Raw genomic sequence first — 144,179 nt, forward strand, 5'->3', positions numbered from 1 at the left:
TCTTCCGGCCAACCAACACAGACTGATTCCCTACAGCACATTCGTTGCGGGCATTCAATAAATATTAACCAACATTCCCCAGTGTTTTGACCTAATATTATAGTTAGGCATCTTAAGAATGAAACCTACTGCAAGTACAGAGAGATTTCTTCACAGAAATTCTACTTGTCTTGATATTCAGTCCAATTTTTTTTCTAAAACTTGTTTTCCTAGTGTCTACATTTTATTAATGAACTAATAATTCCTTTTGAGTTTGTGAAAAGTTGTACAGAAAACACTGAGAAAGGTTTTCATTTGAGGGTATTACTATCGTAGTCTCAGGTATTTTGATTTGGGGAGTTTGGGAGAAGGGGAGGGAAAGCTGATCTGTGTTAGCTTTTCCCCAAAGCCCCCAAACACTTGCCCTTCCAGGTTTCTTTTAGATTATAATTAAATGGTCTGTAGGAGCTGAGAAAAAAACACCTCAAACCACAGAAAATTGAAATTTATCTTTCATCAAGCATTCAAGTATTTCCCTCCAGGTGTCTAATTCCACATGCCAAGGCACGTTGTTTTCAAAAATAGAATAATTCAACATCTCATAATTTTTCTTACATGTTTCTCTACATTTCACACCCTATTCCAAAGTGCTCAATTGGAATGCATATTACTCATGAAAGAAGGGCTCTATTTCATTTTACAGAGGGGCATGTCTAGGACACCATATTTTTCAGATATAAAAGTTTTAGATTTAAAATTTCCATTCTCCGGCCGGCCCAGTGGCGCAAGCAGTTAAGTGCGCATGCTCGGCTGCGGCGGCCCCGGGGTTCGCCGGTTCGGATCCCGGGGGCGCACCAACACACCGCTTGTCAAGCCACGCTGTGGCGGCATCCCATATAGAGTGGAGAAAGATGGGCAGGGATGTTAGCCCAGGGCCAGTCTTCCTCAGCAAAAAGAAGAGGATTGTCAGACGTTAGCTCAGGGCTGATCTTCCTCACAAAAAAAGTAAAATAAAATAAAACTTCCATTCTCTGTCATCTTTGAAAAATGAGCAATCCCACCCGGAGGGTCACATTCCTACCCTACAGAGAAGTGGTCCTTGTCTCTTACTATCCAACCCCCAGGAAAAGATTTCCATACTAACAGAGAGAAGACCACCTCAGACTTCTTTGTTATACAAAGCCTAAGGTCAATAGACGAACTGTGCTCCCTACTGGTAAAATCAAGAGCTACAGCCAGTACCAAAAATTTATTTGACAAAAGCCTTATAGAACTAGGAATTAAAATTTTGTTTACTGTGCCCAGAAACAGGATATCTTGCCACTTGAATTCAAAAGTTACAAGAAAAGATTTTTCATTAGCCCAAGGGCAGAAGCAAGTGAAGTCAGAGCAGCTCCTGAGTCAAGCTGAATATGAATTCCCATACTAGTACCATTTCACATTACTGTCAGTGTTACTAGCTGCTTTTTGTGTTCTGACCAAACCATATCTAAATATAGCCTGATTCAGTTTTCTCAAGCTGTAGTCTGCATCAGAAGCTCCTGGGGCGCCTGTTAAAAATGTACAGTCTTAGATGTAAGGCCCAGAAATTCTGATTCTGCAGGTTTGGGAAGAAGTTCTGGAATCTGCATTTTATCAATTCTTCCTTCCCCTGGTGATTCTGATGCAAGTAGCTCATAGTCTTTTTTGAATAACATTGACAGATTCTTTACAAAACACACTGATAGTATGGTCAGAATAATTACTGATGTGCATGTCAGTAGCATCATCGTCAGAACAATGATCTCACTGGTGGGATTGGAGGAAAGCCTCTGGTTTCCTTGGTCTCGTACACAATAGCTCTCTGCCTCTACCTTTCTTACTGGCTCCTGTTAGGTGCCTGGGCAAAGGAGAGTATTTTTAATTCATAATACTTACAATAATAGCTAACATTTATTGAGTGCTTTCTATTTGCCCAGTACTAAGTGCTTTTCTTATATTAACTAATTTAATCCTGATATTAATGCTATAGATGAGGACTTATTTTTATTCTTATTTTACAAATGAAGAAACCCAGACATTGCCCCAAGTCACACACCCTGTAAGTGACAGAGCCAGGATATGAAGGCAGGCAGTCTGGCTCCAAAGCCCATCCACTTAACCACTATGTTATACTAACTGTCTACATTTGAAAGGGAATGTACTAGCTTTTTTTTTCTTTGTGATTGTATGATTTTTTACTTTGCTCACTAAGGCACAAAAGTACAAAATTATTGTGAGGAGAAAAACAGATTTAAAGTATAGCCCTTTATCAGAGGCTTACTTGATCAAGTTTAATTTCCCTGAATAGTATGTGATCACGCTAATATCCACTATAATGCTTTTATAATGCTTTCTGTGTTTCCTGCTAATTCATTGCCTCACTTAAGAGATTTGAAAACTGAGACATTAAGCAAATTTTTCAAGGTCACCATGGAGTTGATGGTAAGAACTGCTCATCTTCCCCTTCACCCTCCATTTCTGCATGCTCCCCACTCAGTTCCTTTCCATACTGGCCTGATTTGAGTAGCCCAGTATCCATAGCCTGGGAACGGCCACGCATGGAGGATGTAAAAGAACAAGCTCTGTATTAAGCAAACTTGGCATGGCTTTTGGAAACCATGCTAGTGCCCCAAAGACAATAAAAGTAATTGAAGACATCAGCCTAGATAAGGAAGATGTTTTCTTTACAGTTGTCATAATAAATCTCTCTCTGAACTTTACCTGGCATTTAGGTATATCAGGTCTTCAATGGCAGACCTTTGATTTTTTCCCTTTTTTAACCTCACTTTAAACATCACTATTTCCTCCTCAATACTCCTCTCATAAAATACTTTTAAAGCAGCCTGAACATAATAGTATTCTTCTCATGTCCTCTACAAACAATTTGTAAGCCCCAAGCATGTCCAATTCTTTCTAATTGCAACTGTGAAAGAAAAAGGTCACCAGTAGCTAGCTAAAATATTCTAGCAAAAAGTGCCAGTCACAGCTTACCAGGGCCCCAGAGCAATTTACCAGAGGGAGCTGCATTGACTAGCCTGAGTCATCATGCCAAATTCCAGGGTGTAGGACTCCGTTTTTCCAACAATCACCATGAGTCTTAATAGTGTGAAGTTATCCAAATCCATGAAACAATAGCAACAGCAGGTTTTGATCGATGGTTTTATCCTCAAACCACTTTTGCAAACCATTGGAAAAACCACTTTGGTAACAAGGCATGCTCTGTGATGGTCCCATATCTGCAACTGCTTTTTCCTCTCCTCTTGCTTATTATAATATAGCCTCGATCTGAAGAATCTTTTAAACTGTGTGTGTGAGGTAAGCAGCTAGTCGCCTTATGCTAAGCTGCTTAATCATATTTATAGCGTTAAAACCAAGTAAAAAATAAATAAGTGAACTAACGGAAAGAGGCACCATTTTCTGAACTATTGAATTAGCAAAAATTAAGAAGATTCTCAGTGTTGGCAAGTATATGTGAAGAAAGGCACTTTGATATAGTAGTAGAGACAGTATAATTAGTGCAGCTATTTTGAGGGCAATTTGGCAATATGAATCAAAATGAGAACTGCACATACTCTTTGACTAGCTATTCCTCAGTTGGGAATTTAACCTAAAGATATATACTTGCATTATATATATAAGATCACTCAAAAGGATGTTTATCGCATTGATTGTGCTGGGAAAAAAAAAAACTAAGTGGTCCAGTGATAGGACCTGGTTAAATAAATTATGTCACATCCCTACTCTGGAACAATACAGAAGATCTGCATGACCTGATATAAAAAAATCTCCAAGAGGCATTGTTAAATGGGGAAAAAGTAAGCTAAGGAGCAACTTGTATAATAAAATAATAGCTAACCAGGGAGACTTCTGGAATGGCAGAGTGAAGACTTCTGTATATCCACTCTTCTATAAAAGCAACAAAAATACTGTTAAAATTATAAAAATCAACTTTTTCAGAAATCTGGAAATTAACCAAAGGCCTGACACAATTTGAGGGGCATTTAATCAAGAAAAACTGTTTAAACTCTGCAAGAACATTTTACGGAATTTTTAACTTGGCATACTCCCATGTCCTTCACCCCAGTTCCACAGTAGTCTTGAAAAAAAGCAGACTTACAGCCATAGTAGCTGTAAAGAAAACAACAGCAGCAGCATTACAGCCACCAGAGGGAGTAGACTGGATTTGGAGCTCCTCAAAAAGTCCCATCCCCAGAACGTTGTCACTATTTAACCTGTCTCACAGCTCCCTGGAAAGCTCCATTCATAAGGTGTTTTCATAATTTGACCTGACTCAGGGGTTGCTCCATGAGAAAAACCTTATCTGTAGAGCATTTATTGAAAGCAATCAGCAGCAATTGTTTAACAACACAGCTGCCTGAGGCGATTATATTAGTTTGGGCAAGCAAGAGGCTAGCCAAAAACTTAAAAGAAAGATCTAGGGAATGAGATGCCCATAGTGGCATTTAAAGAGCTCTGACATTCCTGGAGATCTAGATGGCTGCATGTATGTGCAGGGCTGTGTACATGCCCAGGAAAGACCTGAGAGGACACCAATCTCGCATCTCTGGCTGACCCTAAAGCCCTATGCAAGCCAGAAGTGAAAGCTAATGCAGAGTTGTAAACTGCCTGCCTGAGTGTTGAAGGCATTCTCCAAACAACACAGAGCCCCACCCATCTCCTGCCCCCAGTTGGCAAAGGATGGAAGAATTATTGATTCAAGACATTTAAGGAAATATCTGATGAATCAATATCTAATCAATAAACTGAGTAGAGACTTCCATGGCCATACACTACAGGCAATATAATAGAATTAGTCCAGAACAGTCACTAAACAAAGGAACAGCAAAAACAAACTAACAAAATATTAACAACAATAAACTCCCGGGAGGTGGGGGATGTGATCTAGAGTTGCCAAATTATATTATCTAAAATGTCCAGTTTTCAACTAAAACTATAAGGCTTATAAAGAAAAAGGAAAATATGGCCCATATACAGGGAAAAAAAGCAGTCAATAGAAACTGTCCCTAAGGAATCTCAAACATTGGACTTACTAGACAAACATTTCAAAGAAGCTTTTATAAATATGTTCAAAAAACTAAGGGAAACCATGTCTAAAGAATTAAAGAAAAAGTATGACAGTTGTGCCTCACCCAACAGAGAATATCAATGAAAAGAGAGATTTTTTTAAAAGATCCAAATAGAAATTCTGGAGTTGAAAAGTATAATAACTGAAATGAAAAATTCACTACAAGAGTTCAATAGCAGATTTGAGCTGACAAGAGAAAGAATCAGAGAACCCAAAGATAGGTCAATTAAAATTATCTAGTCTGAGTAACAGAAAGTAAAAAGAATGAAGAAAAATGAACAGAGCCTCACAGACCTGTGGGACCATCAAGCATACCAACGTACATGTAATGAGAGTTCCAGAAGAAGGAAGGAGGGTGCAGAGAAGGGGGCAGAAAGAATATTTGAAGATATAATGGCCAAAACCTCCCCAAATTTCATGAAAAACTTTAATCTACACATCCAAGAAATTCAACAAACTCCAAGTAAGATAAACCCAAGAAGATATACACCCAGACACATCATAGTCAAACTATTGAAAGTCAAAGACAAAGAGAGATTTTGTTTTTTTAGGAAGATTGGCCCGGAGCTAACATCTTTTGCCAATCTTCCTCTCTTTTCTTTTTTCTCCCCAGAGCCCCACTACACAGTTGTATATTCTAGTTGTAGGCCATTCTAGTTCTTCTATGTAGGACGCCCCCTCAGCATGGCTTGATGAGCGGTGAGCAGGTCTGTGCCCAGGATCCGAACCAGCGAACCCCGGGCCACTGAAGCAGAGAGTGCAAACTTAACCACTATGCCACTGGGACAGCCCCAAAAGAGAGATTTTTGAAAGTAGCAAGAGGGAAGCGACTCATCACGTACAAGTGATCCTCAATAAGATTAACAGTGGATTTCTCATCAGAAACCATGGAAGCCAGAATGCAGAAGGATGACATATTCAAAGTATTGAAAGGAAAATATTGTCAACCAAGAATTCTATATTTGACAAAACTATTCCTCAAAAATGAAGGAAAAATTCAAAAATTTCCAGATGAACAAAAATTGAAAGAATTTTTTACTAGCAGACCTGACATACAAGAAATACTAAAGAGAATCTTTCAGTCTGAAATGAAAAGATTAAGCAATAACTCAAATCTATACAAAGAAATAAAGAGCACCAATAAATATAACTATGTAGGTAAATGTAAAAGATAGTACAAATGTATTTTTTGTAACTTTTGTCCTCTCCTACCTTATTTAAAGTACAATTGCATAAAGAAATAATTATAAAACTGTGTTGGTGGACTAAAAATGTATAAAGAAGTGATTCCTATGATAATAATAGCTCAAAGGAATGGAGAGGAATGGAGCTATATCAGAGCAAAGATTCTGTATAGTATTGAAATTAAGTTGGTATTAATCTGAACTAGATGTTTTAAGATGGTAATTGTAATTCTCAGGGCTACCACTAAGAAAATAACTTAAAAGATATATAGTAAAAGAAACAACAAAGTGATTTAAGTGATACACTAAAAAATACCTATTTATCACAAAAGATGGAAGTGATGGCAAAGCAGAGGTACAAAAATATATGCCATACAGACAACAAATAGCAAAATGGCACAAATCAGTCCTTCCTTATCAGCAATTAAATTAAATGTAAATAGAATAAACTCTCCAATTAAAAGACAGAGATTGACAGCATGGATAAAAACAAACATGATTCAACTGTATACTATCTACAAGAGAAACACCTTATCTTCAAAGACTCAAATAGATTAAACATAAAAGGATAGAAAAAGATATACAAATAGTATATGCAAAAAGATATGCAAACAGTAACAAAAAGAAGACTGGAATAGCTGTATGAATAGCAGACAAAATAGCCTTTGAGACAAAAATTGTTATTAGAATCAAGGAGGGACATTTTATTATGATAAAAAGGTCAATTCAACAGGAAAAGATAACAATTTTTAACTTATATGCATCTAACAAAAGAGTTTCAAATACATGAAACTAAAACTGACATAATTGAAGGGAGAAATAGATAATGCAACAATAACAGTTTGATACTTTAATATCCCATATTCAATATGGGAAGAAAAACTAAGCAGAAGATCAACAAGGATATAGAAGATATGAACAACATTATCAACCAATCAGCCTAACACAAATCTATAGAACACTGTCCCTAACAACAGTAGAAAACATATTTTTTTCAAGTGCACATGGAACATTGTCCCAGATAGACTTGTGCTAGGCCACAAAATATGTACTAACAAATTTAAAAGGTGTGAAATCTAAGTCTGTTCTGTAACCAAAATGGAGTTAAATTAGAAACAAAAGAAAGAAATTAGGGAAATCAACAAGTATTTGGAAATTAAACAATACATTTCTAAAAACCTTATGGGTCAAAGATTCCAAGGGAACTAGAAAGTACGCTGATCTAAATTAAAATAATAGCACACATATCAAAATTTATGGAATGCAGCTAAAGTAGTGCTTGAAGGGAAATTTATTCCTTTAAACACCTATAATAAAAAAAGAAGAAAGATTAGATTTACCAAGAAAAAAAGAGAGAAGACTCAAATTACTGAAACCAGGAATGAAAGAGCGGACATCACTATCAACTTTAGAGAAATAAAAGTATTATAAGGGAATACCATGAACAATTTTATGACATCAAATTAGGTAATCTACATGAAATAGACAAATTCCTAGAAAGACACAAACTACCAAAACTGACTTAAAAAGAAATAGAAAATCTAAATAGATTTATAACATGTAAAGAGATAGAATTAGTAATCAAATAAACTTTCCACAAAGAAAAAGCCGAGGCTCAGATGGCTTCACTGGTTAATTCTTTCAAACATTTGAAGATGAATTAATATCAATCTTTCACAAACTCACAGAAGGGAACACCTCACAACTAATTCTATGAGGCCAGTATTACCCAAATCAGACAAAGACATTACAAGAAAATTACAGACCAATACCCCTTATGAATATAAGCACAAAAATCCTTAACAAAATACCAGCAAACCAAATCTGGCAGTATATAAAAAGGTTTATACACCATGACCAAGTGGGATTTATCCTAGGAATGTAAGGTTGGTTCCACATATGAAAATCAATGTAAGATATTATTTCAATTGAAAAAAAAAAGACAAAAAGCACATGATCATCTCGACAGACACAGAAACAGCAGTTGATAAAATACGACACCCTTTCATGATAAAAAACATTCAACAAACTAGGAATAGAAGGAAATTTCCTTAACCTGATAAAGGACATTTACAAAAAAACCCACAGGTAACAACATATTTAATTGTAAAGTACTGAAAGCTTTCCCCTAAGATCAGAACAAGACAAGAATATCTGTTCTCATCACTTTTGTTCAACATTGTAGTGGACATTGTAGCTAGGGAAATTATGTAACAAAAACAAATAAAGAAATAAAAAATCCAGACTGGAAAGGTAGAAGTACAACTGTCTATATTTACATATGACATAATCTTGTATATAGAAAATCCTAAGGAATCCACACACACACACACACAAAAATAGAAGTACAGCAAGGCCACAAGATACCAGATCAATACAGAAAATCAATTATATTTCTGTACACAAGCAACAAACAATCCCAAAATCAAATTAAGAATGCAATTTCATTTATTATAATAGCATCAAAAGAATAAAATACTTGGAAATATTTTACAAACAAAGCACAAGACTTTTACACTAATAATTACCAAATTTTACTCAGGGAAGTTAAAGAAGATATAAATAAATGGACAGGCATTCCTTGTTCTTGGATTGGAAGACTCAATATTGTCAAGACAGTAATTCTCCCTTAACTGATTTATATTCAACACAAAATTCCAGCAGGCCTTTTTGCAAAAATTGACGAGGAGATCTCAAAGTTTTTGTGGAAGTGCAAGGAATCCAGAATAGCTAAAACAAACTTGAAAAAAAAAAGAATTGGAGGAGCTTCACTTTCCAATTTCAAAAGTCACTATGAAGCTATAGTTATCAAGAAAGAGAGTGTGGTACTGGCATAAGGATAGACATAATGATCAACGGAACAGAATTAAGAATTCGGAAACAAATCCTAATATTTAAAGTCAATTGATTTTTGACGAAGGCATCAAGGCAATTCATTGGGGGAAAGAATGTTCAATAAATGGTGCTGGGATGACTGGATATGCACATGTGAAAAGATGATCTTAGATCCTTATCTCACACCATAGACAAAACTTCACTCTAAATTTTTCAGACTTAATGTAAGAGCTAAAAACATATAACACTTTTAGAAGAAAACATAAGAGGATCTATGGGACCTTAGGTTAGGCAAAGATTTCTTAGATATGACACCAAAAGCATGGTCCAAAATAGAAAAGAAAATGATAAATTGAACCTCATCAAAATTCAAAATTTTTGTACTTCAAAAGACACCACTAAGAAAATGAAAACACAAACAAAACTAAGAGAAAATATTTACAAAACACATATCTGATAAAGACTTGTATCCAGAATACACAAAGAATATAACAAGCTAATAAGAAAACAAATAACCCAGATTTATAAATGGACAAAAAACACGAGCAGACTTTTCACCAAAGATTTACGAATGGCTAATAAGCACATGAAAAGATGCTTAACATCATCAGTCATTATGGAAATGCAAATTAAAACCACAGTGAGATATCATTTTGTGCTCAATAAATGAGTGTAAGACAGACAATACCAAATATTGGCAAGAATATGGAGAAATAGGAACTCGCATTGGATGTTGATAGAAACGTAAAATGGCACAGCCACTTTGGAAGCAGTTCGGCAGTTCGTCAAAATGTTAAACATAAAACTACCATACAACCCAGCAATTCCACTCCTAGGTCTATTTGAGAGAAATGAAAACCCATGTCCACACGAAGACTTGCTTGGAACTGTTCACAGCAGCATTATTCATAATAGCCAAAAATTGGAAACAACCTAAATGTCCACCAACTGGCAAATGGATGGACAAATATGGTATATCCATACAATGGCATACTATTCAGCAATAAAAAAGGAATGGACTACTAACACGTGCTACATCATGCATGAACTTCAAAAAATATTTTGTGATCCATGATGACATAAAGAAATGGAAAGATATCCCATGCACGTGGATTGGAAGAATAAACATAGTTAAAATGTCTATATTACCTAAAGCAATCTACAGATTCAATGCAATCCCAATCAGAATCCCAATGACATTCTTCACAGAAATAGAAAAAAGAATACTAAAATTTATATGGGGCAACAAAAGACCCCGAATAGCTAAAAAAATCCTAAGAAAAAAGAACAAAGCAGGAGGCATCACAATCCCTGACTTCAAAACATACTACAAAGCAATAATAATCAAAACAGCATGGTACTGGTACAAAAACAGACACACAGATCAATGGAACAGAATTGAAAGCCCAGAAATAAAACCACACATATACGGACAGCTAATTTTCGACAAAGGTGCTAAGAACATGCAATGGAGAAAGGAAAGTCTCTTCAATAAATGGTGTTGGGAAAACTGGACAGCCACATGCAAAAGAATGAAAGTGGACCATGTGCTATCGCCATTCACAAAAATTAACTCAAAATGGATCAAAGACCTGAAGGTGAGACCTGAAACTATAAAACTCATAGAAGAAAATATAGGCAACACACTATTTGACATTGGTTTTAAAGGAATCTTTTCGGATGACATGCCTACCCAGACTAGGGAAACTAAAGAAAAAATAAACAAGTGGGACTTTATCAGATTAAAGAGCTTTTATAAGACAAATGAAACCAGAATCAAGATGAACAGACAACCAAGCAGCTGGGAGAGAATATTTGCAAAACATACATCTGACAAGGGGTTGATCTCCATAATATATAAAGAACTCACACAACTGAACAACAAAAAAACAAACAACCCGATCAAAAAATGGGCAGAGGAAATGAAGAGACACTTCTCCAAGAAGATATACAGATGGCCAATAGGCACATGAAAAGATGCTCAACATCACTAATCATCAGGGAAATGCAAATCAAAACAACACTAAGATACCACCTCACACCCGTTAGAATGGCTATAATCACCAAGACAAAAAACAACAAATGTTGGAGAGGATGCGGAGAAACAGGAACCCTCATACACAGCTGGTGGGAATGCAAATTGGTGCAGCCTCTATGGAAAACGGTATGGAGATTCCTCAAAGAATTAAAAATAGAGATGCCCTATGATCCAGCCATCCCACTACTGGGAATCTATCCAACGAACCTGAAAACAACAATCCAAAGAGGCTTATGCACCCCTATGTTCATTGCAGCGTTATTCACCATAGCCGAGAAGTGGAAGCAACCTAAGTGTCCCTCGACTGACGATTGGATTAGGAAAATGTGGTATATATATACAATGGAATACTACTCAGCCATAAAAAAAGACAAAATCGTCCCATTTGCAACAACATGGATGGGCCTGGAGCGTATTATGTTAAGTGAAATAAGCCAGAAAGAGAAAGACAAACACTGTGTGATCTCACTCATATGTGGACTATAAACCAACACATGGACAGAGAAAACTGGACTGTGGTTACCAGGGGCAGTGGGGGTGGGGAGTGGGCACAAGGGGTGAAGGGAGTCATATATATGGTGATGGACAAACAAAAATGTACAACCCAAAAATTTCACAATGTTAGAAACCATTAAAACATCAATAAAAAAAGTAAAAATAAAATATTTTGTGAAATGCAGAAGCCAGACACAAGAGACCACATATTGTATGATTCCATTTATATGAAATGTCTAGAAAAGGCAAATCTATGGAGACAGAAGGTAGATTAATGGTTGCCTTGGGTTAGAGGTGGGAACAGGGATTAACTGTAAATGAGCACAAGGGATCTTATCACGGGGATGAAAATGTTCTAAAATTGATTGAATCATTGAATTGTATACTTGAAATGGGTGAATTTTATGATACATAAAATATATCTCAATAAAGTTATTTTTTAAATTATAGCTAACATATATATAGCATTTAGTGTGTACATACACTGTGTTAAGGGCTTAGGGTGTGGCAACTCATTTAATCCTCATAACAGCTCTAGGAAGTAGGTAATATTATTTGTCCCTCTTTCATAAGTTAGGAAACTGAGGCACAAAGAGATTAGGTAACTTGCTGACGAGCACTCAACCAGTAATTAGTAGAGATGGGATTCAAACCCAGTCAGTCTAGTTCCATAATCTGTCATCTTAACCATAGCTTCCATTTGTGGGAGAGAAAAAAAAATTACAGATATACTTGTATACAGCAATACGTGGAAGGAATCACAAGGAACTTTTATCAGTAATCCCCTCTGGGAAGTGGGAATGAGGGTGAGCAGGAGAGAGAGACAAATTTATTACTTTATACCACTTTGAACTCTGAATTTTTTAATACATTTTATAATTCATGTATTCATTTTGTAGATAAGAAACATCTATTTTTAAATCAAAACATTGGTCATCTTTGATTTGTCAGATTTTTACATTTTTAATTTTCCCTAAACTTTTTGATATTTTCTAAATTCTTCAGGGTATGTCTTCAGGCCAGCTTCTCAATTACCATGACATGTTTTCTGTTCCATTTGGTTCTGCCAATGTCAGAGCCCCAGGATGGGGTTGAGGCCAAGAAGGGTCAGGGTAGGGGTTGAGGAAGACTTGATGAAAGAAGGGCCTGTGTTGCTTGCTCCCCTGCTTGGGCCAGACTGTGACTGGGCTGGATTCAAGGCTGCACTGAGCGGTGGTGTGCAGCTCTGAATTCCCTAGATACCCTGGGGTGCACCCCGGGGGCTGGCTGACTCAGAAATTTCTGCTATCCTGTAGGGGGATAGATTATCCACACACATGTGCACATGTGCAAACAAACCCAGTTAACAAAAGCACACGTTTGGATTTGTGCCTACAGGATGAGTGATTCTGCCTCCAGCATATGTGTGTGTCTGTGTAGCAGAGGTTTGGTTTTTTGGGGTGTTTTTTCCACTTAATACTTAAAGATATTCACAAGGGAATATGTTATGAAAGCAGCCAAGTGTTGTGAAGTATCTTTACTAACACAGGAAATATTAGCTCATAAACTTTAGGAAGCATACGACTGTGTGACAAAATGCTTAAAAGAAAATGGGAGGGGTTCATGTTTAAACTGTGATGAACTCTTTGTAATCATTTCTTTGGTTCAATAATATTGTGGGGGTGGGGAGTAACAACAGGGTTTGTTTTTAATATGTACTTATTGTATGCTAACACCCTACAAGTGCATGTTGTGAGAAAATAGAACACTCTTTTTCATGAAGGCTTCCTTTTGAAAGATTTCATATTGAATCAAGACTGATCAAAAGACATTTGCAGGAGAATCTTTTTTTTTTCTTACTTCTGTTCTCTGGCTATGGACTAGCGTCACATAATCCCCAGAGGCTTTTTGCTATTAAGATGCAGCAAAATTCAATGAAAGAGGCATGGGCTTCAGAGTCAGACAGATTTAAGTTCAAATAGATCTGCAAGTTATTAGCTGTGCGACCTTTAGCCTTTTCGTGGTTTTTCCGAAGAATGGGGATAGCACTACCTCCCCACAGAGAGTAGTTGATTAGAGCACCTTACGCAATGTCTGGCAATTAGTAAGTGCTCAATAAACACTAGTTCTCTTACCTCCCCTGTGGGGGAGAAGAAACTGAGTAGGAAAAAAGTCTCTGTGCAAAGTTTTGCATTCTGTGATTTGCTTTGAGGATGTTGCTACTAGGATCGTCTTTTCCCAGAAAAGGTGATGAGAAACTTGTTGGAAGAGAGGAGTTTTTACAAGTCACTACTTCAATTTTTTTTTAATAAAAACTTTGAGGACGTGGTCATGAGAACACCACCAGATCAAGTATGACAATCTTACCCAAAGAATTCATGGTCACCTGATAAACGCGTTTGGTAGAGCCAATGATGACTCTTAGAGCAACTGGTCCATTTCTTCTAATTCCCATAAACTGCCTTACTCCTGGTGAAGCAGCCAGTTCAGTCAACATCAAATGAGTGCCCAGTATCCATGGACTACATGTTATAAGAGTAGCTTTTGAATTTTTAAGTGTTCAGAATGCTAAGCTTTTGGGTGTTGGAGTGGGAGGGGGACACAAGGAAGCTGCTGTGATCAAAACACAACTCAAGTGTTCAACCAGAGAGCAAGGAGTTAGGCTTGATGATCACAACATTTAATCCCTCCAAGGTCAGCAAAATCTAAGAGCAGAAAGCTAAATGCAAGCCTTTGGGGGCAGCCACACTTGAAAAGTAGGAGGAAATTAAAACAGCAAAGTAAACCAGAAAGAGCAGTAAAAGGGAAAAAAGGCAGAATATTACAAGGTCAAAACAAAAAACAAAACAAGAATCTTCTGTGGCATCAAGTGCAGCAACGAATTCAAAGAAGAGAAGCAGCAAAAAGTGATTTGACCAGGAGGAAGTTAGCAGCGGTTTCTGAGGTTAAGTGGTTTCTGACTCGGCAGGTGGTTGCTATTATGTAAACAGTGGCTTATATGGAATGAGATATTTAGATCAACAACTTATTTCACACAGAACATTAAAGAGCCATTATAATTAGATTCACTCACTCATTCATTTATTTCATTAGCATTTGCTGTGCTCTTAACAAGTGCCTAACTCGGCTAGGCTCCATGGGGTAGGGGTCTCTAATACAAAAGCCATAATTAAATCATAATGGCTTCTATCTCACAAGGAACCTGGGCAAAGTTTTAGACCAATGACTTAAAAATGAAAGTCTCGTTTCTTGTAACTGTTTCAGTTTATGTATTCTTTTCTGATACATTAGCCCTTTGTTTTCCTTTTTAAAAGATTTTATTTATTTATTTTTTCCCCCCAAAGCCCCAGTAGATAGTTGTATGTCATAGCTGCACATCCTTCTAGTTGAGGTATGTGGGACGCGGCCTCAGCATGGCCGGAGAAGCGGTGCGTCAGTGCGCGCCTGGGATCTGAACCCGGGCCGCCAGCAGCTGAGCGCGCGCACTTAACCGCTAAGCCACGGGGCCGGCCCTGTTTCCCTTTTTGAATTAAAAATGTTTGGTCGCCACATCACAGGCAAAGTGTGAACCTCGGAGAACAAGAAACTTAAAAAAAAATCAAATCTCAATGTATCTTATGTATGCTGTGAGGAAAAGCAGAAATGGTATTTATACTTTGTGTTAGATTTTTTTTCTACAAATTCCAACAAAAGCTTACACAGAATAGTCCAAAGGAACCCAAGTTTCCTCAGTTTCACAAAGAAATAAATGCATGTATTGCTTTGCCTCTCATAATTTAATTGGTTTGGTTGGCTGCATCGCTGGCAATGTAGCAACTTGGATTCTACCAGGAGGTTAAAAAACATCGTCTCAAATCCTGTGTGAGCTCTGAAGAAAAACAGAAATGGCATTTATACCTTGTATTTGGTATTTACTTCTGCAAAAGTTTGATGCCTACAACATAAACCCAATCCCCACAGGAATAGGCCAAAGCTGCCAAGCTTTCCACACTTTCAGAAAACATACCTATGGAGCTCTGCTTCTCAAAGTGGTGTTCAGAGCTTCCTTTGCAGCAAGCAACCTGGTGCCTGGAAGCAAGACAACCCACAGGACACCTTTGGCACATCGAAGGTGGAGGCAGATTTTACAGTCCAATGCGCACATGCACACATTAGCTATAAGCGACTTCTGTAACTGGCCATCTAAAACAAACCCACCTTAAAAATACATACAAGAGCTCACCTTCAGGGTAATGTGTGGTGTTTTTTATCTTTCTAATTTCCTTATTTTCTATGTGTGTTTTTTTCTTTTCAATAATCAGGGAAAACTTTTAACTTAAAAAAGAAACTACTTAAAGAAAACTTTGAAAGGCTCTTCTAGGCCATCCTAGTGAAAAATACCTATTTAAACATTGCTCCGATTATCCTTTAAATATTTGCTTCTTCAGCTTCACTAATTCCAATAGCCAAAAATCTGATTTACTGCACTTGGAAAGCCACTATTTTTCAACTGTTTTCTCACTCTACCTTCTTATGTCAAAAATCACCCATCAAACGTTTTAATGGAGACTATCCTCTTTCTGTAGCAACTCCAAGCAAAACATGTACCCAGAAGTCATTATTAATCTTATTTAACTAGCAGTTTTTTATTTACTTTATAACTGTGATTGACTCCCCCTTACCAGCAAATTCAAGGACTGTGTGGAGATGTGGCAACCAGAGATGAACTAGGTTCTACTAATGGACGTAGAAAGAAACCCAAAACCCGAGAATTTCCCCATTTCAACTCAAATTTTAATTATTAATTTCCTTATTACCCTGAAGGTACAGGTTACATGTCTCCCTATCTAACTTCCTAACGTAAACTATACAATCAAACAAGTTTGATCTTTCGGAGAATGCTAAGCATATGCTATTTCACAACAAGGAATGTAATCCTTTCAAAGGGAACAGTTATTCTAAACAGGGACATTATTTTAATGACACAAAGAGTCAAGACCTCAGCTTTACATTTCATATCTAAAACTATACTCCAAGTAGAAATGTGGGGCTTAGCTTTCTCAGTGGAAAACAACCATCCCACTAGATTTTCTAAAAGTTAATTTAAACACAATGATTTTAGTGGAAAACAGTATTTATTACATGAAAGATTTATATTTATTAATCAAAGACACAAACCAAAACTAAGACTACTAAAGTTGACCATAATATTGACAAGTAAGTCATATCAACCTGGTAAGGAAACAACAGCTAAAGCTAATGAAGATAAGTTGCTTTAAATTCCTAAGAAAAATACAATAATTCCGACACCATTAAGTAACAATTAGAACCTTTCAAACAATAGGGGAAATAGAAACATCAGTATAAACACCTTAATTTGGAGGCAGAGAAATGTCAAGTGTAAGCGTGCTGCAGCCCGATGTGTCACAGAACCCTGGTAGTGCCTTGGGTCAGAGACGGCTACCACCATCTGGCAACTCTGATGATGGGTGCCATCCGACTACTGGCTGGAATTAAATGACACAAGGTGACCCTCTGCCTATCAGCAGAACAGAGACTAATGAAAACATTTTAACTTCTCGATGCAAGTTGGGGTCAATTTTCTACCACACCACATCAATAGCAAATTCAGAGGGGTCAATTTTCCATTTTATAACGCTACATCAAAGTAGCAAATTCACAGTGCCTTTTGAAAGCCCCACACTGAGAGAAATAAAAGAGGAACACAGTATTGCTTCTTTTACAATTTACTAGCTCTTCCAGTGTTTGAGAGTGATACAGGGGTTTCAATGATCTAACATGAATGGGACAGAAGGTGGACTTAGAACATATTGAACAAATGTCTTGATCGAGTCAGACTATTGGTGTAGTTTTTCGGTCTATCCGTAAGTAATGTTAGGCAGTCTTCCATCCAGGCAATCTTGTAGTTCATAGAGGGGAATGTAAATGTCCTAAAATTAAAGACAAAAAGTTAACTTACTTTTAACTCAAATTTCAGTATCTGTATTCGCTTGCACACATTCTAATCTATTCTGCTAATGAAGACCTTCATGTGTTCCCAGTCAGTGGCTCAGTTAAAATCCCTAGGGTGAAGGGCACCCTAGGGATTAATTCAGCCAGCAACAGTTCTCACATTTTACCATTCAAATACTAAAGTTAGTAAAACACATGTTTCCCCAAAATCTGGTTCCTAGTTAGGCTAGATGAGTTTATGGCTCTATCAATAGTCCACCAGAGGACCATGGTAAATGAGAACTAGGGAAAAGACCAGGGAAAATGCCAATATTGGTTAAGAGCAGCGTGTACTTGCCAGGGAACTTCACGAGTAAGGTCACTGTTGGGATTCTTCCTTTCTCCTCACTCTAGGTCCAAATTTGTTAGAAAGGGGACCACTTACAATCTTTAGGCTGACATGTGTAGGTAAACCCAGAGAGGCTCTTCTGTCCTTTTTAGCCATGCCTTGTATGTAGAGACCTGATCTGCCTATGCAAGGCTAACATAGTACTAATAAGATTTGAATGCACTACTGGATAAGATGATCTTGGCAAACTCAGTCCATCCATCACACACACAGGCTGGAGTAAACACCAGGACTGACAGAGCTGAGACCACAATGAACGTACCTTAACGTTGGAGAGGAGTAAGCCCGTGACGTGCTGGTTACACTATCTCATACTGGTTATTGGTTATGGCACGAGAGAGGCAGTAGGCTAGAAAGATTCCAATCAGCTAGAAATAAAATACGAGCAAAAACACACACAAAAGAGCTTAAACAACTTAGGATATAGGTATATTCGCCTTTCACTTCTAATTCACTAATAATTTCCTTAAGTTTTTCTAGACAGTCATGTTTGATACTCTGCAGCACCTGGATCCCATTTCGAGAATATAAGTGAAATTGCACTGCTATTGTGACCCAGAATTTCACAATGGAAATGCTCTGTAGTACCTGTGCTATCCAACATGGTAGCCACCAGCCACATGTGCCTTTGGGGCTGGAGTGGGGCTAGAGTACCGAGGAACCCAATTTTTAATTTTAATTAGCAATTAGAACCTTTCAAAGGTGGCTAGTGGCTGTTTTATTTGGCAGTGCAGATTCAGACACAGCTATACCTGCTGCTTTAGAAATATATTAAGATTCGACTTCCAAAATCAATTATATAGGTCAAAATGAAGTATGTTGATGCTTTTGGTCTTATCCCCACTATGTTTAATATAGGAAAAACCCCCATTCCCTAAAAAAAATTTAGAGCCACAATACAAACATGCTACAGTGAGAAGAAGCACAACTCAGGAAACACAACGTGACCCACAACATAGCATCTACCCAAAATAACAGGCACATATTGACTGTGGGGTTGTATGATCTAAATTTTAACAGGTTGGAACTTACATGCAACTCATCAGGCAGTTGCAGCCCAGGAAAGAAAGATCCTAATAATGTTTTGGAATTTTGACTGACTGCAGAGCAAAACAAGGTTCCCACCTATCTCATATTTTGTTTAATTAATGAACTATGATGCTGGAAAGGTGTTATACTTAAGAGGGCACTAGGCCTTTCCACAGTTAACTGCTTTCAAAAGATATGTACTGCTAGGAGTTAAATCTAAGACTTGCTTTTCGCAGTTTCAAGGTGTGGCCATGGTGAAAAGAACAGGTATAATGAGAATAAAAATTCAGAGAACTCTGTAGTTGTGGAAAACAGTGTGGGAAAACATAAGATCCAAGATGTCAAAAAATTGGAATGAAAACAGCAGAACAGCCCCTCTTCGCAAATAAAACAAAGCTAAATGAAGACCCAATCATGAATGATTGACTACATATGTTTCATATACAAAATAAAAATATTTCTATACTGTGATGAGCAACTGAGGGTTTTGTGAAAATGTGACTGCTCTGAAAATGCCCTTGCTATCCAGGCCCCTGAGGCAAAAACTTGAAGACTTCAAAGTGGAAATCTTCTAGCTTACACCTACAAGAGTGATGAAACATTTCTTAACTATAAGGACTTACCTGGAAGCAAGCAACTCCAAAAGAAATTCCTGCAACGACTCCCATTTCTGACTCTATAATGGTCATCACCTTTATAAAACAACCCTAATGGGAGAGAAAAAAAATTTAAGTATAGCACAAGCAATAATAAATACTTTGATCATACATCTCTGCAGAAAGATGAACTTTAGCTACCACAGCCTTTGAGTGTCATTTTATTAAAATGTACTCTTTCGTATAACAAATCTTGTCTCCTATGAAGCACAATGCTCTCAACAGAAGTTTGAGGAACAGAAGTGCCACCTTTCGGATTATGCATTTAAAAGTTGTTACTCGCTAGTTGTGTGAACTCAAGTCACAAATTTTCTGAAATTCAGTTTCCTCATTTATTCAATGAGAATACCACCTGCCCCGCCTATTTCAGATTATGTGTATTGTGAGTTAAAATTAAAAATTGAGTCACCTCTGTATTCAGTTAATATTTTCAAGTAAAAATTTTAAAAGTCTCCTTACTTCATTGTTTACTTTATCTGCATCTCTCTGAGGAGAACAACCTTCAAGTTTACAGCAGCTCTTGGGAAATCCTTTTTCTGAGTAATAATTAGTATCCTTCCAATCTCTATAGTCGGTGACACCACAACAATGCAACTGAAAAAATCCAACAAAAGCATTTATAGTTCATACTACAACTTTGTAGTCAAGCATTTAACCTAGCATCTTAGATTGCAATTTGTGCTCAACATCCATTATACTCAATGATCTCCATCCTAATATTTTAAAGTGGCTGTCCTCAATTGGCATTATAATTCAAGAGATTAGCACTTGTTTCTAACACCAACTGTGACATTTTTGGACTGGCCTTACTTGCCTGCTATTGTTGGTACTAACAGTACTTGGTCTATGATGTTAAGTGGGGAGTGAAGAGAAGAGGTGCACATCCTAATCGAGAAAATGGAAATATGTCACTGAGCATCACTCCACACTTCTTTCCAGGGACATATCTCCATTTTCTCCTAATCTAAGATTACAATGAGAACACACTACAAGTGGACAACATCTAGTAGCCAGGGCCCCATCCTCTTCTCTAAGGGGCCAGGGAATGTGTTCCCCTCTTAAGAAGCCACCACCTATGACCACTTACCGTATTTTGAATCTTGTCTACTGCATCGCTTCTATAATCTCCCGTAGCGTTATATTGTTTTAAAGCCTTCTCATAATTATTCTTAAAGCTGTTTTTTATCTACAGCAAAGAAACACAATGCCAGTAAACAAAGATTCCAGAAAGTTCTTTTGGCTTCTAGGTCAAATAAGAAATTCCCACATCTGACCAATGGGTCCTATCTTTGACAGCAGCAACATGGATAGTAATTAACTTCTATGGTCCAATCCTGTCCTCTAAGGGATATAGTTTAGCTGAGGGGACTACTAAGCAAAACATTTAAATAAAAGATGATAACCACTACAAATTCAAGGTGCTATGGGAGCATGTATTTACTCGAGTGTCAGCTGTGTTCTGCTGTCCCCCACCCCCAATCTTTCTCCACTTTAAACTGAGTACAAATTTGATGCCTATGGAATTTTTAAGCTACAAAACCTTACTTCGGGAGACTGCACTACCACTTTGTAAAACACTCTCATTGAGGAGCCTTCACTACTCACTGATTTCCTAACTCCAGGTGTAACAGTGGAACCCTGATTTCTAATTCAATATTAAGGTTCTGATGATTTGCATTAAGTATATCCAATCTTTTCAAAATGCATGGCATTAAGTGGAGAAGGTATCAATTTTGTGTTATCAGTTTTGTGCTTTAAATATTTTCCTATTAAAGTTATAAATTGTACTACCTCCACTTTAATAGGTACTTATACACAGAAAAATGACTGGAAATACATATAATTATGGGTACCTTTAATTTTCTTCTGGTGACTATCAGTCTTTACAATTTTCTTTCATATTAAAAGTGGGCTAGAATTTTTACAAAAAAGCCATTTTTGTCAGCTACAGATTGAAAAGTGAGCTTTAAACACAGCTGTAGGTGATTTTTAAACTAGTAAAAGTTGTCTTTAACTCTGTTACTTAAATTAATCCATTTTTATCTCTCAGAGGATAAATTTTAACATATTAAACTTCCCAAACTCAGGCTTACCTCATGTCTGAAAACAAATCCTACGATGGCAGCGACCAGTTCAACCAAAAAAATGAGAGTCAGAAACATTGCATACTGCGGGATAAAAAGAAAGTCCAAGTCAGCATAAATAAGATACATTACAGCTGCAAAGGGAGTCAAAGAAAAAAATGGTCTGCTCAATCAGTTCAGCATGTTTTTATTGAAAAGGGCAGGGAAAACGCAACAGAAGTGGAAATTGGCAGCTGAACTGTTACTTGGTAAGTTTTCATAAGGAACAGGAAAAACCGTCAAGGGCCATGGCCAATTCCAAGCACAAAGCCTACAACGTGGAAGACTTCAAAAACCAAGAATCGATTCTAAGGAAAACAAGGACTCACCAGTTTTAGCATCCATGCAGAAGCTCGGCAGGTAGCAAAACAGCCGAAGGTGCCCAAAAGAATAATGACAGTGCCAGTGCCAATGAGCACGAAGGGGACATTGGTGGCCTTCTCATTTAAAAGGGAAAAATAATTCTCCAGGCTCACCTTGCCCCAAATGCCAACGGCAAGAAGGATAACACCAGTGATCTATGTGGGAAATCAGAGAACAGAAAGTTATACACTGTATACAGCAGCATATTCAAACCACAGACCACTAGGTATTTAAGAAACAATAGATGTGAGAACTGATTTAACAGTCTGTGGCCACAGAGCTGTGGCTGGGATACGGCAGACAAGGGAGGACAATAGAAGGGGGGGTAGGAAGGGGATCTGCACACAAGGGCATGCCTTAATAAATCCACACGCTGGATCACTAGGTAGCCAGATAGCCAGGGCAAAACCAGGGGACAGCTAGAGAAGGCATCTTAAAATTCTTAAACTGCATCTGTTTTTTTGTGTAAACACAAGCCCATGGCATACTTGCCCTAGGGATCAAGACTTCCTTAACTGTTTTACTCCCGCCTTGGAGGGGGAAAAAAGTGTTTCTATGAGTTCCAGAAACTTCCCCCTTCCCCCAGTTCAGAGATGAGCATAGGGTACAAAGGGAATGGTACACAAAAGCAAGCCCAAGGACAGATTGGCGGGAGTGAAGCCATCACCATACTTACCTGAGAAATACTCCCCTCTTATGAAGCAGTGAAAAGAAAGAGACTATTATGCAAGCGAGGCCTCAGAGGGGCTGGGCAACCCTTGCCTCTCCAACGGTCCGGGGACACCCTGCATGCTCTGAGGGGTTAACTCCCTTCCTCGCCTCCCGCATCGAATTCGAACGCTAGGCACGTCTGGGTCCCAGCTCAGCCTGTCGCCTGCCGTGGTCCAACACCGGGACCCGGCGCGGGAGAGATGCCCGAACTCGAGCTCGGGCCCCAGCAACTCGTCGCCAGCGCCGGGGTCCCAGCAGCGACGGCCGCCCAAACCCCACCCGCGCCTGCCTCCCCACCCCCGACCTGAGCTCCCTCCGCTCAGGGTCACACCCCCCACTCAAGCCTGGGATCCCCTCCCGTCCCCGGGCGCCTCCATCTCTCACCCAGAAGATGAAAGTGTAGATCAAGAGGACGCTCTTGAAACAAGTAATGACTGGTTTAGTCTGCAGTCTCCGAGACGGGGACGCCATGACTAACCCCAGACCCTGCCCCGCCGCACCGGGCGATCGGAACGGAGCGAGCGAGACACGGAGGCCCCGAGTCTCCCCGGAAACTGCCGAAAACTTACGAGCGAATACAACTGAGAAGAGCCGGAAACACTGTACGATTTTCTAGAGGGTAAAGTCCGGGAGGCCGTCCGGAAAGTGACAACTTCCGAGCGCCCCCTGCCGAGGGTTACCGAAAACTATATACAAAGGTTCTAGTGTCGGAAATTTCTTAGATCTTGAAGTGGAGCTTTCTTCATTTTTTCTCTCAGAGAATCTTTCCCGCCCCCCCACCCCTCCCCCGCCCTTATTACTTCATCATATTGTTTCTATCACCAGCAGCGCCAGCAGCGCTCTGAGATTCGGGCTCTCCGGCCCCTGGTACCCTAGAGAGAAGAAAAGGGATGAAAAGAGGTTAAAAGTGACCTAAGAATATTTTATTGCATGGCTAAGACCCACAAGAAATATATTTCCAAAGAGAAACAAAGCAGATTGCAAAACGATACGTACAGTTACATGTTTTTAAACAAAAACTGAAAGGAAAAGTGAAATTTACCTGAGTGGTGGAATTAGGCTGATTTTTTTTCCACTTGTTTTGTGATTTTCAATTTTTGAACATTGTTTTATATGGTGGGGAGGGGGTATAAGAATGAATGGACTGTGGGAAATAATCACTTGTTGAAAGAATTCCAGGTATGAAAGATTGCTAATGAATTTTAGAATTTCCCTACAGGAATTTGCAAAACTCCATTATCCCTCTTCTCCCTTATCCTTTAAGTAATTGGAAAGTTGAGGAAAAGTGTTTTAAAATAATAAAGACTGAAATGTAAGCTCAGTTGTTAGCTACTAACTTTTTAAAAGGGAAGGTGCTATGGAGAATGCCAGACAAATGTGACCCCCTTTTAAATGCGAAAACTGAAAGGCACTGTATATTCCAGCCCCCTGGTTCTTTAGATCAAGAACCAGCTGATCACATAGAGGATGAAATCTAAGATCACACAGCTAATAGCAAAGCCAAACTAGAGATTACTGTGCTTTTCAATCCCCTCCTCTGTTATACAAGCTGCATATGGTATTTGGTTGTGAGGTGTCTGCCCATCCCCAAGAAACTCTCCCAATTGCTTATATCCTCTTAGAACTTGAGACTGTGTTCCTAAGGAACTCTTAAGGAAAAGAAAGTTTATAATTGGACATTCCTAGTAAATTATAGATGGCATTTAAAGTATGGAAGTGTATTTTTTCCTATTAAATCGTGTATGTAGGTAGCTCTATGTTTCCATGTTATGTATCATGAACAGGTTGGTCTATATTTTTACAGCACAGTATGTATTAAGATCTGGTTTCTCAACTAAAGTGTACGCTCTTTGAGGGCAGAGACTGAGTGTTGAGTGAGTGTGTGTTATTTCTAGAGGGATGGGGTTAGAAGACAATAACAGTTCCCTATCCAACCCATCACATCATTATTGACACAAGCTTAACATCACAAAGGGGTATTTACTGTACTGCTATTGCAAAAAGTCCTGCGTTAGTCAAGGAGAGGTGGATGCCCAACCTTTTTTGCTTGAAACCTTGCTTTTAAACATATACCACAGAACCAGAAAACAGGAAAGTTCCATTGACTTGGTCACACAGAGCTTCCCTGTGCTTCAAATATTGACCTAGGACCAGCTCCTATAGCATAATGCCAGATGTCTGAGGTCCAAGAGAAGCAACTATTAGGGAATGAATTATTGCACTGCGAGGCTTTATACTAAAATTTTATCCTAAAATTAGAAAAGCCTAACACATAAATACTCAGAGAGAATGGGTAAATGAGACATCTATATACCTATAAGCACTGAGGCAAGGATATCAGGAAATATGGCAGACAACAACTTTTCACGTACCACTATGCCATAGTTACAGGAAATGAGGTTGAGGAGGGCTCTAAGTATATGCAAAGCTTTCTCCCTAGGCTCAGTAACACTATCTTAGGGGTTCTGGTATTAAAACAAGCAAGTATCAAGGGAAGTCTTGTTAACTCCTTGTCATCCTTAAATGGAAGTTTCCTCTGAAGCTTAGGTTTGTACCATGCCCTGGAAGGGATTTTCATTGTGAGCCCAAGAGCAAATAAATATTTCTGTGGCTGAAGAAAAAACAAAATAGTCAAAGCAAAAGCCACATCTTATTTCCAAGAATGTGTTGATTTTCCTCCTCTCCCTTCCTCTGCCACTCACAACGCTGCTTTGTTTGAATAGCATTCAGTGCCAAATTAAACCAAAAGCTGACATGGAATTTAATATTCATATGGCCACAACACCTTGCACCACTGCTCCCACCCTGCTACACCTCCCTTACCCCCTGCCATGCCACCAAACCCAGAAGTTGAGTTTAGTTCAAATTTAGGCCTGGGTCTGGGTCCAAACCCAGACGAAAGGGTTATCTAATCGCATCTAAGGCAATGTAAAAAGTAATTCTCTACGTTATAAGATAAATTTATTCTTTAAAGTATTAATAATGACTGTAGTATTGAGCATTGACTATGTACCAACCACCGTTGCTGGACACGTGATGTATGCACATTACCTCGTGCATACATCACAAAAGCCCTTATTGTGAGGTCGAGACTACTACCATCCACATGAGGAAACGGGTTCAAAGAGGCTAAGTAACTTGCCTAGGACTAAGCCCTGCCAACTTCTGTTTCCCTCGTCAGAAATGGGGCCCACTCTGTGATGAGACATGGCTGCCATTGTACAAACAGCTGTCTTGGCTGGGAATAACCCCAGCAAAGACTGATGTACTCAGACACTTAGCCACAAACAAGGGCTCCTCGGAGCTCCTGAAGCACAAGAACCTTGATGATTTCCCCAGTTCTGCCTTGTACTTGGGTTTTTGTTGTGTTTTACTTTTCCCTTCACCCCAGTAGCCCAATCACCTAGGAAGTAACCCTGCCCGTCCCAGAGTGGCAAGGTAGAGAGTTCAATACTTTTTCTGGTTTAACCTTTTAATTTCTCCCTCTTTCTGATCATAAAAACACGTTTGATGCTGAAAATGTAGGAAAAAAGGAAAATACTTTCCTTAAGTATTGTTGCTGCTTGTTTTACATTCAATATTTAGTAGGGATTTCTGTCCCTTCCCTGTTAACCTCCTATAACCTTCAAGATTAGGCTTAAATGTTTTTCTTTGGCATTTAAACTATGCCTCCCCCAGCAAATAGGGTATCAACTTATTTCCTACTGCTTTTCCAACATGAATTTTCTGTTCCACAGTATAATTATCTTCCCAATAAACAAGATCTGTTCCCTACTCCCTTCCCACTCTCCAACCTCACTCAAAATTCCTGCCCCCTACTTAAGGTTCAGCTCAACCCCAACTCAGTGAGAGTGTGCTCATCCCCCCACCCCCCGCCACACACACCTTTCTCTAACATCAGTGCTCACAGTCTGACCACTCACGTTAACTCAGACCCTTAGTCAATTACTACAGTACCTGCTTTCTTTTCTACTTACCTGTCTTATATAATGCTGTCTACATGTTCAGAAACTACTGAAGAGCTAGTCTGGCAGGGCCCTTGCGCCCCCTTTTATACTCTCCCCAATACCCTAGGACACAATGCTCAATTGATGAGCTCACTTGGTGCTCAGCCAATCCCAGTTGAGCTCATTGGTCATAGCGGGTCTCTGAGGCTAACCACTTAGTAGTGACTCAAGTTTTGATTGATTAAATTAAATACAAAACTAAATGTCTAAGCCATCCCAGTATTACATTGTCATAAAACAGAAAAATTAAGTTGAGCTGCTGGATAATGTCTTGGGACATTACTACTCCCTGTCTTAGGAACCAGTAAAAAGACATCAACCATTTCACTCAGAATACATCTTATCTCTTATTCACATAATGACCTTACCCTTTTCATTTTCTAATACCTTTTCTAGAATCCTTTCAATTACCTTTGGCTAAGTGCCTATCATAAAATTTAAAAGCACCTCCTACTTATTTTCTTAAAATCTTATATTTTATATTACAGCTATCAGATAAACATCATTTAAACAGATAATTTAAACATCATCATTTAAATAGAATTCATATGTACAGTTTTAAAAATAAGTTTTCTGAATAGGAGTATCTTTTTATTCCTATTGTCTCGTGTATTCTCATTATTCCCTCTCTGAAATCCTCTTCTGTGTCTACTTTTCTTTCACTTTTTCCATCCACTTCTTTCAGATTCTCCATGAACCGTTCCCTCTCTTTCCAGCTCCGATCTTACCTTCTTCAAAAAAGCTCATAATATACAATTTGAGACACACAGAAATGAGAAGTACTCTTGAATAGTATTAAAATTCACAATTCCATGTCAATTTGCCTCAGTCCATTTTCTAAGAAAGTTGTTTCTAGTCTAGCCTTGTTAAGCTTTGCTGGGATCTCAGCCAGGCAAATCAGTTTCCATATGTAATATTTCTTGAAACAATAACTTCTTGACTGCCAAGGGGCTTCATATTAAAAGTCTTGAAGTTGAAAATGGTACTAAACCCTAAGAACTTTAAGTAATTCATGTTCGTATGAATAAATGTTGCCAGTCTTTTTGTGTGTCTTTGTCTTATCTTCCCAACCAAATCATATAGAGACGTGTTTTCTTCAACTGTATATCCCCACAGTGTCTAACATAGTGTTATCCACACACAGTAGGTGCTGAAAAAATGTTGGTTGTTTAAATTAACCCCTAATGTTTTGGGTAAGCTCTTCATATTACCCATCCCAGTGCTTCACAAGAATGCTGTCCCTCTTCTCTCATGTATCCCCTTACTTTGATCTCCCTATGATTTCTATCTTTCCCTCCTTCATTTCTTCTTTAAGCTCTCTCTGCCACCCCTCTGTCCTGCTCCTTCCAGCTCTGAGTGGGATGGGAGGCCTTATGCAGCATCCTCATCCTAGCATGTGCAAGTCTCCGTGTGTGGTGCTGGGAAAATGAAGAAGACTAAGGCAAGATTCTTGCCCTCTAGGCACTCATAATCTAGTAGGGGACAGAGATGAGCCTGAGATGAACAGACTAGTATAGCAGGGGACAGAGATTGTCATATGTGAACAACGACAGTAAATGTAATAAATCCTATAATTGAGACATGTATAAAGTAATGTGATAGAAAAGGAAGGCGAAGTAAACCAGCTCCAGCTGGGGTGTGCTGAGGGAAGCTTCTCAGCCACAAAGATGGATGTGGTTTCAAGAGGCCAGGCAATGAGGCAAAGGAATAGAGGGTATACTGAATATGTCTATGCAAAGGCACCAAGGGGTGAAAGGAAGAGCAAGAAGTTCAATGTGTCCAGAATGAGGAGTCACGGGGTGAATGTTTAAAACTAGGCTGAAGACGTAGGTGAGGTTTGCTTGTGAAGGGTATGGGATGCCCTGTTAAGAGCTCAGACTGTTCTCTTTGCCAAGAGGGAGCTAGTGAGGGGGCTCTTTAGAAAGAAAACAACCCTGGTAGAATTTATTTCTCTCTGTCTCTGTCTCTGTCTCTGTCTCTCTCCCCCCCCCACCCCGTCTCTCCCCTCTCTTCTCTCTCTCTCTCTCTCACATACACACACCCATTTAATAGATGCACTATTTTCTAACGCATGAGTTTAGAGTAAACTCCTATATCTGATTTCAAGGCCCCCACTATCTGGCTCTACCCTATTTATTCAACTTTGTTTCCTGCTGCTCCCCTGAACCCGCTAACCAGTTAGCCCATCCCCCTCTGACCTAACAGTGAGCACTTGTTTATGTCACTTCCCTTGCCTGAGAGCTGACCAAGGCCCAGCTCTTCCTACTGAGTGCTCACAGGGTCCTCACAGTCTATACCTTAGCTTTTGGAACTTTATATGGTCTTGTACTGTTTTCTGATTGTGTCCCCCTTCTCTCCCCTACTAAACATAAACCCTCTGGAAGCTGGAGAGTAAAGCTCCACAAGACCAAGGATCACACAGCTCTTACTCACCACTGTCCCCTGGTTCTTAGCTTACAGTAGATGCCCAAGAAGGCTAGTTCCCTAAGCACGCACAACTGTAATCAAGAACATTCTTGTTGAATGTCTGTCTCCTCCACTCCATGAGGGCAAGGATTTCTGTCTGGTTTATTCACTGATATCTCTGAAGTACCTAGAACAGTATGTGGTACGTAACAGATGCTCGATAAATATTTGTTGAATTAATTATGAATTAGGGTTCAGGGATTTTGTCTGTTCACCATCTTTAACACAGTAGATGTGTGATAAATTTATTGAATGAATCAGGCCAAGATCTTGTCCTCAGCTTCTTTATATCACTATCACACTGTTTAACACAGGGTAGACACTCAATCCAGATTTGTTACTGGTGGACTGGAAATGATACAGGCTTGCTACTGAACTTTTTATTATCATAAGCACAATTCTTCCCTTCATAACTGGAAAAGGGTTACCAATTTGCTTGTACACACAGGGAAGAAACCCTTTCTACAGCAGCTAGAAAAATTTCTTCTACAACCACTGATTTTTCAAGGATGGACATGTCAACTCTCAGGGGAGGGAGAATGTAAGGAGCTGGTCTGCACTATGGTAGAATAGTCTCAACACCAGACACTAAAAAGAAAGCTTGTTTGGTGAAAAGAAACATATCCCTCCATCAGAGGTCACTGGGAAACGGTTTAGCAACAGCTATAACCTTGCCATGCATACATCATCTAGATTCCTTTAAACGGCCTCCTGCTAAAGCCTCTCTAAGCATGCTTTTCCTCCACTCTTATTACAGGAAATCAGTCTTGATTCTTCAGGCAAGAAGCGCAGAATATTTTTTGCAAACAACATAATCTTATCAGAAATTGAAGTCCATAGAAATTAGGTCATCACTGAGAGGATTTCAAAGTGTGTCTGACCCTGTACATACGGATGGCAAGGCATCTTGGAGTTGGGGAGTACTAAGGAATTATGGGGTAAGTCTCCAGGGAATGTGAAAGTCAGCTACACTCTTCCCCTCTCCTTGGAGTTCGAGAAATTCCTTTTCATTCAATCCTGCCATCATACTGAGTCATAAAAAGCAGTGTTCTTCAGTGCGCCACATCTCTGGAGGCCCTGTAGCCAGCCTCTGTTAGTCATTACTATACACACGGGCTTGGGGCCAGCGCCATTCACACTTTCCCCTGTTCTGCAGCAGACAGACTAAGTTCCTCCAGTCCTTGTGCTCCTTCTCGTCCACGGCTCTCAAACCCTTTTCTGAGGGAGGAACAGCTATAGCTTTGGGGATCATATAGCTTTAAGGAAACTTTTGGCAGATGCGGATGTCCTAACATCTGGGCAGAGTTAACAGAATCCCGGAGGCCCCCGGACAGCCCAGGAGCCACTCGTTCTAGGAATGTTACAGTAGAAGTTTTTCCGACTGATGAGAGGAGCAGAGAGGAAGGAGAAAAAGAAAGAGAAGGAGAGAGAAAGAGAGCACAAAAAAACTATAGAACAGGTAAGATCTGCTGCTTACCCCTTTCACACCATACTACCCCATTTCACAACCCTGGCGGGTAAGGAGACCCAGGACTTGGGCAACATGGGGGCGGGCGGGAGACGTTCTTTTATGAAACTGGATCATATGCTGCTTTCCATTTGAGCCGTGACCCGGCTGCAGACACAGGTTCCTACTACCTTCCCAGCCTGCAGCAGAGGGATGGCTGACTCCCGTGAGGCAAGTTTTCAGTCTGAGCCTGGGGAGGAGGTGGGCAGGGAAGCCATCACAGACTCAAAGCACCGGGTCTGAAAAGGAAAGCCCCTACCCCGGAACCAAGGAACCGGACTGAGGCTGCATGTGGGAGAGGGGTCAGTGACTAGTTTATCTAGCTGTTCATTTTCCTGGATCTCTCTTTCATCTCCTCTTTCTTGTCCATTTGTTCCCTTTTTCTGCTTTTATCTCTTTCCTTCAGCTCAGGCAGATTTTCTTTTCTTTCTAGCTTCCTTCTCACATCTTTCCACTTTCTTTGCCTCCCTCATTTGCTCTCACTTTTTCTCTATCCTGCTTCCTTGCCACTCTTTAGACAAAATCTGAAGCCAAACAGCAATGAATTGGAAAATGAATTTTTGCCATTCTTGGACTTCTCATTGTCACTTAGGGACTCTGGCCAGGATCTCCCATCTTGTTGTTTCTCCATTTCTAGGACTGACTCCTCCCCTGTGCATGGCATTTCATTGAAAGTATGTGGGTGAATGGGTGCTCGCTGAAAAGTCCAGTGGCCAGTTTATACCAGTGTGCTGCAAGTTTTAATACTGTCATTTATGAAGTATTTGCCTACTGGGAACCACAGAACTCTCATCCCATTAGAGTGAGGACAGGACAGGAAGTGAGAGGGCAACTGGAGCTTGCTCACCCTCTCCTCACGTACCTCAGTAGGTTCTCCCCAACCTCACTGACTTCCTGCTGGCTCAGCAGGGTAAAACTAGAAGGTTAGGCTGCACTTGAAACCCAGAAGCCACTACCAAACCACTAAGACTCAAAACCCAAAGCTAAGAACAGAGCCAGAGTATAGTTACTGCCTGAGAGACTAGAGAAAGGAGACATCCCATCCTATCCAATACGAAGTTGGTAATAATCATATCTAATATATATTGATTGCTTCCCTATGTGCCAGGCAATAATCTATTCTATAAGGTAGATTCTATTATTATTGCCACTTTATAGACGAGGAAACTAAGGCTGGCAGAAGTTAAGGAATTTGTCCAAGGCCTCATAGCTAATAGGGACAGAATTGGATACACACCAGATCTGTGTAACTCCAGAGTTCAAGCTCTTAGTCCATAGACGCTAATGCTTTCCCAGATTAGTGGTTAGGAAATACTAGTAAAATGGATGAAATGATCAACTGGCAGTCTTTAGATCACAGGATTCCCTCTTGGTTCTATATGACTTTATGTTGGCCCTCTCCTGATCTTGGTACCTCAATGTCCCTCTCTATAACCATGGAACATTTGCATCTGCTCTCACCAGAGTCAATCGAGAATTGACTGTTTTATGTCCTCCTCCTCCCGGGAGAAGAGACCATAAATAACAAATAGAGTCTTGTTATTCTATAAAGTGGGAGATCCTTACAGGAGATGATATAACAGGCATTCATTAATTTAAAAATCTCTCTTCTTCCTCGCAGATCCGCATTTCTGCTTCCTCTCACTTTTGGAAGTTCATTGATGGCTGATTGCTGAAAGTTATTTTCCTTTGCCCTGGTACTTCTGGCCACATACCTCTATTCTTATCTCCCTAACCACCACCCCCCTTTCAAGGATGGCCAGTCAACTAACTCAAAGAGGAGCTCTCTCTCTGCTGCTCTTCCTCACCCCAGCAGTGACACCAACATGGTATGCAGGTAAGTTCTAGGAGCTGTTGCCCATTATTTCCAGGGAGAGCAGGGCCTGGACCAAGTCTTGGAGAAGGGAAGAGTTAGACTGCAATAAGAGACACTTAAGTTAGATACAAAGAACTCGACAATGAAGATGGTTAAACATAGCAACACGCTACCAAGGGAGGCTTTTGAGGCAAACTAACAAGAGATATTTGAAAATAGGCTGCACCAGCATAAATATGAGAAGGTTGGACAACATGGCTTTTGAGGCCATTGTCTCACCTGCTTCTGCACTTAGCTTTCTCCCTCCCCCCTCTCCCCTCCCTTTCTCTCTCTTTCTTCCTCACCACCCCCATCCCTCCCTTCCTCTCTCTTTCTCTCTCCCATAGACTTTATTTATAGCCTCTTTCTGCCAAAGATGTTAATGACAATACAGATCACATTCTCTTAAACAGGAATTCCCCAGTTTCTTCTGGCTTGTTCCTGACTTCAGAAGGGATGGAGATTTCTGGATTCCTGAATGTTTCATCCTTTGCCCTTGGAGACATAGAGAGTTGAAGAGAACAGACTCAGTGAGGAGAGGGAAAAGGGGCGGGGGAGGAATGAAGGAAGGACAATGAGGTGGCAGACAGAGGTTTTTGATGGGGCCCAGCTGGCATTCCAAGTGCTAAGAATATTCTGTGGCCTACAGTGTCTGCCCTCATGGGTGCTGGGGGGAGTAGGGGAAAGAGACAGGCCCAACCAATGGAGTTAGGAAACTATCCAGCAATGAGTAAATAACAAACTGCTTCCATCACAGCTGCAGTCATTGCAGCTAAAATTTTCCACATGCCCTTAGCTCCTGGTGGAGGCCTTTGGCAGTAGCTCTGTTTGTCTGGAACAGCTGCATCAAGCTTTCAAACAAATATGCAAACTTCCTCCCCTCTTTGGCTTAACTTGGCTTTGTAGGGGGTGAAGAACAAGGGCTGACATTGAGATGAAGAAATTGAAGTCAAGCCCTTGGCAGAGTACACACTGTTTGGGGTTAAAGGAGCCTCAAGTCTCCAGGAGATAATATGTGCAGCTGTCCTCCCCAACCTCCTGCTAGCTGCAGTTCAAGTGCATAAGACCAAAATCTGACCAAAGACCACAGGACTCGGGAGTGGAGATTTAGATGGCTCAAAGCCCAATTTTGAACTCCTGTATGAAATCTCATGGAATGCAAAGGCCTTTACCTTTCCCAGGATGGAAGCCCGAGTTGTTGGAGTCTTGAGGACAGGGCAGATTTTTCAAAACTTAGGTTCATTTAAAGCTCTCAAAGGGCCGTTTGCGAAGGTGGCACTCCCCACTTCCACAAGAACCACCAGGGTCACCACTCCTTCTGAGGATCCCAGGCTGGTGAGGTCTCTGACAGCCCTGTAAACCCACTCATTCTGCTCTATTCTATTTTTAGGAGGCTACATGATGAGAGAAATGCGGAAATTTTCCAATAATCCTCCCCTACATCACTAGTTCAGCTGTCTGAGCTTGCTCCGTTCATTTGTTCATTCATTTATTCAACAAATATTTGTTGACCACTCTCTATGCATCCAGCACTGTTTTGTTCATGGCCATAGCCTTGACCTCAAATGAGAATGGCACTTGCTTTCAAGGAAAGCAGCCAAGCGTGGATTCAGGGCTAGTAAGGAAAAGGGTCCAAAAATAATCAGCAGGGGTTGGGAAGGGTTAAGAATATAAATAAAGCAAACAGCAGATTAAAAGTGTATATTGGCATATCTGTGCAGTTCAGGAAGTCAGACTGTATTTGTTATCATAAGCCAAGCATTAGTATGGATCTTAAAATAGTCTTCAACCATCAGTTACATTTCCAGCAATACCTTTGCACTGAAGGGCAGTGCTTAGAGGGTCTGACTACTAAGGAAGTTGGAGGAACCTGGTAACAGACTACACAGGAACCACTGGTTGATCTAAAGGAGCTGAGGAATACTGCCCAAACCTCCCCCCAGGGCTGAAGAGGAGCAGGCAGATAGAACAATATTGGGAGGGTGCCCCTCTAGTTTCTTATGTCTCATCTCAGTATCCTAATATTTACAAAAAATACCCAAAGACAGGCAAGGAGGGGAAATGGAAAGGCTTAAAGTGGTAAGGTGGCCGGAGCCCATTCCCATCACAAAGCAAACTCAGCACTGGTCCAGCTACCTCTGCACCCTGCTGGAGACTATAATTATCTGATTGAATCTTCACCTCAGCTTTCCCACATCTGCTGTAATTGTGGAATGATGTAAAGTGCTTGGTGGCCTTCGATCCCACACACAGAGTGAAAAAGCTGGGCTGCAAGGACGATTTCAGATTTCTATCCCTGCCAGACATTGTCGAAAGCTCTCCCCTACTACTATCTTTAGTGGAGTGTCTGAGTTTGGTCTAGAGGGGTCAAACAGCCCTGGGCTGGAATGCCCACTCTGCTCCTTACTGGCCGGGAGACCTTGGGCTACTCCCTTAACTCCTCTGAGCCTGCTTCCTCATCTGTACATTAGAGAGTAATCTGGGTGTCCACCTCCCCGAGATGTTAGGGTGACGTAAGGACATAACATATGTAATGGGCTGAACACAGAGTACGTGTTGAGTGATGTTAGCAGTCATTGTTAGCAGTCAAGTTGTTTTCGTTCTTAGCCAGCCAGAGGCCTCTGACACTCCTGTTTGCCCTTCTGGTAAACAGAGGCTTGTTCCCTGCTGGGCATTGCTTCACAAGCGAGCTCTGGAACAAGAGTGCGGGGACTGAATCCTTTAGGGAATCACAGACATCTGGCCTCCTGTTTACAGGACTGTAAAGCTTTGAGGCGAATACTAAACTGAAACAGCTGACAAGAATTCTGTGCGCCGCCCCCCACAAGAAACCTCCCATGTGGGAAAAGAGCAAGCAAGGAAGAGGAGGCCTAAGGAGAAATAAAGGGAAGCCAAAAGAAAACCGAAATGGGAAAACAGAAAAACATCAAGGGAAAGAGGAAAAATGAACTCTTTCCTTTGGAATGAGGGCAAACCAACAAGGACATGATTTCATAAGGCAAACTTTCAATTTAATTCATTCCCTTGTTCATCAAGTTGGACTGGTTTCTCAACACTCCCCACCTTCAGTCAGGCCTTGTGGGGAATAGAGGATCTTCATCATCTAGCACTCTGCTCCACCCTTTAGTGCAGGGGGCCCTGTGCCTCTTCCCAGAGAGGAGGCAGGCAAGCTTGTGGTCTGAGTGTTTACACAGGCCAAAAGGCTCCAGCACTAAAACCCAGCCCTGTCCTGGAAGCACATCCTCTCCTGGAAATGAGGAATTGTCTTCTGACTCCAGCACGGCTGACTGCTCTATTCCTGTGCGTGCATTAGGGCTCAGGGAGGCTGAAAGGAGGGCTTCCGGAAACTTCGCTCCGGAAAGGACCAAGTTGTATTCCAATTAGTTCGTATTCATGACCAATTTCCTGCTGTCTGGTGGAACACACTGTTTAGTCTCCCAGACAGCGGCAAACCTGCCTCCACCAGGGACTGGGCCACTTAACAGAATGGGGGTGGACCAGGAATGTTCTCTAGTTCAGCAGCTTCCTGCTAAAGCTCCTGCTGATTAGAAGAACCAGAAAATTCTCTAAGGAACCTGCCTTCTTTTTTCTCCAAACCAGGACAAACTGCTCAGGATGTGAAACTATTCTCTTTCCCCCTTGCCTTTTGAGCCCTCCCTCTTTGCCTGGATATGCCACTCCTAACAATGGCAACCAGGTGCCCTGTAGGCTAGTGGGAGCTTGAGGAATCATTTCCTTCTGAGGACTGTGAGCAGGCCTGTCACTAGTGGGAAGACCCTTATTCAGGCTCTATTTTTTCCTCCTACCAGGGACAACAGTCCATCCTCAGAGCTTGGTCATCAGTGTCTCACCAAGACTTGTGTGTTGCATCAAGGAAATGGGCCATTTACAGTCAAGATTGGCAGGATTGATGGATGATCGAGAAGTTTGATTTTTTTTTCTTTTAAATAGAGGCTTCTAGTGCTACCTGTAAGCCCTCGCCACCCCTCAACATGAGCTCGCCCTCTGTGCATCTGAGGTGTTGAGGTTTGCCCACAAGAGTTCTGCTGCTTTACAAGACAGAGTTTTCTCCACTAAATATCCATCTGGCTCCCCAGCCAAGGAGTGCCATGTCCTCAAGAAGGGACCAAGTTGGATGGGGGGAAAGGTTGGGAAGGACTTGAGTGAGAAATCAATATGCCATCTTGATATTGTCTTCTTCATTCTAGGGTCAGGCTACTACCCAGATGAAAGCTACAATGAAGTATATGCTGAAGAGGTCCCACAGGCCCCTGCCCTAGACTACCGAGGTAATCCTCACTGCTTCTCAGGCTCAGGAAGGGTCTTTTCTGGCCTAAGGCCTAGGCTCTCCCTGAAGCATCCTCATCCAGCTTGGCTCATATGTGCTAAAATTGCAGCTCAGGGAATCAGGGGCTATGATTTCCAATCATGAACTTGGTTACTGACTTGCTGTGTGGCCTCACCTCTCCAGCACTAAGGTTGCCCATCTATTATTAATCATTAAGTATTGACTGAGTACCTACTGTATGCTGAATCCTGTGCAAGGTAAGCCTGTGGGTGATACAAAATCTAAGACAGGGTTTCTGTCACCCTCAAGGAGCTTACATTCTGCTGGGGGGTAGGGGAGGGGGCAATAAAATTAGCACATGTAGGACAAGTAAGTGTGAAACTGTGTGGTAGTAATAACTGCAATAGGAGTTAAGAAAAAGAGGTCAGGGAAGGGGTCATGAAAGATGACATTTAGACGAGGCCTTGAATGATGCGTGGACTTTGAGAACTGGAAGGGGAGGGGAGGACATCCAGTAAAGCAGATGGCCACAGACATAGAGGTAAGAACAAACCTGTTAGAGGAAGGAGCTAGGAAAAAACCAACCTGACTGGAAGAGATGGGATTTGGAGGGATTAGTAGAAAATAAAGTTGAATATAAACAATGAGACCAAGTAAGGAAAGGCTCCACGATCTCAGGACTCTTCTAAGGAGAGGCAGGAGGACTCTGTGAAGAATGCTGAATAGCAATTCCTGCCTTAGAAGGAAAGTCAGACCAAGTGATATCTAATATCCCCTCCATTCCTAAGATCCCTTGTTTCTACACTTTGCAAGCCACGCGGAAAGTTTAGCTGTCGTGCTAGGAGTTATAAGGAGCCATCATATGTTTTTGCTGAGGGAAGTGACATGGTAAATGGTAATTTCAGAATATTAACTTCGTTATTGTGTACAGAAAGTAAGGATTCAGGAGGAGTAGAGCCTGGGTCAAGGAGACTCTCCAGGATTCAGTAACAGTAATGTTGGTTAGAGATGACTGAGGTAGTGGCAAAGAAATGGAGAGTATGTTTCACATGAGAAATGTTTCAAAGAAAGAGATGACAAGACTTGGTACAGATTTGATGTACCAAGAGGCTAAGAAACAAACGGATATCTGAAAGCATCCAGTCTGAATGCCTGGGAGAACTGGAAGACCCCTCTCAGAAAGACAAGGTTAGAAAAGAAAATCGATTTAGTGAAGGTGATGTATAGGCAGTGGGAAGTACAAAGATGGAGCTTTGTGAGTCATCAGCTTAGATGGATGAGCTGTGTGAGGGAGCAGAGGGCCAAGGTCAGAGCCTTAGAACACATCTACAGATGTGAGTAGGAGAAGAGCCAACAAGGGAAAAAGAGATAGTGGTCAGCCATGTAGGAGGAGATCAGGGTAGTATCTATCAGATTACAGAAGCCACGGGTGAAGGGAGTTTTAAGGAAGGAGAAGGGAGAAGAGAGCTACTGTGTCAAATATTGTAAAGAGACAAATTGAGGGGATTGCAAACATTACATTTGGCAAGAAGAAGGTAAGTGGTGACCTTTGAGAAAACAGTTTCAATAGAGAAATGATCAGAGCTTTGGGTTTCTCTATGCTCCTTTCTACTACCTTCTACCTATCTTCTTCTCACTGCCAAACGGTCCACACCCACTGCCTCTCTGTCTCAGCACCCACTAACTCCTAAACTCCCTACAGTCTGTTTCCCACTCACCCACAAATCTCCACACTGAAACGACATCCCTTGGAGATCACAATTCTCTCCCAATGCCCAAATCATATGGCCCTTTCTTGAGCTTCCATCTCCCCAGGCTCTCAGCAGCAGTGAGCACATCCCTCTCTTCTCAACCTCCCTTCCTTGGTGCTCCATGACATTTCGCTATTCTGGTCATAGCTGAAGCCAAGAAAGGAGATGGGCTCTCTGGTGGTGACAAGAGAGAGAATGAGGTATAAATCTGAACTTCGGGCAACCCTGACCTGTCTCCTGAGCTCCTGGACTACATCTCCAACTGCCGCTGGACACTTCCATTCAGAGATATCTAAAACTAAATTTTTTCATCTTCCCTGTAAAGGGTTCTACAGCTGACCTTCCTACTTTAGATAATGGAACCACCATTCTCTCAAAAATACCTCAATGGCATATTTAATAGCCCCCTTTTCCTCATCAGCTCTCACCAGTCATTCACCAAGAACTGTCATTTCTTTATAAATCCATGGGATTAAAACTTTTATTACTTCACACATGGATAATGGCAATTGCCTCCTGAATTCTCTGACTCATGTTTCGCCCTTCCTCAAATCTAGTGGCCCACTGTGACCATTTCTAACAGAATTTGGCCTCAGTCTAGCTGCCAACTCATTACCCCTTATCCCCATGAAAGCTATGCTTCAGCCAGATTAGTAGAACTCTATTCTGTTCCTTGACTGCTTTAGTCAAACTGAGCTTTCCCTCATCCATGCATTCTTTCATTCATTTATTCAATGAATATTTATTGAGTACCTGCTATGCACCTCTTCTGAAATAAATGTTTATTATCTGGACAACTCATTTGGCATTCATTATATAATGCCTCTTTCGTTTACTTTTTATTACCCTCAACAAAATAGTTACCTATTTAACAGAAGGAGCCATGTATGACACCCCCACAGAGCTATGTAAAAAGTTGACGCTCAAGAAATGTTTACTGGCTAGTTGGCATCCTGGGAGCTGAAGCCAGATTGTAGAAGACTGTAAATGGGAGAAGCAGATAGGAAAAAGCAACAGATGCAGAAGGTACTTTCAAGGGGTCTGGCAGCCCTAGGTTTAACATTATCCTGCCTCGTTGGTTATTTTTAAATGTACGTAAAGCCCTTTAGGAAAATATAAGCCACATGGCAGCCTGTGGCCTTGAAGTCAAGTGTCTCACGGCTCTCTTTGGGACTTAGTCTCAGGGAACAAAACTAATTGAGTGAGGTTATCAGTGTTGAGGGGGGAGGGGCCGGGCGGGAACGTACAACCTGAGGTCCCAGCCTGCCCTGTAAGGTCTTTGTGACCTCATAATCAACAGCTCTGCGCCTGTAGTGCTTAAGAGACTTTCTGTAATTTGGGATGATGTCTCCAGGGGGCAGCAGCGAGTTGTTGCTTGAAGGGGGATGAGCCCATGGCTCAAACCCAGACACTGATTTAGCGAGTACCATTCCCAGGGCTAGATATACTTTACACATGCAATTCCATTTGATTCTCAAAACAGGCCCATGAAATTGGTTTATTATCCCCATTTTACAGATCAGGAAACTAAGCTCAGGGAAGTTAAATTTAGAGTCATAGAGCTCGGAGCTGGCAGAGTGGGAATTTAAACTCAGATCTGTCTGACTCCAAAGCCGTGCTCATTCCATCTCTTTCATCAAAAATGTAACCCATTGTTTAAGAAAAGGATTTAAAAAAGAAGAGGTAACCAGTAAAAACCAGATCATTATTGTAGAGCAAACTGCCCATGTAGTTTGGTGCCATTTTCACTAATCTTGAACGAACATTCATTCCCTTATCCTGACTCCTAGCTTGGAGTGAGAAACCTTTCTCTGAGGTATGGCCTCAGTCCTCTGGGCTGCCGCTTTCCTCGCAGGTGGCTTCAGCCCTGGGCAAGCTGGTAACTCTGCCTGGGTTATCTGAAGATAATCACAGAGAAGGCCTTTTCAATCCTGTTGTCAGCACTTTGTTTTCTTATAATCCCTAAGAAGACATAGGTGGATAGCTTCGCAGAGCAGAGGCCATGGGCCTGAGTTCAAGTCCCAGCTCCTCCAGCTTCCAGCTCTTTGACCCTGGACAAGCACATATTATGTGCCAGTCACTGTGCTGTGTATTTTATAAATGTTATTTCGTTTAAATAAATTGCATGCTTTCTATGTAGTGATATGGGAAGATCTCAAACACATTAAGTTTATTTACAAAAAAAAAGAAAATTACAAAATAAAAAAAAAGTTGATTTAAAAAAGCCTTGGTGGGAATAGTGGGCATAATATGCTACTCTGTGTTAAAAACGAGGAGAAAATAAGAATCTATAGCAAGATTTGCTTTATATGCATAAAGAAACTATTAACAGTGGTTCTTTATGAGGGACTAAGTGAGGGTAGTCATCGGAGCTGGGGTGGGAGGGAGACTTTTTACTGTGTAACTTTTTATACTTTTTGGGTTTTCAACCATGTGGCTATATTACCACAATGTAACTGTATACTTATACATGTGTAAATGTATATTCAAAAATGTAAATGTATACTTCAAAATAGCAGCCTAAAATGCTACAGTGGCAGATATTATGGTTAGAAAAAAATATGGATTTTAGAGCCAGACAAAGCTTGGGTTCAAATCTCAGTTCTGCCCCTTACTTGCCGAGGGACCCTGGGCAAGTTACTTCCCCATCTGCAAAATAGGCATAAACACCTAACCTACCTCACAGGCCTGTGGGGAGAGCTATATGAGATGATGGATGTGAAAATGAAAATGTAAAGCATGGTGCCTAGCACACAGTAGCTACTCAATAATGACTAACACATTTCCTACCAGACATTTTCACCATGCTGTACTGAGCCACATTCTTAGTTTCGGTTTCCCATCAGCATTCTTTGGGTACAGTTGTTCAGCCAGTTATGAGTCTCCATGACTGTACTGTCCCCTAGCCTGTATTTCTTCATCTCATTCACATCAATGGCATGAAAGGCATTATCACATGCCTCGCTTACTTCCACATAATGTACCCACCATTTCCCCTCCTCTACCAGTCTGGTGACCGTACCCAAAAAGGAAATGAGGTCAGTCTGGAATTACTTGTTCTTGAGGGCACTTGGAGATCACCACTTCTCTTTCTAACTGATATGAGGCTATGTTTAAATATTCTAGAACACTTTGCTATCAGTGCTGTCAGCCTCATCAGGCTATAGTTCCTAGAGGCTGCCTTCTTCTTCCTTCTGGGGATCTAATGTACAGCATGGTGACTATAGTTAATAATACTATGTTGTGTACTTGAAATTTGCTAGGAGAGAACATCTTATGTACTCTCACTACAAAAAAAAATGGTAACTGTAAGGTGACGAGTGTGTTAATTAACTTGATTGCAGTAATCATTTCACAATGTATCAAAACATCACATTGTACACCTTATATACAATTTGATCTGTCAATTTTACCTCAATAAAGCTGGGGAAAAAATTGGGATAGTGTTTTTGTGCTTTTCCAGCCTTCCAACATGTTTCCTTTATGCCAGGATTCCTCTGCACCAGCAAATTTGCACTCACAATAGCTAGACCCTCTCTTCCTGTCTCAGCATTTACCCTGAGCTTTATATTTCCCTTTTCTCTACTTGCTTGTCCTATTCATTCCAATATGATGTGTATTCTCCTTGACAGAATATGGACAAGAAATAGGACGGGGGTGATTGTTGAAGTCCCCACCTCCCATGTAAAGTCTTGGTGATATGTGTTGGGATTGTATAATCAACAGCCCTGCAACTGTCGTGCTTCAGAGACTTGCTGTAATTTGGAGATGGTGTCTCCAGATGGCAGCCGTGTGTCACAGTCACAGGCTCAAAACTAACACTGGAAGCCACAAGCATGTTGTTGCTTCAAGGATCGTTTTCCCACCGTCATCTGTCTTAATTCTCCAGTTGCCGTCAAGCAGAGGCTCTAGCCTTTCTTTGCTCCTTTAGCTCCTAGTGTGCTTCTTTTCAAAGCCCCCTTTTTTGTCCCTTAGGATTTGGGAACCAAATGAGCTCATATGGGGCTTTAGCCTCCCCCACTCCAGGCTAACAGATCTGTGCCATCCTGTGTGTGCATCCTTGGGCAGGTGGCCCTCTGCCTGTTTATATGTGTCCTTTTAAAATTGGAACCCACTCGAGATGTTTATTTTGTGTAGCCAATGAGGCATCTTTACGATGCTGTTATGATTTTAACAGCCTGGTAACCTTTTGTGCTCAGTACTGAACAGGGATCAGACTGTCATGCCTTAGCAGCCTTCTTTGATATCACATTCCCTTCCTCTCTCTAGCTTACATCTTTGTGTTATTTTTTAAAAATTACTTTAAGTTTACGGTAAAATTCACAATTTTTGGTGTGCAGTTCTATGCATTTTGACAAATGCATAGTCAGGTAATCACAGTACCGAACAGTTTCATCACCTCAAAAACTTACCCAGGGCTGCCCTTTGAGGTTATCCTTGACCTCTACCCCTGATCTCTGGCAACCACTGATCCGTCCCCATATTTTTCCCTTATCCAGAATGTCGTATAAATGGAATCCTACAGTATGCAGCCTTTTGAGTGTGGCTTCTTTCACTTCACAAATGGCATTGGAGATTCATCCATGTTGTTGCATGTATCAGGACGTCATGCTTTTGTAGGGATAAACCACAGTTAGTCTAACCATTAACCCATAGAAGGACATTTGAGTTGTTTCCAGCTTTTGGCAATTATGAATAGAAATACTTCAAACATTTGTGTACAGGATTTTGTATGAACACAGGTTTCATTTCACTTGGGTAAATACCTAAAGTGGGATTGCAGAGTCGCATGGCAAGTGTATATTTACCTTTATAAGAAACTACCAAAATATTTTCCAAAGTGGCTGTACCATTTTGTATTTCCCCCAGCAATATATGAGAGTTCCAGTTTCTCTCCATCCTCACGAATATTTGGTATTGCCAGTTTTTTTTTTTTTAAGTTTAGACAGCCTAATGGGTGTATAATGGTACTTTGTTGTGGTTTTAATTTGTATTTCTCTAATGACTAATTATGCTGAACATCTTTTCATGTGCTTATGTGCCATCAGTATATCCTCTTCAGTGACATGCCTGTTCATGTCTTTTGCCCATGTTCTCACTGGATTGTTTGCTTTTTTACTGTGGAGTTTTGAGGGTTCTTTATATATTCTGGATACTAGTCCTTTGTCAGATATGTGGTTTGCAAATATTTTCTCCCAGTTTGTGGTTTGTCTTTTGTCTATTAACAGTGCTTTTCACAGAACAAAAGTTTTTAATTTTGACGAGGTTCAATTTATTGATTTTTTTTCTTTTATGAATTGTACTTTTGGTGTCATGTCTAAGACCTCTTTGCCTAGCCCTGGATCCCAGAGATTTTCTCCTATGCTTCTTTCTAAGAGTTTTATGATTTTACTTTTTACATTTAAGTCCATGATCCATCTTGAGTTAATTTTTGTAGAGGGTGTGAGACTTAGGTCGAGGTTGTCTTTTTTTTTTTTTGCCTATGGAAGTTCAATTGCTCTAGCACCATTTATTCGAAAGGCTATCTTTCCTCCATTGAACTGCTTTTGCACCTTTGTCAAAAATCATTTCAGCATACTTATGTGGGTTTATTTCTGGGCTCTCTATTCTGTCCCATTGATCTATGTGTCCATCCTTTCGCCAATAGCACACTGCCTCGATTACTGTACTCCTAGCTTACTTTTCTTCTATTGCTACAGTCCCCCGATGGTGTTATACATTAAATATCCAGGATGGAGAGGCCACATGCTACTCACCAAGGGGAGGAAGTTATCACAGCAGCCTGGGCACTCGTTGTGAGCTCTCCTGTGACCGGGGCTTTCGACTGATCGGACGGAGGTCGGTGCAATGCCTGCCAAACCGCCGTTGGTCTGGAACTGCCTACTGCAGGCGTAAGTGGTGTGTGTGCAAATGCTGATGTGTGTATGCGAGAGAAGCCAGCTAGCCAGCCAGCCACTGAAGGTATGTGCCTGGAGGTGTTACTATGCCCTCTGTCAAGTGCAAATGGAGAATTTCCCACAGGCACTAGACAGGGCCTTTTCCCATCCTAACATTCTAGCTCATTTTCTCTCCCTGTGGTGAATGCCCAAGCAACATGAGTGCTTAAGTAGCAACCAGCCCTTCAGGCTCAGAAGGCCCAGGAGTACATACATGTAAGGCTTGGGCCTGGGGCCTGATGTGCACCTGGGCCTTCCTCTGGAGCTCTCGAGGATGTACGGTCTCAGACTCTTTCCCCTTTGTGGTAAACTGCTGTACTTCCTGGCCTAAGGCTCTAGAAGGCCTTGGCAGTGAAGCTATGAGACATCTGCTATTCTTCATTTTCTTCTGAAAGTCAAGAAGAATCCCTAAGGCTAGAATGTGGGGATGCTAATACATACACATTCCAAGCCATGCCCCCCTCAGCTCCCAAATCCCTACCTTTTAGTCAAACTCTGCAGCCTACCCCCTTTTAGCAACTGAGCTTTGTGTGTCCATATGTCCATGCTGAATGCCATTTGTAGGACATCCATGTGTGCGGGGCCCTGAATTGGTCACTTCAGAAGCTTACTCAACTCCTCAATTACTTCCAGGCTGCTTATGGACAAATGGGATACAAACACAAATGTATGCACATGAATGCAGTTAAGTGGACGCAGATAGCTGAGCACTCACAGAGAAATGGGCTTGGTCAGAGAAGATGCTGTGGAGGAGAGGAGAAGCTTGATAGCCAGAAAGAAGGAAGCCATCACACCTCTCTAAGTGACTGTAATTAATTTGTTTTAGGATTTAGACCCCATCATTACCAAAATGAATTTGAATTGGCCTTACAAAGTTAAAATAATGTAAGTCTATAAACGAACCTAAAACCAGTTAAAAGAATGGACATGTAGATATTTCCAGGTGCCTAGAATGAGTTAATTACTATATTTGAAAACTGAATCTGGCTTTGCCCTTCCTCATAAGAGACAGAAGAGTGAACACTTGGATCTATCATTTTCACTGTCATATAATACTAAGAAAACAAATTCTTCTGAAAAGACAAACCTTTTTTCTTGGCCCTGATTTCAAGGTCATTTTTCTATAGGTCTTTACAGAAAAGATACTGGAAAACATAAAAGGCAATAATCTCCAAGTCTGGTTTGACCAAGAAGTAAAATGAACATAGCTTATAGAATCTTTATTCAGTGCCCCAATAATTGAACTTATGCAGGGTTAGAACTTAGAAAATCTAGAGGAATGTATGGCTTGCCTACCTCTTTCAAGTCTCAGGTATCTCAAATTAGACTTTGGCAAGCACAGGCTCACAATCAATTCATGGTTGCAGTCCCCGCTTCTGGCATACGCAGTGTCTAAAGCACAGGGATTCCTCTTTAATCAAATACCACCAAAGCTGGCCCTCCAGGCACTGGCCTGACTTGTATTCTCACCTGGACAGAGGGCCAGCCTACTTCCACAGGTAAGTGAGCCTCAGCCAAGGAGTGCTTGTGGTAACACCAAAATTATACTCAAAAAGGAGCCTTGAAGTTGTTCAAAGGCATCCAGCATTTGAGGAACAAGAGACAAAAACTAACAGCTGCTGAGGCCCTAAATGAGCCCAGAGGTTTACATGTATTCTCTCTTTTAATCTGCACAATCCTATGAAGTACCCACATTTTAGTGATGAAAACACTGAGACTCAGAGAGATGAGGTAATTTGCTCAAGTCACAGAGCTAGTAAGAGGCGGAGCTGGGATCCAAACTCAGGTGTGCTTCTCAAGTCCATACACTTGGACAAGTAATTTACTTCTTTGAACTGCCCCCCTCCCCGCCCCAGAGCACTACTATACTTTATAATATAAAAATAAGAAGGCAATTAGGAAAAAAGAGTCAATTAGGCACAAAAATGTAAGGGCAGTTTGGGGTAGGGTCTTCTGTATTTTCTGCTGTCTCTGATACGGATCTCCCTGTGTAGATGCCCAGGCATCACCTCCAGATAGTCCCACAGGCCAGTGAGTTTGCCACTTGGTTCTCTCTTAGAGATGAGATGCCACGCATTGCCATTCATTACGAGTGGCACCTACACCTGTACAAATGGGGTGCTTCTTGACTCCCGCTGTGACTACAGCTGTTCCAGTGGCTACTACCTAGAAGGTGACCGCAGCCGAATCTGCATGGAAGATGGGCAGTGGAGTGGAGGCGAGCCTGTATGTGTAGGTAAATGCTGGTTGCTCCCAGTTGTCCTGCTGCAAAGAGCCACCCTGGCATTATGTCCACAAAAGATGTGGAATTCTCACCACAGAAGGCATTCCTGCTCACTATGAGGGTGGCACCCTGGGCACATGCTTAACAAAGTGATCGCTTCCCCTGCAGCGGGGCTTCCTTCCCCAGTTGCATTGAGCATCTCGAACTGAGAGTGCATCTTTTACCTACCCAGTGGTGGGGTATTGCTTCTACGGGTTCCCTTCAGGGAAAGCAAGGGGACCATGGGTCAGCACCTGATTTCTGACCTTGGCAGACATAGATCCCCCCAAGATCCGTTGTCCCCACTCACGTGAGAAGATGGCAGAGCCGGAGAAACTGACTGCTCGAGTATACTGGGACCCACCCTTGGTGAAAGATTCTGCTGATGGTACCATCACCAGGTGAGTAACAGATGCCCCTTTTGCCTCCCAGCAGCTTCTCCCAGGCTCTCAGGCTGCCTACACTGAACTGTACAGGCTGAGGCTATAGCAATGATGTGCCCCAGACCCCAATTCCAAGAGTCTCTTTCCTCAGTGGCTCTTTCACCCTGTCCCATGCAGAGTGACACTTCGGGGCCCTGAGCCTGGCTCTCACTTTCCCGAAGGAGAGCATGTGATTCGTTACACTGCCTACGACAGAGCCTACAACCGGGCCAGCTGCAAGTTCATTGTGAAAGTGCAAGGTCAGAAAGAAGTCTTCCATTTCCACATTGCTCATTATTCCTGTTCCACCCTGACCCTCTAGATGCCCACCACAACCCTCTCCTATCTATGTCTGAAACAGACACCTCACTTATATCGGGACAGGAAAAAAACAAGTTCACCAAACAGGGTCATTCAGGAAGCCTGCATCACACGTGCATACACATGTTTCAGAAACCCTGACTCCTCAGCAAGACTTTCTCATTCTCCTAAATCTAGATAAAATTCACAAAGATACTCTGTCTCCATTTCTTTTCTTGGCCTTCTAATTATCAAATCTAATCAGCCTTCATTCTCAATCTTTCACCTCTGCTGACATTGGTAGTGTTGGCTGCCTGATTCTTCATCTTTGTTTTGTGTTGTATTGTTTTCTTTTGCTTTTTTCATTATAAAAATGATTCATGCTCATTGTTGAACATTTGGGAAATAAAGAAATGTACAAAGGGAAAAAAATCTATTACTCCACTGTCCAGAGGCAATTGTTGTTAATCTTTTGGTACTTTCATTCCAGTCTTTTATCTACACATACTTTAAAAAAATATATAGTTGATATCATACTGTATATCCAATCTTAGATCACCCTTTGTCACTTTTCATTATAACACAAGTAATTTTCCTATGTTCTTTAAAAATTCTTCAGAAATATTTTGAATGACAGCATAACTACTTCTAAGAATGTATCATAATTTGCTTAACACTTTTCCCACTGATGGATATTTAAGTCTCCTCCGATTTATTTCTCATATTAAAAGTAATTTTGTAAGGTGGTCATCATTACACAGGGTGTCCACAAAGTCTGAAAACAAAAATGACAATATTTTCTTTTACAGACTGATTGATAGTCTTTTGATGATAATATGTATACTCACCTGTGCTTCCAGATTTTATGAACACCTTTGTCTACATTTCAGATTTAATTTGTTAAGAAAGGAAAATTCTGGCTCTATCTCTGGCCATTGGAAACACAGAGAAGTCATTCATTCTGATCATCCTAAGTCTCCTGATCTAGAAAACCCAGCATGGGCACCCTCTTAGCCTTTTTTTCCTAAAAGAGATACCATAGTCCCTGACTGGAACTCTTCCCTGACAGTGAGACGCTGCCCAACTCTGAAACCACCACAGCATGGCTACCTCACCTGCACCTCAGCAGGGGACAACTATGGTGCCACCTGTGAATACCACTGTGATGGAGGTTATGAGCGCCAAGGGACCCCCTCCCGGGTCTGCCAGTCCAGCCGCCAGTGGTCAGGATCACCTCCCATCTGTGCTCGTGAGTGAAACCAGGGAATGGGGAGAGTGGACATACTGATTAGGGCTACTTTGGAGGATCTCCCCATGTGTATGGCACAGCTGTCCAAGAGCAATGTGTATGATGTGGGAATAGGAGGGTTCTAAGGTGTGTTTATTTTAAGGGTCAATGTGCCCCCTTAGAATACTTCTACTCCAAGAAGAAGGGTTTAAAATCTCCAAGTGTTCTTTCAGGATTTCCCCCAAGGAAAGGGAGAAACAACTCAGCAGTGTTAACCAGAAAGACTGGAGCTCCTCAGTGTTGTTATGTAAGCTGGGATGAAGGACAAGGCCAGATCCTGACTGGCCATCTGCTTCTGCCCTAGCTATGAAGATTAATGTCAATGTCAACTCTGCTGCTGGCCTTCTGGATCAGTTCTATGAGAAACGGCGTCTCCTCATCGTCTCAGCTCCTGATCCCTCCAACCGATATTATAAAATGCAGATCTCTATGCTACAGGTGAGACCCACTCCCCTAATTAGGGCTTAGCTCCTTTACATACCCCCTTATCCCCACCCCATTACTCCCTTACCTCCTCCAAATCAAGGAGTTGCTCTTTCTGCGGCACAAACCCTCCTTCCTCAACCTTTTTGTGGACAATATTTTTGATCAGTTTTACTGTAGACAAATTTAGCACATTTTAAAAAATTGCTGTGTTTTTACTGAAAAGGCAGTGAGGCTGCTGGAATGGCAGGTGTGACTTGCAGGGGGCTTGATGAAGGATGGGAAGGGAGTGTGGTAAAGCCCTCTGGAGAGACTTGTAAGACAGGGATGATCAAATGTAAATGTTGAGAATTAATTATGTTTATGTTTTCAAGGAATAATAGCACTAAAAAACACATAGATGGTAAGTGCTATATAAGTACCAGATATATAAGTATGCACTTTACACATATTCATTTAATTCTCACAACAACCCTGCTGAGGTAGGTGCTATTACTGTCCCCATTTTATAGGTGAGGAAACTGAGGCATAGAGAGGTTAAGTGATTTATCCAAGATTACTAGCTAGTAAGTGACCAAGCCAGGATTGAACCCAGGCAGTCTGACTCCAGGATCTGTGCTCTTAACCACTACCAGTAGCAGAAGAGAAGGAAAAGTGGTGTGATATTTCAAAGTAAAATGAGGGACTTGCATGATGATTTCTAACATACTAAAAGATATCTAGACAAAGCCACTTAAGGGAGAGGGAGAGGTGGATAGGACAGAATAGATATGACCTTTGGGACTTATAAAAAGAATATCCTAGATTCTTGAAGAGAACTCAGGGTGTGCTGACAAGACTCAGAGAACTAGCTCTGAGGAGCTGCAAGTGGCTGGATACCCAGGTGAGAGAAGAAGCTATTTAGGGGGTTTCTAAAGGTTGAATCTTAGAAGTTGCCAAGTCAATATTCAGAGGCCCATGATGAAAGCAGCTTTATCAAAAGGATGACCCTGGGTGTCTAGACCAAAAAGGACCTAGTTCCTCCAGGGATCCAAAAAAGGCAGACAAAGGCAATACCTCAGCTTGAGCAGGAAGCAAGAGCAAGAACAGGAACCAGTCAGTGAGGAGAGTGACTCTGAGGGTCAGGACTAGAGGAGTAGCCCAAAGATTAAGCAAGGCCTAGGGTACCAGGGAGTGTTCACTGCTGCTTTAAACCTTGCCCCGGTAACTGGCTAAGAGCTGACCCTGCAGGGCAGGGCAGGACAAAGAGCCAGTATAGGGTTACTGGGTGTCCTGCCCAGTGTGAGGAAGGCACAAAGGGTAACGAAAAGAGCACTGGGCACTGTTTAGAGAAATCCTAGAGACGGAGAGAGGGCCCTGGCCATGTAGCGTAGTGGTAAGGAGCACACACTAGGGCAGGCAGCATCAGCCCCCACTTTGAATCCTGGCTCAGCATCTTATCGTCATGTAAATTGGGGCAAGTTACTTTCTCCTCTACAGAATAAGAATGATACCACCTACCTTGTTAGGGGTGTTGTGAGGATTAAATTAGATTATTCCTGCAAACCATTAGGTATGTATGTTAAATAAACAATAGCCATTATTATCATATCACAGTAGCCATCCGTTAAGAAACTATGTAGTTTAAAACTTATGCAAAACTAAGCAAGGAGAGACTATGTTTCTGCAATTTATCACTTACATTTCTCTCTTCTACCCCACATGGTGTAACCAGTTTCTACACTTTTTAGAATAAAGGAAACATTGTTAGGGCAAGTGCTTCAAGAATGACAGAGGGAAGATGTTGCAGACCCCGTGGTGTGATGGTTGGGGGAGAAGCCTCTCCTTTCCCACACTGCCTCAACATGATCCCAGAAGGAATCAGCTACGTAACCTTAGGCTTGAGTCTCAGAGCCCATTTCATAAAATTTCTCCCCTCCCAGCAATCCACCTGTGGACTGGATCTACGGCATGTGACCATCATCGAGCTGGTGGGGCAGCCACCTCAGGAGGTGGGGCGCATCCGGGAGCAACAGCTGTCAGCCAACATCATCGAGGAGCTCAGGTCCAGGCTGGGAGCCTGCAGGGAAGGGGTGGGCAGAAATCCTAGGCAGGACATTGATCAGAATCAAGGTGGGGGAAGGGGGCCGCTTAAAATACAGATGACCAGGCCCCACCCTAAACCACCTCAGGACTGTGCTTTTATAAGGCACCTTAGGTGACTCTGAAGCACAGCCAGGGCTGACACAGCTAGACCCAAACGTGACTCAGATAAGCCTCTGATCCTGCTGCCTTATGGCCTCATCTCTTTGCCTTCAGTCTCCAAAGAAGGAAAAGGCATCTTTAGGCACTGAGATCTGAATGATAGTCATCTGCCCCTGGGTGAAGAGAAGACTATAGGTGACAGGTGGTAGAAGTTGACTTTTCTCATTATCTACCCATTATCACCCTTCCAATGCCTCCACATATACTCAGAGCCAATATAGCCATCACTGCTCTCTGTTCTATAAACAATATCTGCCTCTAGGGCTCAGTCTCAGTAGGGATAGAAAGATTCAGTCCCAGGTTGGGGAGAGACTGGGAAACACTCAGAAGGAGACTGCAGACTTTCAGCTACAGATAGAAGAGTTGACCAGGTGATACTGATCAACTTCAGGGCTGCCATGTATGGCTGTGCAGGCTATGCCCAGCCCAACTCTAGAAAACACTAGTCACATCATAGTGCATGCAACTGGTGCTCCCTGGAGTTATTCCTGCATAGATATATGTGAAAGCCCTGCTTAAGGGGGCCTATGAGGGAAGCACAGCCTGGTAATAACAAAGTTGCTCTATCTGGGATGAGGAAGGGACAGCCTGGCAGAGCTAGACACATAGGGGCAGCAAGACTAGGGTCTGAACAGAGAAAAACAAAGGAGCTTGAGATAGATAGTGGAGGGGATGGGGACAAGGGATCGGGTAGGGAAGGAATTAGTCCATCAGAGGAGCTGTGAAAGGTCAGGGGGTTGTAGAGTCTGGCAGGACGGAGCCCAGACAAGGTCTCACACCTCCCCGGGCTCCTCTCTCTAGGCAATTTCAGCACCTCACTCGCTCCTACTTCAACATGGTGTTGATTGACAAGCAGGGAATTGACCGGGAACGCTACATGGAACCTGTCACCCCTGAGGAAATCTTCACATTCATTGATGAGTATCTACTGAGCAACCAGGAGCTGATCCAGCGCCGGGAGCAAAGGGACATATGCGAGTGATCTTGAGCCAGGGCATGGCTGAGGTCAAGGGAAAAGCTCCCCCCAGTCAGCTGAAACTGTAGCCTAATAAAAGGAGGAAATGGTTTCCTATAGTTCTAGGGACAGGACTCTAAGATGGATGAGCTTCACCAATCCTAGGACATTTCCAGGCACCTTTTAGGGCTGTGTAATAGTTTCCCTAAGCAAGTCTCTGCTTTAGATAGCACTGGAGGAGCATAAGGGGCTAGGTAGAGACTGAGGACAGGCCCTGGGCAGTGGGTTGGTGGTAGAAGGTCTTCCTTTCCTAACCTGGGTCTCTGCCCAGCTCTCCAAAGTCTTCCAGATAAGTAAATCCTAAATTCACTCACTAACCGGCTGTGTTTTAAATGGTTCCTCTACCCTGAAGTGACAGCAGAGGGCAGCACCATCACAACAGACAACCAGGACATTTGAGCAAGTCTAGCTGGATTCTCCTTACAGGTTAACTGTATCATTGGAGGTGGGAGGAGCTTCAAAACATTCTTGAACTTGTTTGTCATTTCCCCTTTTAGGGCATTGGGCTAGAAATGTTATGTTAACCATTGTTTCATCTAAGAGTTAGGAAAATGCCACAATGGGAGGGAGCTTGGGAAGAAAAATCAGGCCCAAGCCGAATGCTTTCTCCTGACCTCTCCAGCTGGCTCATGGGCAACAATCTCTTTTTACTGAGGCTCCAGTTCTATTGCAAAGGTAGCCAATGCTGTCCCTTCCTCAGAGAAGCCCCCAGCTTGTGATCTAGGAAATCTCAAAACCACCACTGCAAGCGTCTATAAAACTAAATAATAGAGAAGGAAAAAAGACAGATTCAGCCTTATGTATTAACTTACTCAGAAATCACTTTTAAGAGATGAGCACAGAGCCAGTGGGAGCTATGGCATCACAAAGTCAAGCCTTAAGAGCCAAGCCTGAAAGTAAATTGGAGGCGAAGTGGAGCCACACCCAGACCCATGCCCTGGCTTCAGCCGCACTTAGCAGTGTATCAGTGTTTGAAAGGAAAGCGTACTTTCCCATGCTGTCAAGAACCTTCTTTTCTACACTCACGAAACCCAGTGTCCTGGTTAAGACTCAACAGCCTTTCTCCTTCAGCTTTACCCAGGGGGTCATCAGTGGAAAATTAGAGGGGAGAAGAAAGAGGCTGGGTGGAGAGGCAGAGCTAATAATGCTTGAGCACTCACTATGTGCCAGGTGCCATTCTAAATATTCTATTGATTGACTCTGAAATCTTCACAAGAACCTTAAAAGGTAAGTACCATTATTAGTCCCATTTCACAGATGAGGGAATTGAAGCACAGAGAGGTTAGGCAACTTGCCTAAGATCAGACAGCTAGTAAGTGGCAGAGTCAGGATTTAAACACCAGCAGTCTGGCTCCAGAGTTAATTTTCTTAAACATGATGCTATCCTGCCTCTACTTCTTTTTCTACTTTTCATTTAAAGACAGCTGACAACTCCAAGCAAGGAGAAAGGTTTCACCTTTTATATATAATTCTACTCAGACACAAAACTCAGAGTGGGCCCAGGAGGAAAGAGAGGAATGAAAGGCTCTCAACCCAAGAAAATTCACTCTCCAAAGCAGAGTGATGGGACGTAAATTATGAGCCCAGAACATATGGGGGTAGTAATGAGTCAGAGAGAAGCTGTTTCCACTGGGGGGTTAGTGGAAATCACATTTTTTAAATGCAAAATAAAAAGTTAGGCAGTTGCTGAGTGGAATGGGACATGGAGGAAATGATCAAACTTGAAGCAAAAAGGTCCCTTCTCCCTCTTCCCTCCAGGGAAATAGAGGAGTTGTGAAAGGCAGGATGCAAGTTATGGGCAAAAGGCAAAATACAATGAGTTAATGTGGGAAATCTCCGGTCTAACAGGGTCTGTGGTTCCAAAGGCAAAGACTGCACATCATGCAAGATGAATGCCCTTCCTTGTCTGTATCACTAGCACTTCAAGTGGCAAGCCAGGGCATGCTAGCAGGTCAAAGGCCCAAATGATAACAGGAGGAGGTCCACTGCCTCCTGAACAGAGCTCCCAGCTGGGCCTGACTCTCGCACATAAATGCTCCTCCAGCTTAAAAAATTGAGGAGCTTTTGTTTTGTTTCATTTTACTGAGTAGTCAAGGCAAGTCAATCTTGCTTTCTTTAGGTAAAGTTTTACTGTAACCTCCTTTGGATTATGATTCAAGAAATCCCAACTCTTAAAGCAGGGGAAAGAGAAAGCAGCAGAATCAGGCCCACAGCCAGACCCAAAGGGGCTAGCCCAACCCTAACCTTATAGATCCCTGTTTCTGTTTTTCTCTTTCTGTCCCTCTCTGCTCCTCATCTCTCTCTCCCTCCCTTGCTCGCACGCGCGCGCACACACACACAAGCCAAAACATTCTGATTGTCCTACTTTGTAAACTAAACTTATTTCTTTGAGATATTTTAGAAGAGAGGAGTCATCCCTTCCTGTAAATCTTCGCCCATAACACACATATCATCCTCACAGGAGGCAGCATAGTACACTAGTCAGACCTTGATTCAAATCCCAACTCTGTTGCATGATAGTGGGCTTGACTTTCCTCATCTGTAAAAAGGGAAATTTTCCTAGTTCATAAGGTGCTTGCAGAAATGAAGGAAATAATATATAACATGCCTAGCATAAAGCCTTGTACACAAAAGGCATTGAATATATATTAATGCCCTTTTGAACAAGAAGTCAAGAATCACTTGGACTCTACCTGGAAACCCAGAGCCTTATTTCTGAGATGGGTAACTTAGCATATGTGTTATTTATCTCTCAAAACTAAATAATGGTAGTAGGAATGAAGGAAAACGGCCCTACCTCCTAGAGAAATTGAAGGATCCAGAAAGAAACGCTGACAGCAGGGAATGAATGTCTTCCCTCCCCTGTGCACATCTCTCTCCTTCCTCCCGCACTGGGCGGGGGAGGGCCTACAAAGCTAAGGAGGAGCTCCCTTGGTACTTGAGTGAGAGAGAGGAAAGTGGTGCCACTTTTAATATGGGTTTTCGTTTCTCTCCCTAGATACCAAACACAAAGGACAAGGGATGTACCAGGGGTGTACCAGGCAACAATGTGGGGGAAGGGAAATTTTCTTCAACTCAGCACAGGACGGTTAGGGAAGGGCATTTGTCACTTTGGTGGTTATCCATCAACCCACCTTAAAAAACAACAACAGTAAGTCTGGACATCAAAGACAAAACCATCTATAGAACTAACAAATGCAAACACCTGACAAGTGAGAAAGCTTTATTGAAACACATATATTTCAGGGGGTGGAAAAAAAGGAACAAGTTACAACCCACGATCCCAAGTTATGCCCTCCATTTCAATATCAATCCACACCAACTAAACCTTTTAAAAACACTCCTCCCTGCAGTTTACACATACAATAGAAACCACCCTAGGCCGACTCTATTGAAAGGGATTTCTTCTCTGGTATAGATTACTTTCACGAACGACTTTGTGTAGACACACTTGTAAGAATAAAAAGGTCAGTTTGGAATAGTGAGTTTCAGAAAATGAACCTTAGATCATCAGACTCTTCTTAGAAAGGTCTCAACACACCAGACCCATGACATCTAGGTCAAGTTTAGGAAGCAACAGAAAAAATAGGAACTGAAACCACTTCAAGAAGGAAATCAGAATAACTGGGAGATTCTCTGAACACATTCTCCTGGAGCACTAACAGTGCCCAGCCTGGAGAAACACTGGACCAGTTTAGACAGTACTTAGCTACTCTGGCTGACGTAATGGTATTAGACCATATTCTGTGAGGCAACACACCAAGGACAAACACTAAGAAAGATGGGGTACATGAGAGTGAAGCTGTCTCATCTTCCATTAGAGAAATGAGGAGCTCTCCCACAACCGCTATATCAGTTTAAAATGAAAAGAATTCAGCATGGGCTGGGAGACACTTCACCCTCAGTCATTCTGGTCCTCTGGGACCACTGAGAAGCCCTTGCTGAGCATGTCCCTGACTCAGTTGAAAGGCCATTATCTAATTAAAGTTCTGTTCTAAAGCAGCTCCATTATAAGGGTCCCCCAAAAGTCTAGTGAAGGTGTCTAGAACTGGAAGGAACTTAGGAATTTTCTTATTCTTTCAAAGAAAACTATTAGACCCAAGCAAGGTGGAAACTGCTTAAAAACAAAAAGAGCTAAAAGCCAAGTTCCAGAAATTTATCAAGGTAGAAATGGAGTTAAAAGCATAAATTGGAGAGGAAGGAAAGGACCTACTCACCTCTCTCCCATCTTCTCCCAAGTCTTTAGTAACCCAACCCTGCTTCCTACAGCCTTGGCCTCAGACAGGCACACCTTAAAACACAGACAGTACAAATACCAAAGGTAGCCAGGGCTTACTGGGGAAGTAGGAACAAGGATAGCAAGACAGGAGATAAAAAGTTGTTTTAAAAGATTTTTAAAGTTAATTAAACCTCACAAAGATATAAGAAAAAATGAAAACATACTAACTCTGAAAACATACTAAATTATGCACAAATAAAAACATTTTGAAGAGACCCTTATTCTTGAGCCTGCTTTAAAAAGAGCAACAAGTCACCATCACTCTAGCCTAATGAGATTTGTAGAAATACATGTTTGTACACACGCATACATAACACACACACACACACATTAAATTATAAATCTTTGCTCTTGGTTTCTTCACTTCTTCTGACTTGCCCTGGACAGAGCTGAACCTGCAGAGAAGGACAGGGACTCATAAGCCCAGCTTCTGCTTGGCCATCGAGGAACGGAGCTGCAGAGTCCCTTCTGCCCAAGACCCTGGGTACTGTCGCATCTTCTGCCACAGGCTCACTTCTTCCCCAGTCGAGTCCATCCAGTCCACCACTTCCCCATTACTGATCCCTGAGGAGAAACACCAGAGGATGCTGAACAGGGACCCCACTCCTCAGCCCACCAGGAAAGATGGGTTATAGGGCAAAGGGAGCCACCCTCTAAAAGACAGTGTGCTATGAAGATGGGCTGACAGGGACAGCAGTCTGGAAACTGCTCCCAGTTGATCCTGCGCAGCTATTTCTGTGCTCCTGAGACTATCAAGAGACTTCAGATTGATGAAATGGGACTCCAAATGGCACACAGTAGCTCGAGACCTCTTATTCTGAGGCTGTTACAGAGCTCTAGTGTCTGACACCGCATGCCACAGCTACTGCCCTCTGTTGGGCAACTTGACTTAAACTTTTTTTTTTTTTTTTAAAGGCAGCAGCAGCAGCTGAACACCTTTTTCTCTAGCTGTAGACTCCAGGCCTGAAGTTTGGATTGTATGTGGCCTCAATCCTATTCTCTTGTACATTCATTCATTCAACAAACATTTATTGAGTGCCTACTGTGTAGCAGGTACTCTTCTAGGCTCTGGAGATAAAAGTGATGAACAAAGCAGAAAAAGTCCTGCCCATAGGCAGCTTACATTTCAATAGGGAAGACAGAAAACACACTAGTAAATCAACAAGAGTATTTCAAACAGTGAAGTAAACGTCATGAAATAAATAAACAGGCTGATTTGTAGTGCCTAGATCAGGGCCTCCTTTCGATGGAGTGGTCTGAGGGCCGCTCCAAGGAGATAACTGAGTCAAGATCTGAAGGAAGGGAAGGAGCCAGACTTTCCAGACAGAGGGAACACTAATTGCAAAGGTTATGAAGTGGGAATAAGCTCGGTATATTTGGAGAGCAGAAAGAAAGTCATTGTGGTTGGAGGTGATATAGGATGGATCATAAAGGAACAGAGGGTCCAGATTATCCAGGGGCCTGTATGCATGGTAAGAACTTTGGATTGTTTTCTAGGTACAAGAGGAAGCCACTGAAGGGTTTTAAGTAGGGGACTGATATGAACTGGCTTACATCTATAAAAACATCATTCTAGATGCTTGTGTTAAATACTTTGTATGAGTTATTAATGTACAAGTAGTATTGAAGGCCTCAGGAATGCAGAGACTGTAGAGAGAGAAAACACTAAGCCTTGAGAGCACCAATATTTAAAGTTTGGGTGGAGAATGAGGAACCCACAAAGAAAAGTGTACTGTCGATAGAAACTAAGTATTTCAAGAAAAAGGGAGTGATCAGCTATGTTAAATAGCATTGAAAATTCTAATAAGATGAAAACAAAACTTTGGCATGAGCACTTGCTCAGTGGAGTGGTGGGACAGAAGCCAGATCACAGTGGATTTTGGATTAAAGGAGAGGTGAGGAAGTGGAGACGATTCTTTTTAAGAAATTAGATGGGGGGTGTGGGGTCAAGAGAAGGTTTATTTCTATTTCTTAAGATTGGAAATACCAGAGCATATCTGTTTTCACCTCCTGTAGGGAGGCAGAGAGAATGAAACTGATCAGACAGGAGAGATAGGAGATTCCAATAGTGAGGTCATTGAGAAGGTGAGGGTGTGATCCAGAACACTTGGAAAGAGCTTGGCCTTGGCTAGAAAGGACTCTTCTTTCATTATAGCAGGATGAAAGATGAAAATTATAGGTAGGTTTGTGGAGTTTTTTGGTGGCAAAATGATGGCATTCCTGGCAATCAGGGTCACATTTATCTATACACATAACAGCACATGAGCTCAGCCTTCCCCTAGGCCTGGCACAGAGTAGGCACTCAATAAATATTGGTTGAACATTAAGTGAAAGGAAAGAAGACAACTCTGGTCATAGAGAAGCTTTGTAGGGAGGGGCAAGGGTATATTAGGAGTGAACTATACAAGAGGCCTTTAAGACAGTGAGAATGGAGGAGAGGCTCTCACCAGTGCCAACACCCAGCCTGACCCCTCCCAGGAAGTCATTGCTGGCCAGGGGCTCCCGGTCCCACACAGTCAGTTCCAGACACATGTTTTGTAGATCTTCCAGCCTCACACCATTGTAGACAAATGTATGGTTGTAGTGGGGATTCAGGGTCTTCTTCATCACAGGAGTTTTACGCTTACTGGCCTTGTTCCTCATGGGAAGGAGGTATCTGGCAGAGGGTGGGGAGTAATCAACAACCTACTTAAAGCTGGCAATATCTATCTAAATCCCCCTTTCCCCTACCAGCAGGTATAGCCCAGGAAGGTGAGTCAACATTCAGATCCTAGTACACACACTCCCTCCTTTGAATCTGCTGAAGCAGAGTTCCTACTACCTCCACTAGATCATTCACCTGATTCAATTCCTTTAACCTGGAGAGAAAATTAACATATTGTTATCAGTGAGTTGTTGTTTATACTCCACCAAAAATGGGTTTTAAATATTTCGTTCCACTTCTATTGGGAAAGATCTTCTTTAAATAAAACCAATAGTAACAACTATAGGCATAGCCAAATATGATTTGCTAGAGAACTTAAGCCAGTGGAGCGGTCTATAATTTGTGGAAAACTGGCATTGCTTAAATATTGTGGGGAACAGAGTCCTGAGTTCCCAAATCTTGACAGTCAGGGACATAGATATTTACTCAGGATTAATTAAGAGCATAAGTCTATAACAAAGGAAAAGTCAGACCTATCTGTCTACCACCATTCTCTTTGGAAATGAACACTACAGCCCAGTCCAAACTGAGCTCAGACCAGTGCACAGTGGGTAGTGGAGGTTTTGCCATTACCTAATTTCAGGAACAAAGTTGGTCACTGGATGTGGTAGGACACACAAGGATAATATCCACAGAGAAAGGTTAAATTGGGTTCCTCTCTTAGCTCTCTTGTCCTGAAACTGGTTAGTTTGGTACTGGTCCAGGGACTCACCCCTTGACAAAGCTGTCTGAAGTCCCTCCAGATTTGGCAGCTGTCAGGTTCTTGGCTTCTTTGATCCACACCTGGAGCTCTCCCCCTTCCCCACCTTTACCTGTAAGGGATGTCAGCCATAGCAAGTGAGCCCCCACACCTCCAGATTTCTCTTGAGCTTTACCTACATAGCACTTCCATTCCCTGCTCCTGAAGGCAGCAAGCTCCATGATAATTGGACCACACCTGACTTGTATTCTCAGTACCTAGCACAGTGCCGACAGCAAGCAAGAGGTGCTCAATTGATAACAACAATAGCAATAAATGCTTATTGAAAACTGGCTATGTGCCAGATTCTACGTTAAGCATTTCTCAAAACAACGCTATGAGATATAAACTATTATTGTCCTCATTGTCTAGATGAGAAAATTGAGGCTTAGAGAAATAAAGTTGCCTGATATTTGTCGAATGATTTTAAAAAAAGGGAACTCCTCCACTTGCGTTCTTGATCCCATCCCCTCTTCATAGGACTCATCAGGAGTCATCAATTTCAACCCCCACCTCCCATTTTTAATATCTCTTTCTCCACTGGTTCCATCCCTTCAGTCTAAATATATGCTAGTCTCATCTCTTTTTTTTAAAAAAATCCTTTTATTTTTTTTTGTGTGTGAAGAAGATCAGCCCTGCGCTAACATCTGCCAATCCTCCTCTTTTTTTTGCTGAGGAAGACTTGCCCTGGGCTAACATCCGTGCCCATCTTCCTCCACTTTATATGGGACGCCGCCACAGCATGGCGTGCCAAGCAGTGTGTCGGTGCGCGAACCTGCGAACCCCGGGCCGACGCAGCGGAGCGCGCACACTTAACCGCTTGCGCCACCGGGCTGGCCCCTAAAAAATCCTTTTAAAAGAAAATCTCCCTTTAACCTTATCTTCTTTTCAAGCTATTCTCCATGTCTTTCCTTTCTCTCACCATCAATTATCCTTAAAAAAAAAAAAAGTCTACACTCACCACCTCTTCTTCTTTGCCTCATTCACTCAGCCTAGTTTCTAGTGAAATCTGGTTTCTGTTTCCACTAATCCACTGAAAATGTAACCTAACACGGATGAGCCATGTCACGATGAGTCATGAACTAAGAATTCTCATTGGGCCTGACTTCCCAGTAGTATTTCAATATTGTTGACAACCCCTGCTCCCTTCTTCAAGCTCTCTCCTGGCATTGCTCTCTCCTGACAACCCTCTACCTCACTGACTTTTCTTCCTCTCTTCATCCTTTAAAATGTTGCTGTTCCCTATGGTTCTATCCTTGCCTCTCTTCTCTAGCACACTCTCTTTGGGGATCTCATTGATTCCCCAAATCCTATCGATTAGACCTTGCTGAAAGGATATTTTTAAGAACTTTGAATTCCCATTGCCAATGCATCAAGTTCAACTCCTTACCATTATGTTCAAGGCCCTTTCCAGCCAGCTCTAGCCTCATCTCCAATTCCAGCCCCACTCCCACATCTACATATCATAACTCCAGCCCCACTGAAATAAGGAATTCACTCCATCACACTCACACACAACCCCACATTTACCACACCTTTTTAAAACCTTTGCTCATGGTATCTCCTCTTCTGGAAATGCTCTTCTCACCTCATCCTCTTCCTTTCTGCCTAGTAAAGTCTTAAGTACAGTTTCATGATTGCTGCCTCTGTAAAGCTCTCCCAAATGTAAGCAGACAGAATTCATCACTCCCCTATCTGTGTTCTCTTAGCATATGACTGTCTTTATTGCTACACTAAGCTCTTCAAAGGAGGGCAAATATCGCGTCTTATTCATCTACATATCCATAGTCACTAGCACAGTGCCTGTGTGATTTCCTCTTCCTCAGCCTTCAATTTATTGTCCCTCATACTTTACCTCCCCTTCCAACCACCCTTTCTCAGCCCCAAAGTCTCTATTCTGTTCCGCGCTCTTAGTAGCTTGCCACAGCTGGACCAAGACCAAGTCAGTTTAATGACCCAAAAAAAAGAATGCCAACTCTAAGGCATTCCCTTCTGCTTGAAAAAGTCAAAAAAGGCTTACTTAGTAAAGGAATCTTCTCTAGAAGACACTCCAGGGTATATCTCAATCTAGTCTCTCCAACAGTGCTAGCCACTAGCCAGCACCACCTCACACAGAAACTGTGCAGAAAAGTAAGCTAAACCAGGGCCCCAAAGAAAACTCACTCTTTTTCCGGTCACCTCCAACAGGGAGTTTGGAGGCTGGGATGTATTTCAATGAAACCACCAACTCGCCTTTGTGTGATGGCAAGCCAGGCGGGGACTCAGCACTGATCTGAAACAAAGGGAAACCCAACAGGTCAAGCTGGGCTTCTCAGGAGTTGTTGGGACCTCTCGCTGAGGAGATTCTAAAATTACTCCCAAGAACAGCTTCATGGCATAAGAGGATCCTTCTCCCTATGAATACAATATCCATGGTCCCTAGGCCATGGCAGCCACAGGTTTCTAAGGCGGTTTCTTCAGAAGGAGCTGCAGAAGGACGAACAAGAGTCTTCTGCAATGCCCACTATTTTGCTACTTTGGGGATACAGTTACCAGATTCCAAATACCCTCAAAGGTCTTCCAGCAAGGTTGCCACAACAAACTCACAGGGTACCGACACCATGATGAAGAATCTTGCTACTAGCACTTGTTAGTAATAGCCAAAAAGCGGAAACAATCTGAATGTCAATCAATATAGCAAAGGATTAGATGAGTGATTTTAATGCCATCATACGGCATATGGCATGCAATCATCAAAAAGAATGTAGTGAATCTGTACATGCTGACATAGAAAGATGTCAAAGATGTATTGTTAACAAAGCAAGATGCAGAAAAGTATCCCACTTATATTAAAATATATTCATATTTATACATGTGAATATATATGTATGTAAAAAATGATTATCATTATCACCATATAAATGCCAGGCACTGTTATAAGTACTTTAAGTATATCATTTTGTTTAATCCTTAAGATAGTCCCTATGAGATAGGTACAATTATCCCCATTTTACAGATTGTGGAACAGAGAGGTTAAGTAACTTGCTCAAGGTCACACAGTTAGTAATTGGCAGAGGCAGGATTCAAATTCAGACAGACTGGTTCCAGAATCCATGCTTTTAACCACTATACTACACTGCATAGAAAAACCCAGAAGGACACAGACAAACTTAACACTTGTTTCTTCTAAGGAAGGGAGTGAAATAGGGAACGGAAAGAGGGCTTTCACTTTTTACTTTGTATATATTTATAGTGTCTTTTTAATGAGAATGGCATGTATCACTTATATGATTTTCAAAGATAAAAAGTGTTTTTTAAAAGAGAGCTTGCAAAGATTTGAGGGCTAGGTGGAACTCTGTTACAAGGATTTGAATATGCCACAACTTTTAATTTTACATTTATTTCTGTTACTTTTGATTAATTACTCTACCACCAGAATCTAAATGCCAGGAGGACAGGAATCAAGTCTATTTTTGTTCATCCTAGTAAGCCCAACACTTAGCAAAGTACCTGGCACATAGTAGGTACCCCACAAATATTTACTGAATGAATGCAAGAGTGAATGAATGAATGTCTGGGATGAGCAGCAAGTGGTCTAGCATCTTTGGCTATGGATAGCAGAACTGCTTCACTCTATTGGCTCTCTTGGCGGTGGCTCTGTTCTTTGTGATCTGGTATCCAGAACATGAGCTGGTGCCAACCAGAGATGCCCTTTCACCTGCCTGTGTTCTATGGGCTCCTCTAGCCTATGTCCTCACCACTAAGCATACTGATGCCAGGAAGGCATAATCCCCATCGGTTTCAAAAAATGTACCACATGCCCAGAATGCACAAAGTTCAGTGTGTGGGAGAGAGGCAAAAGAATAGGGAGGTGGATACCAGGAAGAGAAAACTGAATGGGAGCAAATAGATTACTAGGGCAAAAAAAGAAAAAAAAAATCAGAGACAATAAACGTAGAATGTTTTAAATTAAAATAGATATGTAATACCGGAGTGGTCTTTTTGTTCTTTATAAATAAAATGTCTACACAATTTATTAATTTCTAGATTGTGAACTTCAGTGGACTCTTCAAAATTGGAGTTTAGCCTTAGCAGGAAATTGGTGTATTTGTTTCAGTAGCCTATTTTCATTCTGGCTCAAAATAATTGCAAAGACCAAATACCTCCATTTTAATGCAGTTCTTTCTTTTGATATAAGACATTTTTATTGGCAGTAGTTTATGATGGTTTACAGTGACATTTCCAATATAATTATATCAGCTGTAGACCCCTGAGAGAACGACTTGCATGCCAAATGCTTAAGAAATTCTAAATTTCTAATAATATACTACAGTTTAGTGATAATTGCTTTCTCATTTTTATCAATATTTAAAGGGACAGATTTAATGTTGTTATTATTTTTTTGGAGGGCAGTGGCTATCAAAATATTGGATGTACATTTCCTTTGACTCAGCAATTCCACCACCAGAAATTTCTCCTATAGTTACATTCACAAAAGAAAACCAAGATATGTTAGAGCATAGTTTTAACAGCGAAAAAAAAAAGCAAACAATTTAAATGCCCATCAGTGAGGGTATGGTAAATAAATTATAATACAGGCACATGAAAGAATACTATACAGCAATTAAAATGAGATAGATGTGTAAGTGATGGCATAGACAGATGTCCATGATAAATGATAAATTGTTAAATGAAAAAAATGAAGATATACATACACAATGAGGTTCATATGAGCCCATTTGTGTAAAAAAGGAAAAAATATAAATCCATATGTGTATATCCGTGCTGCTTAATACAAAATTTCTATAAATATATCCAAATAGTTGATAATAGTGGTTATTTCTAGGGAATGGAACCTACTCTTTTTATACACTTATATGTTTTAATTTCGAACCATGCGCATATAAATTCTTTTACTCTTAATTTTCTTAATAAGCAATATGCGTAAACATGGTAAAAAGTTCAAATGTTCTAAAAGGGCCTACAGAGAAAACTAAATTGCCCCCATACCTCTGTCTGTCTTCCTAGAGGCAGCCACTACTACTAGTTTCTTATGAATCTCTCCAAAGAGATTCTATGTACCATGTACTATTTTTAGCATTTAAAATGCTAGTGTAAAAAAATTTTACAGAAGAATCTTGCCATTAAACAGTTCTGATAATCAAGAAGTCCTAGCAATTTCATCTTAACCAGAATGACAGTAACCTATTGAATGTCCACTATGTGCCAGGCACTGATGGCTACTTTGTATACAAACCTGCAATATGGGAATATTACTATTATCTCCGTTTTATAGATGAAGAAACTAAGGCTCACAGAAGTTAGGTGACTTACCTAAGTTACTTAAAGTTAGGTGACTTACCTAGCTGGCAAATAACAGAACCAGGATTTGAATCCAGGTCTGTACTCAGATCCCAGGCACTATTATGCACACTGCTACACTCTCACCTTAGATGCCACTTCCAAAGTAAAATTTTCCCTGGCTGTGTGACCAGGAGCACAGCAATTGGAACTCCATGAATTGCTTTACTTCCCATTTCTTTAGCAAAAAGGTTAGTTTGGAAGAAGAGTGCAGATTAGGATAGACCCAAAAGGTTAGCGTAAAGAAGAGGTGCAAGTTAGGATGTTAGGATACACCCAGACTCTGTAAGGTTAGGAAGCAAAGCTTGGCACACATATGAAAGACTTTTCAAAGGAAAACCATGGCTTCATCCTTTGGGCTACACAGAAGAGATTACTCACACTTGACATACAAGTGCATCTGAAATTACTGTCAAACACAGAAACCCCAGCAGGGTGCGCTAGAATGCTACAGAAGACTACATTCAAAGACGCTACCAACATGTACCAGCAGAGGTCACTGCAGACAATTCTACCTCAGATCCAAACTGTGGAAGGAGTTGTTAAAGCCGACTACCTTTCCATGTAAAGGGAGGCAATGATCCAGTTTCTTATCAAGCTTCCAGGAATCCATCTGGACCTCTGCCTCTCCAAGGAAAGTGTTTCTGCCAAAACGACCATGATGCCAAACCGAGAACTGCAAAGTCCTCTGGGCCAGGAGAGATTCTGGGATCTCATACTGTGAAAGAAAAGGAGAAGTCCAAGATGATTAGTTAGTGGTAATTCCTCCAAAAAGATTATTCCAAAACCTGAGCAACCATACCCAAAGTCCACAGTCCTGAATATCAAATTACTTTAGTCGCTAAGCACTTTGAGGTTCCTCACTCAAAGCCTCCACTTACCCCATTTCACAAAAACCTACCATATTCCATGGGAGGACCTGGAAAATCAATTTTTCCTTGAGTGGGTGAGAGAACATGGGAACATTCAAAAAGAATTGCCATGGAGACTCCTGATCCCAAATGACTTTTTAAAATGAGATTTGTGGCCACGTGAATCTCCAACTTCACAACCATCCAAGAAAGCCAGATCACATTTTCCTCTTCTCTGGAAGCTCGGGATGTGAACAGATGCCCATAGTGTATCCTCAGACACAGACATGGCCACTGAAAACCATGTCAACCAGCCATGTAGCAGAGGAACAGCTACAGCTCAGCGCACAAGGCAGAACAAGTTCTCCTACCCTGAGGATCTAGATACTTACTCTGAGGATCTCATCATAGAGTGGATTGACAGTATCCTGCTTGATGCTGGTTTTTCTTTTTCCTTGGCGGGACTTGTCAGGCAGAAGATACGTCTTCACGTATCTAGAAACCAAGGAGAATACTGAGTAATTTGCCGTCTTTTCTCAAGCCCATTCTTCACTTTCCTGCTCTCCATATACATATGCCATGATGAAATGAAAATGTCACACCAAGCCCTCTTAGACATGCCGTTCTTGCATTTTCCCAATCTTGGTCCCTTTCCCACATCGCCCCTAAACACTCTCAATCACACCTCCCTGTCTGCCCAGGAACAGATAACCTCTGTTCAAGAGTGCCCAGACAGATGCTAGGGTATAAGCTCTCATCTCAGAGCATCAGTCAGATTCCAGAAGAACTCACGGGTTAGAGCGCTTCTTGGCTTCATCAGCATAAGCCAGCTGGTGGCACTCCTTCACGTGGATGACCAGAGTCTGTGTTTGCTTCTCATACTTCAGGGAAAAGGCAATCTTGCCAGTCACAAAGATGTTCCCAAAATCGCCAGCTTCGCTATAGATGCTCATCATGCTGCCGATTGTACTCTGAAGAGAATGCACCCACAAACATCTGGTGAAGGCATACACCCCCTGCCACATTGCTCACATCTTCCCTCAGGATAAAGCCATAGTCACTGAACAAAACGCAAGTTTCAGAAGCCCCTGCAAAAGTCAGTACTGCCAACAGTCTTGGACGTAGAGTATAAGACAGCTCGTAGCACACTCACAACTGTCTGGGTTAATAAATCAGCCCATGGCTCCCCTAGGCTCTTAGCTTCTCTTCTGCCTCTCTTTATACACTTTTTATTGTTAATTTTCGCCTGCCTCAGAAGGTGGGCAAGGAGTAAAGGAAAAGTGTAACTAAGTCCATTTTTGGTGTATGTTATATATGCTAAAACGTTGGCTAGAAGGGGTCACTTACTAATTAAAACAAAACCTATAGAGAAAAGTGATTGCATCACAATTAGAGAGAAAACCCCACTAGAGGTGAAAAGACATCTTCCTCTTGGGTAGTAATCGGCTCTCCAAGCCCGCCATTCTCTTCCTGTGTGTGAGTAGGAACAAATTCTACTCACCCTGGTTCCTGACTCTATTTCTCCTAAACATCAATCTTCATACTTATGACAGAACTAGGCCCTTTAACTTCATGATTCTGATTGGTATTGTCACTCCTTAATCAAACCCTGATGCCACTTAACCCTTGAATGTGAGATCTGGAGTGGGCCCTGATGAAGAAATCTGATCTTGCTCACTTCATGGCCTGGGTATCTCTTTAGGGGATAAGTTATGGATTATTGTTCACAAGGCTGTGATGAACAACGTCTCCAGCCCTAATTACCTGACATACGAATCTCCAGGGCAGAGGCTGAGGAAGTCACCTAGCTGTATGCTAAGCAACTACAGTCTAAATTGAGGACTAGAATAAACAAATGCACCTCACTTACCTGGAAAGAGTGATTAGGAGGATTTCCCCAGGTTCTGACTCTGCTCTAGGGAGGCACTTCCTTCCTTCCTGTACCCCAACATGTCTATAGCCACAGAACTAATAGAACTTACCATGGAGGAGCCACTTCGCATGCTGCTTCTGGCTAGCTTCTGGCGATGCAACTTCACCAGGTGGTCGATGTCTTCTTCTTCTTCTTCCTCTTCCTAGAACAATAAAATATAGACTCAGAGTTTAATAAAAATAAAAAAAGTTCAAAGACTAATATCCTTCCTTTAGTGGGAGCCATAATTGTTGCTAAGCTCTGAGGTGTCATGTGCACGTGTATGCACATATCCTTATTTTTATGTCTCCTGATTTCAGGCTTCTATGCTATATTACAACCATCTTTCTCAAATCTCAAAGGAATAAGAATATCTCTTTCCCATTTGACAGCCACAACCCAGCCATTCCTTTACATTTAATCAAAATAAATGTTTATTTGAGCCCCCAACTATATATCAAGCAATGTATTAGAAGATAAAAGAGACAGTGAAGACAGTCTTTACTTTAGAAATTTGGGGGAATCAAGATTCATGTTGCCTTTTCCTAAAGAATTAAACAGGTTGATTGAGAGTATCAGTTACTACAGTCAACTCTAGATATATAAAATTTCATATAGTGACCAAGTGAAATACAAGGGTACTTACCATATCCACACTGAGGCCTGGGACAGATTTGCTTCTGTCTCCCAAGGAGCCACTTTCATGCCCCACATCTTCTGGGCGAAGATCGATCACAGATTTAGTGTATTCTGAGGGAAGACCAAAACCCATATCAAAAGAGACCTACTCTTCTCCATACCAAGAACCTATCAAGAGTACTCAGAACATCAATCTCAAAAGGCCATGAAGGGAAACCAGCTACCTGAAGGCCTGAGGATTTTTCTGGTGTTCTTCTTGAATATCATTTCACTCTCATCGACAGATACCACGTTTTGACCCCCAGGCTGAGTTTCCTAGGAAGGAATAGGGCAAGGAAATGGAAAAAGACAGTTGGGTAGGTGGAAGGATGGAGTAAGGAAGGATAGCCTTAAGAAGAAAAAGGCGGGGCTGGCCCTGTGGTGCAAGCGGTTAAGTGCACGTGCTCTGCTGCGGCAGCCCGGGATTCGCGGGTTCGGATCCCGGGCGCGCACCAACGCACCTCTTGTCAAGCCATGCTGTGGCGGCGTCCCATATAAAGTAGAGGAAGATGGGCATGGATGTTAGCCCAGGGCCAGTCTTCCTCAGCAAAAAGAGGAGGATTGGCAGATGTTAGCTCAGGGGCAATCTTCCTCACAAAAAAAAAAAGAAGAAGAAAAAGGCTCAGATTTTTGGTGAACTATGACAAACTTAAAGGAAAAATTAATTTAATCTTAGGAATTTAATTTAACCCTAGGAAGTAGTATAGAACCTATTTCTCACATGTTTCAACCAAAACCTTAGAGAATGCTCCGAAGTGAATCTGAGCTTAAATTTGTTTAGATGAATTCTTGATTTAAATTCTTCCTGAGAAAGGAAAAAGAAAGAAAAAGAGAGAGAGAGAGAGAGAGGCGCCAACCAATAACTAAAGCTTACCTTTTCTACTTGAGATTTGGGGGCAGACATCTTCTTCCATTCTGGAAAGAGGCCAGATTTATCCAGAGAGTCTCTCCTAGAGGTAGATACAGAAGTTATAACAAAATCTCCTCCTCCTCTTCTCCTTCTATCTAGGGACCCAAGCTCTATGGAAGAAGAGCCACTGGCTTGGGGACATCGTAGTAACCAAATCCAGAAGGTAAACTTCATATTTTGAAGGAATGCAGACAATCAGATAAGCAACTTTGCACAAACACAGACACTCACGTCCCCATTCCTAAGGGACAACAGCTTCAGTTACTGCTGGTCCAGGAAGACTCCTCCAAGGTAGAGCAGCCTGTGGAAGTTAGCATGTGCTCAGAGCCAATAGCAGAAGCGCTACTGAAAGACTTGTGGCAAGGTCAGAGTAAATACTTCATTTGACTTCCCAAGGACAAGTCAGGAACACTAAAGGCATAAGAGCCCTGCATCCTGATGCTAGAGAACAAAATGAGAACTCGGGTTAAGTGGAGGTGCAGGGACTGGGGGAGATCTCACCTGGATGTGCTATCTGAGTCAGCTGTGTAGCTATCCAGACTCTCACTCTCAGCCTCCAGCGCACTCTTCCCACTTTTCAGCTTGGGCACTTCAAATGGCACACTGGAATAAAAACCAAGAGCCAATATGTCAAGGGAGTGGGCTCTCCTGCCAGGAGTCAGGCTTTCTGCCCATTCACAATGGTAGCCTAAGTAAGTGATCCTTTTAAGATGAATATCTGCGTATACTTTTAAAACTGTTCAGTGGTTCCCCATTGCTATTGGGATTGAGTTCAAACTCCTTAGCATGGCAAGAAAATCCTTAATGATTGACCCCTGCTCACCTCTCCAGACTCATCTTTCACCCTCCACTTCTCCTTATACTTTACATTCCAGAATGATGAAGCTTTTTTGGTTCCCTGGATATGCCAAAGCTCTCTCTCTTCCCTCTTTTCTCTGCCTGGGATGTTCTTTTCACAATGGCCATTTTTCTTCACCTGGCTAAATCTATTCCTTCTTCAGGTCTCTCCTTATATGTCAATTCCTCCAAATCTCTCTGACCATGCCTCCACCCCAAGTCTGGATTAGTAACCTTCCTACGTGCTCTTAAAGCACCCTGATGCCTTGGTAGCAGTTATCACCTATGTAATTATTTGCTTATGTATTTTAAACAAATTATTTAATTTGTTCAATAATTTAAACAAATTATTTGTTTAATGTCTTTCTCCTCCATTAGACTAAGTTCCATGAGATCAGTGACCACATATCTTGTTCACTGCTGTGTTCCCAATGCCTAGAAGAGAAACTAGCAGAGTGGGCACTCAAATATTTGTTGACTGAATTCTTGACTAAATGCCCTCAGTGGGGCTTAAAGTATATACATAAATAAGCAGTATGTTTTGAATACAGTAGTCAGCAGACCAGAATTCTTTTTCAGCTGAATGAAGGATGACCCTGGGCATTCAAAACAATAGTCCTCATCTCTAAAGGGAAGGAGACAACTCCTAGGCCCATTACCACGAGAAATTTGTGTGAGTAGCAAGAAAAGGAAAAAAATAATTCGTCCTCAAGTATCTCAGGTAATTTCACTTGGCTGCCAGGACACCACCTTCTCCTGGTCCTCTGATCTCACTGGCTACTCTTTCTCAGTCTCCATTGCTGGTCCTTCCTCATCTCCTGGACCTCTAATATTTGGATTGTGTCCAGCTTTATTCCTTGGACTGCTTCTCTTCACTATTTAGAATTATCCCTAAATGATCTCATCTAGTCTCATGGCTGTAAATAGCCTCTATAAACTAATAACAACTAAATTTCTCTCTCACTCAAATGCCAGACTTGTATTTCCAACAGCCTACTTGACATGTCTGCTTGGATGTCTCAAACACAGCAAGTCCAAAACCAAGGCCTTAATCTTCCCCCAAACCTGCTCTTCCCTCAATTTTATCAAATGGCAACTCCCTCCTTTTATTTCTCAGATCAAAAATCTTAAGAATCATCCTTGACTCCCCTCGTTCTCTCATAATATAAATCCAATCTGTTAACAAATCCTTTTGGCTCTATCTTCAATGTATATCTGGAATCCGACCCATTCTCGTCCCCTCCAGTGCCATTACTCTGGTCTAAACCACCGTCATCTAGCACCTGGATGGTTGCAATAGCCTCCTAACTGAACGCCCTACTTCTGTCCTTGTTCCCATACAATCTATCCTCAACACAACAGCCAAAATGAGCTTTTAAAATACAAATCCAATATAGAAGTACCATATGACCCAGCAATTCCACTCCTAGGTATATACCCAAGAGAGATGAAAACACGTGTCCACACAAAAACTTGTACACAAATGTTCATAGTAGCATTATTCACAATAGCAATTCCACAATAGGTGGAAACAGTCCAAATTTCCATCAATGGATGAATGGATAAATGAAATGTAGTGTATCCATACAATGAATTATTATTGAGAATAAAAAGGAATGAAGTACTAATACATGCTATAACATGGATGAACCTTGAAACATGCTAAGTGAAAGAAGCCAGACAAACGGCCATATTTTGTATGAGTCTATTTATATGAAATGTCCAGAATGGGCAAATCCATAGAGACAGAAAGTAGATTAGGGGCTGGGAGAAATGGGGAATGACTGCTTAATGGGTGCGAGGTTTCTTTTCAGAGTGACGAAAATGTTCTGAAACGAGATAGTGGTGATGATTGCACAACATTCTGAAAGTACTAAAAGCCACTGAATTGTATACTTTAAAATTGTTAAAATGACTAATTTTATGTTATATGAATTTTACCTCAATTTAGAAAAAGAAAAAATAATATCTTGTCACTCAGAGCCCTCTTTCTCACTCAGAGTAAAAGATAGAGTCATCACAATTGGCAGCCAAGTATTACATGATCTGCTTCTCACCTCATCTCTGTCCTCGTCTCCTACCACTTCCCCCTCGCTCACTCAGTTCCAGATTACTCAAACATGCCAAACAAAAACTCACCTTAGGGTCTTTATACCTGCTGCTTTCTCTGCCTAGAATGCTTTTCCCCCAGACACTCTCCGGGTCTGCTCCCTCATTTGCTTCATGTCTTTGCTCAAACATCACCTTATTAAGACTTTTCCCTGGCTATCCTAAATAAAACAGCATATGTACACATGCTTTCCTGGCACTCCTTATTCCTTTAGTCTACTTCATTTTCTCCACTGCACTTGTCAACACCTGATATATGATATATTTACTTGATTATTTATTATCTGTGTCCCCTACCCCCAAATCTAAGCTCCACAAGCAAGGGACTTTGTTGTATTCACCAGTGTATCCCACTGCCTAAAACAGTGCCTGGCAAATAGTCGGCATTCATAGATATTTGTTAAACAAATGGATGAACTAATAAGTGAACAAAGAACGAAGTAACGAAAATCTATAATGTCTTAGGCAGGAAAGAATAAAGTTTCCAGGTTATCACATGATGTTTGAGAAAGCTCAATGAAAACAGACAGCAGGGGTGGAAATCAGAGGGCATGAAGAGGGGAAACAGTGGTCATTTCTTGAGAGATGTATTAGCTTTATAGTCCAAGACACAGCAGGGAGCTTGATTTCATTTCTACTTTAGAATCAATCTTTTCCCCTTTTTGCCCCAAAGAATACAGAAGCCAAATTGGAACCATTCCTCTAGAGAGGTACTTTAACAATGGCCCGTGAAGAGGGTTTTCTGCTTGTATTTTTTCCTAGATTAATACATACTGATCCAGGACTGATACAAACAACCCTAGGGCAAAAAAAGCAATTATTTGGCATCTGTGCAGTAAAAAATAGACTAAGATATGGGAGTCCTGGGCTCTAACTATCTGTATGATCTCAGGTAAATCACTTATCCTGCTTTCTTTTCTGTAAAAATAAGGGGGTTGAATTCAATTATCTCAAAGGCTCTATAATTTTATGGAAAAGGATCATTTATGACCACTTAATCTGTTTCCATGTTTAGGATAAGTAAGAGTCTTCTGGGTCCAATGAGACAAGAGGTCACAGACAGCCAGAAGCAGTAGATTTCAAAAATTACATTCTGACCGATGATGTCAGATGTGTTAATCACGTTCAGGAAATAAAAGCCATTCTTATCCTTACCCACAAAGGAAAAAGGGGCCCTCATCACCTAGAATAGATGAGTCACCCACTCAAGGCCGTGTGGATAAACTCACAGTACCTACATACAGCGAAACACTGTACAGACAGCAAAGAGAATGAGGTATACCCTTGGTGCTGACATGGAAAGATATTATATTTGTCTATAATTTTTCCTTTTACACCTTGCGTTATAACTGACATAAATAAACTGCACATTTAAGTGTGCAATTTGATGAGTTTTGACACATGTATACACTTAGGAAACCATCAGCACAATTAAGTTAGTGAACACATCTATCACTCCCAAAAGTTTCCTCGTGCCCCTTCGTAATCCATCCCTCCCTCCCTGCCCCGTCCCCAAGTAAGTGTTGATCTGCTTTCTGTCACTAAAATTTAGCTTGCATTTTCTAGAATTTTATATAAACAGAATTATACAGTATGTCTCCTTTTTCGTTTGGCTTCTTTCACTCAGCATGATTACTTTGAGATTCATCATATTGTTGCATATATCAGTAGTTCATTTCTTTCCACTGCTGAATAGCATTCCATTGTATAAACAAACCACAGTTACCCCTTCAGCTGTTGATAGACATGTGGGCTGTTTCTAGGTTTTGGCTATCACAAATAAAGCTGCTACGAACATTCATGTACAAGTCTTTGTATGAACATATGCTTTCACTTCTCTTGAGTAAATATCTAGGAATAGAATGGCTGAATCACAAAGTGGGTGCACATTTAACTTGTTAAGACACTACTACACTGTTTTTCAAAGTGGCTGCACTGTTGTACATTCCCACCAGCAGTGTATGAGAATTCCAGTTGCTTTACATCCTCAACAACAATTGGTATGGCCTGTCTTTTCAATTTTAGCCATTCTAGTGGGTATAGAATAGTATTTTATTGTGATTTTAATTTGCATTTGCCTAATGACTAATGATGTTGAGCATCTTTTCACGTGCTTATTTGACATCTGTATATTGTCTTTGGGGAAATGTCTATTCAAATCTTTTGCCCATTTTCTATTGGATTATCTGTATTATTTTTTTAAAGTTCTTTTTCATTTTTTTTCCTTAACACGTATATGATATGATCCTCTTTAAAAAAGAAGTTAAAAATTTGAGAATCCCACCCATATTTGTACATTTAGACAGTCTGGTAGTCCATACACCAAAACTATTAACGACTATTAACAATAATTGTCCGGGGCAGAAGCAGTGAGGTTACTGGGAACTCATTTTATATTTCTATATTGCTTTTCAACAATCATATAACAGGTGATTAAGTCATTTCTCTTTGGTTGAGGGAAAGTTAGGAAAAAAACACAAATAAAAAGCCAAAAATTCACCAGCAGCAACCAAATGAGGAAAGGAGTAAAGCATCAAGTCATAAAGTTCAAAAAGTCACGGCTAAGAAAACAGAAGATTTAGCTCAGAAAAACTCCTTCCAATGTGGAGATGTGCAGACTATGTAAGTCCTGGGATAAGTTAAGGAAAACAAAAGTCCTCGAGATTTGTGGCCCCAGGTATCACTGGGGGACCCCAACAAAGGCAGATGAGACTGCTGGAGTATGTCATCTCTCAGGGCACTGGTATGAGCTAGAGGACGCATCCAGAGCTGGACTGAGTGAGCCCAGACCCTTAAGAGAATTTCAGGAGACCAAAACCCAGGACCCCCAAGGTGCCTCTTGCCCCTCCCCTCAGGTTACGAAAAAGAAGTACATAGAAACCAACATTACCTCAATAAAAAAAAATGTAATAAAAAAGTAAGGAATAGTCTATCCTTAAACTAAAGTATAGTTGGGTGGGGGGAAGAGATAAATTGTTTCAAGTTGAGGTGAGAAGGCTGTCAAGAAGAATTCACACACACTGTATCAGAGCAAACAAAAGACATGGGCAGACCTTCCCATGTTAAACAGCAGTAAAATGAAAAGAAATGGTCAGGCAGATATATAAATAAGCCATGGGGTGGGGAGAAATAGAAACAACTTGCAAGATGGAGAAAGAACCCATTCTGGAGTAGAATATAACCCTAGAAAAAGAAGCAGATTTCTTGCGAGTGCTTTAGACTACAGAAGAACTTAAGAATATATTGATAAAGCACAAGAGCTCAAATACAAGATGATAAAACAACAAAATTGGAGAAAAAGGAAGATTGAGAGCAAAGAACAAATTAAAACCTAAACATGATAATTCATTCAAATAAGTAAATTAGATACAGCAAAAAGGGAGAGAGGGAAAAAGGGAAGGAGGGGAAGAAAGAAAATGGCTGAAAATCAAAGTAACACAGAGGAAAGGGTTGCGCTAATCATGGTTAATTGCTTTCATCTTTCTCTTTTTCTCTTGCATTTGATAGTTAAAGAAAAGGACAGAAATGGAGGATAAAGAAATCCAATGTCCTTGAGGTGGAGAACTTAACTGATGAAACAGAAAAAGAGTTCAGAGGTTACAATACAGAAAAATTTTCCAGCAATGAAGAAAGAACTCATCAAGGATACACCTCATATTAGGCAAAAATGATACAGGATGATCACCATTGAGATACATCCTTGTTAAGTTACTACACTTCAAGAAAAATAAAAGGAATTTTTCAGGCATGCATACACACACACACACGCACACACACACAGAGTAAATTACCTACAAGGGAGAAAAACAAGAGGCTAGCTGGCCTCAGACTTCTCCACAGTGACATTCAGTGGCAGAAGCCAATGGAGTAATGGCTACAACATTCTGAGGGAAAGAAAGCGTGACCTAAGAATATAATATCCAAAATATTGTTCAAGTATAAAGGTACTAGGAGACATTCTTAAGATGAAAGAATGAAATAAATATAGTACCTGTTAGCTCTTCTTTTATTATTATTTTTTTTTGTGAGGAAGATCAGCCCTGAGCTAACATCCATGCTAATCCTTCTCTTTTTGCTGAGGAAGACTGGCTCCGAGCTAACATCTATTGCCAATCCTCCTCCTTTTTTTTTTTTCCCCAAAGCCCCAGTAGATAGTTGTATGTCACAGTTGCACACCCTTCTAGTTGCTGTATGTGGGATGCGGCCTCAGCATGGCCGGAGAAGTGGTGCATCGGTGTGCGGCCGCCAGTAGCGGAGTGCGCACACTTAACCGCTAAGCCACAGGGCCGGCCCCCGTTAGCCCTTCTTGAAGGAACTTCTCAATGATAAAATCCAGACAACCAAGAAATAAATCAAAGTAAAGAATTCAGAAATAGAGAGAAACTACGGTCCAAGGCCTGGCTGTAAGCATACAATCCTTTTAAACACGAACTAAAACTAACTAAATAGATAAAACAAGCAGATGATTTATGGTTGCATAACAGAATGTAAATGTTTTAAGTCCTGACAAAGTAAAAATAATTTGAGTAATAAAAAGTGGGAGTAGGGAAAATAGTTGGGAGGAAGTGTAAGAAAGCCAATCTCCTCCTCTTTCATAGCAGAGAGTCCACTGATGTTTAATATTGAAACAGGTAGATTTAAAAAATGACTAAATGACCATTTGACCCAGCAACTCCACTCCTAGGTATCTACTTAAGAGAAATGAAAACATATGTCTACACAATAACTCATAACGAATGTTCAGAACAACATTAACTATAATAGCCAAAAAGTGGAAACAACCCAAATGTCCATCAACAGATGAATGGATAAACAAATGTGGTATATACATATAATGGAATATTATTTGGCAATAAAGAAAATGAAGTACTGATACATGCTTCAACGTGGATAAACCTTGAAAACAGTACGTTAAGTGAAAGAAGACAGTTACAAAAGACCACATGTTGTATGATTCCATTTAAATAAAACGTCCAGAATAGGAAAATAGAGACAGAAAGTAGATCAGTGATTGCTTAGGGATGGTAAAGGATAGGAAGGTTGGGGGGAATGATAGCTAGAGGGTACAGGGTTTCTTTTTAAGGTGATGAAAGTTCTAAAATCAATTTAGGTGGTGGTTGCTCAATTCTGTGAATATACTAAAAACCATTGCATTGTACACTATAAATGGGTGAATTGTGTGATATGTAATTATATCTCAATAAGATTGTTACCAAAAAGACACTAGAAAAAAATGACTAACTGCTCAATGGTTTTCATAATATTTTTTCTTAAACTTAGAGGGATATTAATGACTAATATCTTTTATGGCAAAGAAACATTTGCCTGAATACTAGCAATTCTTCAATTTTATTTCAGTGTTTTATTCTGTTAAATTCAAGCAAAATTGAACAGAATGTTTTTAATTTAATACATTATGATCCAATATTATAAAGGTTTTTCAGTCGATCCATCCACCCATCCCTCTGTCTATATATATATATGCACAAAAGATATCTAAAATAATTTTCACAGAATGTGAATACTGGGGTAGTAGGAATTTGGGTGATTTGTTGTTTTCTTTATTATTTCCTATACTGGTTAAATTTTTAATAATGAGTAGGTGTTATTTTTATTTATCTTCAAATTGTTTTTATAAAGAACAAAGTAAATATGCCAAAATGTTAATGTTTACATGTGGGTAGTAGGATTAGGAATTTTTTTTCCTCCTTCTTTATTCTTTTCTGTACTTTCCAAATTTTCCTTCAATGAATACTTATTATTTTATAAATAGAAGAAAGTAAAAAAATAATAGAATTAAAGGGACATGTAGCATTTCTTTAAATGATTGCTTGGTTCTTACCTGGGCTCCTTCTGTTGCTCCTGAATGATTTTTCTTCCTGGCCAGATATCGCCCATCTGTGACTGATGAAGGAGGGACTGTCCCACTGTCTCTCTTTTATTCACTTCAAAACAAACAAAAGCACGGCAGAGTGGTGATGACGAGTGGGGAAACGGAAACACATCACACTTGCAGAAGGGATGGCAATACAATCTTTACATTCCCCACAAACAGGCTGAGCCCATGGAGTGAAGACACCACCAGTTAAGAATACACTAGGAGGGCCGGCCCCGTGGCTTAGCGGTTAAGTGCGCAGCGCTCTGCTGCTGGCGGCCCGGGTTCGGATCCCGGGCGCGCACCGACACACCGCTTCTCCGGCCATGCTGAGGCCGCGTCCCACATACAGCAACTAGAAGGATGTGCAACTATGACATACAACTATCTACTGGGGCTTTGGGGGAAAAAAATAAAATAAATAAAATTAAAAAAAAAAAAAAAAAAAAGAATACACTAGGATTCCACACCAGAGGATCTATCACTGAGATCAAGCACCTCAAGGAACCATTTCTAGACAGGTCTGGTACCTGCAGGTTTGCGGCGCAGGGACATCCTGATTATCTCACTCCCTGTGCGGTAAGCAAAGCGATTCACTTTCTGGTCATAAAACCAGTCTCCAGTTGCCTTCTTCAGTTCTCTGGGATGGAATGAAAGAAAATGACATATGGATGAAAAATGGCCCTTGTCATTCAACCAACAAAGGCCGAGGGGAGAAAGTCTCACCACACCTGGGGCCTCATTTCCTCTCTACTCAGCCATAGGCGACACTCACATTTCCTTGGCGCACACCTTGCACCTCCAGGTACCATTGCTTTCCTGGATGCGGCAGTCCCGGCACACCAGGTGATTACAACCCCGACAAGTGTTGGTCTTGGGAGTCAAACGGCCCAGGCTTTCCTGGCACCGGGCACAGGTCCGATCGCTATAGTGTTGGCTGCCCCTCTTGGCCCCTTTCCTTTTCATCTCCAGTAACTCATTCTTCAGTCGCCTGCCAAGACCAAAAAGAGAAGGACAAGTGGATTCAGAATCTGCATAAGCTGGATGGAGAGGGCTTGAGGGGTAGAGACAGTAAGACTATTTGGTTCTGTGAAAGCAACAACCTCAGAGCTCAACCTCACTCAATGAGGGGCTGTAAACCTCACATACAAGTTCCTCTGAAAGTCAGATGAGAGGTATAAGGAAAAGTCCAGATATCATTGGTCAAAGGCCTGGGAACCCATGCTTTTTCTGGGAGTCTTACCTAATCCTTTTCTCATCTGCTTTCCGGAGCTCCTCATCTCGTTGTATAACACTGAGGATCAAATCCCTTTCCATGTCAGACAGAAAAGAGAGGTCAAGTATCTCCGACATGATTTATTCTATTTTTTCCTCTACTATTCTTTCTTCAAAGCAATCAGACCAGGAGAGCTACCAGAGTTGCCTGAAATAAGATAAGAACTAATTTCACACACATAATTTACTCCAGAGTAAGCCCACAGCCCTTGAGCCTTTGGGTAGGCTACTTCCCCCTTGAGCCAGGCTAAAGAGACAACATCGAAGTATCTGACCTTTCTACCAGTCATACGCCCACCTGAATCCTGCCCTGCAAATAAAGAGGCTTTGATTTTTCAAGAAGAAAAGGGAAACAGTTGTGTCTTTCAGCATAGGCATCTTATTCTGGAAAGAGTACAGAATAGCTGAGACAAACTCCCACTCCAGCAAGTGGATCCTCAATCATCCTATTTTCAACTTTAAATGTTTAAATGAACGTTAAATATTTTCAAGTCCCAAGTCTATTAAGCCAAATAATCAGACAGCTGGTCTCTGTAGTGGAGGAGAAAATCACATGGGGACTCCAGCCAGTGAAGCCCACTTCTCCTTTCCTGAGCAGCTTCCATGTGCCCAGGATTCACTCAGCTTTCTGCTCCACTTCACAACTTCCACCACCTACTCTATCTCCCAAAGTTCTTACTGCGAACACTACCTCAAGAATATCTTCACCCATTTCACACACATTTGTTGAGCACCCACTCTGACAGGCATTGTGCAAAGTGCTGGAGATACAGAGCTGTGTAAGACACAGTTCCTGTCCTTAAGAAGTTCACAGAGTTAGGAGAGGAGACAGATACATATAAACACAGTACAATGTACTAAGTGCTATCAGAAGATAATAAATTAAGTACTGTGAGAACTTAGAGAAGGAAGTAACTAATTCTATCTTGCACAGAGAGGGGAGAGAGCTGTATATATGAAAGGTTTCACAGAAGAGGTGGATTTTGCCTTATAGAACAGAGTATAGGTTTGTTGGTCGGGGAGAATGGTAGGAAAGATAGGTTGGGGCCAGACTTTATAACTCTCAAATACGTACGTATTTTCATATGTAAATAACACTTGCATATAATGGCATACTATGCATCCATTAAAAAAATTTGGTGAATCTGTATGAAAATACGTCCTTGAATGAAAAAAAAAAGTAGTTGTAGGACTATACTGAATGATCTCTTTGGTATGTATCCATACATTTGTATATGCAAAGAAAAAGGTCTAGAAGAAAAACCATTATCATTGGTTTCTCTTGGGGAGTAAAATTGGGAGAGGACAACTTTCACTTGTTATTTTACATAGCTCATTTTTTAATACGTCTTACTTTTTTATTGATGTTTTAATAGTTTATAACATTGTGAAATTTTGGGTTGCACATTTTTGTTTGTCCATCACCATATATATGTCTCCCTTCACCCCTTGTGCCCAACCCCCACTCCCATTGCCCCTGGTAACCACAATACAGTTTTCTCTGTCCATGTGTTGGTTTATATTCCACATACGAGTGAGATCATACAGTGTTTGTCTTTCTCTTTTTGGCTTACTTCACTTAACATAATACCCTCAAGGTCCATCCATGTTGTTGCAAATGGGAGGATTTTGTCTTTTTTTATGGCTGAGTAGTATTCCATTGTGTATATATACCACATCTTCTTGATCTAATCGTCACTCAAGGGACACTTAGGTTGCTTCCACTTCTGGGCTATAGTGAATAATGCTGCAATGAACATAGGGGTGCATAAGCCTCTTTGGTTGTTGATTTCAGGTTCGTTGGATAGATTTCCAGCAGTGGGAGGGCTGGATCATAGGGCATCTCTATTTTTAATTCTTTGAGGAATCTCCATACCATTTTCCATAGAGGCTGCACCAGTTTGCATTCTCACCAGCTGTGTATGAGGGTTCCTGTTTCTCCACATCCTCTCCAACATTTGTTGTTTTTTGTCTTGGTGATTATAGCCATTCTAATGGGCGTGAGGTGATATCTTAGTGTTGTTTTGATTTGCATTTCCCTGATGATTAGTGATGTTGAACATCTTTTCATGTGTCTATCGGCCATCTGTATATCTTCTTGGAGAAGTGTCTGTTCATTTCCTCTGCCCATTTTTTGATCGGGTTGTTTGTTTTTTGTTGTTCAGTTGCATGAGTTCTTTATATATTATGGAGATCAACCCCTTGTCAGATATATGTTTTGCAAATATTCTCTCCCAGCTGGTGGGTTGTCTGTTCATCTTGATTCTGGTTTCGTTTGTCTTGTAGAAGCTCTTTAATCTGATAAAGTCCCACTTGTTTATTTTTTCTTTAGTTTCCCTAGTCTGGGTAGGCATGTCATCCAAAAAGATTCCTTTATGAATATGTTTTACTTTTAAATATCAAAAAAGAAAATTCAAAGGAGACGGGGGATTATTGCAATCGTCCAGACAAAAGATAATCTAGGTTTACTAAGTGTGCCTCTAACCAACTGGACAAGTCATTTTATTTCTGTCACCCTCTAGTTTCTCAACTACAAAATGACCTACCTCACAAAGTTGTCAAGAAAATGAAATACAGTAATGTGTGTTAAAGGGCCAATCACAATGTTTGGAACACATGTTTGGACCACACATACTCACCAAATCTGCTACAGGGCAGGCCTAAACCAGGGCAGCAAGCCAAAGGGACAGAGAAGAGGTTTGAGAAGTAAAATCGACAGAATGGAGTGACTGATTGAGAGGATGAAGAAGAAGTCAAAGATGCCTACCTCACATGTCTAGGTTAAACAATTGACTGGCTAGTGATAGTCCTAACAGTGATAAAGGCTATAAGAGAAGAAACAGGTTTGGAAGTAAGGCAAGAAGTTTCACTTTAGTCATACTGAGTTTGTGCTGCATACAGGATATGCAGGGAATTCGGCCCAGGAGTAGTTGGAAGAGAGACCGTACCTGAAAATATAGATTTGGAGTCATGGGAGTCAAAGAGCCCAGGATAGACATAGTGAGAAAGGAAATGAGGATTATACATACCTTTTGTGCTCTCTCTTGAAACTAGACCACAAGTCCTTTTCACTTGAATTTTTTTTTTTTACTAACTACCTATAGGACAATAGAGAGTATAAACAATAGAGCAAACTATATAGGTTCCTGAAACCTCAACATTTTCTCGACTTGGCTATTTCCTGGCCTTTACTGAAGTGTAAGACACTAAACCTCTTTCACAGTCCCTTTCTTAGGTAGTCTTGAGGAAGAATTCTTAGCTTTTATCCCCAAGGAGAATATATATTCTCCATGAGAACAAGGACTCTTTCAATATTCTTCTACGTGTCTGGCCCAACATCTAACACAATATTTGGCACATAGTGTTGCATATGCCACCACTATTGTTGATCATCATCACTGTCATCATCACCCCAACAGGTCCATTTATTGAGAATTTACTATACGCCAGGCAACCAGTACTTTACATATATTAACTATTTGAATCCTCACAACAACCCCGAGAGTGAGGTACTATTATTATCCCCATTTTATAGATGAGGACTCAGGAGAGGTTAGGTTAACTTGCCCCAAAATAAACAGCAACTAAATGAAGTTGCTGGGATTCAAGCCCAGGCAATCTGATTCTAGAGCTAGTGCTCTACTGGCTCCCTCCAGGCAGGATCACAGCCAAAGCAATTATAAAATATTGAACAGAGCAATCAAAAGCATTGTGGAAATGAATTCCCATACATGTGATTATGGCTGAAGCACTGGCCAAAAAATCAGCGGCTCCCGGACGAAATAGGTATCACCAACTACCTGGCAGCTGAAGACCAAGGATGGCACAGGCACAATGGGAATGAGAACAAAACCAAATTTATTAGAAAACTGGTGCTTGTGGAGATGCAGCAGAGTTCTGTGATGAGACGGTTATATTGGCACAAGTACTTTTGATATGTAATATCAAAGGGCAGGGAAGTAAGAACATTGTCGAGGAGATAAAGATAACACCATAAGAAAACGGAACTGCAAGGGGCCAGCCCGATGGCGCAAGTGGTTAAATGCGCGCGCTCTGCTGCAGTGGCCTGGGCTTCACCAGTTCAGATCCCGGGCATGCACCGATGCACTGCTTGTTGAGCCATGCTGTGGCGGCGTCCCATATAAAGTAGAGGAAGATGGGCACGGACGTTAGCTCAGGGCCAATCTTCCCCAGCAAAAAAAAAAGAGGAGGATTGGCATCAGATGTTAGCTTAGGGCTGATCTTCCTCATAAAAAAAAAAAAGAAAGAAAGAAAACAGAACTGCTTATACTATATATCTTCCCTTTATTTTTCACTCATGGACTTGGCCAACCAGAACTTCCCCACTCTGAAATCTTAAATTCAAGGATGCCTACTTTCCAATCACAGATCACTCCCACTGTACCGTTCTTCAACCTGATCAAGAGCATAGTCTTCAGCCCACCCTCCATTTTCTCTTGGTCTACTTGCCTCCTGCTGATCTTTATTCCTTTCCTACCCATCCTGGACTCCAGATGGCTCAACATTTGTACCACTCTCACCAGTATCTCCCATATCCATGTACCTTCATCCCTCTGCCACAACTGTCCATCAAAATCTCAAACCTGTACCAATGCTAAGGTCTGCCTTGTCTGCTCCTATACCCACGTCCTGCATAATTCCTGGTCTCCAACCTCAGCTGGACCCTCATTGTCATCCACAGATCTTTTTACTTGCCCTTAGTTCAGTTCCCTAACCTAGTCCCTTTGGGTTCTATTTTAAGCCTTCATTCATCTCACACTCCCACTTCTCTTTCCTCCAATCCCATGAGACATCCTTGTCTCACACTTGTAAAAAAAAAATGTTTTTAGAGTCCATCAGCCATGACCTCCATCAGCTCCCTGCCTCCTCTCCCCCATCAGTTGCCAATCTGACTCCTTTCAGAAAAGCCACATCCCACCTCCAGCCCTACCTTCAACCATGGGTTGCTGCTGTTTCCAACACTAACCCTGTTACCAGCCAGCTTACTGGAGATGGGATCTTGCAGAATTAGTAGTGGGGAGAAGAAAACAGAATAAGAAAAAAAATTTAAAGTCAAGGAGAAAAAGAAAGCATAGAAAAATGAGACAAATAAAAAGCAAAAGGTAAGATGGTAAAAACAAGCTCCAATACATTAATAAACACAAAAAACATACAGGAGCAAAACTCACTCTTTAAAATACAGGGATTAACAGACTGGATAAAATGTAAAACTCCAGCTATGTGCTATTTTACAAGGGACACACCCAAAACCTAAGGACAGGAAAGATTAAAAGTAAAAAGATGGGGAAATATATACCAGGTAAATCCTAACCAAAAGAAAATTTGGTATTTTATAGGTAGCTATATTAATATCTAAAAAATAAAAATTATATCTAAAAACTAAAATCTAAATAATATCCAAAATATAAAATTTCAAGACAATAAAAGTATTATAAAGGATAAAGAAGATTACTACATAGAGTAAATAAACCTGTTTGCACTAATAAAACACCTCCAAATATATAAAGGAAGATTAAGGACAACTAGAGAGATAAATTGAAAAATTGGCTATCAAAATGGGAGATTAACGAATCTCTTTCAATTACTTATAATACAAGCAAATAAAAAATTAGTAAGTATATAGACAAGTTGAAACACAAAATAAGCTTGATTTAATGGATACATGTAGAATTCTATATCCTATTGGAGAATCACGTTCTTTTCAAGCAGATATGAAACATTTACCCCCCCAAATGACCACTGTACTCGGTTATAATGTAAGTCTCAGTAAATTTCAAAGAAATCATTCTCATACAGACCATGTTCTCTGACCCCAAGGAAATTAAATATGAAGTTAATAACAAAAGATAATTTTTAATCCCAATACTTTTTGGAAATTTAAAGACACTTCTTAATAACTTAGAGGTCAAAGAAGAAACATAATTGTACTAAATCTATCATTAACTTCTTAAAGATAAGAAGTTATCTGCCATCTGCCTCACCACCACCACCACCAACCCATACCATAGGATAGAATATTTTCTAGAAACTCAAAAAGGAAAATATGGAATAAAAATAATGTTTTCATATGCAATGAGTTAAGTGATATATTTTTATGGTAAATGGTACATCACATTTCGAAAAATATAACTCAGAAAAATAATGAAGGCACAAATAAGAAAACCAGACAGATTTGAAGTTAGAAAACCTGTGACCTTTCATATTCACCCTAGACAGATACTAGGGTTTAGTGGAGAAACCAAAGCCCAAGGAAACTTAACGCCCTTCATTGAAATTCAATCACAGATGTGCAATCAAAAGGGCAAGGATTATCTACTGAGTAGAAGACCACAGCTCAGGTAACAGGAGTGTCTAAATCCGAGCTCTGATGGACAATTTGTTCCATGTTAGTCGTGGGGTGTCAAGACTCAGATGAAATATCTTAATATAGCATCCTTGTGGGACCTCATGCCCACAAGAATATATCTTAGAAAAGATGGTTTGTTTAGTTAGAAAATTATATACATTTATTGTTCAAAATTCAGGATAATATTTTAATGCAAATACTTACAAAAGCAAGGGGGAACTGAAAAATCTACCACCAAAGTGGGAGGTTAACATACCCTTTCAATTATTGATAGTACAAGTAGATAAAAAAATTGGTAAATACATAGACAAGTTGAACAACACAATAAGCTTGATATAATAATGAACATATGTAGAATTATATTTTCAAATGGATATACCCAATTTATATCCTATTTCTATAGATTAGGAGATAATTAATAAATGAGTATTAAAACTAACATAGCTAGTTTTCAAGAAGGGGTGGGAAGAACTAACTCAAATTATTTTAAATTCTGAAGACCAGTTTTAAAAATGAAAAACTGGGCCAAACTGACAGGAAGCATGGAATAATGAATATAGTGGTGTAAGACAGACTTGGGTTCAAATCCTAGCTCTGCTATTTATTAGTTATATGACCTTGGGCAAGGGCCTAGAATATAAAAAAGATTATAAAAACATAGAATTCCTTCTAAGACTAGTACTTAGCTTAAAAATCATTGTTGGTGTTCCCAAAATGGAAACTGATGTGAATTAGAAAAACACCAAATAACATCCCTGTACTGAGCAGCAAATAAAACAGATTTTGCTGTGTTTAATTTGTTGAGCACATCGGTACCCCTCTCTCTCCCAAACATGCAGTGCACATACAAATGTGAAGATGGTAATACTCATGCTCAGACTAGAACCTTCTACCAGATGTGACTTCCTTGAGGGCAGGCACTGTATCTGGACTTCATACCCCCAGGAACTTACTTAGCACAGTGTCTGATACACAGTATGAGTTCAGTAAATGTTTACTAAATGTCTTCACTCAGAAATCTATTTGTATTTATATGTTTAAACTTAAACTCACAGAAACTGAAGAGTGGTAATAGAGCTGAGAGAAAGTGTTTTTGTTTTCCTGAGGCAGTATGATGTCATGGTTAAGAGCATGGACTCTGGAGCCAGACTGTCTGAATTTGCATCCCAACTTCACCATTTACTAGCTGTGTGACCTTGGGCAAGTTACTACACTTCTCAGTGCCTCAATTTCCTCATTTGTAAAATGAGGATAGTAACTGTACCTACCATGTTGGGCTTGTTATAAAGATTAAACGAGTTTTAAAAATATGTAAAGTGCTGAAAGTAATGTGAACAGAGAGAATGCTCTTTAAGTGTTAGCTAACTTTATTTTTTTTTATATCTGCATTTGTGTTTTAAGACTTAACTGGGTACTGTGAAATGACATTTATTTTCTTTTAAAGAACAGAAATGAATTTTGAGTTCAACTGCATCTAGACGCCATTTAAAGTTTCAGGCATTTTTTTTTAAGTGAAAAACTATGCTAACAACTTTAGAGATGACAGAAGAATTTCAGAAAAATTGACGCATGCTCAAGGGCAAAAAGGTTGAACTGGTATTAAATTATTCCTTTAAACTTATAAGTAGTAATTATGTGATGATTTTGCATATAAATTCTATTGTATTATCAGTCATGTCCTACCAAAGTGATATGATAAAAACATTTTGCTGTTTGGGCCAAGGACAATGGACAATTTGGGTAAAATTTATACCTCATTGAACATGAAAAAGTGAACCAGAGTCTTTCAAGGGATATTAGTTTAACCAAGAAGCCCTGAATTAAACTGCTATTGTCAAGCAAATGTACTATGTTTTACAAAGAAACTGATTAGTGATGTGAGAAGATTTACACTACTGCATGTCAGATTCTGTATACTTTTGAACATTGATATTTAGAACTGATGGTGTCTACATTTTTTAAAGATTAGTATTGAAATTGGGCTACAAATTATAACTGGTCACGGAAATTTGGGATTATAAAATGTCAGTGGACTTCTACATCTGGCCAAGATGGAGTAACAAAGAATGGATGGATTTCCACCCTGCCTGAAACAAGTCCCCTCCTCCCCCCCAAAAAATGGATAAAACACATGAAGCAACTTGTGGTTTTCAAGACACTGAACATCAGGCAATGAAGGACTGTGATGCCTGAGAGACAAGAAATAAATAGGGTGATCCCTCTGATTTTCTAGGCTCAGTGTCTTGAGACAGTTTCCAGGCATGGTGCAGGGAGGAGGAACCCAGGCAGAGCCTGGTGAACTCCATGAATTGAGGTGTAAGAGCTGGGAATCTGGGAAAACCCAGGTGGCTAGTTTATAGGACAGAGTACCTGAGAGAGCTGCACAGAGAGAGACCTTCAGAGAGCTGCAGAGGGTCCGCCTCAAATATTCGGCAAAGGACTGATCAGTGCATGGCATGCCTATGAGGAAATTACCCTAGGCAAGGGAAAGAACCAACTGTAAGGATTCAAAAGAACAGTGCCTGTCACTCACACAGGGCCAGGAGTAGTGCCTGTTCCACCAGCTAAACTGGAAAACTTCATGATTCACAGGGCAATGGGCAGAGTACTCAGAAGGGTCTTGCCTCCATAATGGGAAATAATTAGCTCTAGACTGTGTACTGCTCTGGTCCTAACAAATCCAAACAGCAAAGCCTGAAAGGATCAATCTGTTTCCAAGTAACTCAAGTGCATCCCAGAACAGAGCTAAAGAACATTTATAGTAATATAAAAATACACAGCACACAATGAGGTAAAATTCACAATATCTGGTGCCCAATAAAAAATTAACAGGCACACAAAAAAGCAGGAAAATATAGTCCATGATGAGGAGAAAAATCAATCAAAAACTGACCAAGAACTGACACAAATGTTAGAATTCGCAAAGTCATTAAAATAGTTATTATAACTGTATTCCATATTTCAAAAAATTAAAGACATGGAAATATAAAAAAGACCCAAATCAAACCTAGAGATAATAACTACAATATCTGAGATGAAAAATACACATGATGGGATTAACAGCAGATTACACATAGTAGTAGAAAAGATTAGTGAACTTGAAGACATAGCAATAGAAACTATCCAAATGAAACAGAAAGATACAAGACTGAAAAAAAAGGACAGAGCATTAATGAGCCATGGAACAACATTAAGCTGCCTAATATACATATAACTGGAGTCACTAAAGGAAATGGGGGCAATGAAAAGATATTTGAGAAAAGAAAACAGATCAGGGGTTACAGGGTACAGTGAGGGACAGGAAGGAAGGATTACAAAATGGTACAAGGAAACTTTTGAAGGTCATGGATATGTTTACTGTCTTGATTTTGGTGATGGTTTTACGGTTATTCAGATGTCAAAATTTATCAAATTGTATACTTTAAATATGTACAGTTTATTGCATGTAAATTATACCTCAATAAAATTGGTTTTAAAATTTTTAAGATTAAATGTAACTAAACCTTCTTGTAATCAGAAGTTGTACAATCGCAGAACACCTATAAGGCAGTAGGAGACTTTAAATGCATTCAAACAGTAAAATGTTTTATATCAAAAAGTTTTTTTAATAGAGAATAAATAATACAGAGTAGATTTGAAAATGTTTCCATTATTATTTTTTCTATTAAGGTATAATTTACATACAACATTATAATAGTTTCAGGTGTACAACATGATTTGATATTTGTATATATTGCAAAATAATAACCACAAAAGTCTAGTTAACATCCATCACCATACATAGTTATGGAATTTTTTTCTTGTGATGAGAACTTTTAAGATTTATTCTCTTAGTAACTTTCAAGTATACAATACAGTATTATTAACTATAGTCACCATGCTGGACATTACATCCTCATGAATTATTTATTTTATAACTGGAAGTTTGTACTTTTTGATCCCCTTCACCCATTTTGCCCACCTCCGTCCTCCCCATCTCTGGCAACCACCAATATGTTCTCTGTGTCCATGAGCTTGTTTTTTATGCTAAGTGAAATAAGTCAGACAGAGAAAGACAAATACCATATGATCTTACTTATATGTGGAATCTAAAAAAAAAAGTTTCCATTATCATTTAATTTTGTTGCCTAAAAGATGTGTTTTATCTTCCAACTCTTCCAAATGAAGAATTTCAGTAAGTTTTGAATCATTTGTTAAAAACGTGAGAAGTTAGCATGCTTAGAGCAAGGAAGATGGAACAGCACCAAAACATTTGTATAATTGTTTCCTGGAACTATAATATGAGTATAATTATTTAGTAAGTGCATCCAAAGATATACTTCTTTTATTTTTAGATGTACATGTTTTGTGAAGTATCTTTTTCAGCTATGACAGTCATTAAAATCAAGTATAAAAATAAAAAGAACTTAGAATCAGTTGTATCATAGCTCCAAGTAGCTGTATCATAAACTCCAAGTAGCTGTATCATAAACTAAGATTTTCTTTAAATGAAGCACACCTAATGTCACTGCTCTCAACAAAATGAGAGCAAAGGTTATTAAACCATTAATATTAAAATTAATTTTAAAGTGTTTATTTCATCTCTCATCCTCTATTTCATTTTTGTGAATGCTTTATAATATATAACAGTACAGTGGTAAATATATAGTTTATAAATAAACATATGTATATAAGGGTGATCAAAATTTTTGGTGGTAAGAGAGAATGATCAAAAAAGTTGGGAAACCCTTTGCTAAAAGGAGGGTGAAGGGAAACCATTCTTACAAATCGCCATATGTTATCGTGATTCTGCTTGCATATAGTTATGATGCACGTTAACTAGGAAAGAATAAACCATCCTGATGACTGCAATGCAGTTGTCCCGATGCAAGAAGGGCAACGCAATGAATAAGGATTTGTGCTGCCATAAGGTCCATTCCAAAGTGGACTCTGTTAACTAATTGCGACCAAGGCAATTACAGTATCTGAAGCAGACCAATCTAACGCACTGTCAGAATTAATACCTATTACATGTGTGGGTTTCCAAAGCATGGGTGAAGTATAGCCCTAAAGACTAGCAAAATCCAGCCCCTTTTGGGAAAAAAAAACTAATTATTTGAAAATCTAAAGGTAAAAGAGAGTGGATTTTAGAGCACAGAAAAATGAGACCAAAACAGGTTATGTGGTGAGTCTGCAGAACTTACAAAAAAAAAAAAAAAAAAAAAAAGATTCCACGTAGAAAAGAAAACTTCCGGGGATGCAGGGTTTCCCTAAATAAATCCCCTTTTTTGGATCCAGCCACCTATGCGCAAAGGTACCAACTGGTAACGTCTTTTTGGTTGGTAACAGTTGAGTGAGCATGCCACATTGCTTACAGTCAATAAAATGTTTACATTGGGATACTGTGTTGGTTATTTTATCAACTGTTCCTTTCAATTTTAGGGTGATGTCCCTCCAAGAAAACAACTCTAAATATGTTTATTAAAATGTGTCTGTCTTAGATATTCAGTCAAGGCCAGTCAGACAAATTTAAGGTAGATTCAAATTGCAAAGCTGCTAAGTCTGGTTTCTCTGATCTTTCCAAGTTCTCTTTGGATACAGACCCACACTCCCACCCCCCTAAGCCCCTGCTGGCTCCTGGATTAAATAATGTAAATGGATATAGCCCCAAAGATTCTTCTGTGAGACCTCCCTCTGCTGTCCTGGTAGTTATCTTTGAATGTCTGTGTGGTTTGAGGCCTTCAAAATCCTAGTTCTCTGCCTGGCTGGAGCTCTGTATTCTGTACTGTTTACAGAATGCTCATTAGCTAGGAGGGCCAACTATGTGCTAAGTGCTGTGCTAGCTGGCTAAGGATAAAAGAATAATGCATAGTCCCTGACCACAAAGTGCTCACAGTCTATTGAAGGGGGTACTTAATAGATAATCATAAATGAACATGGTAATCAAAGAAATATGCCCACAGGGTATTATGAGAATACCAAGGTGGGGTAACTACTCCAGCTTGTGGAAAGGGGTCTAGAAAGAGATACCAGCAGCAGCACATGAACTTGTTGTGAATAATGTATACCAGTTGGTTAACCAGGTAGAGTGTACAGCATTTATGAAAGCATGGAGGCATAAAGCAACGTGGTATGTGCAAGCAGTGCAGTGATACCGGACAGTAAATTGTAAGGGAGGATGTGGAAGAGGCAGGTGGGTCTCATATCACGTGGGAGAAGGAGCTTTATATGCTATGCTCAGAAACATGGATAATTAGTCACTGATAATGGGAACCACTGAAGAGTGTTAGGTAAGGCAAGGACTTGTTAGATCACTCTGATAGTTATGCAGAATATAGATTTGAGGAGGCTGTAGTATAAATCCAGGGGGAAGATGATGAGAACCCAAAGTAGAGGGCAGTGGCGGTAGATACGGAAAGGGGCATATTGAAGACATAACACTGAGGTAAAATCTGCAGGACCTGTGGATGTTCTAACAACACAGAACAGCCTCTTCTACTAGGACTTGGGGTTTCTGATGTGCTAGATTTCTAATTAAGAGCAGTATAACATCAAACAATGCCTACAAGCACTGAATCTGGGGCCAGGCTGCTTGCGTTCAAATTATAGCTTCACTACTTTTTAGCTGTGTGACCTTGGGCCTCCCTGAGTCTCAGTTTCCCCATTTATAAAAACGGCGATTAATAACAAGAGGTCCCACCTAAGGCTGTGAGGATTCAAGTATACATCATGTGTAAAGGGCATAACATAGTGCCCGATCTGGGAGAGGCACCCAACATTGGTAGCTGTTTAGTTTTAATTATTATTAACCATATGCTTTGGAAAATATATAAGCATATGGCTGTTTTGACTTCTTACTGTGAAATCTGAGAAATCTAATCAGTATTCTTGCCCAGATGGAAAGTCACCGTAACCTCTCTGCATGGAGGTAGGCTGACAAACATAAATATTAAGCATATGTTAGTAATTTGATATGATCAGTTTAAAAGATATTTATTTATTCACTGTTCCAGACAGGACTTTAAGTGACTTACAAAGATTCATAAAACATAAAAAAAATAGCATACATTTAAAAAACAGGATCAAAAAGAAAGCAAACAAGACTGGGGGCAAAGTAGAGTCATCAGAATCAAGTCTCCAAAACCAAAGGGCAGCTGAGGCTTCCCAATGATTGGTGGGGTCTAGACCCCCACCAGCCCTCCCATGGAGCACATGCACACTGCACACAACATGCCCAGGCCTGTCTGAACTGAGGTCCATTCTCAAAAAGTGTTATGGTGGCCAAGTGGTTTTTTATTTTCCCCTAACAATGAGAAATCTGTAACTAGCTCTCAATTTTACAAGATTCTGATTTTGGTTTTGCACTAAGATTCTTTTGCCTCCTACAATCCCTTTCAAAATAGGTTCTACAAAAGTGGAGTTTGCATGTACTGAGGCATTTTGCAGTTTTAGCTCCTTTTAAGATATCCACCAACTGATGAAGAAGAAGAAGATGACGATGATGATGATAGCAGTTAACACTTCTATAATGCTTACTGCGTACCAAGCACTTTTCTAAGCACTTTATGTACACGGAGTCATTTAGTCCTCACAATCATATTTTGAGGTAGGTACTATATTATCACGTTTTACAAATGAGGAAAGTAAGGCACACGTGGAGCAAATCACTTGCCCAAGGTCATACATCCTAATAAGTGACAGTCTGGTTTTTGAACCCAGGCAGTCTGGTGCCAGAGCCTGAGCTCTTAACGACTATGCTACACCGTCTCTTCATATTCTGATAATATTGCTCGTACATGGTAGTATTTGGAAAAGGGGACATCCTACCCTCAGGAACTGGAGATAGAGTTTTTTTTTTTTTTGAGTCCTCAGCTAATAACAGATGAATGTTTGAGAGGCCCTCAGTCCGGCTTACTTTCTCAGCCCCCTGACCTCCCCATGCGATGAGGTATAACAGGCTCAGACCAACTCTACACATGGGAAAGGACCCATTCTCCGCATCCAGGATATCCCTTCTGAAGAATGGCAGGAGCATATGGGGGAAAGCAACTAAAATATAATCTCTTCTGTTAGCTCTCAGAGTCATAGATGGGGACTTTCCTCCAGATTAAATTTACACGGTTGCCTTTCAAATACCACCAAATTCTGTTCATAAATGGTTTGAGGAAATTCCCACTTAAAATAATATATACTTCTCTAAAGTAAGTCCCAGAGGGAAGCTGGATGTCTTAACACATATATATTTCTCCTGCAGAGTGGTTATTTGGATACATGAAAATGTGGTCTTTTTTTCATGATTTGATACTTTTTTCCTGCTCCTCAGCAACTCCAGCCATCTTAAACCTACCATCATTCCTAGAAGGCAGATCTCCATAAATGTGGTACACAGATGTAAGTAGAAAAGATCATAAAAATGAGACCACGTGTCCAAAACTCCCCTTGGCAACAGGGGAAATGCATATATTAAGACAAATCCCATTTGGCTTTCCAGCTCGCAAGACCTAGACATGGAGCTTCCTCTCACATGAGCCAGGCAGGCTCACAAGAGCCACATGAGGTTGAGGGGGCAAAGGATGGCCAGTTCTTCCTCTTCTCTGCCAAAGTCCCTTTCTTTAACATCCCCAAAGCTTAAAAAGATAGAAAATCCTCCACTAAAAGAACAGAATGTTTTAAAATCCACATCATTTATATGCATAAAACATTTTTTTTAAAGTATGGTGAGAGCCGACACGTTGTCATTTTTCAATAAGCCTCATCACCATATGGAACATCACTATCTTTCCTTAGTCAACAAGCTTTGATAAACCAGCACCCCCACAAGGAAGACCCTTGTCTCCTGCCAGGGTCACAGATGGTGGGGATTTCTAAACTGAAGTCTAGCTAGCATCTAATCATTTCTTTCAGGCCACAGCACCTAAAAATCACCCACGCAGTCCCCTTAAATGACAAATCATGATGGTTTGTGACTAATCCAGCCCATCTTCACACTTAACCGTGATTTCATGCATTTGGTTTCTTTTTTAATTTTAGGGACGCTGTGATCTAGCTATGGCTACAGAAACCTTAAACACAATCAAATAACCTGTGGTTGAACTTAAATTGAGCTGTATATGTGGCAGATAATTTTAAGGTGTTATTTAAGGCTTATAAGACATAAAATAAATGCTAATTTCTTCCAAATAAAATTTTAATAAATATATGCATGAGTATATGTACACAAAAGAATAGGTATAAATTGGAGAATATAAAATAAAGGTAAAATATTAACGTACCACAAGCCCTCTTTCCCTCCTAAACTGCTTCACCATAATTGCTTTACACATTACATCAAATCCCTAGAACAAGATTAGTACATGCATTATCAACATCTGGTCTACAGCCAGGAGCAATGTCCTAATATTAAAAAAAATACTAAAGCATAAAAAATTTAAAACTGCTAAAATGTTCAAATTACATATGTATATATATCTGTTTTATCTTCAGTTCTGACATAGCATATGAAAGTACCTTAAAAAGTTCTAAGCGGGGGAGGAGATATGAATTTTCATAATTCAGTTAATATAACTTACAATAAAGCAAGGCACTCAAAATGTCTAGATGGACTTTCCTAATCCCATAGATGTAAATATTTGACCTTGGTATTATTATTAGTTCTAAATACAACTACACATTCAGTAATCAGCATATCAATGAGTAGGCCCTATTATTTTATAAAAATGAATAATCTCCCCCACTAGATAGAAAGCCGTATGAGAGAAGGGGCTTTGTTTTGTTCATCTCTGTACCTTCAGTGCCCAGAGCACTGTCTGGCACATAATATGCACACAATAAATATTTGTTGAGTGAATGAGCTGGCATCAAAAATACCATACATATTCAGCCACACCCAAGAGCTTATCACCCAGGACTTCTCCACTTTTGATATCACTAATTCAAATACTCCACTCTGACTACAACCCCCTATCCTTGCAGCCTGTTCACTCCCCAAGCCCCACATCAGTTCTCAGACCTCATGGGTGGGAGACAGTCTTCCACAGACCCTTCTGCTTTCACCCTGTCAACTCCTTCCTGTCTTCACTTCCTTTCCTAGACACTTTGGATTCTACTGTTTCAACTGTGCTCTTGTCAATATCTTCAATAAACCCAGCTTCATTGCAAATATCTGATAAAAACATAACCCTAGAGGAGCTCAACTGTTGTGCTTTATGCCTGCACTGGGACTACTAAGATCTACCAGAGAAAAAAATCACACTCTGGTACATTATTATCAACGTGAATTCTCGGTCACCAAGCTCACTTCAACTCTGCCTGACACTCCAGCTATGCCTCCCTGGTCCTAGCTTGCTCTCCTGTTTGCCACAATAACTATTTCAAACCTTCCTCAAGCACCTCCAATCTTCAACCCAAACCTTGCCCCACCTCAACCCCTACTCTAAGAGATGACCTTTCCTCTTACATCATAGAGAAATATAAATGCCCTCAGACAAGTCCCTGCCACCAAATCTATAAACCTATTTCCATCTATATCTATTCACTTTTTGTTCTTCCCTACTGCAATGTCCTTCCTCTTGTTTAAGGGTAATCCCTCCACCTCATTCTGGATCCTCTCCCATCTGGCATAAGGACTTTTCCCTGTAAGGACTTTGCTTTACAATTATCCCTTCCTTCCCATCAGCCTTTAAAGATGTCTAAATCCCTCCTAAATTAAAACAAAAAAAATTCTCTGGATCTCAACCCTGCCCCTACCACCCTCCCTCTGCTCCTCAGAGGCAAATTTCTCTAAGGAATTGTCCATATTCACTGCCTCCACTTTCTCATCTCCCCAGTCATTTCTCAACCCACCAAAGTCTAACATTCCACCCCTCCCCGAAATTGCTCTCATTAAGGTCACCAAGAACCTCCTAAATCCAATGGACAGTTCTCAGTCTTTATATCTACCTTCCTAGACTTCCCTGAATCTTTAGCACCGCTGACCATTTTTTAATGGAGCTATTCCATTTTGAAAAACTTATCCTACTGATATTCAAGTAGATACACAAATATAAAATATCATAAGGATGCTCAATGTTTGAACCAGCAAAAAAAAATTATACAACAATTTAAATATCTATCAATAAGAAACTGATTAAATAAATTATGGTACATACATATAATGGAATTCTATGTTGCTATTAAAAAAAAAAGAAGTAGTTCTATATATACTGACACTGAAAGCTTGCCACAAATATTAAGTAAAAAATACACTGCAAAACATATATATTATGATCCCATTTGTATTTTCTTTTTTTTGGTGAGGAAGATTGGCTCTGAGCTAACATCTGTTGCCAATCCTCCTCTTTTTGCTGAGGAAGATTAGCCCTGACCTAACACCTGTGCTCATCTTCCTCTATTTTGTACATGGGACGCCACCACACATGGCTTGATGAGCGGTGTATAGGTCCGCACCCGGGATTTGAACCTGAGAACACCGGGCCACTGAAGCAGAGTGCGCGAACTTAATCACTACGCCACCAGGCCGGCTCCCCCCATTTGTATTTTTTAACATATAAGTGCAGACAGGATAAACGGATAGATGGATGGAAGGAAGGAAGGAAGCAAGGAAGGAAGGAAGGGAGGAAGCAAGGAAGGAAGGAAGGAAATATTTTATGTAGGCATGGAAAACGTCTGGAAAGAGATACAAATTTAATATTATTACCTCTGGGGAAAAGGATGTAGAGAGGAGAACAGAAGACTTATGTTATCTTTTATGGGGTCAAATAATAAAAATGTAGTTAGATCTTTAAGCACACCAACATTTGCAAAGTAGGTAAAAAAAGAAGTTCAAAGGAGATCAAAAAAGAATGGTCCAAGACTGGGTAAAATATATTTTAGTGTTTCCAGAGCTAAGAGAGGAGAGACAGAAGGGTGCTTAATGGTTTCAAACATGGAAAGAGACCTCTACTAAAAACAAGGAGAGGTAAATATCCAATAGACAAAGATCATGAACAGATAATTCTTGAAGGAGGAAGATCAAATGGCCAATAGATATAAAAAAGAAAAAGTTTCACTCCTACTGGTAATAAAGATATTTTTATGTTTGCCTATCAATTCAGAGAAATTTTAAAAAGACAATATTCGATTTTAAAAAGGGAAGACATAAGAGATACTCTCATACTTTGTTGGCAAATGTAAATTGGTAAAACCTGTTGGAGAAAGCAATGTGATGATTTGATTTCTAAAAAACTGAACTTCACAGAACTTATCACAATTACAATTAAATCATTGATTATGTGATACATTGTTTAACATAGACCTCCTCTGCTGAAGTAAGTTCCATGAAAAAAAAGGCCATCGTCTATCTTCTCCACTACCTAGCCTAGAAACTGGCACATTGTAGGCCCTCAGTAAATCAACCCATGCTTTCTGACAAGTTGCAAGCAATAGTTGAAAGACACTGATACTAAAGCTATTCTGATGCCTGAATTGAGAGAGCTACAAACAAGAAACAGTGTAGACGCCATGGAAATTTTCCATCTCTTAAGAATTACTTGAGTTCAAGGTAGGTTTAGATAGTCACAGATATGAAAGCCACTGTGGTCCATCAATTCAACTATTCCACCAGCACCGTCTGATCTCCTGCCTTCTTATATTTCTGTCACAGCCACCCAGAAAAATCCCCCAAACTAGATTGTCTACATTCTGTTTCTACACCTGGGCTGACGAGTGCCGCTGAAGAGAATGGATACAGGGTTCTGGGACTTGGGGCAGAGACAAATTCAAGTTATCCAAGCCTTTCTTGACTCACTATGATGTGGTATCTGGATGATATGCTTCTAAAGAGCTCCTCTTTCCACCCCTCTCAAATGCTATTCCAACTCCTCATCACTCTCGTCAGATGGGTCCTCCCTCAAAATCCTGTCCTTCCACAGCCCCTTCCTTCTTCACAGCTTCACCAGGCCGGCTTGCCACAAATATTAAGGAAAAAATATATTGCTCTGTCTCAATGGGAGAGCTACCTCCCTTTCTCTAATGCCAATCTTTTCACCTCTTTCAATCTGGAGCCCCCACCCTCCTGCTTCCTCAGAGACTCTGCCTCATCAAGGTCTGTGCCATCTACACATAAATGGGCTCATCTCTCTCCTATATTTAAAACAAAATGAAATTAACAACATTTTCTTGTCCCCTGTGCCCTACTGTCTATAAGAAACACTCTCACCTTCCCATCATAGCCAAGCCTCTTCAAACTGTATACCATATTCCTTATCAGTCCTTCTTCATGCTCACTCCCCAACCCTCTACAATCTGCCTTCTCTCCTCCCGCAGCACTGATGTCGTCATTGACCTCCTAATTGCCAAATCTAATGAACATGTTTTTTAAATGTTTTATAGTGTGTTTTATCTTATTACAAGAGGGGTACACATCATGAACAAAGTTATGACATATGACAGACTAGAGAGAAAAAAACTTGCACTATATAACAGGCAATGGGTAAATATTCCTAATAAATATACTGTTCTTATAAACAAATTAAATATATAACCCAAAAGAAAAATGTGCAAAGGATATTAAAGAGTAAGTCTCAGGAAAAATACACATAGCTAACACACATGAAAAGATACTCAGCCTCACTAGTGATCAGAGAAATGCAAGTTAAATCAGTTAGATACTATTTTTCACCTATCAGATTGGCAAAAATTAAAAAGACTGTCCATCCTCAGCAAGGGCCTGAGGAAAAGCAGTCTCAGTGGTGAGAGTGTAAACCTTCTTGGATGTCACTTTGGCGATGCTCATTCACATTTTTAAATGTACATATCCTTTGACCCAACAGTTCTCCTACTAGAAAGCTATCCCACAGAAATATTTATGTGTGTGTATGTCTATATCTATAGCCATCCTCGAGCATTGTACAAAGATGTTTATTGCAACCTTGTAGTGGCTTAGACTAGAGTGATAGGCAGAGGAGATGGAGACGTGGCAGAATATATGACACAGCTGGAAGGTCAGGTCAACAGGACTTGCTGACGAATTGGATGCGGGGGGCGGGTGAAAGAGAGGAATCAAGGGTGACCCTAGGTTCTTGGTCTGAGCAACTGAATGGATGATAGTGCTATTTTACTGAGATAGGGGAGGCTGAGGGAAGGGGCTGGGGATGTGAGAGGAATAAGGAGTCCTGTTTGGCCATGCTACGTTTGAGATATCTATATGACACCCAAGTAGAGATGTCAAACAGGCCACTGGACAAATGAAGCTGCAGCTTAGAAGAAAGGCTTGGGTCAGAGACATAAATTTGGGAGTGATGAGGTGTATAGATAGACGGTATTTAAAGCCATGGGGCTGGAGGAGTGCTTCTAGGAAGATTCTGGATGGAGAAAAGTCCACAGACTGAGCCCTGCGTCACTCCAATGTTCAGAAGTTGGGGAGATAAATTTAGTAGAAGAAGGGGCTGAGCAGAAGTTTTTTGTACAAACTTGAGTTTCAAAGAAGTTAACATAAATCAGATGGTGGAGAATCACATACTTACCACCATAACAGGGGGCCCAACTCCTTCCAAGCCTGTCTTTTAAGGGATTCTAGCCTTTTTTTCTTTCTGGATATTTCAAAATACATTTAAACGTAATAGAACTTTTTTTCTTTTATGTTACGTAGTGGTTTCCTCACACTGTATAATTCTCCTAGTATAAAACTAGTCAAGTACTACACAAGTAGCACTCAGCAATGGCTTTTTCATAAAATTCATAATCCGATAACTACCTCATGCCTAAAAGGCTAAGGGTGACTTGCGGTCAGAAGCTTAATTCGCGGCATCTTTTATCCTTTTGGGCTGTTCGCTTCCCTACTGCACAGTAACTTGCACCTGCTTCTTACTTACGCTTACACCAAATGCCTAAAACACCTCAAAACATCTGACAATCCATGTCCCTTCCTCTCAGTGCAGCCCCCCTTCCCACCCACAAGAAGCACAGCATCTTTACATTTCCACTTTAAACTTTAGAAGTTTCCATTCAGAGACTCATGCCTTAAAAAAAGAGAGGAAGTACTTCCAACTAGGTCCAAGTTGTCATCAGGAATATAATCTGAAAGCAAAACTCAGCAGAAGGAAAGCTGTGTGAGAACTGGGCCTGAGGCAACCTTATAGCTATAGGGTGACTGACTGGGGACACTTAGTTTCAGGTCCAGGAGAGCACAAAAGAGGCCCAATTCCTAGAACGGTCATGTCATTCATTAATTCATTTAACAAATATTAGTAAGCACCTATGAGGTGCCAGGCTCTGTTTTGGGTGCTGGGATCCACTGGTGAATAAGACAGACAGAAATCCCGGCCCACATGGAATTTACATTATGGAGTGGGGAGAGGAACAGACAATAAAAAAGAAAAATGAATAAAATACACAATATGTTACACTGGAGTAATAAGATAGGGAAGAGGCATATAGAATGTTCAGGGAAGGGGTTGCAAGTTTAAATAGGGTGGTTAGGGAAAGCAGGTGAAAAACAACTAAGAGAGGTGTTAGGGCTTTCCTAAGGTGTAAACAAAGTGCTTTAGGACACAGGATAACTGGTAATTCTGCTTAGGGGAAGGAATTGTGTGTTCAGTAAGGTTGTCCCAAAGGAAGTGACTTTAAAGCTAAATCTTGAGAGATGAATAGGAATCAATGGCAGAGGAGTGAGTCTGAATGGCAAGTTATCTTTTCAGGGGGAAAAAAAAAGGAGCAGCTTGAGCAAAGGCCCAGAAATGGGATCAGGGAGGACATTTTCTCCTGGACTGTCCCTGCCTAAGGTACTCCATCCATCCCAAGAACACACTCACCCTCAGGCTCCCTGGTCTGGTTGCTGGGAAATCCTTATCACTTCCCACACTCTCATTTCTCCCCTAGCCAGCAGGAAAGGAAGGAGTTGAGTCAGCCCTAGGATCCAAAGTTACCCTCTCCTAACTTCAGGACAATTACTACAGAGCTGAGTGCCCCAGAGGCTTCATTCAGCCGCGTACACTCAGGGGTGTGTGCTTTTAGTGGCAACGTGGCAATTGGCCCCATGTTGGAAGTAAAGTGGGCAAGTGGGGAAAATACCAGTGAGGTAAGTAGTCAAAAGTCTCCGCAGTGCATCTGAGGTGGAGGCAAGGACCAAAACTTATGCTTCAGCTTGGAAGGGAAATTTTTAATCACTTAGTCCTCACCTATGAGCTATTTAGTGTTCCCAACATCCAAGACAGCACAGGTGGTGTGACAGGGGATAAGAACACAAGCCCTGCAGTCAGATGGCCCAGCTCTGCCCTTCACCAGTTGGGTGATTTGGGGCAAGGCACTCAACCTCTGAGTCTCCTTTTCACCATAACATGGTTACAATTGTAGTGCAGAGTTACCATGAGGATTATATGAGATAGTTATGTATAGAATTTATCACAGTGCCCAGCTCAATGGATTCTAACCATTATTAGTAGCAGCCTTGAAGGGGAAAAGCCCAGAGAGCATCAACCAGAAAGCTACCCTCACTCACAGATTATGCCTGAACAGGCCTCCAAACTCCATTTCACTGCTCCCACCTAGAGTGAGGCACCTGAAATTATGTTATCAGAAATGTTCATTCCCTGCCAGGGAAATCATTTGGTTAGCCAAGTTAGTGGTCTTTTTCCACTAGGATTTCCAGCAGGTGCTAAAAAACGACGACAACAACCTTCATCAGGGACTCAACTCTTTGCATTAAACATTGTTCTTTCCACAGACCAGCGGGTAAACACATTAGGTCATTAACACCTTAATATTAATGGATTTATGAGGGGTGGGGGTGGGGAGCTGAAAGAGCAGAAAAGAAGCCAGTTAAAAATAGGAGGTCCAGGATGTACTGAAGACTAATTTCTGTCACAAATGTACAAGGTCTAAGGTCAACTCTGCCAAAAGCAGTATTCTGGAATGCTAGGTCCTCTCGTCCTGAAGAAGCAGGGTGCTGGGGAAAGAAACTGTTAGTTAATGAGAAACAGACCACCTGTTCAAGTCGCCAGAATTCTAACCAAATGAGTTCACTACCAAAAACCCCAACCATCTCATCCCACGTGAATGGCTGGAGGCCCATCTCTCTGCCCCTTTGCAAAGTATCACAGAAGACAAAAGCGTTCTGTGCCCCTTCTAAGGGTTCTGGGGACCCTCCTCCAGGAGCAAATCCCCGCAGCCTGCCTGAAGGGTCGCAAGATAAAGCTGCTCGGCTCCAGGGCACACAGCCGGGTCCCCAGTCCCTAGCGCAGAGGGAGTCCACTGAGGCAGGACTCGGGGCCAACTGGCCTCCAGCCCTTACCTGAGGCGGACAGACCGAGGCCAGGGAAGCCGACGCCACGACGTCCAAGGTCCGGAAGCAGTGCGGGGCCGAGACCCCGCGCGACGGGCCGGGCGCTGCGAGAGGAACCGCGGAGAAGGTGACTCGACGCCTCCGAGGGCGCAGTGCCCGCTAGGCAGCCGGCCGCACCCCCGCCGCCAGGGCCAGCGCTCGGGCGGCCCCAGCGCCGGCGGGCGGGAAAAGCCGAGCCGCCCGGCACGAGGCGAGCCAGAGAGGAGACAGAGCCGGAGGGGCACAGCCCGCGCTAGCGACGGGTGGGCCGGGGCAAGGGCCCGCAGAGGCCCAGGAGACAGCAAAGTGGCGGGGAGGAACCGGCCCAAGCAGACCGGAGTCCAAGCGTGGGCGTGCGGTCCAGACAGGCGGACAGGGCAGAGGGGACGGGCGGTCAGCTAGAGCCGGGGAGGAGGAAAGAGTGGGAGAGCGGAAGGGGGGAGGGGAGGGCGCGGCTCCCCGAGATGGGGGTGGGGGCGCTTGGGCAGCGAAAAGGGGCTAGGGGCTCAGGAGGAGCCCCGACCCAGGGCGAAGGGGCGGTCGCTAGCCGCGGACTTACCTGTCACCTGCAACAGGTGCCGCGAGAGGGCGAGATGTCCCAGTGCCGGATTCAGGGCAGGGTCTCCGACTCAGAGAAGACCGCAGCCCCGCTCCGGCGGCCTGCCCTATTCACCCTCCCGGGAGGCGGAAAAAGCTGCAACTTTCCCTAGAGCGGGGAGGAGCTGGGCTCTTAAAGGGGCCGCACAGCGCTCCGGGCTCCTTAGTAGGGGGCCGCGCCACCCGAAGGGGAGCTCTGGGAGCCACAGCCTTAAGGCACTGGAGAAATGTCGTCCCGGGTTAGAAAAGGGAGCTTGAGGACTGGAGATAGGGGTCTAACACTAGACCTGCCCCGCCTTTTACTTCCATCTGTGGTCACTCTCTCAGATGATAAATCACTTGCCTCTTGCGCTCTGCTGAGCCAAAAGTTGTCAAACTGTCGTGTACAGTGGGATTCGTGTCTAAGACGATGCAGAGTCTAGACCATAAAATTTTAGAAGATAAAATATGATACTATTCTGATCCTTTGACTTTCATACTTTTATGGCAAATACAAGTCTGTCTAAAATAGAAACATTTGGGGTAAAGACGTAGACTAACTTCACACCCACAAACACAACTGGTTAAAATATTCAACTCACTAGTAATCAAAGAAGAGCAAATGAGAACAATAATGAGATTCTTTGGCAAAGGATTTTTTTGTTTGTTTGTTTTTATAACACTTAATGATGACAAAGTGGCCACCAAACAAGCTCTAACATAATTCCTGGGAAGAGTGTATGTTGGTTAAAAATCCTTTTAAAAAGCATATGACCAATATATATCAATAGATTTTTAAATGTTTATATCTACCTAGTAATTGTTGATTCCTTTCCCCTTCTCTCTCTCCCACCTTTGCTCTCCCTCTCTTTTTCTCATCAGCCATTAACCCTGCTCAAGTCCCTCTCATCTGTCATCAGCAATTAAACATGCTCAAATCTCTGGCATCTTAAAAAAAAAGTCCTCCCTACACCCTAGGTACCTCTCCAGCTCCTCTTTAAGGGCAAATTTATTGAAAAGGTACTTTACAGGTACATTTGCAATCTCCATTCCCTTACTTCTCATTCAGCAATTTGGCTTCCTTCCCCAACACTTCACTGAAATTGTGCTCAACAAGATACCCAACCAATGACCTCCCTGTCAATAAATCTATGTCAATAAATAAATAAATAAATAAGGCTTTTTCCCTCCTTATCTTGCTTGACCTCTCTCCTACATTTAACGCTGTTAACCATTCTCTCCTCCTTAAAAGTCTTCCTGTGGCCTCTATGACTCCACACTCTTTTGGTTTTCCTCCTACCCCTTTGCCCTCTCCTCAGTCTCCTTTGTAGATTCCACTCTGTTATCTAACCTCTGAAAGCTGGACACTCTCAGGACTGGGCTACATATACTCTCTCCCTAAATGATCTCTTTCACTCACTTGGCTTTAATTATCATCTATATGACCACGACTGTGATTTTATAGCTCTGTCCAGACCTCTTCACTGAGCTCTGCTTTCTTGACATGTCCACTTGCATGTTTGGCAGGCACCTCAAACTCAACACATCTAAAGCTGAACCCACCATCTTTCCTCTTAAATTTGCTGCTCCTCCAGTGTTTCCTATTTCAGTAAATGACAATATGCCATCCAAGTTAGAAACTTGGCACCTAGCATAGTGCCTGGCACATAGTAGGCCCTCACTAATATTTGTAGAATGAATGAATGAATGTGTCCTAAGGAAACAGAGACATTTGCAAACTTTTTCTACAACAATGTTAATCCTAGTATTACTTACAATAATAAAATACTAGAAAAAAAAACCTAATGGTTCAATGGTTAAGTAAATTATAGTATAATCATACGATGGAATAATAGCCAACAAAACTGGTATTTACACATAGTTCATAATGACAGGAAAATGCTTATGTCTAATATTAATTGAAAGTAGGATACAACATTTAATATAAAATATTGTCACAATAATTAATGGAAATTGGGGGATAGGTGTGGAAAAAAGACTAGAAAGAAATATGCAAAATATTAATAGTGGCTATCTCTAGGTGGTAGAACTAAATGAATTTTTCATTTTCCTCCTACTTTTCTGTATTTTTCAACTTTCTTATAATGAGCATATATGGCTTTGATAATATAAAACATCTTTTTTGAAAAATATTAAAAGGGAAAGAGAAAAATCATTTTAATTCTGGCAGACAAAACAGTAAAATTCAGCTCTCAGGCTCTCCCCACAGTTTTTTTCCATCCTTTAGCCCTTCAATACCCACCTGCAGCCTGAAGTGTGAAGAAACCACTTCAAAAAGGAAATCCTTTTGTTTTGTCTAGCTTTGCCAGCTCAGTCCTTGGGGCCTCTCTGCTCAGCCCTAGGCTTTGAATGCGTTCCACCTCTCTAACATGACCTGTGGAAACTCCCACCAAGCTCTTCTCTGCTCCTTCTTTGCAGTTGGTACTTGGCAGGAACTGGAAACACCCTTGGCCGGAAGGGACTTCAGAAAACATTTAGTCCAATCCCCTTATTCTTCAGCAAAATTTCCAGATATTATTTTAGGTTTTTTACCTTTTTCTATGTGTGCAGTTTCTCACTCGCCAAGGTCCACCTCATTAAAGAGGATGTGAGGATCTGACTCCTTTACTCTAAGATAGTCTCACTGAACCAGCTGGAAATACACAGAGACAAGCATAAACAATGAACCAAAACAAAGTTCGTCAATGGCCTGTTCACATAGATTCTGTGCTTTGCAAACTGCTGTCCATTTCTGTTTGATCCTCCTTGTTTGCCACAAGGACTCTGTGCTCAAATTCTTATGCCAAATACTGAGAGGGGTCCAATGCAAGCAAACCCAGGCAGTATCCTGTGCAGCAATGTAAACAGGAACTTATGGATTATTATCCTATGTATAGTATGTAAGCTGCTGTCTCATAGTGAATGACTGGCTTCAATGAGTTGTTCAACTTTGCCACACTGAGGAAGTTCTGGCTGGTGCAAACTAATAAGATGGAGATTTTCCTCAGCCCCAGGTGACAGGATGCCTCAGTATTGAGCAATTGCTCATTCTTAAAAGTATTAAATATTTCAAAAGTACATGAATATATAGAGAATAATATAACAAGGATATGCCCACTACCCAGGTTAAGAAATAAGGCATTACCAATACAACAGAAGCCCTCTGTATACACCTCCATCCTAAGGTTTTCACTGTCTCAGATTTTATCTTGATCATTTGCATGTATGTCTTTATACATTTGCCACATATGTATCTATCCCAAAACTATAGGTAGTATCACTCTGTACGTACGGTCTGCAATTTGCTATCTTCACTCGAGATTATGCTTAGGAGATTTATCCCTATTGATATATGTAGCTTTAATTCATTCACTTTTACTGCTATAGAGCATTCCAGGCGTAAAGATATTGTAACTTATATATCTGTTTTTCTATTGATCAAGTACTTTTTTCAATTGCCAAGTCTTTTTTTTTTTTTTTGTGAGGAAGATCAGCCCTGAGCTAACATCCGTGCTAATCTTCCTCTTTTTGCTGAGGAAGACCGGCTCTGAGCTAACATCTATTGGCAATCTCCCTCCTTTTTTTTTATTCCCCGAAGCCCCAATAGATAGTTGTACGTCATAGTTGCACATCCTTCTAGTTGCTGTATGTGGGACGCAGCCTCAGCATGGCCGGAGAAGCGGTGCGTCTGTGCGCGCCCGGGATCCGAACCCCGGGCCGCCAGTAGCGGAGCACGCGCACTTAACCGCTAAGCCATGGGGCCGGCCCCGCCAAAGTCTTAATTCTGGATGCCAGGACACTACCTCTTCATTTCCTGTTGGGTAACAGTTTACTTTTGTAAAAAACAACAAAAAATGCAGGCTTCCTGACAAAGCAAATTTAGTGCACTAATGGTCCTCAGTGAGTATAGGGTGTAAAAAGTAGATTCAGTCTCTTATTCAATCAAGATCAGGGTTTCTCCACCTTCGCACAATTGACATTTTGGGCCAGGTAACGCTTTGTTGTGGGGGCTATCCTGCGCATTGTAGGATGTTTAGCAGCATCTCTGGCCTCTACCCACTAGATGCCAGTAGTGACAACCAAGAATGTCTCCAGATATTGCCAAATATCCTTAGCTGAGAACCACCAGTCGAGATGTACTGAGCACCCATTATATGCAAAGCACTTTATAGGTGCTATGGGAAGAAAGAAGATGAATAAACACTGAAAAAAAGTCCTTTCATTCAAAGATATGTTCGAGCTTCTACTATGTGCAAAGCATATTGTGCCAGGCACTGGGATTTTGGTGACCCTTTCCTCAAGGAATTCACAGTTTATTGCATGACATGGGGGGAGGCAAACCACAAACATAAAATTATAATATAGTGTGGAAAGTGCAAAGCTGGGAGATACACAGGATATGTGGGAGCACCTAGGAAGGCCACTTACACCAGCTTGGTGGGGAGTGGTCAGTGAAAGGTCCCTGGATAAAGTAATAGCTTCTCTGAATCTTTAAGAATGAATAGAAATTAGCTAGACCAAAAAGGCATTCCAAGCATTCCAGGCAGAAGAATAGCAAAAGCAAAAACAAAAAGGCTGGAAACTCTAGGTCTATACAAAGGAAGTACAAGGAAGTTGGTATTGCTGGAGCATAAAGTGCAAGAAAAAAGTGATGATAGATGAGGCTAGAAAGATGATGTATTAATTTGCTAGGACTGCCATAGCAAAGTACCACAAACTGAGTGGCTTAAATAACAGAAACTTGTTGGCTCACAGTTCTGGAGGCTAGATGTCTGAGATCAACATGTCTACAGGGTTAGTTCTTTCTGAGGGCTGTGAGGAAAACTCTAATCCCGTCGCCCAGCTCTTGGTGGTCTATTGGAAATCTTTGGCATTTCTCGGCCTAGAGAAGCATCACCTCAATCTCTGCCTTCATCTTCACGTGGCATTCTCCCTCTGCATATGTCCTTGTGTCCAAATTTCCCCCTTTTATAAAGATACCAGTCATATTGCATTAGGGTCCACCCTAATGACCTCATCTTCACTTAACTAATTACATGTGCAATGACCCAGTTTCCAAATTAGGACACATTCTGAGGTACTGGGGGGTTAGGACTTCAACACATGAATTTTGGGGGGACACAATTCAATCCATAACGGATGAGTAGGGATTAGAACTTCAGAGGTCTTGTGAGTCATTTTAAACAATTTGGACCTTATTCAGTAGCTAACTATAGTCATTCAAGGATCCCTGGAGTTCTCTACTCCATCATTTTTGGTGACGTCACTAGAATCATTCTTCATTCTTTTCATGGCTGAATAATATTCCGCTATATAGATATACCACATTTTGCTTATCCATTCATCAGTTGATGGACATTTGGGTTGTTTCCACATTTTGACTCTTATGAATAATGCTCAAACAAACATTCATGTATGAGTTTTTTTGAGCATATGTTTTCAAATCTCTTGTGTATATACCTAGGAGTGAAATTGCTGGGTCATATGGTAACTCTGTGTTTAACCTTTTGAAGAATCACCAGACTGCTTTCCAAAGTGGCTGCATCATTTTACATTCCCACCAGCAATGTATGAGGGTTCCAATTTATCCACATCCTCCATAACACTTGTTATTATTGGTTTTTTGATTATAGACATCCATTCGATATGAAGTGATATCTCACTGTAGTTTTGATTTGCATTTCCCTGATAACTAATGATGTTGACCATCTTTTCATGTACTTATTAGCCATTAGTATATCTGCTTTGAAGAAATGCCTATTCAAATCCTTTGTCCATTTTTAAATTGTTATTTGTCTTTTTAGTATTGAGTTCTAAGAGTTCTTTATATATTCTACTTATACTCTTGAAAAGAGAGGGTGGGTAGGGGGAAAGGAGAAGGACAATCTTAGAGGGGGAAGTGGCATAGAATTGTATGCAGATCTCAATTGCAGATTTTTTTGTTTGATTTAAGAAGAGAGTCCAGGTCAGGGAAAAATGTACTGAATTGTATTGAGGATGGGTCCTTTGTGGTTATGGCCAAAACTAAGTAAGTGCAGGACGAGGACTGGTTTGTTTTTTGGAGGTTGATAATGCAAGGCCGAAAACTTTTAAGACCTAGTCAAAGATTTATTCTGGGTGTTCATTCATTCTAATAAAAGCATTTCTGGGGGAAAGAAAACCATTACTTACCAGGATATGAAAGCAAAAGATAGGGACTCTTTGTTATAAAATGCAATGACTGTATTTTAGTTTTATTTTCCTTTGACACTCTAGCAACGTTTGACACTGTTGCCCATTTCTTCCTTGTTAAAGTCTCCCCTCCTATGGTTTCTGGAACATCACAGTCTCCTGGCTCTCCTATTTCTCTGGCTATCTTTCTTAATCTAAGAACCCACTTTCTCTGCCCACACCTTAACACTTAAGGCTTAAATGTCACATTAATTTATTCAGAAGAAGTCTGAGAGCACTAACATTTACTAGTGCCTGTTACATGCACTGTTTTTAGGAGCTGAAAGTGCAGCAGTAAACAAAAAAAAAAGATCTGGTGCGCATGGAGCTTACATTCTAAGTCAAAGAAAAATAAGCAATAGCACTAATAGCAAACACACATAGCACTTACTGTTATTCTAAATACAGTTCTAAGGTATTAATCTAAGATACACATGTCCACATTTAGTCCTCACAAAAATCCTATGATGTAGATACTATTATTATTCCCACTTTACAAATAAAGAAACTGAGGCACAATGAGGTCAAAAGGTTAAATCAGGATTTGAAGCCAGACAGTATGGCTCCAGAGTTCAGGTTCTTAACTAGTACTCTATATTGCCTCTTGGCAGTAAATAAATATATCAAATAGGACTTACCAAGAGGTAGCCAAAGTGGCCTTTCAGTGATCATTCCTCACCATTCAACTCCAGTCCATATAAGAGAATTCTAGAGATCAACTGGATGAAGAGAAAGAGACTTTTTTGAGGGGAATTCATGGGAGTAGAAAGCACTACAATTTCCCTGCTCAAGCTAAGCAAAAAGGTCCCAATTAAACCTTTCAGGAGGGGAGACTGGCATCTTCCTCCCAGGCTGGAGTCTTGCTGCACTACAGAAATTTTTAGGCCTGCCTGTGTTGCCACTGAAGCAGGAAGAGTTTGTGGGAGAACCTCACATGTGTCCTGTGGTGTCTGGAGAAGATAGACACTTGTGCTTGACTTTTACCTGAAGAAGTCTGAAGGCAGAAGGCTAGTTGAAGTTGTTCACAATGGCAGGGCAAAGAAAGAGATCTAGACTTCCGAGGGACCATGTTTTCTATGGGCCAAGTAGTTTCCTCTGAGTGTAGCTGGCAAGAGCCAAAGGGGAAGACAGTCAGAGGGTACATTGTTCTCATCAGGAATGGTACAGGGAAGAGGTCCTCACTAGGGGGATAGGGAGTGAAGGGGTCTCTGAAGAAACCACAAAAGCACATCACAGAAAAAGGCAGTATTTGGGTATCTATCTCACAAAGGGTATTGATAGCCAGATTACACTAGCCCCAGTCAGTTAAGCCTCTCACTGTTCCTTTAAGACTCCCTCTCCCTATCCACTCCACCCCTCAAAGCTAGAGGAGCCAGAAGCAGCAGAGCAAGTAGGGGAGGAGGTGGAGTAAAGAGAGTGAAAGAATAGACCAAGTCACCTTACTTCGCTAAAGATCTGTGGGATCTCCAGTCAAGCTGCACTGGAGGTTGGGGGCTGGAGGAGAAGCTTTAAATTGAATGTGAGATGGAAATTTTGATTTTGAATGGCTAAACTTTTTAATGCCTGTGAATTAAACAATTGTAAATATCTGAGAGTAACCAAAAAGCTAATGGGTTACATACTTAACATAATATGGAATAGTGATATGGTACCAAAAAAAGCAGGGTAAAGGAATAGAAAGTGATGGGGGTGATATTTTATATATGTTAGTCAAGGAAAGCCTCTCAGAGGATGTGACACAAATGAAGTGAAGAACCAAGCTATACTAGTATCCTTGGCTCATCTCTTTTCAGTATACACAATCTCCTTGGATGATCTCATCCATTCCCATGGCTTCAATTTCCCCTGATGGTTCTCAATCTTGTCTCTACCCTAAATTTTCTCCTGATCATCAAACTCATATTTAATGCCTACTAGATATCTCCATCTCAATGATCACGACCACCTCAAATTCAACTTTTCCAAACTTAAACTTCATCTTCCTTCCAAACCTCTTCTGTCCCCAGTGTTTTCCATCCTAGTGAATAGCACTACCAGTAGCAAAAGCCAGACACTGTCGCCATACCTAACTAGTCCCCAGATCCTATTGTTCTCATCACCTAAATAGATCTTGAATTCCTTCCCACTGCCACTACCCTAACCTAAGCCATAATCATCTCTCACCTGGGCTACAACAATAGCTCTTGACTGGTCACCCTCCTTCCAATCTATTTTCCACACTGCTGCTAAAGTAATCTTCCCTAAATCCAAATAGGATCATGGAGGAACTCAATGGCTCTTGATAGTTCTCAGAATTGAGTTTTTCACATGGACTTTCATGATCTGCTTTCCATCTATCTTACAAGCTGTCTCTTCTACCACTCCTCGTTCTTGAGTGCTCCTCTCCCAGCCAAACTAAATGGTTTGCACTTTCCTCCAAACCCCAAATTCCCTTATGTCTCTTCCATCCTCCCTTTATCTTCTCCAAGCTAATCCTTACTCATTCTTCAGCTCAAATGTGATCTCTTCTGGAAAGCCTGTACCCCACTAAGATGGGTGCCCCTCCTCTGTGCTCCCATTGTCCCATAGCACCTTTTATATATTTATGACATAGCACTCACTCCATGGCATTCTCATTGTTCAAGTATTTGCCTCTCCCACTAAAAGGTGAGCTCCTCTTCCTCTTTTTGCTTGAGGAAGATTAGCCCTGAGCTAACATCTGTGCCCATCATCCTCTACTTTGTATATGGGATGCTGCCACAGCATGGATTGATGAGCAGTGTGTAGGTCCACACCTGGGATCCAAACCCGCGAACACCAGGCCACCAAAGCGGAGTGCACGAACTTAACCACTACACCGCCGAGCCGGCTCCCAGGACCTATGTCTTATTGATCTCTGTATCCATAAGGCCTGGCACATAAAATAGGTTCTCTTTCAAAATCCAGACTGTTCCTTTGCCTGAACTCTTGTTTCCTTCACTCATCCTTGCCCTTTGAATTTCCAGTCATTCTTAAAGATTGCATTAGTCTACCCCTACAGAATGTTTGTGTGCTAGATAGCTAGCAGATTCATTTCTCCTAGGGCTGGTTCTCAACCAGGAGCAATGTTGCCCCCCTCCTCAGGGGACATTTGGCAACAACTGGAAACAATTTTGGTTGTCACAACTCAGGGAAGGAGTGGGGTGCTACTGGCATCTAGTGGGTAGAGGCCAGGGATGCTGCTAAACATCCTGTAGTGCACAGTACAGCCGCACCCCCCTGAACTAAGAAACGTCCAGCCAAAAATGTCAATAGTGTCAAGGGTAAGAAACCCTGCCTGAGGGCAAGCAAAGCCCCTCAGCTACGGTGGACTTTCTAGCCTTGTTTCTTTTATGCTGAATTGCAGAGCTGCCTGTAAAATTCGGTCCTGTCTTCTGGGGCCTAAGATAATGATGAGGAGGAAAAAGGAGTCATAAAGATAAAGTTCTTGTGGGCTAGGGTTTTGCTACATGACCAAAAACACATTTGAATGTATGCTAAAACCCATATTTGGGAAAATGCTCACTTACAGAGAGATGGGCCATTCTACAAATGGCCCAAAGGGCTTTAACTAAATTCAGAGAACTTTTAGGGCCATTATTTATTTTGAAATTATTTTATTGAGGTCATATTGGCTTATAACATTGTGTAAATTTCAGGTGTACATTATTATATTTCAGCTGCTGTATAGACTACATCGTGTTTACCACCAATAGTCTAGTTCTCATCCATCACCATACATATGTGCCCCTTTACCTCTTTCACCCTACCCCTACCCCCTTCCCCTCTGGTTACCACCAGTCTATTCTCCTTATCTATGTGTTTGTCTGTTTGTTTATCTCCCACATATAAGTGAAATCATACGGTATTTGTCTTTCTCTGTCTGACTTATTTCACTTAGCATAATACCCTCAAGGTCCACCCATGTTGTCACAAATTAGAGCCATTATTTTTGACTCGACCTAAGCACACTAGGCAAATTCCTCTACAAGTGGAAAAGGAAAGAGTAATGAACATTTTTGAGCTATTTCTATGTGCCAACACACTGTATAAAGTACTTTACATGCATGATCTCTTTTAATCCTCACAATAGCACTATAAATTAGGCACTGTTATTATCTCCATTTTACAGATGAGGAAACTGCGGCTCTGAGAAGTTAGGTAACACATTAACGCTAAGTGAAGAAACAAGTACTTAAATACAATGCCTTTTTATTACACCATGTTGGGATGATTCGTGCTCCAGACACAAAAAAATCAAGTTCTCAAGGCAGACGATATCTTCTAATACTTTCAACATTTTGTTTGGGTCTGTGAAACTTAAAAAAGAAAAAAGTAGTTTGGCATCCACTCTAAGTCCAGTTAACCCTTTGTTTGATTCTTCACACTTGAATAGGACCCATCCTCCTTTGGTACATTTCCATTTGGGGGCACTGTAGTTCAATAGAATCATGCCTGGACTGGGAATCAAATTAAATTAATCATGTGTAGTTGAAAAAATGACTGTGGCATTTACCTCACTATTCCTTGGTTTCTCATCTGCAAAATGTTAAAGTTTGATTATGACAACAATAGTCTATGAGAGATGTGATATATCCCACATACAGGCCTTTCTAACATGTAACTTCAGGGTCCCTTCTCAGGGCCAGACTCGCTCCCTAGCCAAAGGCCCCTAGGATTCAGTCTGTCTTTCCCTCTTTCCAAAAGTGCTGTCACCCTCTCTCTCCCCTTGGGGTTCTTATCAATATTCCCCTTCCCCCATTCTGTAGAGTGGGAAACAATCTCAATACCCCAAAAGACAATCACGGGAGTTCTTTTTATGTAACCTGTGATACCATTACTAAACTCATCCTTCCCTTACAGGGAGTGACTATTGCATGGGTCAGAATCAGAGGAAAGCATGGATCGTGCAACTTTTCTGTTGTTATTAAGAACACTATTGAAGACTGTTCTAGCGCCATATATAATGCTTCGTAGGAATGGTGGTCATTGTAATAAGATTATGCCTGCCTTATAATGCCTCAATTACTCAAGCATCAACAGTTGCCTCAATGCAAAGAACAGTTTGTGCTGATGCTGTAGCATGTAGTCTGACCATTTCACACCACAATCTGCATTACTAGTCTTTCCCCCGCTCTGATTATACCTACTCTAATATCACAAGCTTCATCTTCAAGGATCTTGAGGTCACATCTCCACCTACCTTGCTGTTGCCATTCCTTTTTAATAACGCAGTTCAAACTTTCTCTCTTCAGACTTACAAGGAGGGACTATCTGCACATCTCTTCACATGGGTTTAATCCCTGCTTCCTTCTCTTAAAATTCTCTTTGTGGTTCTTCTTGAACTTCTGCTTGACAATCTTTAGGCTGTTTCTAACGTGTAGCCAAATGTGTGTGAGAATGGAGCCTGACAAAAATAAACTGCAATTAGATGTGCAGGCAGTTACTAGGAAGCTTCAGCAAATTTATTGAGTTCTGGCACTCATTTTGAGCAAACAAACAAGTTTACTGAGAGTCCACCCTTCCCAGATACCTTTCTATTTGAAGCTCAGTAAACTTACATCTCACCTCAGCGTGAACTGAAAAGATGCAACAAGATTTCCAAAAGAAAGATATTTGACTAGCAGAGTTAAAGTTAAAAGTAGTCTTCTTTTTTAAATAAGATTGGTTTCCTCTGTGCTCTAAGTCCTATGATTGGCCTGTGACAAATTTTTCACATGATATCTCTTTCTTTAGGTCTTCAAAAAATCAGACTCACAACAGGATTTTATGAGAGTGAAACTAGGGACTTAAAGAATAACAGAACAAGAAAGAAAGGACAAATATGAAGGATAATGTCTAAATTCCATCCTTCTGTTGCAACTGCTAACTGTCCAGAGGAGGAAACTGGTAGAAAGTCGATGCTTCCGTTGCTCAAAGTAGTGAGACAAATAATCAGAGGGGAAATCCCCTAGGAAGAAAAACTGTGCATTGGCATGAGGCTCAGAGTAGCCTCCACTCTTTGTACATCTCTGCCTGTGCAGATTCCCCCTCTCTGGGGTCCATTTTCCCTACATAATTTATAAACTAGAAAAGGATTTACTATTTGGGTCAGCATAACACTGGGCACAGGCAAAGCAAATACAGGGAATAGGGACAAGATGTTCTACACATGCATAACAGTGTCATTTCTTTTGAGGAGACACAGGAATCAAACAGCAGAGATGTTTACCTCTTCAGATTCTGAAGGAAAACAAAATGACCTTGGCATCTAGAAAATAAGCTCCACTTCCGAAGATTGAAGTTATTACCCACAATAAGATTAGATTCTGTCCTGTGGGAATACATTTGTGTTCTGCAGTCAATTTGGGATTAACCTTTTCAGGGTTGCTGGAGAATTAATTGGTTCTTAACTTCTCTCTCTGGGCTGCCTTAGGCTCTCGAGGTTTCCATATATTCCAAAGGAGCTTTGTGCAGGGCAGCCAGCTGTGCAACTGTGGCTTATTTACCCATGCCTCTGGCTTGGATTCCTCTGAGTATGAGAACTGGAGAAGGCAGCCCCTCCCAGAGAGCACACAAGCCCAGCCCAGCACAGCAGGACTTAGTGTGGGTGGGGTCCATCCAGTGCATCAAATATGACAGTCTAGAAAGAGGCTGAACTCTGAAACTACCCCAGGTCTGCTTCCTCCTCCCCGTGCTTCTCTTTTCTTCAATTGCTCCTGCTTTGTACATACTACCACAGATGGAGGCAGTTGTGAAAATTCCAAAAGCCCAAGAATTCAAGCTGGCACTGCTTCAGGAATTGTGGATGTTTTAAAGAGCGTACAACTTAGTTAAAAAGGATATTCATCAAAACGTTAACAGTGATTAATTCTATAGATTGGGATTACTGGAGATTTTTATTTTCTCTTTGTGGTTTCCTAAATTTTCCACCATGACCATGTATTACTTGTTTGAATTTTTAAACTTCTTTTTTTAAAAGGCAACCTTCCTAGATGAGTCATTTTTATTTCCCTGGTGCTCTATCTCTAAGCACTATAGAGCAGCCCAGAAAGTGTACAGAAATACACCCAAGTGGGGAGTTTTCCACTTCCAGTGTTATTGTTCTTTAAAATCACGGAGATAAGACAAAGGATGAAGATATGAACAGACTTTATCAGCAGGGCCTAGGCAGGAAAATAATTCACTCCAGGTTACAGGAAGAAACAAGGAATAGTGAAGTAGGAGTGGAAAACCATTACCACTCCTAGAACCAAGGGGTCAAGGGAAGTAATAGAGTTACCAGAGCCCAGTGAGTGCCGGAACCATGGAGGAGGAGGAGCCTAGTAGGTGCTCTACTCATGTAGAGATGCAGCTACCACCAGAGATGCAGTGCCAGAGCAGAGAGAAAGTGGGGGAGAAATACCCTGACCCTGCTCTCTTCTCAGTCTCTGATGTCTTACCATTTCTACCACTTTACCAAAACCAACTACAAGCCAACAGGCCAGGGAACCAAGAATATACAGTATGCAGGGGTAAATCTCTTAGAAAACAGAGTGGAGCTAGGAAGAATAGAAATTGGGTGGGGGTAGGAGGCAAAGAATAATCAGCACAGTCTACCCCTTTTGTCACTCAGAAGCCATTCCTGTTCTTTGTGCAAAGGAAGAACTCTCATCTCCAACACAGAAGAGACACAAAATTCTATAAACCACGATATCATTATCATGAGGTGGTATTGATTCAATTATATTCCTATCTGAAACCTAAACTATAACTTTAGGCACCACCAGTACTTTTCATCAAGGAAGCAAGGAAAGGGAAGTGAGAAAAAGAGATAAGTGATTAACAAAATATGCATAGCTTTTACAGTCCCCACTTGCTGAGAAACTAGGCAGTACTCCCTCATCTTCCCCCCCTCACACAGGCACTCAGGGACAGGCCTCTTCTGCATACAATCCTTTCAATAAATGCCCCTGGGGCAGCTGCCAGACAAGCTAGTGTTGAGCCTTCTCTGGATCCACATTCTCATCTGCTCCAAGTCCATAAGGAGAGTTAGATCCCACCATAGCACAAATTAGAGAGGTATAAGGCCTGATCCAAGAAAGAGAGCCTATACCACAAAAGACTCATAAGACCTCACCAGTCTTATGAGTACAGGAAGCATGTATGAAAGTGAATTCTAAGGGTATTGACCAAGGGGGAAGAAATACAAGACTTGATAAGGTTGAATTCATTGATACAGGTGTACTCACTCAGAATTCAAAACTTAAAGTGTTGGCTCAAGCACTAAGGTGTGTTGTAATGGTCTATTAAATTGGCTAATCAAAGCCTGGACCCAATGATGGCCTGCAGTCATTGAAGCAAAAATGCCTGAACTTCTCTGACATCCTATAGAAGAAGGTTCAAGGAAATGGATGTAATGGAATGGGTCTACTTGCAGACTGCTTAGCTACCCTAACCATACCTCCTGGGAAGACACATAGGACACTCCCTTCACCAAGGCATTAAAAAAATATATGGATGCCCATCCTCTTCCCTCCCATTCCTGAGCAATTCAGTCCAAAAGCCATTAGGTGGGGGCAGAGCAAGGAAAGCATCTGGAGGGCAAGGCATTAGAACCTGAGTGGGGTAAGGAGGGCATGGCATAGGGTTATGGAGCCTAAGAAGGGTGTGGAGGGCACCTATGCAGGTATAGAGGGCATCACACATGGAGGCAGTCTGGCATGGAGTGTCAAAGTAGAAATGGAGAAAAGAGAGAGTTGATGCAGAGGGGTAGCCTGGCATAGGGTGCTAGTACCCAATTAGGGTTAGGAGAGTGTCCATACTAGAGGACAGACCAGCATGGGGAGTTATAGCCAGGGCAGGGTGAGAAGGGCTTCCCCAGGGACAGGTGGCCTGGCATGCGCTATCAGAGTCCAAGGATGGTGAGGAAAGCATCCACATGGAGTGAAAGGGGCTGCCTGGTGTGGGGAATCAGAGTCCCTTGCAGAGAGGTGGCCTGATGATGGGGTGTCAGAGCCCAAGCAGAATGAAAAAGGTATCAATGAGGAGAGGTGGCCTGGCATGAGATGTCCTAGCCTAAGTGGAGTTAGGAGAATGTCCACACTGGAGCACAACTCAGCATGCAAAGTCAGAGCTGTGCAAATTGAGGAAGGCATTCATACAGAGATGAAACTTGGCATGCAGTATCAGAGCCCAAGTGGAGTAAGAAGGGTGTCCATGGTGGCAGGCAGCCTCAGACAGGATGTCAGATCCTGAGCAGGCGAAGAGTGCATCCATGAAGTCAAGTGGCAGCCTAAAGCAAGATGTCAGAGTCTGAGCAGGGCAAGGAAGGCATACATCCAGGGGTAAGGCCTAGCATGGGGTGTCAGATACAAGAAGCATGAGAAGGGTGTCCATGAAGGGCAGAGACTTCCTGGTGCAGGATACGAGAGTCCAAGTAGGATGAGGACAGCTTCCAGACAGGTGAGGAAGCAACCTAGAGAGGGATGTTTGAGCCCAAACAGAGTGAGGACAATGTCACCAGGGAGAGGCTGCCTGGTATGGAGTATCAGAGCCCAAGCAGTGTAAGAAAAGCATCCATGTGGGAAGAGGGGCAGCCTGGCATTGAGGGGTCAGAGCCTGAGCAGGGCAGGATGTGGAAGGCATCCATGCAGAGGGGTGGCCTGGCATGGGGTGTCAAAACCCATGTGGAGTTAAGAGGACATCCACACAGTGGAGGAGGAGTGAGATAGGCAGTGTGCAACATCAGAGACTTAGTGGGATGGAATGGGTATCACCACAAAAAGATAGCCTGGTACGGGGTGTCAGCGGCCAAGAAGGATGAGGAGGGCATCCATGCAGAGGGGTGGCCTGACATTAGGTGTTGAAGACAAAAGTGGGGTTAGGATGGAATCTCCATAGGAGAAGGGGTAGTGGAGGAAATGCAGATTAATTACATACAGGGGGCTTAATCAACTTATTAAAAATAACTGAAATCAGGTTTCTCACTGTCAGAGAAGAGAGTTACCAATACTGTAAGGGAAAAAACTAGAATGAACCTTGTGGTATTAGATTGAAATTGGAGGTATCAATGAGAACGCATGGTTTTCAATATAAAAATAAATATAGATGTAAATGTGTGCATGTGTATATATTTAGATAGATAGATAGATAAACACAACACACACACATGCACCTCTACATATATTTCCTAGCTCCTTCTGCTGAGAGGACTTAGAAGCAATGACACCTCAGTAGCAATGATCACACAAAGCACCCAGATCTTGTTTTCTAAATACTATTTTCTGCTAAAAGAAATCAGAGGGCCTTGGAGAAGTGGCTTATTACAGGGCTGGACTGGGAAAATGATAAGATGAGCCCAGGACACATTTTTGTGCCAGAAAGCAAGGAAGTAAGGAAGTGCTCAGAGAAGGGTGGGGCATGTCAAAAGGACAAATAAGCCAGCTTGAAAAGACTCAGACTAGCCAAATCAGTGACAATTTGAGCATCAAATTAATGATAGTAACAGATTGAATACAATAGGAAACAATGAGTTCATACTGATATAAGTAAATAAGCTTAAATTTTGATGAAGAATGAGTTATTTACATAGTTTCTAAGTTATCTTCTCACAAAATATTTACCAATTACAAAAGATAAAAAGAGTAACTTTACAATGGAGAAGCCTGGCAGATACCACCTTAATCAAGTGATTGAGCATCATTAGTAATGGGACAAATAGAAATCATTCACCACCAGATAGGACCCGCTAAGAAGAATACAGCATCGCTTCTGTGATATTCCTGTGAAAGATGCTCTATCAGTCAGGGTTCAATGAGAGAAACAGAACCACAAGGAATTTGTTATGGAAATTTGACCTTATACAATTGTGGGATCTAGTTGAGCAGTGTATGCAAGGCTGTTGTTTTCGTGTCTGATGCTGGAGCTTGCAGTCCACAGGTCAGGCAGTTGGAAAGGTAAGATAGATGTAAAGTGGGGGAGAACAAGGACAAGCTGGAATCCACAAGCACAGGCTGGCAGTTCTTGTTGCCTCTGCCCTTAGCGGTGTGGAGCTGGGCTAAGAAGCTGGGATCTTCATTGTGGAGCTAAACATACACCTGGCCTGGAGAAGCTGAAGCAAGATGGAGGGGAAGGCAGAGCAGTTGCAGTCCCAGCTGGTGCCCCACACCAACAAGGTAAGCCATCAGATAAGCAACAATGTATGTAAAGTACAAAATGGCTGCTACTTCACTTCCACTCTCCAAATCTCCCACAAGAATCTCTTTTGTGGCCCACCTCATACAGAAACATACAGAAAAGGGAATTCTGGAAAATGCAGCTCACCCTAACCAGTGGACACATTACAAAGCCACCAGAGATATATAATGTGAATCTAATAATGAGGAAATCTCAGAATAATACAAACTGAAGGACAGTCTACAAAATAACTGTAATCTTCAAAAGTTTCAAGGTCATGAAAGTTAAGGAAAGACTGAAGAATCATTCCAGACTAAAGGAGACTCGAGGGACATTACAGTTTAATACAATGCATAATTCTGTCCTGAATCCCTTTGCTCTGAAAGACAACTAGCACAACTTGAATGGAGTCTGAGGATTAGATATAAGTGTTAGTCTCCTGATACTGATGGTTGTCTTGTAGTTATATAGGACAATATCCTAGTTTATCAGAAACACACACTTAAGTATCTAGGGAAATACACACTTTAGTATTCTGAGGTAGAAGGGCAGCAGGTGGGCAACTTACTCTCTAAAGGTTCCAAGAAAAAAAGTTATTTGTATTTGCCACTTTTCTATAAGTTTTCTGTACACTTGTGATTGTTTCAAAATAAAAAAAATTCATAAAAACATACATTGTTAAAGGGAGCACCTGCATCCTTGACAAGCTCAGTGGTGGCCCGACTCTGGAGGCCAGAGATGATGATGGGGGATACTGCAATGGAATTGGGTTCCCTGATCTCAAATGGGACCTAATGGGATCCCAAAGTAGTAAACATCAGGGGGAAGCCTAACCACAAAATAGGAACTATTATCACAGTAACACACGGCGACAGAATGGTAGTCTGAGTGTTTTGACCCATTAGGATCTGTGGCAATGGCTAATTGATCACAGGTTCCCTGGAAATGAAATATATGGTCAGCCTACTAAATTGTTGCTTGACAAATATAGAAGGAAAAATTATAGGTCTGCTGGGCAGAAATCTAACTTCCTTTGGTCATCATAGAGGAAATTCATAGCTTCTTACCCAGTTCCCAGTCATAAGCCAGTTCACGGACACAGAACCCCCTGACCAAGGAAGGATCCTGCAATGCAGCCACAAGTACGTATTGAAGGGGAGGAAAACTGTCCTCTACTCACTCTGGGTCCTTTCTGTCTGGGCTACAAATTAAATTGACATGAGATTGAATAGCAGGAGAAAATCAAACAAAGCTTTATAACATGTATACATGGGAGAGACCAGGGAAACTGAGTAACTTGACAAAATGGTGGAGGCTCTCCTCTTAAATACTATCTTGAGCTAAAGACAAAGGAGGATGGTGGGGGTGGGGGGAATCAGTTATGGGAGATTACCAGAAAAGCACAGTAAACAAGAGTAAGGTTATTATGCAGATTTAAGGCCTCTCCTTCCACCATTGATAAGTTTCTAGAGATGAGGTCATCCTCCCTTCTTCTCGGTACAGAGAGGGAGATACATTTACAAATGGAGATTTCCCTTACAAATGTAAATGTTTGGTAAACAGAACTTTGATAAGAATGGGCTTAGCAAGGACCCTCCCAGTCTATCCATACCCAGAGGTATCTATGGTGATGGCCTGTCCTGGGGACAGGACTTCTGTCTTAAATACTTTTAGGCAGTTAGTGGGGCGGGGGGTGGGTAAAAGTTTCTTTCAGAGTCTTCTGAGCCTTTATTGTCTTCAGCTCGAAATAATCTGCATACCAGAATGGCACATCTTGGGGCGGCCTGCCCTGAACCCTGTCAGTATCATGAATCTTCCCCCAAGGGTTTTGTGGCAATTTATCAGGGTAACTGTGCTGGGGAAAGAGAAATACCCAGACTTTCTGGGGGTTATTAGATACTGACTGTGAAGGTATGCTGATCCCTAAACAACTGAAATAATCAATATTATCCACTAATAGTAGGGAACCTATGGAGTTTAGATGATAGATAGAGTCTTGGCTTGAATATGTGGTGAGACCAAGGATGCATCTTATGGTTATTTCTCAAGACTCAGAATATATAGTGTGAATAGATATACTTATTAACTGACAGAATTCCCAAATTGATTCTCTGACCCTTGGAGTGAGAATAATTATAGGAGGAAAATCCAAGTGGAAGTCCCTGGAACTACCACTGCTACCATGATAGTTAAACCAAAGGCAATATTATGTCCCTGGAGGAACTGCAGAGATCAATGCCATATCAAAAACTGAGAGATGCTATAAAGGCAATTTCTACCAAATCCTCATTTAACTCACCTGCTTGTTCACTGTAAGTCAGATGGTTTGTGGAAAATTAGAGTAAATTATCACAAATTTAATCAAGTAATACCAACTGCAGCTGGGGTTCCATATGTGACATCTCTATTGGTATGCAGTTACTGACCTGGAAAATGCATTCTTTTTCATTTCAATCAGTAAGCAAAATCAGAAACAGTTTACACATACAGGGCCAGGACAACAGGATAATAGTATACCTTTACTGTTGCCCCAGCACTATGTCAACTCTTCTACTGACGGTCATAGTCCAGAGGATACTTTATGGTTTTGATATCCCAAAGAACATCACAATGGTTGACTACATTGATGATATTATGCAAAATGAATCCAGTGAATAGGAAATAGCAAATAAATAAATACCTTAGCAAGATATATGTATGCCAAAGGATAGGGGATGAAGCTTGGAGAAGTTCAGGGCCCTGCAACATTGGTGAAGTTTCTACGGGTCTAGTAGTATGGGGCATGTCCAGATATTCCTTATAAAATAGGATATAAGCCCCTGCACTTGTACCACCTACCATGAAAAAGAGGCACAATGCTTGGTGAACATCTTTGGATTTTGAAGGTAATATTTACCATATCTGATTATGCTGCTCTGACCCATTTACCAGGAACCTTGTAAGGCTCTACTTTTGAGTGAATCCCAGAACAAGAAACAGCTTTGCAGCAGGTCCTAGTTGCAGTGGAAGCTGATCTGCCACTTGGGTCTTATGACCTAGCAGACCCAATGCTATTCAAAAAGTCATATCTGTGACAGGCAGAGAAGCAGTATGAAACATCTGGCAAGTCCCAGTAGGAAGTCACTGTGAGGATCACTATGGCTTATGAATAAGGCCATGCCCTCCTCTGTTGACAACTATTCTCCATTTGAAAAATAGCTGCTGGTTTACTACTGGGCCCTCATAGAGACTGAACACCTAAGCATGGGACACAAAGTGACTATACAAACCAAACCTGTCTTCATGAACTGAGTGCTATCTGATTCACCAAACCATAAAATTTCTCAGACAAAGCAGCATTTTGTCAAAGGTGAAAGTGAAAGAATTCCACATCCAGAACGACATATGAAGAGCACTGTAGATCCACTCCAGAGGGAAACAAACATAACTGATGAAAATCATTTAAAGCCAGCCATTTAAAGTCCCTGGAAATTGTCCTAGGGCAAACAGCAAATGCAGAAACATTTCTTCAAGAAAATCTACTAAAACTCAGTAAGAATTGCAAGAATCTGTGGCAGTTCAGCCAAGATCCATTCCCTCCCTCCCCATCTTCCAGCTGGGTTTAATGGAAGCTCCCCTCCAAGAGGATGTGGCCAAGAAGACAGTTCTCTCTCATCCCTCAGCTCCAAATCAAGGGATATGGTAACCCGTTGGGAGAGGTAAGCCACCAGCACTTCTCATCCCCTCCCACTCCCAGTTGAAGAAGCTAAATTTCTGGTGAATATGGCCAAGAAGTTGGGGCACCTTTCCTTTACCCAGCTTCCACTCACAGGCCAGAGGCTCTATACTAGGCATGGCAGGCCACAATACTGAGGCCCCAATCACCCTTGCTCTAGCTCACTCTACAAGTAAATGTTCCATGTCAGGAGAGGCAAGCTGAAAAGACCAGCAGCTACTATACCTGCACAGTGCCCAAATAATGGTTTAGAGACTTTTCCTAAGGGGAGAGGCAGTCCATAATAAGAGAGAGCTCCAAAGTTCTCCTCATAGGAACTGACTTAATTTGAAACAGTATGTGGAGAAGTTCAAGACTATGGATGCTCTCTTTTCTGACCACAACGCTATGAAACTAGAAGTCAACTATAGGAAGAAAATCAGAAAAGCCACAAATATGTGGAGATTAAACAAAATGCTACTGAACAACGACTGGGTCAATGAAGAAATCAAAAAATACCTGGAGACAAATGAAAATGCAAATACAACATGCCAGAATTTATGGGATACAGCAAAAGTGGTTCTAAGAGGGAAGTTTATAGCAATACAAGCCTATATCAACAAACAAGAAAAATCTCAAATAAACAATCTAACAACGCACCTAAAGGAACTGGAAAAAGAAGAACAAACAAAGCCCAAAATCAATAGAAGAAGGGAAATAATAAAAATCAGAGCAGAAATAAATGAAATAGATACCAACAAAACAATAGAAAAAATTAATAAAACCAAGAGCTGGTTCTTTGAAAAGATCAACAAAATTGACAAACCTTTAGCTAGACTCACCAAGAAAAAAAGAGAGAAGGCGCAAATAAGTAAAATCAGAAATGAAAGAGGACAAATTACAACAGACGCCTCAGAAATACAAAAGATTATGAGAGAATACTATGAAAAGCTATATGCCAACCAATTCGACAATCTGGAAGAAATGGATAAATTCTTAGAATCATACAACCTTCCAAAACTGGATGAAGAAGAAGTAGAGAATTTGAACAGACCAATCACCAGTAAGGAGATCGAAACAGTAATCAAAAAACCTCCCCAAAAATAAAAGTCCAGGACCAGACGGCTTCCCTGGTGAATTCTACCAAACATTCAAAGAAGACTTAATACCTATCCTTCTCAAACTCTTCCAAAAAATTGAGGAGGGGGGAAGCTCCCTAACTCATTCTATGAAGCCGACATTACCCTGATACCAAAACCAGACAAGGACAACACAAAAAAAGAAAATTACAGGCCAATATCACTGATGAACATCGATGCAAAAATCCTCAGCAAAATACTAGCAAATCGCAAACAACAATACATTAAAAAGATTATACACCATGACCAAGTGGGATTTATTCCAGGTATGCAGAGATGGTTCAACATTCACAAATCAATCAATGTGATACACCCCATTAATAAAATGAAGAATAAAAATCACAGGATCATCTCAATAGATGCAGAGAAAGCATTTGACAAGATACAGCATCCATTTATGATAAAAACTCTGAATAAAATGGGGATAGAAGGAAAGTACCTCAACATAATAAAGGCCATATATGAGAAACCCATAGCTAATGTCATCCTGAATGGTGAAAAACTGAAAGCTATCCCTCTAAGAACAGGAACCAGACAAGGATGTCCACTGTCACCACTCCTATTTAACATAGTACTGGAAGTCCTAGCCAGAGCAATCAGGCAAGTGAAAGAAATAAAAGGGATCCAAATTGGAAAGGAAGAAGTGAAACTGTCACTATTTGCAGATGACATGATTTTATATATAGAAAACCCTAAAGAATCCACCAGAAATCTTTTAGGAGTAATAAACGAATATGGTAAAGTTGCAGGATACAAAAATCAGTTGCATTTCTATACACTAACAACGAAGTAGCAGAAAGAGAAATTAAGAATACCATCCCATTTACAATTGCAACAAAAAGAATAAAATACCTAGGAATAAACTTAACCAAAGAGGTGAAAGAGCTGTACACCGAAAACTATAAAACATTGCTGAAAGAAATTGAAGAAGACACAAAGAAATGGAAAGATATTCCGTGCTCTTGGATTGGAAGAATTAACATAGTTAAGATGTCCATACTTCCTAAAGCAATCTATAGATTCAATGCAATCCCTATCAAAGTTCCAACAACATTTTTCACAGAAATAGAACAAAGAATCCTAAAATTTATATGGAACAACAAAAGACCCCGAATAGCTAAAGGAATCCTGAGAAAAAAGAACAAAGCTGGAGGTGTCACACTCCCTGATTTCAAAATATACTACAAAGCTATAGTAACTAAAACAGCATGGTACTGGCACAAAAACAGACACAGATCAATGGAATAGAATCGAAAGCCCAGAAATAAACCCAAACATCTATGGACAGCTAATCTTTGACAAAGGAGCCAAGAACGTACAATGGAGAAAAGAAAGTCTCTTCAACAAATGGTGTTGGGAAAACTGGATAGCCACATGCAAAAAAAATGAAAGTAGACCCTTACCTTACACCATACACAAAAATTAACTCCAAATGGATTAAAGACTTGAATGTAAGACCTGAAACTATGAAACTTCTAGAAGAAATCATAGGCAGTACGCTCTTTGACCTCGGTCTTAGCAACATATTTTCAAGCACCATGTCTGACCGGGCAAGAGAAACAGTAGAAAAAATAAACAAATGGGACTACATCAAACTAAAAAGCTTCTGCACAGCAAAGGAAACCATCAACAAAACGAAAAGACAACCTAACAATTGGGAGAAGATATTTGCAAACCATACATCTGATAAGGGCTTAATCTCCAAAATATATAAAGAACTCATACATCTCAACAACAAAACACTACCAACCCAATTAAAAAATGGGCAAAAGACCTGAACAGACATTTCTCCAAAGAAGATATACAGATGGCCAACAGACACATGAAAAGATGTTCAAAATCACTAACTATCAGGGAAATGCAAATCAAAACTACAATGAGATATCACCTCACGCCCCTCAGAATGGCTATAATTAACAAGACAGGAAAAAACATGTGTTGGAGAGGATGTGGAGAGAAGGAAACTCTCATACAGTGCTGGTGGGAGTGCAAAGTGGTGCAGCCTCTATGGAAAACAGTATGGAAATTCCTCAAAAAATCAAGGATAGAACTACCATATGATCCAGCTATTCCACTGCTGGGTATTTATCCAAAGAACTTGAAAACACCAATGCATAAAGATACATGCACCCCTGTGTTCACTGCAGCGTTATTCACAATAGCCAAGACTTGGAAGCAACCTAAGTGCCCATCAAGGGACGAATGGATAAAGAAGATGTGGTATATATACACAAAGGAATACTACTCAGCCATAAGAAACGATGAAATCCAGCCATTTGTGACAACATGGGTGGACATTGAAGGTATTATGCAAAGTGAAATAAGTCAGAGGGAGAAGGTCAAATACTGTATGGTTTCCTTCATTAAGTAGTAGATAATAACAACAATAAACAAACACACAGAGACAGAGATTGGATTGGTGGTTACCAGAGGGGAGGTGGGGAGGGAGGAGGGCAAAAGGGATAATTCGGCACATGTGTGGTGATGGGTTGTAATTAGTATTTGGGTGGTGAACATGATGTAATCTATGCAGAAATAGAAGTATAATGATGTTCACCTGAAATTTATACAATGTTATAAACCAATGTTACTGCAATAAACAAAGAATTTGAAAAAAAAGACTATGGATGCTCTTGGAAACAATAAACATTTTGGTAGTAAGCAATTAAGGAGGGACTGATAACTCTATGAGAGCAACATGGTAAACCATAGGCCAACAAATTTACCAGAAAGAACCAGGGAAAGAGAAAGCTAAGACTAACCTCCCAGGCATCAGAATAAACCTCAAACATGTGCCTCAAAAGTTATCCCTACAAAGGGGCCCAAATTTAATTGGATCAAACTATGGAGCAATTTAAGCCCCAGGGTATTGTCTAAAACAATAGAGCAATCAGCCAGAAATTAGTGGAGCCGGACAGCTGAGTGTGATACCAACAGAAGTAGACAGCTTAACGGGGAGAGAGACATTCAAAGACAACCCTGCTAAAACACATGCTCAAGTCTGCACCTTCTGAGGAGCAGCATCAAAGGCTTCACACTGCATGGAAAATACACTTCATTAAAATAGTCTAGTCAAGCCACTAAACAAATAAACAAGCAAACAACACAAACAATCCACAGATATGGGACAGGGAAATCAATATCTAGACTTGCTACAATATATTACCTAAAATGTCCAGTTTTCGAAAAAAAATTATGAGACATGCAAAAAAACAGAAAAGAGTGACTCATATACAAGAAAAATACAGGCAACAGAAAGTATCTGAGAGAGTGACCAGATGTTGGATTTAATAGAAAAAAACTTCAAAGTAGCCATTATAAATATATTCAAATAAATTAAAAGAAAATCATGCTTAAAGAAATAAAGGAAGATCTGATGACAATATAACATCAAATAAAGAATACCACTAAAGAGATAAAATTATAAAAAAGAACCAAATAGAAATTCTACAGTTGAAAGTACAATAACCTAAATTAAAAATTCACTATAATGATTCAACAGTAGGTTTGTACTGGAAGAAGAAAGAATAAGCAAATTATGATTGGTTGATAGAGATTATATAATTTGGAAATAGAGAGAAAAAAATAGAGCAAAATAAACTGAGCCTTAGAGAAATGTGGGACACTATTAAGTACACCAACATACATATGATGGGAGTACTGGGAGAGGATAAAAGAGAGAGATAAAACATCAGAAAAATGCAAAGAAATAATGGCTGAAGAATTCCCAAATTTGATGAAAACATTAATCTACATATCCAAGAATCTGGGAACTCCAACAGGATAAATGCAAAAAAAAAAAAAAAAGTCACACCAAAATGCATCATGTAAAAATTCTGAAAGCAAAAGACAAAAAGAAAATCTTGAAAGCAGCAAGAGAAAACCAATTCATCACATATAAGGAAATCCCAACAAGATTAAGAGCTGACTTCCCATATGAAACAATGAATGCCAGAGGGCTGTGGATGACATATGCAAAGTGCTGAATGAAAAAAAACACCTGTCAACTAAGAATCGTATATCTTAGCAAAACTATCTTTCAAATGATGGTGAAATAAAGATATTCCAAGATAACGAAAAACTGAGAGAATTCATTACTAGTAGATGTACCTTATAAGAAATATTAAAGGAAGTTCACCAAGCTGAAAGCCAGTGACCCCAGATGGTAATTTGAAACCACTCAAAAAAAACAAAAATTACTGGTAAAGGCAATTATACAATTATAAAAGATAGTATAATTGCTCATTTCTTCTCTTTTCTTTCTTGACTTTTTAAAAAAGCAATTATATAAAATAATTTGTATATAATTATATTGTTAAGTCTATTACATACAGTAATGTAATATATATGATAACAAAAGCACCAAGGAGTGGGTGGGAGAAAGGCTGTACTGGAGTTAGGAAGTGACACTAGACTGTACTCAAATTCACAGGAACAAGCGAAGACAACCAGAGATGATAAATAAGAAGATTAATATCACAAATTCTATAAATATATACTTGTTCTCCTTTCTTATCTCAGTTTCTTTAATAGATACAAAATTATATGAAGTAATAATTATAATAATGTATTGTTGGATTTGTAATATATATAAATGTAATATTATAATAATAATTGCATAAAAAGGGGAAAGAAGGAACAGAGCTATATAGGAGTAATGTTTCTATACTCACTCAAATTGTTAGTATAAATTTGAAATAGATTGTGATAGGTTAAGATGTATATGATAAGTTCTATAGCAATCACTGAGAAAAATAACTCAAAGAATATAGAGAAAAATCATTAAAGGAATTAAAATTTAACATTAGAAATATCCACATAATGCAAAAGAAAGCAGTAAAGGAGAAATAGAGTAACAACACATGAGACTTGGAGAACACAAAATTTCACATGGCAGATATAAATCCAACTATAGCAATAAAAACATGAAATGTGAATGGATTAAACAATCTAATCAAAAGGCAGAGATTGTCAGACAGGATTAAAAAATAGGTCCAACTACATGCTGTGCACAGAAGACATACTTTAGATTCAAAGATACAAATAGCTTGAAAGTAAAAGTATGGAAAAATATATGTGATGCAAACAGCAACCACAAGAAAGCTGAAGTGGCAACACTCATGTCAGAAAAAATGATGACTTTAAAACAAAAAAGTCACTGGAGGTAAAGAGGGACATTATATAACGACAAAAAGATTAATCCATCAGAAGATATAACAATTGTGAACATATATAAACATAACAAAAGGGGTCCTAAAATAAGTAAAGTAAAAACTGACAGAAATGAAGGGATAAATACACAGTTCAACAATAAAAATTGCAGACTTCAATACCCTACCACAAATAATGGAGTTTAGACCACCTGAAGATAGTCTACAATAGTTGCAGACTACAGTATCCCACTTTCAACAACGGATAGAACAACTAGACAGAAGATCAGCAAGGGAACAGAAGACTTAAACAACACTATAATTCAAATAGACCTATCAGTATCCATATAACACTCCACCCAACAACAGGAGAATACATATTCTTCTCATGGGCACATGGAACATTGTCTAGGATAGACCACGTGCTAGGCCGTAAAACAAGCCTCAATACATTTAAAAGGATTGAAATCACACAAAGTATGTTATCCTATAAAAATGGAGTGAAATTATGAATCAATAACAGAACAAAGGTGGAAAATCCACAAATAAGTGAAAACTAAACAACAGACTCCTAAATAACCAATGGATGAAAGAAGAAATTATAAGGGAAATGAGAAAACACTTCGAGATGAAAGAAATGAAGACACATGATACCAAAACTTATGAGCTACAGCTAAAACAATGCTTAGAGAGAAATTTGTAGTGTACATGTCTACACTAAAAAAAGAAGAAAAATCTCAAATTAATAATGCAACCATCTACCATAAGACACTGGAAAAAAAAGAGAACCCTAAACCTGAGGGAAATCAAAGAAAAAAATAATTAGGATTAGATTAGAAATAAATAAAATAGAAAATAGAAAATCAATGAAACCAAGTTAGTTCTTTGAAAAGATCCATAAAATTGACATATATTCAACTAGCATGCAAAGGCAAAAAGCAAACAGACTCAAATTATTAAAATCTGGAATTACAGATGGGAAATCAACACTGATCTTACAGAAATAAGAAGGATCATAAGAGAATATTATGAACAACTGTATGCCAAAATATTATATAATCTAGATGAAATGAACAAATTTCTAGAAAAACACAAACTACCAAAACTGACTCAAGAAGAACTAGAAAATCTAATAGACTTAGAAGAAGAAGACATTGAATCAGTAATCAAAAAAACTACCCACAAAGAAAAACCCAAGCCAAGATAGCTTTACTGGTGAATGCCACCAAATATTTAAAGAAGAATTAATATAACTTAATCACAAACTGTTCCAAAAAATAAAGGAAGAGAGAATATTTTCCAACTCATTCTTCGAGGTCAGTATTACCCTGATACCAAAGCCAGACAAAGACTTCACGTAAAAAGAAAACTATAGACCAATATTCCTAATGAATATAGATGCAAAACTCCTCAACAAAATACTAGCAAACTGAATCCAGCTAGATATGAAAAGGATTATACACACCATGACCAAGTGGGATTTATCACAGGGATGTAATTACTTTAACATCTGGAAATCAATTAATGTAACATACTGTATCAATAGAATTAAGGACAAAAACCACATGATCAGCACAATAGATGCAGAAAAAGCATGTGACAAAATTCATCACCCTTTCATGATAAAAACACTCAACAAACTGGGAGTAGAGGGAACTTCCTCAACCTGATAAAGAGCATCTATGAAAACCCCACAGCTGATATCATACTTAATGGTGAAAGACTGCATGCTTTCCCCCTAAAATCAGAAAGAAGACAAGGATGTTGCTCTTGCCACTTCTACTCAACACTGTACTGGAGGTTCTAGCCAGGCCAATTAGGCTAGACAAAGAAACAAAAGGCATACAGTTTGAAATGAAGAACTAAAACACTCTATTTGTAGATGGCATGATCTTGTATATAAAAACTACAAAGCATCCACACAAAAAAAGTTATTAGAACTAATAAATGAGTTCAAAATTTTCAGGATACAAGAGCAATATACAAAAATCAATTGTATTTCTGTAAATACAACCATATATCTGTAAATCCAAAACTCAATTGTATTTCTGCAATGAGAGATTTGGAAATGAAACTAAGAAAACAATTCTATTTACAAAAACAGCCAAAAGAATAGAATATCTAGGGATAAATTTAACAAAAAAGGGCAAAACCTATTCTCTGAAAACTATAAAACATTATGAAAAGAAATTAAAGCAGATCTAAATAAGTGGAAAGATATCTGTGGTAGGCAGAATAATGGCCCCCAAGGATGTCCATATCTTAATCCCCAAAACCTGTGAATATGTTACCTTACATGGAAAAAGGGACTTTGCAGCTGTGATAGTTAAGGATCTTGAGATGGGAAGATTATCCTGGATATATGAGTGGGCCCAATGTGATCAGAAGGTTTCTTTATAAAAAAGAGGCAGGAGTATAAGACTTAGAGAGAGGGATTAAAACATGCTATACTATTGGCTTTCAAGATGGAGTAAAGGCCATGAGCCAAGAGCCATGTGGAATGGAGGTGGCATCTAGAATCTGAAAAAGGCAAGGAAAAGGATTCCCCAAGCTTACATCTTGATTTTCACCCAATGAAACCCATTTCAAACCTTTGACCTGCAGAACTATAAGATAATAAATTTGTGTTGTTTTATGCCACTAGATTTGTGGAAACCTGTTATATCAGCAATAGGAAATCAATGCAACAACCTATGTTCATGGATCAAGAGACTTAATATTGTTAACATGGGAACACTTCCCAAATTGATCTACAAATTAAATGCAATTCCTATCAAAATCCTAGCTGCCTTCTTGAAGAAATTGACAAGCTAACTCTAAAATTCATATGGAAATTCAAGGGACTCAGAATGGCCAAAATAATCTTAGAAAAGAATAACAAAATTGAAAGACTCATATTTCCTGATTTTAAAACTCATTAAAAACCTATAGAATCTAGACAGTATTGTACTGGCATAAAGATAAACATATAAACCAATGGATGTCAAGGAAATGTAATGGGAAAAGAATAGTCCTTTTTAACAAATGGTGCTGGTACAATTAGATATCCACATGCAAAACAATGAAGTGAGACCCCTTACTTACCTCACACCATTTATAAAAATTAACTCAAAATGGATAAAATATCTAAATGTAAGAACTAAAACTTTTAAGCTCCTATAAGACATAGACATAAATCTTCATGACCTTGGATCATGTCATGGTTTCTTAGATATGACACCAAAAGCAACAAAAAATAATAGATAAGAATTCATCAAAATTTAAAACTTTGTGCTTCAAAGAACAATATCAAGAAAATGAAAAGACAATACACAGAATGGGAGAAAATATTTGCAAATAGTATCTCTGATAAAAGACATGGATCTAGAATATATAAAGAACTCTTACAACTCAACAACAAAAAGACAAATAACTAAAAAAAAAAGGAAAAAAGATCTAAATAGACATTTCTTCAAAATGATATACAAATGGTCAATAAACAAATGAATAAATGCTCAATATCATTTAGTCAGTCAAAACCACAAAAAGATATCATTTCACACCCACTGAGATACCTACAATCAAAAATACAGATAATAACAAGTGCCAGTGAGGAGGTAGAGTAATTGGAACCTTCATACATTGCTGGTGGGAATATAACATGCTGCAGCCACTTTAGAAAACAGTCTGACAGTTCCTCAAAAAGTTAAACATAGAGTTAACATATGAGCCAACAATTTTACTCTGAGGTGTATACACAAGAGATTTGGAAACATATGTTCACACAAAAACTTGTACATGAATGTTCATAGCAGCATTATTCATAATAGCTAAAAAATGGAAAAAACACAAATGTTTATCAACTGATGAATGGATAAATAAAATGTGGTAAAACCATACAATGGAATATTACTTAGCAATAAAAAGTAATGAAGAATGAGTTGAGCGATGTCACTGAAAATGGTGGTGTAGGGAACTCCAGGGCTCCATTCTTTCCAGAAAAATAATTAATAAGCTGGCAAAAACTGTCAGAATTATTTTTACAAATCTCTGGAATCTAGTGGAAAACTTACAAGAACCAGGAGAGTACTTAATGAAGAAAGGAGATTTGCATTGCAGTAAGAGAGCACTATAGCTTTTTAAATTGCCTACCTACCATCTCCCCTCTCTCCAGTTTGGTGGCTGTGAAGACAGCAGCCTGCACTCCTGGCACAGGTTGCTAGTGCCAGAGAGCAATACGGACCTTATTCTCAAAGAATTATGACTGTGTATTTCAACCAGTCTGACGGCTTCCTCAAGGACTGGTGCAAGGGCTTGACTTTGTTTCTCCTGACTCAGAACATTCCCAGGGCTTGGGTGGCTTACAGGGTGGCTTCTGTTGAAAGCATTTAATGGCAAAAGTATTGGATGCAGCAGCCTGGGGCAAGGGAAAACAGTCAGGACAAGCAATAGACAGTTCAAAAAGCCAAGGAAAGAATGTGGAGGAGATACATAGGGGATTGGGGAGATGAGGCTTTTTAAAGATGATATGTATACTGGGGACTTGAGAACTCCACACAGATGGCCAGGTGTAGACACAAGCTCAGAAAAGGCCTAAGAAGACTCTAAGATTTCACCTCAGGCTGACCTTCAGGTACCACGGAAGCATGAAGTGAAGGCTAAGGAAGAGTTGTAAATGGTCCAGCTAAGCATTGAAGGAGTGCCCCCCAAACAGCACCAATTTGCAAAGACTAAGAGATTGTTGTTTATTTTCTTGGCTCCAGGCATTTAGTGAAACTCTGTCAAAACACTAGATGACCACCTAGCTAACAAAACAGTGGCCACACAAGACAAAGAATACAGTCATTAAAAAATAGTTTAGATGTGTGGGTTTATTGACAGCTAATCTTTGACAAAGGAGCCAAGAACATACAATGGGGAAAAAGAAAGTCTCTTCAACAAATGGTGTTGGGAAAACTGGATAGCCACATGCAAAAAAAATGAAAGTAGACCCTTACCTTACACCATGCACAAAAATTAACTCCAAATGGATTAAGGACTTGAATGTAAGACCTGAAACTGTGAAACTTCTAGAAGAAAACATAGGCAGTACGCTCTTCCACATCGGTCTTAGCAACATCTTTTCAAACACCACATCTGACCGGGCAAGAGAAACAATAGAAAGAATAAACAAATGGGACTACATCAAACTAAAAAGCTTCTGCACAGCAAAGGAAACCATCAACAAAACGAAAAGACAACCTAACAATTGGGAGAAGATATTTGCAAACCATACATCTGATAAGGGCTTAATCTCCAAAATATATAAAGAACTCATGCATCTCAACAACAAAAAAACTACCAACCCAATTAAAAAATGGGCAAAAGACCTGAACAGACATTTCTCCAAAGAAGATATGCAGATGGCCAACAGACACATGAAAAGATGTTCAAAATCACTAACTATCAGGGAAATGCAAATCAGAACTACAATGAGATATCACCTCACGCCCGTCAGAATGGCTATAATTAACAAGACAGGAAACAATATGTGTTGGAGAGGATGTGGAGAAAAGGGAACTCTCATACACTGCTGGTGGGAGTGCAAACTGGTGCAGCCACTATGGAAAACAGTATGGACATTCCTCAAAAAATCAAGGATAGAACTACCATATGATCCAGCTATTCCACTGCTGGGTATTTATCCAAAGAACTTGAAAACACCAATTTGCAAAGGTACATGCACCCCTGTGTTCATTGCAGCATTATTCACAATAGCCAAGACTTGGAAGCAACCTAAGTGCCCATCAAGGGACGAATGGATAAAGAAGATGTGGTATATATACACAATGGAATACTACTCAGCCATAAGAAACGATGAAATCCAGGCATTTGTGACAACATGGATGGACATTGAGGGTATAATGCAAAGTGAAATAAGTCAGAGGGAGAAGGTCAAATACCGTATGATTTCCTTCATTAAGTAGTAGATAATAACAACAATAAACAAACACATAGGGACAGAGATTGGATTGGTGGTTACCAGAGGGGAAGAGGGGAGGGAGGAGGGTGAAAGGGATAATTTGGTACATGTGTGTGGTGATGGGTTGTAATTAGTGTTTTGGTGGTGAACATGATGTGGTCCATGCAGAAATAGAAGTACAATGATGTACACCTGAAATTTTTACAATGTTATAAACCAATAAAAATAAATAAATAAATAAAATAAAATAAAATATTGATTAAGTAAAATAAATAAATAAATAAATAAATAATAAATAAATAAAATAAAAAATAGTTTAGAAAAGGATGACAGCAAAATGGCAGAATAGGAGGTTCCAGTCCTCAAACCTGCACAGAAACATTAATTTAACACCAATTACAGACAAGAATATCTTTAAGGGAGCCTAGGAGTCCAGTGCAGAAGTTTCAGCATGACAGTGAGCCAAAACAATCTGAGAACAGACTCACAGAAGACAGTAAGAAGAACAGTTCCATTTTATCCATGTCACCTCTCCCTCAAGGTGGCACAGCTCAAGGGCCAAACCCCCTGGGCCCTCAGTTTCTTCCACGGGGGAAAGTAAGAGAAAAGTGAGTGCCTGGCTTCCACTTGTGAGACACTGCCCAGGAGGCCCATTTTTTTTCTTGCACCACCCAGAACACTGAGGGGATCAGCACAACTGAAGCATCTGTGGGCAGCTGGGAGCAGAGAAAGCGGGAGGGCTCTCAGCAGCCAGTGCAGGGAACTCAAAAACTGGCTGCAGATCCTACTAGCTGGCTCATGAACTCCACCAGAAGCCCCACCAACGAGGCCCATGGGATGCCTCACCTGCAGATACCCAACTAGCTGACACATGCTCCTTCCAGCACTCCCCGCACCAGCCCCTTCCTCATGGCTGGGCAAGAGAATAATCTCTCTAGGTGAGAGCCTTGTGATGTAGGCCTGCAATAAAATCCAAAGGTGGAAGTTCCCAGTGTAAAGTATTCATCAGAGCCTTCCATGAGAAACTTGGGAATTCGTACCCATTCCCTGGCTGTCTCTGCTATGTGAGTCCTAGTGGTGTGGTTAAAGGGGTCAGCAGGCCAAGAGCTGTTCATGCCTGGGCACAGAATCACCAAAGTGGCCTTGAAGGCCACTCCAAAATGACTCTTCCAGGAGCAATTAGGGTGGAAAATGGGTGGGACATCTAATTGAAGGGAAGCTTGGGGCAAAGACATTGTTAAATTGAGTTGGCTGAAATTGAGTATATAAGCAGAGTAAGCATTTAAGGTGGGGTACAGGCAATTGGAGACTATATGACAAGTCCAGTAATTTCTGATTCCCAATGTGTAGGTAGCCTTCTCAGAGCATTGGATAAAAATGTTTGTGGTGTTTGTGAAGTGTCTTGCTTCATGGTGTCATGGAAGGTATAGGGGTAAAGCGTGGTAGAAGAGGTCATAGTAGTATCAGGATAATCGTGGTGGAAGAGATCATAACAATGTCAGGGGGAATCATGGTGAGGGCTTGCAGTGGCCAGCAGAAGCAGTGGTTGGGAATTCCCACATAAGCACACACAAGCAGAAGGTTAACCGGAGAAGGTGAGGGCAAACAGTCTAAATGGGCAGTAGACAGGGGAGCTATTTGGTTCTGAATGCACATTTTGGCCTGCCACAATGAAGAAATATGACACAATGCTGCCCTGCAGTCGGCAGGGGATGTATTCACAGTCTGACAGGCCTCTTGGTATAGGGTAGAGTCAACAGGAAAATTTGGCAAAATAATATTCCAGTGGGTCATCCTCTGATTCGATCAGGACAGTATATTTAGTCCATTGTTCCCAGGAAGTCTTAGTCCCCATTGTAAAGTTCCACCTAGTTGGCTGTAAACTGGGGAGTGGGGCCATCTGGGTGAGTTGAAAGGTCTCCAACATGGTGATATTGTCACCGGCACCAGTCAGATCGGTGTGGTGAGGTCCCAGGTTCTTGGTTCACAGACACAAAAGAATTTGAGAGCGAACACACAGAATAAGTTTTGACGGAGGAGGATTTATTAGCAAAGTGAAAGTACACCCCCAAGGGGAGGGGCAGGCAGCCTCGAGATGAGCAACTGCACTGAAGTTGTGGTGGTGGGTGGCTTTGGAATGTGGGGTCCCAGGGGTGGGTGATGGTCTTGGAATGTGGACCAATTCGTGCATTGTCTTCACCTCCACGTCGGGAAGGGGAGATTTTTTCCTTACATAGGCATCTCCAGAACTGTCATGGCAGTGATCCCCCACAAGGGGTTCAAAACTGCAATGCAAATGAGGGTATAATGAGGCCTGGGGCTAATCTTGGTCAGGGTCGAGGGGAGTGCTGCACATCCGAAGAGCTGCTGCCCAGCAATTAGGACGCTGCACCTGGTGGAGTGACCTTGCTCCCAGCTCATATCTAGCTTCCTGCCTATCTCAATATGTCCCTAGGGTGTCATCTATGGTTCAGGAGACATAGGCATCTCCAACTGTGAACTCTTGAGCTGTGGTGATGCCATCTGAGATGGTGTTCTCTCCAGCAATGAGTCCATCTCACTGGGGGTGAGGTCCTCTAGAGTGGTGGCCACCCAATGGCAGGTGACCCTGTCTTGTGGCTATCCAGTTGGGGTATTGGTTATAGGCTCGTTCATATAATGTGGAGGCTTCCCTGAGGACTGAGCTGCACATCTGATGCTTGCTGCTAGTGGAACAAATTGTTAAGAGCTCCCTGGGGTGGTCAAGGGCACATTCAGCAAGGAATGGGTGGCTGCCCTTTCATTACCTGAGGAGCTAATCCAAGGCACATAAATCTGGGCTCATTTATATCCCAGGCTAAGGGAGATCTTATGGATGCTATTTAGGCATTCCTAGGACTGATCCATGAGGGCAATGAACAAGTCATGGGAGCACAGTCCCTATAACCAGATGGGTTTTATATATGGACAATCATAGTGCCAGTTAGCTTGTTACAATATTTGATGTACAGCAATTGGGGAGCAAGTGTCATCTAGACATCACTTCCAGAGGGCTCATTGCCTGTAAAGGGATTTAATCCCTTTGCCACCCAGACTCGGTGGCATGCTGGCTTGAGCCCTTCCAACAGGGCTCTCCAAAATTCCCTGCTCTCCTACCCTGTGGTCTAATTGCAGACTGGAATGGTATTGTTCCAGCATTGTATCTGTGTGATGGTTACGCCTGAGGGGTCTACCAGTAACCCTATAACCCAGGCTGTACAAAGCAATAAGAATAGCCATAGCCATATAGAGTATCAACATTCGATGAACTTGGATTGAGTTCCTTCTGGCTAAACTATTTGTATGTTGATTAATAGCTGAATGTAGTTGCTCTTGGCAAGAAAGCCATGGGTTACTTGGTGTAGCGTAGGGTAAGGCCACGACTTGTAGCTTTTCTGCCATACTCTCTTCTCTGAACATGGCTCGAGTCTACCCAGCAGAGAGTTTCTTTCCCTTTTTCAGACACCCAAACTGTGCCACTGGTTGGTCCCAGGGTGATGATTTCTAGTCCCTGTAAATAAGTAGGGGAATTTAGTTTCATTAGCCAGCCCTTGCAGCCACTATATTCGAGGAGAGTGGCCAGCATGGAGGTGGCTCCTTTTGGAGAGTCCTCACTGTTGTCAGGGTTTCCAAAGAAATGATCTTACACTAATTGAGTGGGCTCTTGGCCTGGGGGCATTCAATGATGAGGGAATCATATTGGATTATCCAACCCGGATCAGGTTGCCAGTGTGAAGCAGATGGTGAGATGATTGGAAAATCATAGCAGGAGGGGGAAGTGGAGTCAGGGAACAAAATCAAAAGGACATAGTCTCAGAGAGTAAAAGCTTGGGGATTGCCAGAGATGACCAAAAGTGGAATCTGGGGGAGCATATGATGATTGGTATGTGAGGTATGAAGGCCCATGGGATGAGAATTAAGCAAGAAGAGGGTCTGAGGCAAGAGTTTGATCCATTTTGGGGACCACTTGCCTGAAAGTAATTTAAGTAGTGTCTCTCTAAGAATGCCGTTATGACCCTCAATGAGGTCAGCATTCTTGGGGCAGTAGCCTAGATGGAAGTTCCAAAGAATATTATGTGGAGAGGCCACTGTTGAGTCTCCTGAGAGGTAAAGTGAGTACCCTGGTCAGAGTCAATAATGTCTGGTGACCCAAAGGGAACAAGAATAAATTTAGTAAGGAAGATACTACCTGCTTTGAAGAGGAATTCCAGGTGGGGGTCACCAAGAGGAGTCCCATGTAAGTATCGATGATTGTGACAGCATATCTGAAAGCTCTAGCAGAAGGGGGCAGTGGGCCAATGAAATCAATCTGCCGGGGGAAGTATGGTTGGTCTCTTCCAGGAATATGTCTCCATGTGCATAGTTTCCATTGTTTTGTTTAGGAGCAGAGAGTGCACTCATCTATCACAACCTTGGCTGCCGCTGAGGAGAGAGGTAGTCCCCTTGCTTGAGCTCAAGTTATTAAGGCATGAATTCCCCAATAATCTGATGTCATGTGGGCCCATTTCACGAGCTGGTAGGAAGGGTCAGTACTGTTAAAAAACAAAATTCAACTGAGTAAATTTGATGATCTAATTGGCTTTATTAAACAATTCATGGATCAGGCAGCATCCCATCCAGCAACTAGAAGGGCACTCCAAGGGGTTGTACAAAACGGAAGGTTTTTATAGGAAGGAGGGTGGAGCAAGGGAGTTATTAGCAAAAGAAAAGAAAGGTCTACTTTGGTCCAGGACATCTTCTCTTCAGGGAAGGGCAAGAGTTTTATCCTGCAGATTACCTCACTAGTACTAATCAGGAAATTTCAGATTGACTGTTTTAAAGGTCATATTTCTGGGAGGGGTGGAAACTTCAATTAAATCTTGGTTTGCTGTCATAGGGGGCAAATGACTCCATTTTGAACCTGCTACCTCTTTTTTAACAATTCCTCCCTTTTGATCAAATTCTCAGCCTAACTGAGAAATGTGATTAAAAATTAAGGCATTAGTGCCACTCTCAGCTACTGCTCTGCAACTCTCTAAGCTTTTACTGATCCTCGGTGTGATATTCATAGGTCATGCTGCTTTTTGCTGAATCCCTGTGATACTCACAGGTCACTGCTTCAGGTTCACAATTTTTTTTCCTGCCCTGTGCTAGCATCTGTTGCCAATCTCCCTCTTTTTTTTTTTTTGCTTGAGGAAGATTAGCCCTGAGCTAACTTCTGTGCCAATCTTCCTCTATTTTGTATGTGGGCTGGCGAGTGGTGTAGATCGTCACCTGGGATCTGAACCCACGAACCCAGGCTGCCAAGGCGGAATGCGTGGAACTTGAACCACTCGGCCAGGGGACCAGCCCCCAGGTTCACAACTTTTAAGTGAGTCATTCTCTTCATTCACTTTTTGACATTCCAGTTTTAGAGAGACAATTTGCTTGGTAGTCAGTGGCTGTGAACATGCATTTAAAGCTTTTGAGAGGATACAATGCACCAGGGGAATTATTACGATCATAATAAGCAGGATAATTCCCAATGTTTGGAGTGTACTTCAGAGCCATGGTCCCCAAGACACAAACCAATCAAAATCAAATAAGTCAAAGAAAGACCCTGTCAAAGGAGTCACCTTTTTAAGCCAAATAGCTTGCTCAATGATCTTATGTAACCGAGTTGCAACTTCCCCAGAAGTGTTAATCCAGCTGTAGCAGTTGGTGTTGGCCATAGCATAGACAGCTCCTTGCTCAGCTAAAAGATAATCAAAGCCTATCTTATTATCAAGAACAACTTTGGCCAGAGAGTCTAAGGATTTTTTTGGGGGTAGCTAGTGTCTTAGCAATGGAATCTGCATTGTCTCCAAGAATTAAGGACAGCTTTCTGATCATAGCCTCATTTACATTTACTCCTAACCAAGGAAGTAGGGCCCTGCCAAAGGAAGCAAACCCTGACACATGAAAAGCCTCCTGGTCAGTCCTTTCTAATTTGACAATGTAAATTCAGGGGAATTGACCAATGAGGTATCCCAGTTTGTTTGTGAACCGTTAGGGGCACAATTAGATAACCTAAGAGGCATTGCCCAGCTGTGCATCAGCCATCTAGGCATTCGTAGGCTCAAGGAGAATGATAATCGCCACAGATAAAGATAAATCCTGTCGGAGCACAAACCATTTCCATTAAGATGACACTGTTAATGGAGTCATTTGCAGGAATTGTTGCATTTGCTCGTTCAAGCCAGGGCTCAGTTAGATTTTTCTCCTAGCCTGAAATAAAAGGTTGCTCTAAATTCCAGAGGTTGCCCTCCTTAGCAATGGCCTGGAAGATACAGGTGATGGCTTTATCTTTCCAGGTCAATGCCAGAGGAAAGGAAAGAAAGAGAAGAAAAAAAATGTTTCACGTTGGGGCCGGCCCCGTGGTGTGGCGGTCAAGCGTGCGGGCTCCGCTGCTGGTGGCCCGGTTTCGGATCCCGAGCGTGCACCGAGGCACCGCTTGTCAAGCCATGCTGTGGCGGCATCCCATATAAAGTGGATGAAGATGGGCACAGATGTTAGCCCAGGGCCAGTCTTCCTCAGCAAAAAGTGGAAGATTTGCATGGATGTTA

General features: G+C 40.8%; 3 protein-coding genes across 5 annotated transcripts; 1 reads left to right on the forward strand and 2 right to left on the reverse strand.

Annotated features, from left to right (window-relative positions):
• Window positions 1–16,730: 16,730 nt before the first annotated feature.
• TSPAN6 (tetraspanin 6) lies at window positions 16,731–23,373 on the reverse strand. Its single transcript, XM_058536325.1, has 8 exons — window positions 23,224–23,373; window positions 22,095–22,283; window positions 21,736–21,810; window positions 20,730–20,828; window positions 20,102–20,236; window positions 19,610–19,693; window positions 18,220–18,325; window positions 16,731–17,547 (listed from the first exon to the last, which is right to left on the reverse strand). Exons 1-7 carry the CDS (start codon window positions 23,308–23,310, stop codon window positions 18,257–18,259), a joined length of 738 nt encoding a protein of 245 aa, XP_058392308.1. The 5' UTR covers window positions 23,311–23,373; the 3' UTR covers window positions 16,731–17,547; window positions 18,220–18,256.
• A 9,201-nt stretch (window positions 23,374–32,574) lies between these two features.
• On the forward strand, window positions 32,575–52,606 carry SRPX2 (sushi repeat containing protein X-linked 2). The gene is made up of 10 exons (XM_058536322.1): window positions 32,575–32,656; window positions 36,883–36,963; window positions 44,413–44,604; window positions 46,709–46,885; window positions 47,187–47,313; window positions 47,473–47,594; window positions 48,704–48,883; window positions 49,227–49,360; window positions 51,268–51,389; window positions 52,391–52,606. The coding sequence occupies exons 1-10, from the start codon at window positions 32,575–32,577 to the stop codon at window positions 52,569–52,571; spliced, it is 1,398 nt and encodes a 465-aa protein (XP_058392305.1). The 3' UTR covers window positions 52,572–52,606.
• A 4,596-nt stretch (window positions 52,607–57,202) lies between these two features.
• SYTL4 (synaptotagmin like 4) lies at window positions 57,203–104,402 on the reverse strand. Of its 3 annotated transcripts, XM_058536314.1 has the most exons (18): window positions 104,315–104,402; window positions 103,726–103,820; window positions 80,082–80,261; window positions 79,614–79,829; window positions 79,369–79,478; window positions 78,806–78,908; window positions 70,519–70,620; window positions 69,982–70,057; window positions 69,293–69,383; window positions 69,076–69,179; window positions 68,500–68,592; window positions 67,310–67,488; window positions 66,910–67,012; window positions 66,223–66,384; window positions 62,490–62,598; window positions 60,300–60,399; window positions 59,331–59,539; window positions 57,203–57,447 (listed from the first exon to the last, which is right to left on the reverse strand). In XM_058536314.1, exons 3-18 carry the CDS (start codon window positions 80,189–80,191, stop codon window positions 57,299–57,301), a joined length of 2,016 nt encoding a protein of 671 aa, XP_058392297.1. In that variant the 5' UTR covers window positions 80,192–80,261; window positions 103,726–103,820; window positions 104,315–104,402; the 3' UTR covers window positions 57,203–57,298. The 3 variants fall into 3 exon arrangements, with proteins under 3 accessions (XP_058392297.1, XP_058392299.1, XP_058392298.1); XM_058536316.1 differs by lacking the exon at window positions 103,726–103,820; XM_058536315.1 differs by lacking the exon at window positions 104,315–104,402 and having other exon boundaries at window positions 103,726–104,203.
• Window positions 104,403–144,179: the final 39,777 nt, after the last annotated feature.

This window comes from Diceros bicornis, chromosome X (genome assembly GCF_020826845.1).
Source record: "Diceros bicornis minor isolate mBicDic1 chromosome X, mDicBic1.mat.cur, whole genome shotgun sequence".
NCBI lineage: Eukaryota > Metazoa > Chordata > Mammalia > Perissodactyla > Rhinocerotidae > Diceros > Diceros bicornis.

Excerpts from the sequence above, each read along its gene's own strand:
- SYTL4 (XM_058536316.1), bottom strand. The coding sequence starts at position 80,191 with ATGTCGGAGATACTTGACCTCTCTTTTCTGTCTGACATGGAAAGGGAT. Across the intron at positions 79,830-80,081 it reads GCAGATGAGAAAAGGATTAG|GCGACTGAAGAATGAGTTAC; the intron begins GTAAGACTCCCA and ends TGGTCTTGGCAG. Across the intron at positions 57,448-59,330 it reads CAGGCTGGGTGTTGGCACTG|GGATCAGTAATGGGGAAGTG; the intron begins GTGAGAGCCTCT and ends GTTTCTCCTCAG.
- TSPAN6 (XM_058536325.1), bottom strand. The coding sequence starts at position 23,310 with ATGGCGTCCCCGTCTCGGAGACTGCAGACTAAACCAGTCATTACTTGT. Across the intron at positions 21,811-22,094 it reads CTGCATGGATGCTAAAACTG|TATGCAATGTTTCTGACTCT; the intron begins GTGAGTCCTTGT and ends TTTATCCCGCAG. Across the intron at positions 18,326-19,609 it reads TTGGAGTTGCTTGCTTCCAG|CTGATTGGAATCTTTCTAGC; the intron begins GTAAGTCCTTAT and ends TTTTATTTCTAG.
- SRPX2 (XM_058536322.1), top strand. The coding sequence starts at position 32,575 with ATGGCCAGTCAACTAACTCAAAGAGGAGCTCTCTCTCTGCTGCTCTTC. Across the intron at positions 44,605-46,708 it reads TGGAACTGCCTACTGCAGGC|AGATGAGATGCCACGCATTG; the intron begins GTAAGTGGTGTG and ends GTTCTCTCTTAG. Across the intron at positions 49,361-51,267 it reads TGCAGATCTCTATGCTACAG|CAATCCACCTGTGGACTGGA; the intron begins GTGAGACCCACT and ends CTCCCCTCCCAG.